This window comes from Chanodichthys erythropterus, chromosome 8 (assembly GCF_024489055.1).
Source record: "Chanodichthys erythropterus isolate Z2021 chromosome 8, ASM2448905v1, whole genome shotgun sequence".
NCBI lineage: Eukaryota > Metazoa > Chordata > Actinopteri > Cypriniformes > Xenocyprididae > Chanodichthys > Chanodichthys erythropterus.
The window spans coordinates 174-120140 of NC_090228.1; the positions used below are offsets into that span (position 1 = coordinate 174).

Sequence of the window (119967 nt, forward strand, 5' to 3'; positions counted from 1 at the left end):
GGTGCTTCACCGCTCAGCCCAGCCAAAGCACATGCCTCGTTGGCGCAGTTAGGCAGCGCGTCAACGAGTCTCATAATCTGAAGGTCGTGAGTTCGAGCCTCACACGGGGCAGGGTGGTGCCTTGGCGCACGAGAGCGTTTAGACGATAGAGCGGTTTCCTTTATTCCCTTTCGTGTGATCGTCCATTTCTCCTGGGGCCAAAAAGGCTCTTCGGCTCCCCTGGAGGCCAGACAGCATGACATTCTGAGAAAACGTGTGTCTTTTTCAAGTAGTTTCCTGAATCTCATTGGGTCAATTGCGTGGCGCTCCTCTGAAATCGTTGGACGCGCAATGCCCTTGAAATCGGCAGTGTTTTTGTAGGACTAGTGTGGTATAAACGCAGTCGTGGTATTGCTCTCCTGTTCGGTAATGCGTGGCCGTGTCGTCTGCAGTGCTCTTGTTAAGGTTTAAAATCAACTCTGCCAGAGGGTTAAAGACTCTAGCTTGAGCCCGCAGCCAAAGGTTGGGTTTGTCAGAAGTGGGATTCGACCCCACGCCTCCAGGGGAGACTGCGACCTGAACGGCAGCGTCTTAGTGACCGCTCGGCCATCCTGACAAGAGGGCTGAGGGCGAGCAGTATTTTTGGAGCTCCACCGAATGGCAGACGATAACTGGAAGCTAGTAAGCTCACCGCTCAGCCCAGCCTAATAGCACATGTAGGCCTTCGTTGGCGCAGTTAGGCAGCGCGTCAGTCTCATAATCTGAAGGTCGTGAGTTCGAGCCTCACACGGGGCAGGCTGGTGCCTTTTGGCGCACAAGAGCATTTAGACGATAGAGCGGTTTCCTTTTATTCCCTTTCGTGTGATCGTCCATTTCTCCCTGGGGCCAAAAAGGCTCTTCGGCTCCCCTGGAGGCCAGACAGCATGACATTCTGAGAAAACGTGTGTCTTTTCTCAAGTAGTTTCCCTGAATCTCATTAAATTGCGTGGCGTCCTCTGAAATCGTTGGAAGCGGCGAATGCCCTTGAAATCCAGTGTTTTTGTAGGACTAGTGTGGTATAAACGCAGTCGGTGGTATTGCTCTCCTGTTCGTGTAATGCGTGGCCGTGTCGTCGGCAGTGCTCTTGTTAAGGTTTAAAATCAACTCGCCAGAGGGTTAAAGACTCCAGCCTGAGCCCACAGCCAAAGGTTAGCCTTGTCAGAAGTGGGATTCGAACCGCAGCCGCCTCCAGGGGAGACTGCGACCTGAACGCAGCGCCCTTAGACCGCTCGGCCATCCTGACAAGAGGGCTGAGGGCGAGCAGTATTTTTGGAGGTCCACCGAATGGCAGACGATAACTGGAAGCTAGTGCTTCACCGCTCAGCTCCAGCTGAAGCATTATGCCTCGTTGGCAGCAGTTAGGCAGCGCGTCAGTCTCATAATCTGGAAGGTCGTGAGTTCGAGCCTCACACGGGGCAGGGTGGTGCCTTTTACGCACGAGAGCATTTAGATCGATAGAGCGGTTTCCTTTATTCCCTTTCGTGTGATCGTCCATTTCTTCCTGGGGCCAAAAGGCTCTTCGGCTCCCCTGGAGGCCAGACAGCATGACATTCTGAGAAAACGTGTGTCTTTTTCAAGTAGTTTCCCTGAATCTCATTAAATTGCGTGGGCGTCCTCTGAAATCGTTGGACGCGCAATGCCCTCGAAATCCAGTGTTTTTGTAGGACTAGTGTGGTATAAACGCAGTCGTGGTATTGCTCTCCTGTTCGTGTAATGCGTGGCCGTGTCGTCGCAGTGCTCTTGTTAAGGTTTAAAATCAACTCGCCAGAGGGTTAAAGACTCCAGCCTGAGCCCACAGCCAAAGGTTAGCCTTGTCAGAAGTGGGATTCGAACCCACGCCTCCAGGGGAGACTGCGACCTGAACGGCAGCGCCTTTCAGGACCCTGCTCGGCCATCCTGACATAGAGGGCTGAGGGCGAGCAGTATTTTTGGAGGTCCACCCGAATGGCAGACGATAACTGGAAGCTAGTGCTTCACCGCTCAGCCCAGCTGAAGCACATGCCTCGTTGGCGCAGTTAGGCAGCGCGTCAGTCTCATAATCTGGAAGGTCGTGAGTTCGAGCCTCACACGGGGCAGGGGTGGTTGCCTTTTGGCGCACGAGAGCGATTAGACGATAGAGCGGTTTCCTTTATTCCCTTTCGTGTGATCGTCCATTTCTCCCCGTGGGGCCAAAAAGGCTCTTCAAGCCTCTCCTGGAGGCCAGACAGCATGACATTCTGAGAAAACGTGTGTTCTTTTTCAAGTAGTTTCCCTGAATCTCATTAAATTGCGTGGCGTCCTCTGAAATCGTTGGACGGCGCAATGCCCTTGAAATCCAGTGTTTTTGTAGGACTAGTGTGGTATAAACGCAGTCGTGGTATTGCTTTCCTGTTCGTGTAATGCGTGGCCGTGTCGTCGCAGTGCTCTTGTTAAGGTTTAAAATCAACTCGCCAGAGGGTTAAAGAACTCCAGCCTGGAGCCTCCACAGCCAAAGGTTAGCCTTGGTTCAGAAGTGGGATTCGAACCCACGCCTCCAGGGGAGACTGCGACCTGAACGCAGCGCCTTAGACCGGCCGGCCATCCTTGGACATGAGGGCTGAGGGCGAGCAGTATTTTTGGAGGTCCAACCGAATGGCAGACGATAACTGGAAGTTAGTGCTTCACCGCTCAGGCCCAGCTGAAGCACATGCCTCGGTTGGCGCAGTTAGGTGCAGCGCGTCAGTGTCTTACATAATCTGAAGGTCGTGAGTTCGAGCCTCACACGGGGCAGGGTGGTGCCTTTTGGCGCACGAGAGCGTTTAGACGATAGAGCGGTTTCCTTTATTCCCTTTCGTGTGATCGCTCCATTTCTCCTGGGGCCAAAGGCTCTTCGGCTCCCCTGGAGGCCAGACAGCATGACATTCTCTGAGAAAACGTGGTGTCTTTTTCAGCAGTTTCCCTGAACTCTCATTAAATTGCGTGGCGTCCTCTGAAATCGTTGGACGCGCAATGCCCTTGAAATCCAGTGTTTTTGTAGGACTAGTGTGGTGCATAAATCGCAGTCATGGTATTGCTCTCCTGTTCCGTGTAATGCGTGGGCCGTGTCGTCGCAGTGCTCTTGTTAAGGTTTAAAATCAACTCCGCCAGAGGGTTAAAGACTCCAGCTCGAGCCCACAGCCAAAGGTTAGCCTTGTCAGAAGTGGGATCTTCGAACCCACGCCTCCAGGGGAGACTGCGACCTGAACGCAGCGCCTTAGACCGCTCGGCCATCCTGACACAAGGGCTGAGGGCGAGCAGTATTTTTGGAGCTCCACCGAATGGCAGACGATAACTGGAAGTCAGTGCTTCACCGCTCAGCCCAGCCGAGCTACATGCCCGTTGGCGCAGTTAGGGCAGCGCGTCAGTCTCATAATCTGGAAGGTCGTGAGTTCGAGCCTCACACGGGGCAGGGTGGTGCCTTTAAGGCGCACGAGAGCGTTTAGACGATAGAGCGGTTTCCTTATTCCTCCTTTTCGTGTGATCGTCCATTTCTCCTGGGGCCAAAAGGCTCTTCGGCTCCCCTGGAGGCCAGACAGCATGACATTCTGAGAAAACGTCTTTGTTCAAGTAGTTTCCCCTGAATCTCATTAAAATTGCGTGGCGTCCTCTGAAATCGTTGGACGCGCAATGCCCTTGAAATCCAGTGTTTTTGTAGGACTAGTGTGGTATAAACGCAGTCGTGGTATTGCTCTCCTGTTCGTGTAATGCGTGGCCGTGTCGTCGCAGTGCTCTTGTTAAGGTTTAAAATCAACTCGCCAGAGGGTTAAAGACTCCAGCCTGAGCCCACAGCCAAAGGTTAGCCTTGTCAGAAGTGGGATTCGAACCCACGCCTCCAGGGGAGACTGCGACCTGAACGCAGTGCCTTAGACCGCTCGGCCATCCTGACACGAGGGCTGGGAGGGCGAGCAGTATTTTTGGAGCTCCACCGAATGGCAGACGATAACTGGAAGCTAGTGCTTCACCGCTCAGCCCAGCCGAAGCACATGCCCTCAGGTTGGCGCATGTTAGGCAGCGCGCTCAGTCTCATAATCTGGAAGGCCGTGAGTTCGAGCCTCACATCGGGGGCAGGGGTGGGTGCCTTTTGGCGCACCTAGAGCCGCTAGACGATAGAGCGGTTTCCTTTATTCCCTTTCGTGTGATCGTCCATTTCTCCTGGGGCCAAAAAGGCTCTTCGGCTCCCCTGGAGGCCAGACAGCATGACATTCTGAGAAAACGTGTGTCTTTTTTCAAGTAGTTTCCCTGAATCTCATTAAATTGCGATGGCGTCCTCTGAAATCGTTGGACGCGCAATGCCCTTGAAATCCAGTGTTTTTGTAGGACTAGTGTGGTATAAACGCAGTCGTGGTATTGCTCTCCTGTTCGTGTAATGCGTGGCCGTGTCGTCGCAGTGCTCTTGTTAAGGTTTAAAATCAACTCGCCAGAGGGTTAAAGACTCCAGCCTGAGCCCACAGCCAAAGGTTAGCCTTGTCAGAAGTGGGATTCGAACCCACGCCTCCAGGGGAGACTGCGACCTGAACGCAGCGCCTTAGGACCGCTCGGCCATCCTGACACAAGGGCTGAGGGCGAGCAGTATTTTTGGAGCTCCACCGAATGGCAGACGATAACTGTGGAAGCTAGTGGGGCTTCACCTGGCCTGTGGCCCAGCCAAAGCACATGCCTCGTTGGCGCAGTTAGGCAGCGCGTCAGTCTCATAATCTGAAGGTCGTGTGAGTTCGAGCCTCACACGGGGCAGGGTGGTGCCTTTTGGCGCACGAGAGCATTTAGATCGATAGAGCGGTTTCCTTTATTCCCTTTCGTGTGATCGTCCATTTCCTCCTGGGGCCAAAAAGGCTCTTCGGCTCCCCTGGAGGCCAGACAGCATGACATTCTGAGAAAAACGTGTGTCTTTTTCAGAGTAGTTTCCCTGGAATCCTCATTAAATTGCGTGGCGTCCTCTGAAATCGTTGGACGCGCAATGCCCTTGAAATCCAGTGTTTTTGTAGGACTAGTGTGGTATAAACGCAGTCGTGGTATTGCTCTCCTGTTCCTGTAATGCGTGGGCCGTGAGCTCGTCGCAGTGCTCTTTGTTAAGGTTTAAAATCAACTTCGCCATGAGGGTTAAAGACCTCCAAGCCTGAGCCCACAGCCAAAAGGTTAGCCTTGTCAGAAGTGGGATTCGAACCCACGCCCTCCAGGGGAGTACTGCGACCTGAACGCAGCGCCTAGACCGCTCGGCCATCCTGACACGAGGGCTGAGGGCGAGCAGTATTTTTGGAGCTTCCACCGAATGGCAGACGATATTTAGCACTGGAAGCTAGTGCTATCACTGCTCAGCCCAGCTGAAGCACATGCCTCGTTGGCGCAGTTAGGCAGCTGCTGTCAGTCTCATAATCTGAAGGTCGTGAGTTCGAGCTTCACACGGGGCAGGGTGGTGCCTTTTGGCGCCACTGAGAGCGTTTAGACGATAGAGCGGTTTCCTTTATTCTCGTGTGATCGTCCATTTCTCCTGGGGCCAAAAAGGCTCTTTCGGCTCCCCTGGAGGCCAGACAGCATGACATTCTGAGAAAACGTGTGTCTTTTTTCAAGTAGTTTCCCTGAATCTCATTAAATTGCGTCAGGCGTCCCTCTGAAATCGTTGGACGCGCAATGCCCCTTGAAATCCAGTGTTTTTGTAGGACTAGTGTGGTATAGCTAACGCAGTCGTGGTATTGCTCTCCTTGTTCGTGTAATGCGTGGCCGTGTCGTCGCAGTGCTCTTTGGGTTAAGGTTTTAAAATCAACTCGCCAGAGGGTTAAAGACTCCAGCCTGAGCCCACAGCCAAAGGTTAGCCTTGTCAGAAGTGGGATTCGTAACTCCACGCCTTCCAGGGGAGACTGCGACCTGGAACGCAGCGCCTTAGACCGCTTCGGGGCCATCCCTGACATAAGGGCTGAGGGCGAGCAGAGTTTTGGAGGTCCACACCGAATGGCAGATCGATAACTGGAAGTTAGTGCTTCACCGCTCAGCTTTCCAGCTGAAGCACATGCCTCGCTTGGCGCAGTTAGGCAGCGCGTCAGTCTCATAATCTGAAGGTCGTGGAGTTCGAGCCTCACACGGGGCAGGGTGGTTCCTTTTGGCGCACGCAGAGCGATTAGACGATAGAGCGGTTTCCTTTATTCCCTTTTCGTGTGATCGTCCATTTCTTCCTGGGGCCAAAAAGGCTCTTCGGCTCCCCTGGGAGGCCAGACAGCATGACATTCTGAGAAAACGTGCAGTTCTTTTTCTGAGTGAAGTTTCTGAATCTCATTAAAATTGCGTGGCGTCCTCTGAAATCGTTGGACGCGGCAATGCCCTTTGAAATCCAGTGTTTTTGTAGGGACTAGGTGTGGTATAAACGCAGTCGTGGTATTGCTCTCCTGTTCGTGTAATGCGTGGCCGTGTCGTCGCAGTGCTCTTGTTAAGTGTATTAAAATCAACTCGCCTAGAGGGTTAAAGACTCCAGCCTGAGCCCACAGCCAAAGGTTAGCCTTGTTCAGAAGTGGGATTCGAACCCACGCCTCCAGGGGAGACTGCGACCTGAACGCAGCGCTTAGACCGATTTTCGGCCATCCTGACACAAGGGCTGAGGGCTCCAAGTAGCAGTATTTTTGGAGCTCCACCGAATGGCAGATTTCGATAACTGGAAGCTAGTGCTTCACTGCTCATTACCTAGCGGAAGCTACATGCCTCGTTGGCGCAGTTAGGCAGCGCGTCAGTCTCATAATCTTTGAAGGTCGTGAGTTCGAGCCTCACACGGGGCAGGGTGGTGGTTGCCTTGGCGCACGCAGAGCGTTTAGGACGATAGAGCGTGTTTCTTTTATTCCCTTTCGTGTGATCGTCCATTTCTCCTGGGGCCAAAAAGGCTCTTTCGGCTCCCCTGGAGGCCAGACAGCATGACATTCTGAGAAAACGTGTGTCTTTTTTCAAGTAGTTTCCCTGAATCTCATTAAATTGCGTGGCGTCCTCTGAAATCGTTGGATGCGCAATGCCCTTGAAATCCAGTGTTTTTGGTAGGACTCAGTGTGGTATAAACGCAGCTGCCGTGGGGTATTGTTCTCTCTACCTGTTCCCTGTGTAGGCTGATGCGTGGCCGTGTCGTCATGCAGTGCTCTTGTTAAGGTTTTAAAACTGGTCAACTCGCCAGAGGGTTAAAGACTTCCAGCCTGAGCCCACAGCCAGGCAGGTTAGCCTTGACACAGAAGTGGGATTCGAACCCACGCCTCCAGGGGAGACTGCGACCTGAACGCAGCGTCTTCAGACCGCTTTCGGCCATCCTGGACATGAGGGCTGAGGAAGTAGGCGAGCAGTATTTTTGGGAGGTCTCACCGAATGTGGCAGACGATAATCTGGAAGCTAGTGCTGTCACCGCTTCAGCTCCAGCTAGCAACACATGCCTCGTTGGCTAAGCAGTTAGGCAGCGCGTCAGTCTCATAACGTCTGAAGGTCGTGAGTCTTGAGCCTCACACGGGGCAGGGTGGTGCCTTTTGGCGCACGAGAGCGTTTAGACGATAGAGCGGTTTCCTTATTCCCTTTCGTGTGATCGTCTGGCATTTCTTCCTGGGGCCAAAAAGGCCCCGGCTGCCCCTGGAGGCCATGACACGCATGACATTTCCTGAGAGTAAACGTGTGTCTTTTTCAAGTGCTTAGTTTCCCTTGAATCTCATTAAATCTGCGTGGGCGTCCTCTGAAATCGTTGGACGCGCAATGCCTCTTGAAATCCAGTGTTTTTGTAGGACTAGTGTGGTATAAACGCAGTCGTTGGTATTGCTCTCCTCTGTTCGTGTAATGCGTGGTCCGTAGTTCAAGTCGTTTAGTGCGTCTTTGTTAAGGTTTAAAATCAACTCGCCAGAGCAGGTTAAAGACTCCAGCCTGAGCCCACAGCCAAAGGTTGAGCCTTGTCAGAAGTGGGATCTCAAACCCACTGCCTCCAGGGGAGACTGCGACCTGAACGCAGCGGCCTTAGGACCGTTTTCGGCCATCCTGACAAGGTGGGGCTGAGGGCGCAGCAGTATTTTGGAGCTCCACCGAATGGCAGACGATAACTGGAAGCTAGTGCTTCCACCGTTTTCAGCCCAGCCAAAGCTATTGGCATGCCCTCGTTGGCGCAGTTAGGCAGCGCGTCAGTCTCATAATCTGAAGGTCGTGAGTTCGAGCCCTCACACGGGGCAGGGTGGTGCCTTTTGGCGCACGAGAGCATTTAGACGATAGAGCGGTTTCCTTTATTCCCTTTCGTGTGATCGTCCATTTCTCCTGGGGCCAAAAAGGCTCTTCGGCTCCCCTGGAGGCCAGACAGCATGAGCATTCTGAGGGAAAATCGTGTGTCTTTTTCACAGCAGTTTCTGAATCTCATTAGTCTGCGGTGGCAGTCCTCTGAAATCGCTGGACGCGCAATGCCCTTGAAATCCAGTGTTTTTGTAGGACTTAGTGTGGTATAAACAGCAGTCGTGGTATTTGCTCTGCCTGTTCGTGTAGTCATGTGTGCCGTTGTCGTCGCAGTGAAAGCTCTTAGTTAAGGTTTAAAACTCAACTCGGCCCAGAGGGTTAAAGACTCCAGCCTGAGCCCACAGCCAAAGGTTAGCCTTGTCAGAAGTGGGATTCGAACCCACGCCTCCAGGGGAGACTGCATGACCTGAACGCAGCGCTTAGACCGCTCGGCCATCCTGACAAGATGGGCTGAGGGCGAGCAGGGGTATTTTTGGAGGTCCACACGAATGGCAGACGATAACTGGAAGTTAGTGCTTCACCAGCTTCAGCTTCCAGCTGAAGCACATGCCTCGTTGGCGCAGTTAGGCAGCGCGTCAGTCTCATAATCTGAAGGTCGTGAGTTCGAGCCTCACACGGGGCAGGGTGGTGCCTTCTTGGCGCACGAGAGCGATTAGACGATAGAGCCGGTTTCCTTTATTCCTTCGTGTGATTCGTCCATTTTCTTCCTTGGGGCCAAAAAGGCTCTTCGGTTCCTTCTGAAGGCCAGACAGCATGACATTCTGGAGGAAAAATCGCGTGTCTTTTTCAGAGTAGTTTCCCTGAATCTCATTAATAAAAGTATTGCGATGGCGTCCTCTGAAATCGTTGGACGCGCAATGCCCTTGAAATCCAGTGTTTTTGTAGGACTAGTGTGGTATAAAACGCAGTCGTGGTATTGCTCTCCTGTTCGTGTAATGCGTGGCCGTGTCGTCGCAGAGTGCTCTTGGTTAAGGTTTAAAATCAACTCGCCAGAGGGTTAAAGACTCCAGCCTGAGCCAACAGCCAAAGGTTAGCCTTGTCAGAAGTGGGATTCGAACCCACGTTTTCCAGGGGGAGACTGCGACCTGAACGCAGCGCCTTAGACCGCTCGGCCATCCTGACATGAGGGCTGAGGGCTTAGCAGTATTTTGGAGGTCCACCGAATGGCAGACGCATAACTGGAAGCTAGTAGCTTCACCGCTCAGCCCAGCTGAAGCACATGCCTCTGTTGGCGCAGTTAGGCAGCGCGTCAGTCTCATAATCTGAAGGGTCGGTGAGTTCGAGCCTCACACGGGGCAGGGTGGTGCCTTTGGCGCACGTTTAGAGCATTTAGACGATAGAGCGGTTTCCTTATTCCCTTTCGTGTGATCGTCACCATTTCTCCTGGGGCCAAAAAGTGCTCTTTCGGCTCCCCTGGAGGCGGCAGACAGCATGAGCCATTCTGAGAAAACGTGTGTCTTTTTTCAAGTAGTTTCCTGAATCTCATTAAATTGCGTGGCGTCCTCTGAAATCGTTGGACGCGCAATGCCCTTGAAATCCAGTGTTTTTTGTAGGGACTCAGTGTGGTATAAACACAGTCAGTGGTATTGCTCTCCTGTTCGTGTAATGCGTGGCCGTGTCGTCGCAGTGCTCTTGTTAAGGTTTAAAATTACCAACTCTCGCCGAGAGGGTTAAAGACTCCAGGCCTGAAGCCCACAGCCAAAGTGTTAGGCCCCTTGTCAGAAGTGGGATTCGAACCCACGCCTCCAGGGGAGATCATGCGACCTGAACGTGCAGCGCTTTAGGGACCCGCTTCGGCCATCCTGACAAGAGGGCTGAGGGCGAGCAGTATTTTTTGGAGGTCCACCGAATCGGCAGACGATAACTGGAAGTACTAGTGCTCACCGTTGTCAGCCCAGCTGAAGCACATGCCTCGTTGGCGCAGTTAGGTGCAGCGCGTCAGTCTCATAATCTGAAGGTCGTGAGTTCGAGCCTCACACGGGGCAGGGTGGTGCCTTTTGGCGCACGAGAGCTGTTTAGACGTATAGAGCGGTTTCCTTTATTCCCTTTCGTGTGATCGTCCATTTCTCCTGGGGCCAGCTCTTCGGCTCCCCTGGAGGCCAGACAGCATGACATTCTGAGAAAAACGTGTGTCTTTTTCACAGTAGTTTCCTGAATCTCATTAAATTGCAAAGTATGCGTCCTCTGGAAATCGTTGGACGCGCAATGCCCTTGAAATCCAGTGTTTTTGTAGGACTAGCAGTGTGGTATAAACGCAGTCGTGGTATTGCTCTCCCAAGTTCGGTGTATGCAGTACAGCCGTGTCGTCGCAGTGCTCTTTGTTAAGGTTTAAAATCAACTCGCCAGTAGGGTTAAAGACTCCAGCCTGAGCCCACAGCCAAAGGTTAGTGCCTCTGTCAGAAGTGGGATTCGAACCCACGCTCTTCCAGGGGAGATACTGCGACCTGAACGCAGCGCCTTAGACCGCTTCGGCCATCCTGACAAGAGTGGCTGAGGGCGAGCAGTATTTTTGGAGCTCCACCGAATGGCAGACGATAACTGGAAGCTAGTGCTTCACCCGCTCAGCCCAGCCGAAGCACATAAGCTCTCGTTGGCGCAGTTAGGCAGCGCGTCAGTCTCATAATCTGAAGGTCGTGAGTTCGAGCCTCACACGGGGCAGTGGGTGGTGCCTTTTGGCGCATGAGAGCGGCGTTTAGACGATAGAGCGGGTTTCCTTTATTCCCTTTCGTGTGATCGTCCATTTCTCCTGGGGCCAAAAAGGCTCTTCGGCTCCCCTGGAGGCCAGATACAGCATTGGACATTCTGAGAAAACGTGTGTCTTTTTCAAGTAGTTTCCCTGAATCTCATTAAATTGCGTGGCGTCCCTCTGAAATCGTTGGACGCGCAATGCCCTTGAAATCCAGTGTTTTTGTAGGACTCAGTGTGGTATAAACGCAGTCGTGGTATTGCCTCCTCCTTGTTCGTGTAATGCGTGGCCGTGTCGTCGCAGTGAGGCTCTTGTTAAGGTTTAAAATCAACTCACAGCCAGAGGGTTAAAGACTCCAGCCTGAAGCCCACAGCCAAAGGTTAGCCTTGTCAGAAGTGGGATTCGAACCCACGCCTCCAGGGGAGACTGCGACCTGGAACGCAGCGCCTTAGCACCGGCTCGTTGTCATCCTGAGTCAATGCAGGGGCTGAGGGCGAGCAGTATTTTTGGAGGTCCACCGAATGGCAGACGATAACTGGAAGCTAGTGCTTCACCGCTTTCAGCCCAGCCAAAGCACATGTCCTCGCTGGCGCAGTTAGGCAGCGCGTCAGTCTCATAATCTGAAGGTCGTGAGTTCGAGCCTCACACGGGGCAGGGTGGTGCCTTTTGGCGCACGAGAGCGTTTAGACGATAGAGCGGTTCTCCTTTATTCCCTTTCGTGCAGGATCGTCCATTTCTCCTGGGGCCAAAAAGGCTCTTCGGCTCCCCCTGAGGCCAGACAGCATGACATTCTGAGAAAATCGTGTGTCTTTTTCAAGTAGTTTCCCTGAATCTCATTAAATTGCGTGGCGTCCTCTCTGAAATCGTTGGACGCGCAATGCCCTTGAAATCCAGTGTTTTTAGAAATTAGGACTAGTGTGGTATAAACGCAGTGCCGTGGTATTGCTCTCCTGTTCGTGTAATGCGTGGCCGTGTCGTCGCAAGTGCTCTTGTTAAGGTTTAAAAATCAACTCGCCAGAGGGTTAAAGACTCCAGCCTGAGCTTCCACAGCCAAAGGTTAAAGCCTTTGCTCAGAAGTGGGATTCGAACCCACGCCTCCAGGGGAGACTGCGACCTGAACGCAGCGCCTTAGGACCGCTGCCATCCTGGACACGCAGGGCTGAGGGCGAGCAGTATTTTTGGAGCTCCACCGAATGGCAGACGATAACTGGAAGCTAGTGCTTCACTGCCAGTCAGCCCAGCCGAAGCATGCATGCCTCGTTGGCGCAGTTAGGCAGCGCGTCAGTCTCATAATCTGAAGGTCGTGAGTTCGAGCCTCACACGGGGCAGGGTGGTGCCTTTTGGCGCATTTCGAGTAGCGTTTAGACGATAGAGCGGTTTCCTTTATTCCCTTTCGTGTGATCGTCCATTTCTCCTGGGGCCAAAAAGGCTCTTCGGCTCCCCTGGAGGCCAGACAGCATGACATTCTGAGAAAACGTGTGTCTTTTTTTCAAGTAGTTTCCCTGAATCTCATTAAATTGCGTGCACAGCGTCCTCTGAAATCGTTGGACGCGCAATGCCCTTGAAATCCAGTGTTTTTGTAGGACTCAGTGTGGTATAAACGCAGTCGTGGTATTGCTCTCCTGTTCGTGTAATGCGTGGCCGTGTCGTCGCAGTGCTTCTTGTTAAGGTTTAAAATCAACTCGGGCCAGAGTGGTTAAAGACTCCAGCCTGAGCCCACAGCCAAAGGTTAGCCTTGTCAGAAGTGGGATTCGAACCCACGCCTCCAGGGGAGACTGCGACCCTGAACGCAGCGCCTTAGACCGCTCGGCCATCCTGACACGGAGGGCTGAGGGCGAGCAGTATTTTTGGAGGGCCTCCACCGAATGGCAGACGATAACTGGAAGCTAGTGCTTCACCGCTCAGCCCAGCTGAAGCACATGCCTCGTTGGCGCAGTTAGGCAGCGCGTCAGTCTCATAATCTGAAGCTGTCGTGAGTTCGAGCCTCACATCGGGGCAGGGTGGGTGCCTTTTGGCGCACGCAGGAGCGTTTAGACGATAGAGCGGTTTCCTTTATTCCCTTTCTCGTGTGATCGGTCCATTTTCCTGGGGCCAAAAAGGCTCTTCGGGCTCCCCTGGAGGCCAGACAGCATGACCATTCTGAGAAAACGTGTGTCTTTTTCAAGTAGTTTCCCTGAATCTCAAATTAAATTGCGTGGCGTCCCCTCTGAAATCGTTGGACGTTGCGCAATGCCCTTGAAATCCAGTGTTTTTGTAGGACTAGTGTGGTATAAACGCAGTCGTGGTATTGCTCTCCTGTTCGTGTAATGCGTGGCCATGTTCGTCGCAGTGCTCTTGTTAAGGTTTAAAATCAACTCGCCAGAGGGTTAAAGACTCCAGCCTGAGCCCACAGCCAAAGGTTAGCCTTGTCAGAAAGTGGATTCGAACCCACGCCTCCAGGGGAGACTGCGACCTGAACGCCTAGCGCCTTAGACCGCTCGGCCATCCTGACACGAGGGCTGAGGGCGTAGCAGTATTTTTGGAGGCTTCCCACCGAATGGCAGACGATAACTGGAAGCTAGTGCTTCACCGCTCAGCCCAGCCGAAGCACATGCCTCGTTGGCGCAGTTAGGCAGCGTTGCGTCAGTCTCATAATCTTTGAAGGTCGTGAGTTCGAGCCCTCACACGGGGCAGGGTGGTGGCCTCTTTGGCGCATCGAGAGCGTTTAGACGAGTAGAGCGGTTTCCTTTATTCCCTTTCGTGTGATCGTCCATTTCTCCTGGGGCCAAAAAGTGCTCTTCGAAGCCTCCCCTGGAGGCCAGACAGCATGACATTCTGAGAAGGGACGTGTGTCTTTCTTCACAGTTTCTGAATCTCATTAAATTGCGTGGCGTCCTCTGAAATCGTTGGACGCTGCAATGCCTCTTGAAATCCAGTGTTTTTTGTAGGGACTAGTGTGGTATAAACACAGCTGCCGTGGTATTGCTCTCCTGTTCGTGTAATGCGTGGCCGTGTCGTCGCAGTGCTCTTGTTAAGGTTTAAAATCAACTCGCCAGAGGGTTAAAGACTCCAGCTTCTCTGAGTTTCCACAGCCAAAGGTTAGCCTTGTCAGAAGTGGGACTTCGAACCCACGCTCCAGGGGGAGTACTGCTTTACCTGAACGCAGCGCCTTAGGACCGCTTCGGCCATCCTGACACGAGGGCTGAGGGCGAGCAGTATTTTTGGAGCTTTCCACCGAATGGCAGACGATAACTGGAAGTTAGTGCTTCACCGCTCAGCCCAGCTGAAGCACATGCCTCGTTGGCGCAGTTAGGCAGTTGCGTCAGTCTCATAATCTGAGGTAGGTCGTGAGTCTCGAGCCTCACACGCCCGGGCAGGGTGGTGCCTTTTTGGCGCACGCAGAGCGTTTAGACGTATAGAGCGGTTTCCTTTATTCCCTTTCGTGTGATCGCTCCATTTTCTCCTGGGGTTGTGGCCAAAAAGGCTCTTCGGCTTCCCCTGGAGGCCAGACAGCATGACATTCTGAGAAAACGTGTGTCTTTTTCGAAGTAGTTTCCCTGAATCTCATTAAATTGCGTGGCGTCCTCTGGAAATCGTTGGACGCGCAATGCCCTTGAAATCCAGTGTTTTTTGTAGGACTAGTGTGGTATAAACGCAGTCGTGGTATTGCTCTCCTGTTCGTGTAATGCGTGGCACGTGTCGTCGCAGTGCTCTTGTTAAGGTTTAAAATCAACTCGCCAGAGGGTTAAAGACTGCCAGCCTGAGCCCACAGCCAAAGGTTAGCCTTGTCAGAAGTGGGATTCGAACCCACGCCTCCAGGGGAGACTGCGACCTGAACGCAGCGCCTTAGACCGCCCTCGGCCATCCTGACAAGAGGGCTGAGGGCGAGCAGTATTTTTGAGAGCTCCACCCGAATGGCAGATGATAACTGGAAGTTAGTGCTTCACCGCTCAGCCCAGCTGAAGCACATGCCTCGTTGGCGCAGTTAGGCAGCGCTGTCAGTCTCATAATCTGAAGGTCGTGAGTTCCGAGCCTCACATCGGGCAGGGTGGTGCCTTTTGGCGCACGAGAGCGTTTAGACGATAGAGCGAAGTTTCCTTTATTCCCTTTCGTGTGATCGTCCATTTCTCCTGGGGCCAAAAAGGCTCTTCGGCTCCCCTGGAGGCCAGACAGCATGAGCATTCTGAGAAAACGTGTGTCTTTTCAAGTAGTTTCCCTGAATCTCATTAGTCTGCGTGGCGCTCCTCTGAAATCGTTGGACGCGCAATGCCCTTTGAAATTCCAGTGTTTTTTCTTGTAGGACTAGTGTGGTATAAACGCATGTCAAGTAAGGTATTGCTTCCTTTGTTCGTGTAATGCGTGGCCGTGTCGTACAAGCAGTGCTCTTGTTAAGTTTTAAAATCAACTCGCCAGAGGGTTAAAGACTCCAGCCTGAGCCCACAGCCAAAGGTTAGCCTTGTCAGAAGTGGGATTCGAACCCACGCCTCCAGGGGAGACTGCGACCTGAACGCAGCGCCTTAGACCGCTCGGCCATCCTGACATGAGGGCTGAGGGCGAGCAGTATTTTTGGAGGTCCACCGAATGGCAGACGATAACTGGAAGCTAGTGCTTCACCGCTCAGCCCAGCTGAAGCACATGCCTCGTTGGTGCAGTTAGGCAGCGCGTCAGTCTCATAATCTGAAGGTCGTGAGTTCGAGCCTCACACGGGGCATGGTGGTTCCTTTTGGCGCACGAGAGCGATTAGACGATAGAGCGGTTTCCTTTATTCCCTTTCGTGTGATCGTCCATTTCTCCTGGGGCCAAAAAGGCTCTTCGGCTCCCCTGGAGGCCAGACAGCATGACATTCTGAGAAAACGTGTGTCTTTTTCAAGTAGTTTCCCTGAATCTCATTAAATTGCGTGGCGTCCTCTGAAATCGTTGGACGCGCAATGCCCTTGAAATCCAGTGTTTTTGTAGGACTAGTGTGGTATAAACGCAGTCGTGGTATTGCTTTCCTGTTCGTGTAATGCGTGGCCATGTCGTCGCAGTGCTCTTGTTAAGGTTTAAAATCAACTCGCCAGAGGGTTAAAGACTCCAGCCTGAGCCCACAGCCAAAGGTTAGCCTTGTCAGAAGTGGGATTCGAACCCACGCCTCCAGGGGAGACTGCGACCTGAACGCAGCGCCTTAGACCGATTTTTGGATTTTTGGAGGTCCACCGAATGGCAGACGATAACTGGAAGCTAGTGCTTCACCGCTCAGCCCAGCTGAAGCACATGCCTCGTTGGCGCAGTTAGGCAGCGCGTCAGTCTCATAATCTGAAGGTCGTGAGTTCGAGCCTCACACGGGGCAGGGTGGTGCCTTTTGGCGCACGAGAGCGTTTAGACGATAGAGCGGTTTCCTTTATTCCCTTTCGTGTGATCGTCCATTTCTCCTGGGGCCAAAAAGGCTCTTCGGCTCCCCTGGAGGCCAGACAGCATGACATTCTGAGAAAACGTGTGTCTTTTTCAAGTAGTTTCCCTGAATCTCATTAAATTGCGTGGCGTCCTCTGAAATCGTTGGACGCGCAATGCCCTTGAAATCCAGTGTTTTTGTAGGATTCAGTGTGGTATAAACGCAGTCGTGGTATTGCTCTCCTGTTCGTGTAAATGCGTGGCCGTGTCAGTCGCAGTGCTCTTGTTAAGGTTCTAAAATCAACCTCGCCAGAGGGTTAGAAGACTCCTAGCCTGAGCCCACAGCCAAAGGTTAGCCTTGTCAGAAGTGGGATTCGAACCTCCACGCCTCCAGGGGAGACTGCGACCTGAACGCAGCGCCTTAGACCACTCGGCCATCCTGACACGAGGGCTGAGGGCGAGCAGTATTTTTGGAGCTCCACCGAATGGCAGACGATAACTGGAAGCTAGTGCTTCACCGCTCAGCCCAGCCAAAGCACATGCCTCGTTGGCGCAGTTAGGCAGCGCGTCAGTCTCATAATCTGAAGGTCGTGAGTTCGAGCCTCACACGGGGCAGGGTGGTGCCTTTTGGCGCACGAGAGCGTTTAGACGATAGAGCGGTTTCCTTTATTCCCTTTCGTGTGATCGTCCATTTCTCCTGGGGCCAAAAGGCTCTTCGGCTCCCCTGGAGGCCAGACAGCATGACATTCTGAGAAAACGTGTGTCTTTTTCAAGTAGTTTCCCTGAATCTCATTAAATTGCGTGGCGTCCTCTGAAATCGTTGGACGCGCAATGCCCTTGAAATCCAGTGTTTTTGTAGGACTAGTGTGGTATAAACGCAGTCGTGGTATTGCTCTCCTGTTCGTGTAATGCGTGGCCGTGTCGTCGCAGTGCTCTTGTTAAGGTTTAAAATCAACTCGCCAGAGGGTTAAAGACTCCAGCCTGAGCCCACAGCCAAAGGTTAGCCTTGTCAGAAGTGGGATTCGAACCCACGCCTCCAGGGGAGACTGCGACCTGAACGCAGCGCCTTAGACCGCTCGGCCATCCTGACATGAGGGCTGAGGGCGAGCAGTATTTTTGGAGCTCCACCGAATGGCAGACGATGACTGGAAGCTAGTGCTTCACCGCTCAGCCCAGCTGAAGCACATGCCTCGTTGGCGCAGTTAGGCAGCACGTCAGTCTCATAATGTGAAGGTCGTGAGTTCGAGCCTCACACGGGCAGGGGTGGTGCCTTTTGGCGCACGAGAGCGTTTAGACGATAGAGCGGTTTCCTTTATTCCCTTTCGTGTGATCGTCCATTTCTCCTGGGGCCAAAAAGGCTCTTCGGCTCCCCTGGAGGCCAGACAGCATGACATTCTGAGAAAACGTGTGTCTTTTTCAAGTAGTTTCCCTGAATCTCATTAAATTGCGTGGCGTCCTCTGAAATCGTTGGACGCGCAATGCCCTTGAAATCCAGTGTTTTTGTAGGACTAGTGTGGTATAAACGCAGTCGTGGTATTGCTCTCCTGTTCGTGTAATGCGTGGCCGTGTCGTCGCAGTGCTCTTGTTAAGGTTTAAAATCAACTCGCCAGAGGGTTAAAGACTCCAGCCTGAGCCCACAGCCAAAGGTTAGCCTTGTCAGAAGTGGGATTCGAACCCACGCCTCCAGGGGAGACTGCGACCTGAACGCAGCGCCTTAGACCGCTCGGCCATCCTGACATAAGGCTGAGGGCGAGCAGTATTTTTGGAGGTCCACCGAATGGCAGACGATAACTGGAAGCTAGTGCTTCACCGCTCAGCCCAGCCGAAGCACATGCCTCGTTGGCGCAGTTAGGCAGCGCGTCAGTCTCATAATCTGAAGGTCGTGAGTTCGAGCCTCACACGGGGCAGGGTGGTTCCTTTTGGCGCACGAGAGCGATTAGACGATAGAGCGGTTTCCTTTATTCCCTTTCGTGTGATCGTCCATTTCTCCTGGGGCCAAAAAGGCTCTTCGGCTCCCCTGGAGGCCAGACAGCATGACATTCTGAGAAAACGTGTGTCTTTTTCAAGTAGTTTCCCTGAATCTCATTAAATTGCGTTGGACGCGCAATGCCCTTGAAATGCAGTGTTTTTGTAGGACTAGTGTGGTATAAACGCAGTCGTGGTATTGCTCTCCTGTTCGTGTAATGCGTGGCCGTGTCGTCGCAGTGCTCTTGTTAAGGTTTAAAATCAACTCGCCAGAGGGTTAAAGACTCCAGCCTGAGCCCACAGCCAAAGGTTAGCCTTGTCAGAAGTGGGATTCGAACCCACGCCTCCAGGGGAGACTGCGACCTGAACGCAGCGCCTTAGACCGCTCGGCCATCCTGACACGAGGGCTGAGGGCGAGCAGTATTTTTGGAGCTCCACCGAATGGCAGATGATAACTGGAAGCTAGTGCTTCACCGCTCAGCCCAGCTGAAGCACATGTTCGTTGGCGCAGTTAGGCAGCGCGTCAGTCTCATAATCTGAAGGTCGTGAGTTCGAGCCTCACACGGGGCAGGGTGGTGCCTTTTGGCGCACGAGAGCGTTTAGACGATAGAGCGGTTTCCTTTATTCCCTTTCGTGTGATCGTCCATTTCTCCTGGGGCCAAAAAAGGCTCTTCGGCTCCCCTGGAGGCCAGACAGCATGACATTCTGAGAAAACGTGTGTCTTTTTCAAGTAGTTTCCCTGAATCTCATTAAATTGCGTGGCGTCCTCTGAAATCGTTGGACGCGCAATGCCCTTGAAATCCAGTGTTTTTGTAGGACTAGTGTGGTATAAACACAGTCGTGGTATTGCTCTCCTGTTCGTGTAATGCGTGGCCGTGTCGTCGCAGTGCTCTTGTTAAGGTTTAAAATCAACTCGCCAGAGGGTTAAAGACTCCAGCCTGAGCCCACAGCCAAAGGTTAGCCTTGTCAGAAGTGGGAGTCGACCCCACGCCTCCAGGGGAGACTGCGACCTGAACGCAGCGCCTTAGACCGCTCGGCCATCCTGACAAGGGGCTGAGGGCGAGCAGTATTTTTGGAGCTCCACCGAATGGCAGACGATAACTGGAAGTTAGTGCTTCACCGCTCAGCCCAGCCAAAGCACATGCCTCGTTGGCGCAGTTAGGCAGCGCGTCCAAGTCACATAATCTGAAGGTCGTGAGTTCGAGCCTCACACGGGGCAGGGTGGTGCCTTTTGGCGCACGAGAGCGTTTAGACGATAGAGCGGTTTCCTTTATTCCCTTTCGTGTGATCGACCATTACACCTGGGGCCAAAAAGGCTCTTCGGCTCCCTGGAGGCCAGACAGCATGACATTCTGAGAAAACGTGTGTCTTTTTCAGTAGTTTCCTGAATCTCATTAAATTGTGTGGCGTCCTCTGAAATCGTTGGACGCGCAATGCCCTTGAAATCCAGTGTTTTTGTAGGACTAGTGTGGTATAAACGCAGTCGTGGTATTGCTCTCCTGTTCGTGTAATGCGTGGCCGTGTCGTCGCAGTGCTCTTGTTAAGGTTTAAAATCAACTCGCCAGAGGGTTAAAGACTCCAGCCTGAGCCCACAGCCAAAGGTTAGCCTTGTCAGAAGTGGGATTCGAACCCACGCCTCCAGGGGAGACTGCGACCTGGAACGCAGCGCCTTAGACCGCTCGGCCATCCTGACATGAGGGCTGAGGGCGAGCAGTATTTTTGGAGCTCCACCGAATGGCAGACGATAACTGGAAGCTAGTGCTTCACCGCTCAGCCCAGCCCAAGCATGCCCTCGGTGGCGCACTCAGGCACCGCGTCAGACTCAAACTCTGAAGGTCGTGAGTTCGAGCCTCACACGGGGCAGGGTGGTGCCTTTTGGCGAACGAGAGCGTTTAGACGATAGAGAGGTATCCTTTATTCCCTTTCGTGTGATCGTCCATTTCTCCTGGGGCCAAAAGGCTCTTCGGCTCCCCTGGAGGCCAGACAGCATGACATTCTGAGAAAACGTGTGTCTTTTTTCAAGTAGTTTCCCTGAATCTCATTAAATTTCGTGGCGTCCTCTTAAATCGTTGTTCGCTCAATGCCCTTGATATCCAGTGTTTTTGTAGGACTTGTGTTGTATAAAAGCAGTCGTGGTATTGCTCTCCTGTTCGTGTAATGCGTGGCCGTGTCGTCGCAGTGCTCTTGTTAAGGTTTTAAAATCAACTCGCCAGAGGGTTAAAGACTCCAGCCTGAGCCCACAGCCAAAGGTTAGCCTTGTCAGAAGTGGGATTCGAACCCACGCCTCCAGGGGAGACTGCGACCCTGAACGCAGCGCCTTAGACCGCTCGGCCATCCTGACATGAGGGCTGAGGGCGAGCAGTATTTTTGGAGGTCCACCGAATGGCAGACGATAACTGGAAGCTAGTGCTTCACCGCTCAGCCCAGCCAAAGCACATGCCTCGTTGGCGCAGTTAGGCAGCGCGTCAGTCTCATAATCTGAAGGTCGTGAGTTCGAGCCTCACACGGGGCAGGGTGGTGCCTTTTGGCGCACGAGAGCATTTAGACGATAGAGCGGTTTCCCTTATTCCCTTTCGTGTGATCGTCCATTTCTCCTGGGGCCAAAAAGGCTCTTCGGCTCCCCTGGAGGCCAGACAGCATGACATTCTGAGAAAACGTGTGTCTTTTTCAAGTAGTTTCCCTGAATCTCATTAAATTGCGTGGCGTCCTCTGAAATCGTTGGACGCGCAATGCCCTTGAAATCCAGTGTTTTTGTAGGACTAGTGTGGTATAAACGCAGTCGTGGTATTGCTCTCCTGTTCGTGTAATGCGTGGCCGTGTCGTCGCAGTGCTCTTGTTAAGGTTTAAAATCAACTCGCCAGAGGGTTAAAGACTCCAGCCTGAGCCCACAGCCAAAGGTTAGCCTTGTCAGAAGTGGGATTCGAACCCACGCCTCCAGGGGAGACTGCGACCTGAACGCAGCGCCTTAGACCGCTCGGCCATCCTGACATGAGGGCTGAGGGCGAGCAGTATTTTTGGAGGTCCACCGAATGGCAGACGATAACTGGAAGCTAGTGCTTCACCGCTCAGCCCAGCTGAAGCACATGCCTCGTTGGCGCAGTTAGGCAGCGCGTCAGTCTCATAATCTGAAGGTCGTGAGCCTCACACGGGGCAGGGTGGTGCCTTTTGGCGCACGAGAGCGTTTAGACGATAGAGCGGTTTCCTTTATTCCCTTTCGTGTGATCGTCCATTTCTCCTGGGGCCAAAAAGGCTCTTGACTCCCCTGAGAAAACGTGTTGAATCTCATTAAATTGCGTGGTCCTCTGAAATCGTTGGACGCGCAATGCCCTTGAAATCCAGTGTTTTTGTAGGACTAGTGTGTAGTCCAGAGGGAGGAGCCCCAGGAGAAATGGACGATCACACGAAAGGAAACCGGCGCTCTATCGTCTAAACGCTCTCGTGCGCCAAAAAAGCACCAGCCTGCCCCGTGTGAGGCTCGAACTCACGACCTTCAGATTATGAGACTGACGCGCTGCCTAACTGCGCCAACGAGGCATGTGCTGTGACGAGTTGTGAGCGGTGAAGCACTAGCTTCTAGATCATCTGCCATTCGGTGGAGCTCCAAAAATACTGCTCGCCCTCAGCCCTCGTGTCAGGATGGCCGAGCGGTCTAAGGCGCTGCGTTCAGGTCGCAGTCTCCCCTGGAGGCGTGGGTTCGAATCCCACTTCTGACAAACCCAACCTTTGGCTGCGGGCTCAAGCTAGAGTCTTTAACCCTCTGGCGAGTTGATTTTAAACCTTAACAAGAGCACTGCGACGACACGGCCACGCATTACACGAACAGGAGAGCAATACCACGACTGCGTTTATACCACACTAGTCCTACAAAAACACTGGATTTCAAGGGCATTGCGCGTCCAACGATTTCAGAGGACGCCACGCAATTTAATGAGATTCAGGGAAACTACTTGAAAAAGACACACGTTTTCTCAGAATGTCATGCTGTCTGGCCTCCAGGGGAGCCGAAGAGCCTTTTTGGCCCCAGGAGAAATGGACGATCACACGAAAGGGAATAAAGGAAACCGCTCTATCGTCTAAACGCTCTCGTGCGCCAAAAGGCACCACCCTGCCCCGTGTGAGGCTCGAACTCACGACCTTCAGATTATGAGACTGACGCGCTGCCTAACTGCGCCAACGAGGCATGTGCTTCAGCTGGGCTGAGCGGTGAAGCACTAGCTTCCAGTTATCGTCTGCCATTCGGTGGAGCTCCAAAAATACTGCTCGCCCTCAGCCCTCGTGTCAGGATGGCCGAGCGGTCTAAGGCGCTGCGTTCAGGTCGCAGTCTCCCCTGGAGGCGTGGGTTCGAATCCCACTTCTGACAAGGCTAACCTTTGGCTGTGGGCTCAGGCTGGAGTCTTTAACCCTCTGGCGAGTTGATTTTAAACCTTAACAAGAGCACTGCGACGACACGGCCACGCATTACACGAACAGGAGAGCAATACCACGACTGCGTTTATACCACACTAGTCCTACAAAAACACTGGATTTCAAGGGCATTGCGCGTCCAACGATTTCAGAGGACGCCACGCAATTTAATGAGATTCAGGGAAACTACTTGAAAAAGACACACGTTTTCTCAGAATGTCATGCTGTCTGGCCTCCAGGGGAGCCGAAGAGCCTTTTTGGCCCCAGGAGAAATGGACGATCACACGAAAGGGAATAAAGGAAACCGCTCTATCGTCTAAATGCTCTCGTGCGCCAAAAGGCACCACCCTGCCCCGTGTGAGGCTCGAACTCACGACCTTCAGATTATGAGACTGACGCGCTGCCTAACTGCGCCAACGAGGCATGTGCTTCGGCTGGGCTGAGCGGTGAAGCACTAGCTTCCAGTTATCGTCTGCCATTCGGTGGAGCTCCAAAATACTGCTCGCCCTCAGCCCTCGTGTCAGGATGGCCGAGCGGTCTAAGGCGCTGCGTTCAGGTCGCAGTCTCCCCTGGAGGCGTGGGTTCGAATCCCACTTCTGACAAGGCTAACCTTTGGCTGTGGGCTCAGGCTGGAGTCTTTAACCCTCTGGCGAGTTGATTTTAAACCTTAACAAGAGCACTGCGACGACACGGCCACGCATTACACGAACAGGAGAGCAATACCACGACTGCGTTTATACCACACTAGTCCTACAAAAACACTGGATTTCAAGGGCATTGCGCGTCCAACGATTTCAGAGGACGCCACGCAATTTAATGAGATTCAGGGAAACTACTTGAAAAAGACACACGTTTTCTCAGAATGTCATGCTGTCTGGCCTCCAGGGGAGCCGAAGAGCCTTTTTGGCCCCAGGAGAAATGGACGATCACACGAAAGGGAATAAAGGAAACCGCTCTATCGTCTAAACGCTCTCGTGCGCCAAAAGGCACCACCCTGCCCCGTGTGAGGCTCGAACTCACGACCTTCAGATTATGAGACTGACGCGCTGCCTAACTGCGCCAACGAGGCATGTGCTTCGGCTGGGCTGAGCGGTGAAGCACTAGCTTCCAGTTATCGTCTGCCATTCGGTGGAGCTCCAAAAATACTGCTCGCCCTCAGCCCTCGTGTCAGGATGGCCGAGCGGTCTAAGGCGCTGCGTTCAGGTCGCAGTCTCCCCTGGAGGCGTGGGTTCGAATCCCACTTCTGACAAGGCTAACCTTTGGCTGTGGGCTCAGGCTGGAGTCTTTAACCCTCTGGCGAGTTGATTTTAAACCTTAACAAGAGCACTGCGACGACACGGCCACGCATTACACGAACAGGAGAGCAATACCACGACTGCGTTTATACCACACTAGTCCTACAAAAACACTGGATTTCAAGGGCATTGCGCGTCCAACGATTTCAGAGGACGCCACGCAATTTAATGAGATTCAGGGAAACTACTTGAAAAAGACACACGTTTTCTCAGAATGTCATGCTGTCTGGCCTCCAGGGGAGCCGAAGAGCCTTTTTGGCCCCAGGAGAAATGGACGATCACACGAAAGGGAATAAAGGAAACCGCTCTATCGTCTAAACGCTCTCGTGCGCCAAAAGGCACCACCCTGCCCCGTGTGAGGCTCGAACTCACGACCTTCAGATTATGAGACTGACGCGCTGCCTAACTGCGCCAACGAGGCATGTGCTTCGGCTGGGCTGAGCGGTGAAGCACTAGCTTCCAGTTATCGTCTGCCATTCGGTGGAGCTCCAAAAATACTGCTCGCCCTCAGCCCTCGTGTCAGGATGGCCGAGCGGTCTAAGGCGCTGCGTTCAGGTCGCAGTCTCCCCTGGAGGCGTGGGTTCGAATCCCACTTCTGACAAGGCTAACCTTTGGCTGTGGGCTCAGGCTGGAGTCTTTAACCCTCTGGCGAGTTGATTTTAAACCTTAACAAGAGCACTGCGACGACACGGCCACGCATTACACGAACAGGAGAGCAATACCACGACTGCGTTTATACCACACTAGTCCTACAAAAACACTGGATTTCAAGGGCATTGCGCGTCCAACGATTTCAGAGGACGCCACGCAATTTAATGAGATTCAGGGAAACTACTTGAAAAAGACACACGTTTTCTCAGAATGTCATGCTGTCTGGCCTCCAGGGGAGCCGAAGAGCCTTTTTGGCCCCAGGAGAAATGGACGATCACACGAAAGGGAATAAAGGAAACCGCTCTATCGTCTAAATGCTCTCGTGCGCCAAAAGGCACCACCCTGCCCCGTGTGAGGCTCGAACTCACGACCTTCAGATTATGAGACTGACGCGCTGCCTAACTGCGCCAACGAGGCATGTGCTTCGGCTGGGCTGAGCGGTGAAGCACTAGCTTCCAGTTATCGTCTGCCATTCGGTGGAGCTCCAAAAATACTGCTCGCCCTCAGCCCTCGTGTCAGGATGGCCGAGCGGTCTAAGGCGCTGCGTTCAGGTCGCAGTCTCCCCTGGAGGCGTGGGTTCGAATCCCACTTCTGACAAGGCTAACCTTTGGCTGTGGGCTCAGGCTGGAGTCTTTAACCCTCTGGCGAGTTGATTTTAAACCTTAACAAGAGCACTGCGACGACACGGCCACGCATTACACGAACAGGAGAGCAATACCACGACTGTGTTTATACCACACTAGTCCTACAAAAACACTGGATTTCAAGGGCATTGCGCGTCCAACGATTTCAGAGGACGCCACGCAATTTAATGAGATTCAGGGAAACTACTTGAAAAAGACACACGTTTTCTCAGAATGTCATGCTGTCTGGCCTCCAGGGGAGCCGAAGAGCCTTTTTGGCCCCAGGAGAAATGGACGATCACACGAAAGGGAATAAAGGAAACCGCTCTATCGTCTAAATGCTCTCGTGCGCCAAAAGGCACCACCCTGCCCCGTGTGAGGCTCGAACTCACGACCTTCAGATTATGAGACTGACGCGCTGCCTAACTGCGCCAACGAGGCATGTGCTTCGGCTGGGCTGAGCGGTGAAGCACTAGCTTCCAGTTATCGTCTGCCATTCGGTGGAGCTCCAAAAATACTGCTCGCCCTCAGCCCTCGTGTCAGGATGGCCGAGCGGTCTAAGGCGCTGCGTTCAGGTCGCAGTCTCCCCTGGAGGCGTGGGTTCGAATCCCACTTCTGACAAGGCTAACCTTTGGCTGTGGGCTCAGGCTGGAGTCTTTAACCCTCTGGCGAGTTGATTTTAAACCTTAACAAGAGCACTGCGACGACACGGCCACGCATTACACGAACAGGAGAGCAATACCACGACTGCGTTTATACCACACTAGTCCTACAAAAACACTGGATTTCAAGGGCATTGCGCGTCCAACGATTTCAGAGGACGCCACGCAATTTAATGAGATTCAGGGAAACTACTTGAAAAAGACACACGTTTTCTCAGAATGTCATGCTGTCTGGCCTCCAGGGGAGCCGAAGAGCCTTTTTGGCCCCAGGAGAAATGGACGATCACACGAAAGGGAATAAAGGAAACCGCTCTATCGTCTAAACGCTCTCGTGCGCCAAAAGGCACCACCCTGCCCCGTGTGAGGCTCGAACTCACGACCTTCAGATTATGAGACTGACGCGCTGCCTAACTGCGCCAACGAGGCATGTGCTTTGGCTGGGCTGAGCGGTGAAGCACTAGCTTCCAGTTATCGTCTGCCATTCGGTGGAGCTCCAAAAATACTGCTCGCCCTCAGCCCTCGTGTCAGGATGGCCGAGCGGTCTAAGGCGCTGCGTTCAGGTCGCAGTCTCCCCTGGAGGCGTGGGTTCGAATCCCACTTCTGACAAGGCTAACCTTTGGCTGTGGGCTCAGGCTGGAGTCTTTAACCCTCTGGCGAGTTGATTTTAAACCTTAACAAGAGCACTGCGACGACACGGCCACGCATTACACGAACAGGAGAGCAATACCACGACTGCGTTTATACCACACTAGTCCTACAAAAACACTGGATTTCAAGGGCATTGCGCGTCCAACGATTTCAGAGGACGCCACGCAATTTAATGAGATTCAGGGAAACTACTTGAAAAAGACACACGTTTTCTCAGAATGTCATGCTGTCTGGCCTCCAGGGGAGCCGAAGAGCCTTTTTGGCCCCAGGAGAAATGGACGATCACACGAAAGGGAATAAAGGAAACCGCTCTATCGTCTAAACGCTCTCGTGCGCCAAAAGGCACCACCCTGCCCCGTGTGAGGCTCGAACTCACGACCTTCAGATTATGAGACTGACGCGCTGCCTAACTGCGCCAACGAGGCATGTGCTTCGGCTGGGCTGAGCGGTGAAGCACTAGCTTCCAGTTATCGTCTGCCATTCGGTGGAGCTCCAAAAATACTGCTCGCCCTCAGCCCTCGTGTCAGGATGGCCGAGCGGTCTAAGGCGCTGCGTTCAGGTCGCAGTCTCCCCTGGAGGCGTGGGTTCGAATCCCACTTCTGACAAGGCTAACCTTTGGCTGTGGGCTCAGGCTGGAGTCTTTAACCCTCTGGCGAGTTGATTTTAAACCTTAACAAGAGCACTGCGACGACACGGCCACGCATTACACGAACAGGAGAGCAATACCACGACTGCGTTTATACCACACTAGTCCTACAAAAACACTGGATTTCAAGGGCATTGCGCGTCCAACGATTTCAGAGGACGCCACGCAATTTAATGAGATTCAGGGAAACTACTTGAAAAAGACACACGTTTTCTCAGAATGTCATGCTGTCTGGCCTCCAGGGGAGCCGAAGAGCCTTTTTGGCCCCAGGAGAAATGGACGATCACACGAAAGGGAATAAAGGAAACCGCTCTATCGTCTAAACGCTCTCGTGCGCCAAAAGGCACCACCCTGCCCCGTGTGAGGCTCGAACTCACGACCTTCAGATTATGAGACTGACGCGCTGCCTAACTGCGCCAACGAGGCATGTGCTTCGGCTGGGCTGAGCGGTGAAGCACTAGCTTCCAGTTATCGTCTGCCATTCGGTGGAGCTCCAAAAATACTGCTCGCCCTCAGCCCTCGTGTCAGGATGGCCGAGCGGTCTAAGGCGCTGCGTTCAGGTCGCAGTCTCCCCTGGAGGCGTGGGTTCGAATCCCACTTCTGACAAGGCTAACCTTTGGCTGTGGGCTCAGGCTGGAGTCTTTAACCCTCTGGCGAGTTGATTTTAAACCTTAACAAGAGCACTGCGACGACACGGCCACGCATTACACGAACAGGAGAGCAATACCACGACTGCGTTTATACCACACTAGTCCTACAAAAACACTGGATTTCAAGGGCATTGCGCGTCCAACGATTTCAGAGGACGCCACGCAATTTAATGAGATTCAGGGAAACTACTTGAAAAAGACACACGTTTTCTCAGAATGTCATGCTGTCTGGCCTCCAGGGGAGCCGAAGAGCCTTTTTGGCCCCAGGAGAAATGGACGATCACACGAAAGGGAATAAAGGAAACCGCTCTATCGTCTAAACGCTCTCGTGCGCCAAAAGGCACCACCCTGCCCCGTGTGAGGCTCGAACTCACGACCTTCAGATTATGAGACTGACGCGCTGCCTAACTGCGCCAACGAGGCATGTGCTTCAGCTGGGCTGAGCGGTGAAGCACTAGCTTCCAGTTATCGTCTGCCATTCGGTGGAGCTCCAAAAATACTGCTCGCCCTCAGCCCTCGTGTCAGGATGGCCGAGCGGTCTAAGGCGCTGCGTTCAGGTCGCAGTCTCCCCTGGAGGCGTGGGTTCGAATCCCACTTCTGACAAGGCTAACCTTTGGCTGTGGGCTCAGGCTGGAGTCTTTAACCCTCTGGCGAGTTGATTTTAAACCTTAACAAGAGCACTGCGACGACACGGCCACGCATTACACGAACAGGAGAGCAATACCACGACTGTGTTTATACCACACTAGTCCTACAAAAACACTGGATTTCAAGGGCATTGCGCGTCCAACGATTTCAGAGGACGCCACGCAATTTAATGAGATTCAGGGAAACTACTTGAAAAAGACACACGTTTTCTCAGAATGTCATGCTGTCTGGCCTCCAGGGGAGCCGAAGAGCCTTTTTGGCCCCAGGAGAAATGGACGATCACACGAAAGGGAATAAAGGAAACCGCTCTATCGTCTAAACGCTCTCGTGCGCCAAAAGGCACCACCCTGCCCCGTGTGAGGCTCGAACTCACGACCTTCAGATTATGAGACTGACGCGCTGCCTAACTGCGCCAACGAGGCATGTGCTTCAGCTGGGCTGAGCGGTGAAGCACTAGCTTCCAGTTATCGTCTGCCATTCGGTGGAGCTCCAAAAATACTGCTCGCCCTCAGCCCTCGTGTCAGGATGGCCGAGCGGTCTAAGGCGCTGCGTTCAGGTCGCAGTCTCCCCTGGAGGCGTGGGTTCGAATCCCACTTCTGACAAGGCTAACCTTTGGCTGTGGGCTCAGGCTGGAGTCTTTAACCCTCTGGCGAGTTGATTTTAAACCTTAACAAGAGCACTGCGACGACACGGCCACGCATTACACGAACAGGAGAGCAATACCACGACTGCGTTTATACCACACTAGTCCTACAAAAACACTGGATTTCAAGGGCATTGCGCGTCCAACGATTTCAGAGGACGCCACGCAATTTAATGAGATTCAGGGAAACTACTTGAAAAAGACACACGTTTTCTCAGAATGTCATGCTGTCTGGCCTCCAGGGGAGCCGAAGAGCCTTTTTGGCCCCAGGAGAAATGGACGATCACACGAAAGGGAATAAAGGAAACCGCTCTATCGTCTAAACGCTCTCGTGCGCCAAAAGGCACCACCCTGCCCCGTGTGAGGCTCGAACTCACGACCTTCAGATTATGAGACTGACGCGCTGCCTAACTGCGCCAACGAGGCATGTGCTTCAGCTGGGCTGAGCGGTGAAGCACTAGCTTCCAGTTATCGTCTGCCATTCGGTGGAGCTCCAAAAATACTGCTCGCCCTCAGCCCTCGTGTCAGGATGGCCGAGCGGTCTAAGGCGCTGCGTTCAGGTCGCAGTCTCCCCTGGAGGCGTGGGTTCGAATCCCACTTCTGACAAGGCTAACCTTTGGCTGTGGGCTCAGGCTGGAGTCTTTAACCCTCTGGCGAGTTGATTTTAAACCTTAACAAGAGCACTGCGACGACACGGCCACGCATTACACGAACAGGAGAGCAATACCACGACTGCGTTTATACCACACTAGTCCTACAAAAACACTGGATTTCAAGGGCATTGCGCGTCCAACGATTTCAGAGGACGCCACGCAATTTAATGAGATTCAGGGAAACTACTTGAAAAAGACACACGTTTTCTCAGAATGTCATGCTGTCTGGCCTCCAGGGGAGCCGAAGAGCCTTTTTGGCCCCAGGAGAAATGGACGATCACACGAAAGGGAATAAAGGAAACCGCTCTATCGTCTAAATGCTCTCGTGCGCCAAAAGGCACCACCCTGCCCCGTGTGAGGCTCGAACTCACGACCTTCAGATTATGAGACTGACGCGCTGCCTAACTGCGCCAACGAGGCATGTGCTTCGGCTGGGCTGAGCGGTGAAGCACTAGCTTCCAGTTATCGTCTGCCATTCGGTGGAGCTCCAAAAATACTGCTCGCCCTCAGCCCTCGTGTCAGGATGGCCGAGCGGTCTAAGGCGCTGCGTTCAGGTCGCAGTCTCCCCTGGAGGCGTGGGTTCGAATCCCACTTCTGACAAGGCTAACCTTTGGCTGTGGGCTCAGGCTGGAGTCTTTAACCCTCTGGCGAGTTGATTTTAAACCTTAACAAGAGCACTGCGACGACACGGCCACGCATTACACGAACAGGAGAGCAATACCACGACTGCGTTTATACCACACTAGTCCTACAAAAACACTGGATTTCAAGGGCATTGCGCGTCCAACGATTTCAGAGGACGCCACGCAATTTAATGAGATTCAGGGAAACTACTTGAAAAAGACACACGTTTTCTCAGAATGTCATGCTGTCTGGCCTCCAGGGGAGCCGAAGAGCCTTTTTGGCCCCAGGAGAAATGGACGATCACACGAAAGGGAATAAAGGAAACCGCTCTATCGTCTAAACGCTCTCGTGCGCCAAAAGGCACCACCCTGCCCCGTGTGAGGCTCGAACTCACGACCTTCAGATTATGAGACTGACGCGCTGCCTAACTGCGCCAACGAGGCATGTGCTTCGGCTGGGCTGAGCGGTGAAGCACTAGCTTCCAGTTATCGTCTGCCATTCGGTGGAGCTCCAAAAATACTGCTCGCCCTCAGCCCTCGTGTCAGGATGGCCGAGCGGTCTAAGGCGCTGCGTTCAGGTCGCAGTCTCCCCTGGAGGCGTGGGTTCGAATCCCACTTCTGACAAGGCTAACCTTTGGCTGTGGGCTCAGGCTGGAGTCTTTAACCCTCTGGCGAGTTGATTTTAAACCTTAACAAGAGCACTGCGACGACACGGCCACGCATTACACGAACAGGAGAGCAATACCACGACTGCGTTTATACCACACTAGTCCTACAAAAACACTGGATTTCAAGGGCATTGCGCGTCCAACGATTTCAGAGGACGCCACGCAATTTAATGAGATTCAGGGAAACTACTTGAAAAAGACACACGTTTTCTCAGAATGTCATGCTGTCTGGCCTCCAGGGGAGCCGAAGAGCCTTTTTGGCCCCAGGAGAAATGGACGATCACACGAAAGGGAATAAAGGAAACCGCTCTATCGTCTAAACGCTCTCGTGCGCCAAAAGGCACCACCCTGCCCCGTGTGAGGCTCGAACTCACGACCTTCAGATTATGAGACTGACGCGCTGCCTAACTGCGCCAACGAGGCATGTGCTTCGGCTGGGCTGAGCGGTGAAGCACTAGCTTCCAGTTATCGTCTGCCATTCGGTGGAGCTCCAAAAATACTGCTCGCCCTCAGCCCTCGTGTCAGGATGGCCGAGCGGTCTAAGGCGCTGCGTTCAGGTCGCAGTCTCCCCTGGAGGCGTGGGTTCGAATCCCACTTCTGACAAGGCTAACCTTTGGCTGTGGGCTCAGGCTGGAGTCTTTAACCCTCTGGCGAGTTGATTTTAAACCTTAACAAGAGCACTGCGACGACACGGCCACGCATTACACGAACAGGAGAGCAATACCACGACTGCGTTTATACCACACTAGTCCTACAAAAACACTGGATTTCAAGGGCATTGCGCGTCCAACGATTTCAGAGGACGCCACGCAATTTAATGAGATTCAGGGAAACTACTTGAAAAAGACACACGTTTTCTCAGAATGTCATGCTGTCTGGCCTCCAGGGGAGCCGAAGAGCCTTTTTGGCCCCAGGAGAAATGGACGATCACACGAAAGGGAATAAAGGAAACCGCTCTATCGTCTAAACGCTCTCGTGCGCCAAAAGGCACCACCCTGCCCCGTGTGAGGCTCGAACTCACGACCTTCAGATTATGAGACTGACGCGCTGCCTAACTGCGCCAACGAGGCATGTGCTTCGGCTGGGCTGAGCGGTGAAGCACTAGCTTCCAGTTATCGTCTGCCATTCGGTGGAGCTCCAAAAATACTGCTCGCCCTCAGCCCTCGTGTCAGGATGGCCGAGCGGTCTAAGGCGCTGCGTTCAGGTCGCAGTCTCCCCTGGAGGCGTGGGTTCGAATCCCACTTCTGACAAGGCTAACCTTTGGCTGTGGGCTCAGGCTGGAGTCTTTAACCCTCTGGCGAGTTGATTTTAAACCTTAACAAGAGCACTGCGACGACACGGCCACGCATTACACGAACAGGAGAGCAATACCACGACTGTGTTTATACCACACTAGTCCTACAAAAACACTGGATTTCAAGGGCATTGCGCATCCAACGATTTCAGAGGACGCCACGCAATTTAATGAGATTCAGGGAAACTACTTGAAAAAGACACACGTTTTCTCAGAATGTCATGCTGTCTGGCCTCCAGGGGAGCCGAAGAGCCTTTTTGGCCCCAGGAGAAATGGACGATCACACGAAAGGGAATAAAGGAAACCGCTCTATCGTCTAAACGCTCTCGTGCGCCAAAAGGCACCACCCTGCCCCGTGTGAGGCTCGAACTCACGACCTTCAGATTATGAGACTGACGCGCTGCCTAACTGCGCCAACGAGGCATGTGCTTCAGCTGGGCTGAGCGGTGAAGCACTAGCTTCCAGTTATCGTCTGCCATTCGGTGGACCTCCAAAAATACTGCTCGCCCTCAGCCCTCGTGTCAGGATGGCCGAGCGGTCTAAGGCGCTGCGTTCAGGTCGCAGTCTCCCCTGGAGGCGTGGGTTCGAATCCCACTTCTGACAAGGCTAACCTTTGGCTGTGGGCTCAGGCTGGAGTCTTTAACCCTCTGGCGAGTTGATTTTAAACCTTAACAAGAGCACTGCGACGACACGGCCACGCATTACACGAACAGGAGAGCAATACCACGACTGCGTTTATACCACACTAGTCCTACAAAAACACTGGATTTCAAGGGCATTGCGCGTCCAACGATTTCAGAGGACGCCACGCAATTTAATGAGATTCAGGGAAACTACTTGAAAAAGACACACGTTTTCTCAGAATGTCATGCTGTCTGGCCTCCAGGGGAGCCGAAGAGCCTTTTTGGCCCCAGGAGAAATGGACGATCACACGAAAGGGAATAAAGGAAACCGCTCTATCGTCTAAACGCTCTCGTGCGCCAAAAGGCACCACCCTGCCCCGTGTGAGGCTCGAACTCACGACCTTCAGATTATGAGACTGACGCGCTGCCTAACTGCGCCAACGAGGCATGTGCTTCGGCTGGGCTGAGCGGTGAAGCACTAGCTTCCAGTTATCGTCTGCCATTCGGTGGAGCTCCAAAAATACTGCTCGCCCTCAGCCCTCGTGTCAGGATGGCCGAGCGGTCTAAGGCGCTGCGTTCAGGTCGCAGTCTCCCCTGGAGGCGTGGGTTCGAATCCCACTTCTGACAAGGCTAACCTTTGGCTGTGGGCTCAGGCTGGAGTCTTTAACCCTCTGGCGAGTTGATTTTAAACCTTAACAAGAGCACTGCGACGACACGGCCACGCATTACACGAACAGGAGAGCAATACCACGACTGCGTTTATACCACACTAGTCCTACAAAAACACTGGATTTCAAGGGCATTGCGCGTCCAACGATTTCAGAGGACGCCACGCAATTTAATGAGATTCAGGGAAACTACTTGAAAAAGACACACGTTTTCTCAGAATGTCATGCTGTCTGGCCTCCAGGGGAGCCGAAGAGCCTTTTTGGCCCCAGGAGAAATGGACGATCACACGAAAGGGAATAAAGGAAACCGCTCTATCGTCTAAATGCTCTCGTGCGCCAAAAGGCACCACCCTGCCCCGTGTGAGGCTCGAACTCACGACCTTCAGATTATGAGACTGACGCGCTGCCTAACTGCGCCAACGAGGCATGTGCTTCAGCTGGGCTGAGCGGTGAAGCACTAGCTTCCAGTTATCGTCTGCCATTCGGTGGAGCTCCAAAAATACTGCTCGCCCTCAGCCCTCGTGTCAGGATGGCCGAGCGGTCTAAGGCGCTGCGTTCAGGTCGCAGTCTCCCCTGGAGGCGTGGGTTCGAATCCCACTTCTGACAAGGCTAACCTTTGGCTGTGGGCTCAGGCTGGAGTCTTTAACCCTCTGGCGAGTTGATTTTAAACCTTAACAAGAGCACTGCGACGACACGGCCACGCATTACACGAACAGGAGAGCAATACCACGACTGCGTTTATACCACACTAGTCCTACAAAAACACTGGATTTCAAGGGCATTGCGCGTCCAACGATTTCAGAGGACGCCACGCAATTTAATGAGATTCAGGGAAACTACTTGAAAAAGACACACGTTTTCTCAGAATGTCATGCTGTCTGGCCTCCAGGGGAGCCGAAGAGCCTTTTTGGCCCCAGGAGAAATGGACGATCACACGAAAGGGAATAAAGGAAACCGCTCTATCGTCTAAACGCTCTCGTGCGCCAAAAGGCACCACCCTGCCCCGTGTGAGGCTCGAACTCACGACCTTCAGATTATGAGACTGACGCGCTGCCTAACTGCGCCAACGAGGCATGTGCTTCGGCTGGGCTGAGCGGTGAAGCACTAGCTTCCAGTTATCGTCTGCCATTCGGTGGAGCTCCAAAAATACTGCTCGCCCTCAGCCCTCGTGTCAGGATGGCCGAGCGGTCTAAGGCGCTGCGTTCAGGTCGCAGTCTCCCCTGGAGGCGTGGGTTCGAATCCCACTTCTGACAAGGCTAACCTTTGGCTGTGGGCTCAGGCTGGAGTCTTTAACCCTCTGGCGAGTTGATTTTAAACCTTAACAAGAGCACTGCGACGACACGGCCACGCATTACACGAACAGGAGAGCAATACCACGACTGCGTTTATACCACACTAGTCCTACAAAAACACTGGATTTCAAGGGCATTGCGCGTCCAACGATTTCAGAGGACGCCACGCAATTTAATGAGATTCAGGGAAACTACTTGAAAAAGACACACGTTTTCTCAGAATGTCATGCTGTCTGGCCTCCAGGGGAGCCGAAGAGCCTTTTTGGCCCCAGGAGAAATGGACGATCACACGAAAGGGAATAAAGGAAACCGCTCTATCGTCTAAACGCTCTCGTGCGCCAAAAGGCACCACCCTGCCCCGTGTGAGGCTCGAACTCACGACCTTCAGATTATGAGACTGACGCGCTGCCTAACTGCGCCAACGAGGCATGTGCTTTGGCTGGGCTGAGCGGTGAAGCACTAGCTTCCAGTTATCGTCTGCCATTCGGTGGAGCTCCAAAAATACTGCTCGCCCTCAGCCCTCGTGTCAGGATGGCCGAGCGGTCTAAGGCGCTGCGTTCAGGTCGCAGTCTCCCCTGGAGGCGTGGGTTCGAATCCCACTTCTGACAAGGCTAACCTTTGGCTGTGGGCTCAGGCTGGAGTCTTTAACCCTCTGGCGAGTTGATTTTAAACCTTAACAAGAGCACTGCGACGACACGGCCACGCATTACACGAACAGGAGAGCAATACCACGACTGTGTTTATACCACACTAGTCCTACAAAAACACTGGATTTCAAGGGCATTGCGCGTCCAACGATTTCAGAGGACGCCACGCAATTTAATGAGATTCAGGGAAACTACTTGAAAAAGACACACGTTTTCTCAGAATGTCATGCTGTCTGGCCTCCAGGGGAGCCGAAGAGCCTTTTTGGCCCCAGGAGAAATGGACGATCACACGAAAGGGAATAAAGGAAACCGCTCTATCGTCTAAACGCTCTCGTGCGCCAAAAGGCACCACCCTGCCCCGTGTGAGGCTCGAACTCACGACCTTCAGATTATGAGACTGACGCGCTGCCTAACTGCGCCAACGAGGCATGTGCTTCGGCTGGGCTGAGCGGTGAAGCACTAGCTTCCAGTTATCGTCTGCCATTCGGTGGAGCTCCAAAAATACTGCTCGCCCTCAGCCCTCGTGTCAGGATGGCCGAGCGGTCTAAGGCGCTGCGTTCAGGTCGCAGTCTCCCCTGGAGGCGTGGGTTCGAATCCCACTTCTGACAAGGCTAACCTTTGGCTGTGGGCTCAGGCTGGAGTCTTTAACCCTCTGGCGAGTTGATTTTAAACCTTAACAAGAGCACTGCGACGACACGGCCACGCATTACACGAACAGGAGAGCAATACCACGACTGCGTTTATACCACACTAGTCCTACAAAAACACTGGATTTCAAGGGCATTGCGCGTCCAACGATTTCAGAGGACGCCACGCAATTTAATGAGATTCAGGGAAACTACTTGAAAAAGACACACGTTTTCTCAGAATGTCATGCTGTCTGGCCTCCAGGGGAGCCGAAGAGCCTTTTTGGCCCCAGGAGAAATGGACGATCACACGAAAGGGAATAAAGGAAACCGCTCTATCGTCTAAACGCTCTCGTGCGCCAAAAGGCACCACCCTGCCCCGTGTGAGGCTCGAACTCACGACCTTCAGATTATGAGACTGACGCGCTGCCTAACTGCGCCAACGAGGCATGTGCTTTGGCTGGGCTGAGCGGTGAAGCACTAGCTTCCAGTTATCGTCTGCCATTCGGTGGAGCTCCAAAAATACTGCTCGCCCTCAGCCCTCGTGTCAGGATGGCCGAGCGGTCTAAGGCGCTGCGTTCAGGTCGCAGTCTCCCCTGGAGGCGTGGGTTCGAATCCCACTTCTGACAAGGCTAACCTTTGGCTGTGGGCTCAGGCTGGAGTCTTTAACCCTCTGGCGAGTTGATTTTAAACCTTAACAAGAGCACTGCGACGACACGGCCACGCATTACACGAACAGGAGAGCAATACCACGACTGTGTTTATACCACACTAGTCCTACAAAAACACTGGATTTCAAGGGCATTGCGCGTCCAACGATTTCAGAGGACGCCACGCAATTTAATGAGATTCAGGGAAACTACTTGAAAAAGACACACGTTTTCTCAGAATGTCATGCTGTCTGGCCTCCAGGGGAGCCGAAGAGCCTTTTGGCCCCAGGAGAAATGGACGATCACACGAAAGGGAATAAAGGAAACCGCTCTATCGTCTAAACGCTCTCGTGCGCCAAAAGGCACCACCCTGCCCCGTGTGAGGCTCGAACTCACGACCTTCAGATTATGAGACTGACGCGCTGCCTAACTGCGCCAACGAGGCATGTGCTTCAGCTGGGCTGAGCGGTGAAGCACTAGCTTCCAGTTATCGTCTGCCATTCGGTGGAGCTCCAAAAATACTGCTCGCCCTCAGCCCTCGTGTCAGGATGGCCGAGCGGTCTAAGGCGCTGCGTTCAGGTCGCAGTCTCCCCTGGAGGCGTGGGTTCGAATCCCACTTCTGACAAGGCTAACCTTTGGCTGTGGGCTCAGGCTGGAGTCTTTAACCCTCTGGCGAGTTGATTTTAAACCTTAACAAGAGCACTGCGACGACACGGCCACGCATTACACGAACAGGAGAGCAATACCACGACTGCGTTTATACCACACTAGTCCTACAAAAACACTGGATTTCAAGGGCATTGCGCGTCCAACGATTTCAGAGGACGCCACGCAATTTAATGAGATTCAGGGAAACTACTTGAAAAAGACACACGTTTTCTCAGAATGTCATGCTGTCTGGCCTCCAGGGGAGCCGAAGAGCCTTTTTGGCCCCAGGAGAAATGGACGATCACACGAAAGGGAATAAAGGAAACCGCTCTATCGTCTAAACGCTCTCGTGCGCCAAAAGGCACCACCCTGCCCCGTGTGAGGCTCGAACTCACGACCTTCAGATTATGAGACTGACGCGCTGCCTAACTGCGCCAACGAGGCATGTGCTTCGGCTGGGCTGAGCGGTGAAGCACTAGCTTCCAGTTATCGTCTGCCATTCGGTGGAGCTCCAAAAATACTGCTCGCCCTCAGCCCTCGTGTCAGGATGGCCGAGCGGTCTAAGGCGCTGCGTTCAGGTCGCAGTCTCCCCTGGAGGCGTGGGTTCGAATCCCACTTCTGACAAGGCTAACCTTTGGCTGTGGGCTCAGGCTGGAGTCTTTAACCCTCTGGCGAGTTGATTTTAAACCTTAACAAGAGCACTGCGACGACACGGCCACGCATTACACGAACAGGAGAGCAATACCACGACTGCGTTTATACCACACTAGTCCTACAAAAACACTGGATTTCAAGGGCATTGCGCGTCCAACGATTTCAGAGGACGCCACGCAATTTAATGAGATTCAGGGAAACTACTTGAAAAAGACACACGTTTTCTCAGAATGTCATGCTGTCTGGCCTCCAGGGGAGCCGAAGAGCCTTTTTGGCCCCAGGAGAAATGGACGATCACACGAAAGGGAATAAAGGAAACCGCTCTATCGTCTAAATGCTCTCGTGCGCCAAAAGGCACCACCCTGCCCCGTGTGAGGCTCGAACTCACGACCTTCAGATTATGAGACTGACGCGCTGCCTAACTGCGCCAACGAGGCATGTGCTTCGGCTGGGCTGAGCGGTGAAGCACTAGCTTCCAGTTATCGTCTGCCATTCGGTGGAGCTCCAAAAATACTGCTCGCCCTCAGCCCTCGTGTCAGGATGGCCGAGCGGTCTAAGGCGCTGCGTTCAGGTCGCAGTCTCCCCTGGAGGCGTGGGTTCGAATCCCACTTCTGACAAGGCTAACCTTTGGCTGTGGGCTCAGGCTGGAGTCTTTAACCCTCTGGCGAGTTGATTTTAAACCTTAACAAGAGCACTGCGACGACACGGCCACGCATTACACGAACAGGAGAGCAATACCACGACTGTGTTTATACCACACTAGTCCTACAAAAACACTGGATTTCAAGGGCATTGCGCGTCCAACGATTTCAGAGGACGCCACGCAATTTAATGAGATTCAGGGAAACTACTTGAAAAAGACACACGTTTTCTCAGAATGTCATGCTGTCTGGCCTCCAGGGGAGCCGAAGAGCCTTTTTGGCCCCAGGAGAAATGGACGATCACACGAAAGGGAATAAAGGAAACCGCTCTATCGTCTAAACGCTCTCGTGCGCCAAAAGGCACCACCCTGCCCCGTGTGAGGCTCGAACTCACGACCTTCAGATTATGAGACTGACGCGCTGCCTAACTGCGCCAACGAGGCATGTGCTTCGGCTGGGCTGAGCGGTGAAGCACTAGCTTCCAGTTATCGTCTGCCATTCGGTGGAGCTCCAAAAATACTGCTCGCCCTCAGCCCTCGTGTCAGGATGGCCGAGCGGTCTAAGGCGCTGCGTTCAGGTCGCAGTCTCCCCTGGAGGCGTGGGTTCGAATCCCACTTCTGACAAGGCTAACCTTTGGCTGTGGGCTCAGGCTGGAGTCTTTAACCCTCTGGCGAGTTGATTTTAAACCTTAACAAGAGCACTGCGACGACACGGCCACGCATTACACGAACAGGAGAGCAATACCACGACTGCGTTTATACCACACTAGTCCTACAAAAACACTGGATTTCAAGGGCATTGCGCGTCCAACGATTTCAGAGGACGCCACGCAATTTAATGAGATTCAGGGAAACTACTTGAAAAAGACACACGTTTTCTCAGAATGTCATGCTGTCTGGCCTCCAGGGGAGCCGAAGAGCCTTTTTGGCCCCAGGAGAAATGGACGATCACACGAAAGGGAATAAAGGAAACCGCTCTATCGTCTAAACGCTCTCGTGCGCCAAAAGGCACCACCCTGCCCCGTGTGAGGCTCGAACTCACGACCTTCAGATTATGAGACTGACGCGCTGCCTAACTGCGCCAACGAGGCATGTGCTTCGGCTGGGCTGAGCGGTGAAGCACTAGCTTCCAGTTATCGTCTGCCATTCGGTGGAGCTCCAAAAATACTGCTCGCCCTCAGCCCTCGTGTCAGGATGGCCGAGCGGTCTAAGGCGCTGCGTTCAGGTCGCAGTCTCCCCTGGAGGCGTGGGTTCGAATCCCACTTCTGACAAGGCTAACCTTTGGCTGTGGGCTCAGGCTGGAGTCTTTAACCCTCTGGCGAGTTGATTTTAAACCTTAACAAGAGCACTGCGACGACACGGCCACGCATTACACGAACAGGAGAGCAATACCACGACTGCGTTTATACCACACTAGTCCTACAAAAACACTGGATTTCAAGGGCATTGCGCGTCCAACGATTTCAGAGGACGCCACGCAATTTAATGAGATTCAGGGAAACTACTTGAAAAAGACACACGTTTTCTCAGAATGTCATGCTGTCTGGCCTCCAGGGGAGCCGAAGAGCCTTTTTGGCCCCAGGAGAAATGGACGATCACACGAAAGGGAATAAAGGAAACCGCTCTATCGTCTAAATGCTCTCGTGCGCCAAAAGGCACCACCCTGCCCCGTGTGAGGCTCGAACTCACGACCTTCAGATTATGAGACTGACGCGCTGCCTAACTGCGCCAACGAGGCATGTGCTTCAGCTGGGCTGAGCGGTGAAGCACTAGCTTCCAGTTATCGTCTGCCATTCGGTGGAGCTCCAAAAATACTGCTCGCCCTCAGCCCTCGTGTCAGGATGGCCGAGCGGTCTAAGGCGCTGCGTTCAGGTCGCAGTCTCCCCTGGAGGCGTGGGTTCGAATCCCACTTCTGACAAGGCTAACCTTTGGCTGTGGGCTCAGGCTGGAGTCTTTAACCCTCTGGCGAGTTGATTTTAAACCTTAACAAGAGCACTGCGACGACACGGCCACGCATTACACGAACAGGAGAGCAATACCACGACTGCGTTTATACCACACTAGTCCTACAAAAACACTGGATTTCAAGGGCATTGCGCGTCCAACGATTTCAGAGGACGCCACGCAATTTAATGAGATTCAGGGAAACTACTTGAAAAAGACACACGTTTTCTCAGAATGTCATGCTGTCTGGCCTCCAGGGGAGCCGAAGAGCCTTTTTGGCCCCAGGAGAAATGGACGATCACACGAAAGGGAATAAAGGAAACCGCTCTATCGTCTAAACGCTCTCGTGCGCCAAAAGGCACCACCCTGCCCCGTGTGAGGCTCGAACTCACGACCTTCAGATTATGAGACTGACGCGCTGCCTAACTGCGCCAACGAGGCATGTGCTTTGGCTGGGCTGAGCGGTGAAGCACTAGCTTCCAGTTATCGTCTGCCATTCGGTGGAGCTCCAAAAATACTGCTCGCCCTCAGCCCTCGTGTCAGGATGGCCGAGCGGTCTAAGGCGCTGCGTTCAGGTCGCAGTCTCCCCTGGAGGCGTGGGTTCGAATCCCACTTCTGACAAGGCTAACCTTTGGCTGTGGGCTCAGGCTGGAGTCTTTAACCCTCTGGCGAGTTGATTTTAAACCTTAACAAGAGCACTGCGACGACACGGCCACGCATTACACGAACAGGAGAGCAATACCACGACTGTGTTTATACCACACTAGTCCTACAAAAACACTGGATTTCAAGGGCATTGCGCGTCCAACGATTTCAGAGGACGCCACGCAATTTAATGAGATTCAGGGAAACTACTTGAAAAAGACACACGTTTTCTCAGAATGTCATGCTGTCTGGCCTCCAGGGGAGCCGAAGAGCCTTTTTGGCCCCAGGAGAAATGGACGATCACACGAAAGGGAATAAAGGAAACCGCTCTATCGTCTAAACGCTCTCGTGCGCCAAAAGGCACCACCCTGCCCCGTGTGAGGCTCGAACTCACGACCTTCAGATTATGAGACTGACGCGCTGCCTAACTGCGCCAACGAGGCATGTGCTTCAGCTGGGCTGAGCGGTGAAGCACTAGCTTCCAGTTATCGTCTGCCATTCGGTGGAGCTCCAAAAATACTGCTCGCCCTCAGCCCTCATGTCAGGATGGCCGAGCGGTCTAAGGCGCTGCGTTCAGGTCGCAGTCTCCCCTGGAGGCGTGGGTTCGAATCCCACTTCTGACAAGGCTAACCTTTGGCTGTGGGCTCAGGCTGGAGTCTTTAACCCTCTGGCGAGTTGATTTTAAACCTTAACAAGAGCACTGCGACGACACGGCCACGCATTACACGAACAGGAGAGCAATACCACGACTGCGTTTATACCACACTAGTCCTACAAAAACACTGGATTTCAAGGGCATTGCGCGTCCAACGATTTCAGAGGACGCCACGCAATTTAATGAGATTCAGGGAAACTACTTGAAAAAGACACACGTTTTCTCAGAATGTCATGCTGTCTGGCCTCCAGGGGAGCCGAAGAGCCTTTTTGGCCCCAGGAGAAATGGACGATCACACGAAAGGGAATAAAGGAAACCGCTCTATCGTCTAAACGCTCTCGTGCGCCAAAAGGCACCACCCTGCCCCGTGTGAGGCTCGAACTCACGACCTTCAGATTATGAGACTGACGCGCTGCCTAACTGCGCCAACGAGGCATGTGCTTCGGCTGGGCTGAGCGGTGAAGCACTAGCTTCCAGTTATCGTCTGCCATTCGGTGGAGCTCCAAAAATACTGCTCGCCCTCAGCCCTCGTGTCAGGATGGCCGAGCGGTCTAAGGCGCTGCGTTCAGGTCGCAGTCTCCCCTGGAGGCGTGGGTTCGAATCCCACTTCTGACAAGGCTAACCTTTGGCTGTGGGCTCAGGCTGGAGTCTTTAACCCTCTGGCGAGTTGATTTTAAACCTTAACAAGAGCACTGCGACGACACGGCCACGCATTACACGAACAGGAGAGCAATACCACGACTGCGTTTATACCACACTAGTCCTACAAAAACACTGGATTTCAAGGGCATTGCGCGTCCAACGATTTCAGAGGACGCCACGCAATTTAATGAGATTCAGGGAAACTACTTGAAAAAGACACACGTTTTCTCAGAATGTCATGCTGTCTGGCCTCCAGGGGAGCCGAAGAGCCTTTTTGGCCCCAGGAGAAATGGACGATCACACGAAAGGGAATAAAGGAAACCGCTCTATCGTCTAAATGCTCTCGTGCGCCAAAAGGCACCACCCTGCCCCGTGTGAGGCTCGAACTCACGACCTTCAGATTATGAGACTGACGCGCTGCCTAACTGCGCCAACGAGGCATGTGCTTCAGCTGGGCTGAGCGGTGAAGCACTAGCTTCCAGTTATCGTCTGCCATTCGGTGGAGCTCCAAAAATACTGCTCGCCCTCAGCCCTCGTGTCAGGATGGCCGAGCGGTCTAAGGCGCTGCGTTCAGGTCGCAGTCTCCCCTGGAGGCGTGGGTTCGAATCCCACTTCTGACAAGGCTAACCTTTGGCTGTGGGCTCAGGCTGGAGTCTTTAACCCTCTGGCGAGTTGATTTTAAACCTTAACAAGAGCACTGCGACGACACGGCCACGCATTACACGAACAGGAGAGCAATACCACGACTGCGTTTATACCACACTAGTCCTACAAAAACACTGGATTTCAAGGGCATTGCGCGTCCAACGATTTCAGAGGACGCCACGCAATTTAATGAGATTCAGGGAAACTACTTGAAAAAGACACACGTTTTCTCAGAATGTCATGCTGTCTGGCCTCCAGGGGAGCCGAAGAGCCTTTTTGGCCCCAGGAGAAATGGACGATCACACGAAAGGGAATAAAGGAAACCGCTCTATCGTCTAAATGCTCTCGTGCGCCAAAAGGCACCACCCTGCCCCGTGTGAGGCTCGAACTCACGACCTTCAGATTATGAGACTGACGCGCTGCCTAACTGCGCCAACGAGGCATGTGCTTCAGCTGGGCTGAGCGGTGAAGCACTAGCTTCCAGTTATCGTCTGCCATTCGGTGGAGCTCCAAAAATACTGCTCGCCCTCAGCCCTCGTGTCAGGATGGCCGAGCGGTCTAAGGCGCTGCGTTCAGGTCGCAGTCTCCCCTGGAGGCGTGGGTTCGAATCCCACTTCTGACAAGGCTAACCTTTGGCTGTGGGCTCAGGCTGGAGTCTTTAACCCTCTGGCGAGTTGATTTTAAACCTTAACAAGAGCACTGCGACGACACGGCCACGCATTACACGAACAGGAGAGCAATACCACGACTGCGTTTATACCACACTAGTCCTACAAAAACACTGGATTTCAAGGGCATTGCGCGTCCAACGATTTCAGAGGACGCCACGCAATTTAATGAGATTCAGGGAAACTACTTGAAAAAGACACACGTTTTCTCAGAATGTCATGCTGTCTGGCCTCCAGGGGAGCCGAAGAGCCTTTTTGGCCCCAGGAGAAATGGACGATCACACGAAAGGGAATAAAGGAAACCGCTCTATCGTCTAAACGCTCTCGTGCGCCAAAAGGCACCACCCTGCCCCGTGTGAGGCTCGAACTCACGACCTTCAGATTATGAGACTGACGCGCTGCCTAACTGCGCCAACGAGGCATGTGCTTCGGCTGGGCTGAGCGGTGAAGCACTAGCTTCCAGTTATCGTCTGCCATTCGGTGGAGCTCCAAAAATACTGCTCGCCCTCAGCCCTCGTGTCAGGATGGCCGAGCGGTCTAAGGCGCTGCGTTCAGGTCGCAGTCTCCCCTGGAGGCGTGGGTTCGAATCCCACTTCTGACAAGGCTAACCTTTGGCTGTGGGCTCAGGCTGGAGTCTTTAACCCTCTGGCGAGTTGATTTTAAACCTTAACAAGAGCACTGCGACGACACGGCCACGCATTACACGAACAGGAGAGCAATACCACGACTGCGTTTATACCACACTAGTCCTACAAAAACACTGGATTTCAAGGGCATTGCGCGTCCAACGATTTCAGAGGACGCCACGCAATTTAATGAGATTCAGGGAAACTACTTGAAAAAGACACACGTTTTCTCAGAATGTCATGCTGTCTGGCCTCCAGGGGAGCCGAAGAGCCTTTTTGGCCCCAGGAGAAATGGACGATCACACGAAAGGGAATAAAGGAAACCGCTCTATCGTCTAAACGCTCTCGTGCGCCAAAAGGCACCACCCTGCCCCGTGTGAGGCTCGAACTCACGACCTTCAGATTATGAGACTGACGCGCTGCCTAACTGCGCCAACGAGGCATGTGCTTCAGCTGGGCTGAGCGGTGAAGCACTAGCTTCCAGTTATCGTCTGCCATTCGGTGGAGCTCCAAAAATCCTGCTCGCCCTCAGCCCTCGTGTCAGGATGGCCGAGCGGTCTAAGGCGCTGCGTTCAGGTCGCAGTCTCCCCTGGAGGCGTGGGTTCGAATCCCACTTCTGACAAGGCTAACCTTTGGCTGTGGGCTCAGGCTGGAGTCTTTAACCCTCTGGCGAGTTGATTTTAAACCTTAACAAGAGCACTGCGACGACACGGCCACGCATTACACGAACAGGAGAGCAATACCACGACTGTGTTTATACCACACTAGTCCTACAAAAACACTGGATTTCAAGGGCATTGCGCGTCCAACGATTTCAGAGGACGCCACGCAATTTAATGAGATTCAGGGAAACTACTTGAAAAAGACACACGTTTTCTCAGAATGTCATGCTGTCTGGCCTCCAGGGGAGCCGAAGAGCCTTTTTGGCCCCAGGAGAAATGGACGATCACACGAAAGGGAATAAAGGAAACCGCTCTATCGTCTAAACGCTCTCGTGCGCCAAAAGGCACCACCCTGCCCCGTGTGAGGCTCGAACTCACGACCTTCAGATTATGAGACTGACGCGCTGCCTAACTGCGCCAACGAGGCATGTGCTTCAGCTGGGCTGAGCGGTGAAGCACTAGCTTCCAGTTATCGTCTGCCATTCGGTGGAGCTCCAAAAATACTGCTCGCCCTCAGCCCTCGTGTCAGGATGGCCGAGCGGTCTAAGGCGCTGCGTTCAGGTCGCAGTCTCCCCTGGAGGCGTGGGTTCGAATCCCACTTCTGACAAGGCTAACCTTTGGCTGTGGGCTCAGGCTGGAGTCTTTAACCCTCTGGCGAGTTGATTTTAAACCTTAACAAGAGCACTGCGACGACACGGCCACGCATTACACGAACAGGAGAGCAATACCACGACTGTGTTTATACCACACTAGTCCTACAAAAACACTGGATTTCAAGGGCATTGCGCGTCCAACGATTTCAGAGGACGCCACGCAATTTAATGAGATTCAGGGAAACTACTTGAAAAAGACACACGTTTTCTCAGAATGTCATGCTGTCTGGCCTCCAGGGGAGCCGAAGAGCCTTTTTGGCCCCAGGAGAAATGGACGATCACACGAAAGGGAATAAAGGAAACCGCTCTATCGTCTAAATGCTCTCGTGCGCCAAAAGGCACCACCCTGCCCCGTGTGAGGCTCGAACTCACGACCTTCAGATTATGAGACTGACGCGCTGCCTAACTGCGCCAACGAGGCATGTGCTTCAGCTGGGCTGAGCGGTGAAGCACTAGCTTCCAGTTATCGTCTGCCATTCGGTGGAGCTCCAAAAATACTGCTCGCCCTCAGCCCTCGTGTCAGGATGGCCGAGCGGTCTAAGGCGCTGCGTTCAGGTCGCAGTCTCCCCTGGAGGCGTGGGTTCGAATCCCACTTCTGACAAGGCTAACCTTTGGCTGTGGGCTCAGGCTGGAGTCTTTAACCCTCTGGCGAGTTGATTTTAAACCTTAACAAGAGCACTGCGACGACACGGCCACGCATTACACGAACAGGAGAGCAATACCACGACTGTGTTTATACCACACTAGTCCTACAAAAACACTGGATTTCAAGGGCATTGCGCGTCCAACGATTTCAGAGGACGCCACGCAATTTAATGAGATTCAGGGAAACTACTTGAAAAAGACACACGTTTTCTCAGAATGTCATGCTGTCTGGCCTCCAGGGGAGCCGAAGAGCCTTTTTGGCCCCAGGAGAAATGGACGATCACACGAAAGGGAATAAAGGAAACCGCTCTATCGTCTAAATGCTCTCGTGCGCCAAAAGGCACCACCCTGCCCCGTGTGAGGCTCGAACTCACGACCTTCAGATTATGAGACTGACGCGCTGCCTAACTGCGCCAACGAGGCATGTGCTTCGGCTGGGCTGAGCGGTGAAGCACTAGCTTCCAGTTATCGTCTGCCATTCGGTGGAGCTCCAAAAATACTGCTCGCCCTCAGCCCTCGTGTCAGGATGGCCGAGCGGTCTAAGGCGCTGCGTTCAGGTCGCAGTCTCCCCTGGAGGCGTGGGTTCGAATCCCACTTCTGACAAGGCTAACCTTTGGCTGTGGGCTCAGGCTGGAGTCTTTAACCCTCTGGCGAGTTGATTTTAAACCTTAACAAGAGCACTGCGACGACACGGCCACGCATTACACGAACAGGAGAGCAATACCACGACTGCGTTTATACCACACTAGTCCTACAAAAACACTGGATTTCAAGGGCATTGCGCGTCCAACGATTTCAGAGGACGCCACGCAATTTAATGAGATTCAGGGAAACTACTTGAAAAAGACACACGTTTTCTCAGAATGTCATGCTGTCTGGCCTCCAGGGGAGCCGAAGAGCCTTTTTGGCCCCAGGAGAAATGGACGATCACACGAAAGGGAATAAAGGAAACCGCTCTATCGTCTAAACGCTCTCGTGCGCCAAAAGGCACCACCCTGCCCCGTGTGAGGCTCGAACTCACGACCTTCAGATTATGAGACTGACGCGCTGCCTAACTGCGCCAACGAGGCATGTGCTTCAGCTGGGCTGAGCGGTGAAGCACTAGCTTCCAGTTATCGTCTGCCATTCGGTGGAGCTCCAAAAATACTGCTCGCCCTCAGCCCTCGTGTCAGGATGGCCGAGCGGTCTAAGGCGCTGCGTTCAGGTCGCAGTCTCCCCTGGAGGCGTGGGTTCGAATCCCACTTCTGACAAGGCTAACCTTTGGCTGTGGGCTCAGGCTGGAGTCTTTAACCCTCTGGCGAGTTGATTTTAAACCTTAACAAGAGCACTGCGACGACACGGCCACGCATTACACGAACAGGAGAGCAATACCACGACTGCGTTTATACCACACTAGTCCTACAAAAACACTGGATTTCAAGGGCATTGCGCGTCCAACGATTTCAGAGGACGCCACGCAATTTAATGAGATTCAGGGAAACTACTTGAAAAAGACACACGTTTTCTCAGAATGTCATGCTGTCTGGCCTCCAGGGGAGCCGAAGAGCCTTTTTGGCCCCAGGAGAAATGGACGATCACACGAAAGGGAATAAAGGAAACCGCTCTATCGTCTAAACGCTCTCGTGCGCCAAAAGGCACCACCCTGCCCCGTGTGAGGCTCGAACTCACGACCTTCAGATTATGAGACTGACGCGCTGCCTAACTGCGCCAACGAGGCATGTGCTTTGGCTGGGCTGAGCGGTGAAGCACTAGCTTCCAGTTATCGTCTGCCATTCGGTGGAGCTCCAAAAATACTGCTCGCCCTCAGCCCTCGTGTCAGGATGGCCGAGCGGTCTAAGGCGCTGCGTTCAGGTCGCAGTCTCCCCTGGAGGCGTGGGTTCGAATCCCACTTCTGACAAGGCTAACCTTTGGCTGTGGGCTCAGGCTGGAGTCTTTAACCCTCTGGCGAGTTGATTTTAAAACTTAACAAGAGCACTGCGACGACACGGCCACGCATTACACGAACAGGAGAGCAATACCACGACTGCGTTTATACCACACTAGTCCTACAAAAACACTGGATTTCAAGGGCATTGCGCGTCCAACGATTTCAGAGGACGCCACGCAATTTAATGAGATTCAGGGAAACTACTTGAAAAAGACACACGTTTTCTCAGAATGTCATGCTGTCTGGCCTCCAGGGGAGCCGAAGAGCCTTTTTGGCCCCAGGAGAAATGGACGATCACACGAAAGGGAATAAAGGAAACCGCTCTATCGTCTAAACGCTCTCGTGCGCCAAAAGGCACCACCCTGCCCCGTGTGAGGCTCGAACTCACGACCTTCAGATTATGAGACTGACGCGCTGCCTAACTGCGCCAACGAGGCATGTGCTTCAGCTGGGCTGAGCGGTGAAGCACTAGCTTCCAGTTATCGTCTGCCATTCGGTGGAGCTCCAAAAATACTGCTCGCCCTCAGCCCTCGTGTCAGGATGGCCGAGCGGTCTAAGGCGCTGCGTTCAGGTCGCAGTCTCCCCTGGAGGCGTGGGTTCGAATCCCACTTCTGACAAGGCTAACCTTTGGCTGTGGGCTCAGGCTGGAGTCTTTAACCCTCTGGCGAGTTGATTTTAAACCTTAACAAGAGCACTGCGACGACACGGCCACGCATTACACGAACAGGAGAGCAATACCACGACTGTGTTTATACCACACTAGTCCTACAAAAACACTGGATTTCAAGGGCATTGCGCATCCAACGATTTCAGAGGACGCCACGCAATTTAATGAGATTCAGGGAAACTACTTGAAAAAGACACACGTTTTCTCAGAATGTCATGCTGTCTGGCCTCCAGGGGAGCCGAAGAGCCTTTTTGGCCCCAGGAGAAATGGACGATCACACGAAAGGGAATAAAGGAAACCGCTCTATCGTCTAAATGCTCTCGTGCGCCAAAAGGCACCACCCTGCCCCGTGTGAGGCTCGAACTCACGACCTTCAGATTATGAGACTGACGCGCTGCCTAACTGCGCCAACGAGGCATGTGCTTCGGCTGGGCTGAGCGGTGAAGCACTAGCTTCCAGTTATCGTCTGCCATTCGGTGGAGCTCCAAAAATACTGCTCGCCCTCAGCCCTCGTGTCAGGATGGCCGAGCGGTCTAAGGCGCTGCGTTCAGGTCGCAGTCTCCCCTGGAGGCGTGGGTTCGAATCCCACTTCTGACAAGGCTAACCTTTGGCTGTGGGCTCAGGCTGGAGTCTTTAACCCTCTGGCGAGTTGATTTTAAACCTTAACAAGAGCACTGCGACGACACGGCCACGCATTACACGAACAGGAGAGCAATACCACGACTGCGTTTATACCACACTAGTCCTACAAAAACACTGGATTTCAAGGGCATTGCGCGTCCAACGATTTCAGAGGACGCCACGCAATTTAATGAGATTCAGGGAAACTACTTGAAAAAGACACACGTTTTCTCAGAATGTCATGCTGTCTGGCCTCCAGGGGAGCCGAAGAGCCTTTTTGGCCCCAGGAGAAATGGACGATCACACGAAAGGGAATAAAGGAAACCGCTCTATCGTCTAAACGCTCTCGTGCGCCAAAAGGCACCACCCTGCCCCGTGTGAGGCTCGAACTCACGACCTTCAGATTATGAGACTGACGCGCTGCCTAACTGCGCCAACGAGGCATGTGCTTCAGCTGGGCTGAGCGGTGAAGCACTAGCTTCCAGTTATCGTCTGCCATTCGGTGGAGCTCCAAAAATACTGCTCGCCCTCAGCCCTCGTGTCAGGATGGCCGAGCGGTCTAAGGCGCTGCGTTCAGGTCGCAGTCTCCCCTGGAGGCGTGGGTTCGAATCCCACTTCTGACAAGGCTAACCTTTGGCTGTGGGCTCAGGCTGGAGTCTTTAACCCTCTGGCGAGTTGATTTTAAACCTTAACAAGAGCACTGCGACGACACGGCCACGCATTACACGAACAGGAGAGCAATACCACGACTGTGTTTATACCACACTAGTCCTACAAAAACACTGGATTTCAAGGGCATTGCGCGTCCAACGATTTCAGAGGACGCCACGCAATTTAATGAGATTCAGGGAAACTACTTGAAAAAGACACACGTTTTCTCAGAATGTCATGCTGTCTGGCCTCCAGGGGAGCCGAAGAGCCTTTTTGGCCCCAGGAGAAATGGACGATCACACGAAAGGGAATAAAGGAAACCGCTCTATCGTCTAAATGCTCTCGTGCGCCAAAAGGCACCACCCTGCCCCGTGTGAGGCTCGAACTCACGACCTTCAGATTATGAGACTGACGCGCTGCCTAACTGCGCCAACGAGGCATGTGCTTCGGCTGGGCTGAGCGGTGAAGCACTAGCTTCCAGTTATCGTCTGCCATTCGGTGGAGCTCCAAAAATACTGCTCGCCCTCAGCCCTCGTGTCAGGATGGCCGAGCGGTCTAAGGCGCTGCGTTCAGGTCGCAGTCTCCCCTGGAGGCGTGGGTTCGAATCCCACTTCTGACAAGGCTAACCTTTGGCTGTGGGCTCAGGCTGGAGTCTTTAACCCTCTGGCGAGTTGATTTTAAACCTTAACAAGAGCACTGCGACGACACGGCCACGCATTACACGAACAGGAGAGCAATACCACGACTGCGTTTATACCACACTAGTCCTACAAAAACACTGGATTTCAAGGGCATTGCGCGTCCAACGATTTCAGAGGACGCCACGCAATTTAATGAGATTCAGGGAAACTACTTGAAAAAGACACACGTTTTCTCAGAATGTCATGCTGTCTGGCCTCCAGGGGAGCCGAAGAGCCTTTTTGGCCCCAGGAGAAATGGACGATCACACGAAAGGGAATAAAGGAAACCGCTCTATCGTCTAAATGCTCTCGTGCGCCAAAAGGCACCACCCTGCCCCGTGTGAGGCTCGAACTCACGACCTTCAGATTATGAGACTGACGCGCTGCCTAACTGCGCCAACGAGGCATGTGCTTCGGCTGGGCTGAGCGGTGAAGCACTAGCTTCCAGTTATCGTCTGCCATTCGGTGGAGCTCCAAAAATACTGCTCGCCCTCAGCCCTCGTGTCAGGATGGCCGAGCGGTCTAAGGCGCTGCGTTCAGGTCGCAGTCTCCCCTGGAGGCGTGGGTTCGAATCCCACTTCTGACAAGGCTAACCTTTGGCTGTGGGCTCAGGCTGGAGTCTTTAACCCTCTGGCGAGTTGATTTTAAACCTTAACAAGAGCACTGCGACGACACGGCCACGCATTACACGAACAGGAGAGCAATACCACGACTGCGTTTATACCACACTAGTCCTACAAAAACACTGGATTTCAAGGGCATTGCGCGTCCAACGATTTCAGAGGACGCCACGCAATTTAATGAGATTCAGGGAAACTACTTGAAAAAGACACACGTTTTCTCAGAATGTCATGCTGTCTGGCCTCCAGGGGAGCCGAAGAGCCTTTTTGGCCCCAGGAGAAATGGACGATCACACGAAAGGGAATAAAGGAAACCGCTCTATCGTCTAAATGCTCTCGTGCGCCAAAAGGCACCACCCTGCCCCGTGTGAGGCTCGAACTCACGACCTTCAGATTATGAGACTGACGCGCTGCCTAACTGCGCCAACGAGGCATGTGCTTCGGCTGGGCTGAGCGGTGAAGCACTAGCTTCCAGTTATCGTCTGCCATTCGGTGGAGCTCCAAAAATACTGCTCGCCCTCAGCCCTCGTGTCAGGATGGCCGAGCGGTCTAAGGCGCTGCGTTCAGGTCGCAGTCTCCCCTGGAGGCGTGGGTTCGAATCCCACTTCTGACAAGGCTAACCTTTGGCTGTGGGCTCAGGCTGGAGTCTTTAACCCTCTGGCGAGTTGATTTTAAACCTTAACAAGAGCACTGCGACGACACGGCCACGCATTACACGAACAGGAGAGCAATACCACGACTGCGTTTATACCACACTAGTCCTACAAAAACACTGGATTTCAAGGGCATTGCGCGTCCAACGATTTCAGAGGACGCCACGCAATTTAATGAGATTCAGGGAAACTACTTGAAAAAGACACACGTTTTCTCAGAATGTCATGCTGTCTGGCCTCCAGGGGAGCCGAAGAGCCTTTTTGGCCCCAGGAGAAATGGACGATCACACGAAAGGGAATAAAGGAAACCGCTCTATCGTCTAAATGCTCTCGTGCGCCAAAAGGCACCACCCTGCCCCGTGTGAGGCTCGAACTCACGACCTTCAGATTATGAGACTGACGCGCTGCCTAACTGCGCCAACGAGGCATGTGCTTCAGCTGGGCTGAGCGGTGAAGCACTAGCTTCCAGTTATCGTCTGCCATTCGGTGGAGCTCCAAAAATACTGCTCGCCCTCAGCCCTCGTGTCAGGATGGCCGAGCGGTCTAAGGCGCTGCGTTCAGGTCGCAGTCTCCCCTGGAGGCGTGGGTTCGAATCCCACTTCTGACAAGGCTAACCTTTGGCTGTGGGCTCAGGCTGGAGTCTTTAACCCTCTGGCGAGTTGATTTTAAACCTTAACAAGAGCACTGCGACGACACGGCCACGCATTACACGAACAGGAGAGCAATACCACGACTGCGTTTATACCACACTAGTCCTACAAAAACACTGGATTTCAAGGGCATTGCGCGTCCAACGATTTCAGAGGACGCCACGCAATTTAATGAGATTCAGGGAAACTACTTGAAAAAGACACACGTTTTCTCAGAATGTCATGCTGTCTGGCCTCCAGGGGAGCCGAAGAGCCTTTTTGGCCCCAGGAGAAATGGACGATCACACGAAAGGGAATAAAGGAAACCGCTCTATCGTCTAAACGCTCTCGTGCGCCAAAAGGCACCACCCTGCCCCGTGTGAGGCTCGAACTCACGACCTTCAGATTATGAGACTGACGCGCTGCCTAACTGCGCCAACGAGGCATGTGCTTCAGCTGGGCTGAGCGGTGAAGCACTAGCTTCCAGTTATCGTCTGCCATTCGGTGGAGCTCCAAAAATACTGCTCGCCCTCAGCCCTCGTGTCAGGATGGCCGAGCGGTCTAAGGCGCTGCGTTCAGGTCGCAGTCTCCCCTGGAGGCGTGGGTTCGAATCCCACTTCTGACAAGGCTAACCTTTGGCTGTGGGCTCAGGCTGGAGTCTTTAACCCTCTGGCGAGTTGATTTTAAACCTTAACAAGAGCACTGCGACGACACGGCCACGCATTACACGAACAGGAGAGCAATACCACGACTGTGTTTATACCACACTAGTCCTACAAAAACACTGGATTTCAAGGGCATTGCGCGTCCAACGATTTCAGAGGACGCCACGCAATTTAATGAGATTCAGGGAAACTACTTGAAAAAGACACACGTTTTCTCAGAATGTCATGCTGTCTGGCCTCCAGGGGAGCCGAAGAGCCTTTTTGGCCCCAGGAGAAATGGACGATCACACGAAAGGGAATAAAGGAAACCGCTCTATCGTCTAAATGCTCTCGTGCGCCAAAAGGCACCACCCTGCCCCGTGTGAGGCTCGAACTCACGACCTTCAGATTATGAGACTGACGCGCTGCCTAACTGCGCCAACGAGGCATGTGCTTTGGCTGGGCTGAGCGGTGAAGCACTAGCTTCCAGTTATCGTCTGCCATTCGGTGGAGCTCCAAAAATACTGCTCGCCCTCAGCCCTCGTGTCAGGATGGCCGAGCGGTCTAAGGCGCTGCGTTCAGGTCGCAGTCTCCCCTGGAGGCGTGGGTTCGAATCCCACTTCTGACAAGGCTAACCTTTGGCTGTGGGCTCAGGCTGGAGTCTTTAACCCTCTGGCGAGTTGATTTTAAACCTTAACAAGAGCACTGCGACGACACGGCCACGCATTACACGAACAGGAGAGCAATACCACGACTGCGTTTATACCACACTAGTCCTACAAAAACACTGGATTTCAAGGGCATTGCGCGTCCAACGATTTCAGAGGACGCCACGCAATTTAATGAGATTCAGGGAAACTACTTGAAAAAGACACACGTTTTCTCAGAATGTCATGCTGTCTGGCCTCCAGGGGAGCCGAAGAGCCTTTTGGCCCCAGGAGAAATGGACGATCACACGAAAGGGAATAAAGGAAACCGCTCTATCGTCTAAACGCTCTCGTGCGCCAAAAGGCACCACCCTGCCCCGTGTGAGGCTCGAACTCACGACCTTCAGATTATGAGACTGACGCGCTGCCTAACTGCGCCAACGAGGCATGTGCTTCAGCTGGGCTGAGCGGTGAAGCACTAGCTTCCAGTTATCGTCTGCCATTCGGTGGACCTCCAAAAATACTGCTCGCCCTCAGCCCTCATGTCAGGATGGCCGAGCGGTCTAAGGCGCTGCGTTCAGGTCGCAGTCTCCCCTGGAGGCGTGGGTTCGAATCCCACTTCTGACAAGGCTAACCTTTGGCTGTGGGCTCAGGCTGGAGTCTTTAACCCTCTGGCGAGTTGATTTTAAACCTTAACAAGAGCACTGCGACGACACGGCCACGCATTACACGAACAGGAGAGCAATACCACGACTGCGTTTATACCACACTAGTCCTACAAAAACACTGGATTTCAAGGGCATTGCGCGTCCAACGATTTCAGAGGACGCCACGCAATTTAATGAGATTCAGGGAAACTACTTGAAAAAGACACACGTTTTCTCAGAATGTCATGCTGTCTGGCCTCCAGGGGAGCCGAAGAGCCTTTTTGGCCCCAGGAGAAATGGACGATCACACGAAAGGGAATAAAGGAAACCGCTCTATCGTCTAAATGCTCTCGTGCGCCAAAAGGCACCACCCTGCCCCGTGTGAGGCTCGAACTCACGACCTTCAGATTATGAGACTGACGCGCTGCCTAACTGCGCCAACGAGGCATGTGCTTCGGCTGGGCTGAGCGGTGAAGCACTAGCTTCCAGTTATCGTCTGCCATTCGGTGGAGCTCCAAAAATACTGCTCGCCCTCAGCCCTCGTGTCAGGATGGCCGAGCGGTCTAAGGCGCTGCGTTCAGGTCGCAGTCTCCCCTGGAGGCGTGGGTTCGAATCCCACTTCTGACAAGGCTAACCTTTGGCTGTGGGCTCAGGCTGGAGTCTTTAACCCTCTGGCGAGTTGATTTTAAACCTTAACAAGAGCACTGCGACGACACGGCCACGCATTACACGAACAGGAGAGCAATACCACGACTGTGTTTATACCACACTAGTCCTACAAAAACACTGGATTTCAAGGGCATTGCGCGTCCAACGATTTCAGAGGACGCCACGCAATTTAATGAGATTCAGGGAAACTACTTGAAAAAGACACACGTTTTCTCAGAATGTCATGCTGTCTGGCCTCCAGGGGAGCCGAAGAGCCTTTTTGGCCCCAGGAGAAATGGACGATCACACGAAAGGGAATAAAGGAAACCGCTCTATCGTCTAAATGCTCTCGTGCGCCAAAAGGCACCACCCTGCCCCGTGTGAGGCTCGAACTCACGACCTTCAGATTATGAGACTGACGCGCTGCCTAACTGCGCCAACGAGGCATGTGCTTCAGCTGGGCTGAGCGGTGAAGCACTAGCTTCCAGTTATCGTCTGCCATTCGGTGGAGCTCCAAAAATACTGCTCGCCCTCAGCCCTCGTGTCAGGATGGCCGAGCGGTCTAAGGCGCTGCGTTCAGGTCGCAGTCTCCCCTGGAGGCGTGGGTTCGAATCCCACTTCTGACAAGGCTAACCTTTGGCTGTGGGCTCAGGCTGGAGTCTTTAACCCTCTGGCGAGTTGATTTTAAACCTTAACAAGAGCACTGCGACGACACGGCCACGCATTACACGAACAGGAGAGCAATACCACGACTGTGTTTATACCACACTAGTCCTACAAAAACACTGGATTTCAAGGGCATTGCGCATCCAACGATTTCAGAGGACGCCACGCAATTTAATGAGATTCAGGGAAACTACTTGAAAAAGACACACGTTTTCTCAGAATGTCATGCTGTCTGGCCTCCAGGGGAGCCGAAGAGCCTTTTTGGCCCCAGGAGAAATGGACGATCACACGAAAGGGAATAAAGGAAACCGCTCTATCGTCTAAATGCTCTCGTGCGCCAAAAGGCACCACCCTGCCCCGTGTGAGGCTCGAACTCACGACCTTCAGATTATGAGACTGACGCGCTGCCTAACTGCGCCAACGAGGCATGTGCTTCGGCTGGGCTGAGCGGTGAAGCACTAGCTTCCAGTTATCGTCTGCCATTCGGTGGAGCTCCAAAAATACTGCTCGCCCTCAGCCCTCGTGTCAGGATGGCCGAGCGGTCTAAGGCGCTGCGTTCAGGTCGCAGTCTCCCCTGGAGGCGTGGGTTCGAATCCCACTTCTGACAAGGCTAACCTTTGGCTGTGGGCTCAGGCTGGAGTCTTTAACCCTCTGGCGAGTTGATTTTAAACCTTAACAAGAGCACTGCGACGACACGGCCACGCATTACACGAACAGGAGAGCAATACCACGACTGCGTTTATACCACACTAGTCCTACAAAAACACTGAATTTCAAGGGCATTGCGCGTCCAACGATTTCAGAGGACGCCACGCAATTTAATGAGATTCAGGGAAACTACTTGAAAAAGACACACGTTTTCTCAGAATGTCATGCTGTCTGGCCTCCAGGGGAGCCGAAGAGCCTTTTGGCCCCAGGAGAAATGGACGATCACACGAAAGGGAATAAAGGAAACCGCTCTATCGTCTAAACGCTCTCGTGCGCCAAAAGGCACCACCCTGCCCCGTGTGAGGCTCGAACTCACGACCTTCAGATTATGAGACTGACGCGCTGCCTAACTGCGCCAACGAGGCATGTGCTTCAGCTGGGCTGAGCGGTGAAGCACTAGCTTCCAGTTATCGTCTGCCATTCGGTGGAGCTCCAAAAATACTGCTCGCCCTCAGCCCTCGTGTCAGGATGGCCGAGCGGTCTAAGGCGCTGCGTTCAGGTCGCAGTCTCCCCTGGAGGCGTGGGTTCGAATCCCACTTCTGACAAGGCTAACCTTTGGCTGTGGGCTCAGGCTGGAGTCTTTAACCCTCTGGCGAGTTGATTTTAAAACTTAACAAGAGCACTGCGACGACACGGCCACGCATTACACGAACAGGAGAGCAATACCACGACTGCGTTTATACCACACTAGTCCTACAAAAACACTGGATTTCAAGGGCATTGTGCGTCCAACGATTTCAGAGGAAGCCACGCAATTTAATGAGATTCAGGGAAACTACTTGAAAAAGACACACGTTTTCTCAGAATGTCATGCTGTCTGGCCTCCAGGGGAGCCGAAGAGCCTTTTTGGCCCCAGGAGAAATGGACGATCACACGAAAGGGAATAAAGGAAACCGCTCTATCGTCTAAACGCTCTCGTGCGCCAAAAGGCACCACCCTGCCCCGTGTGAGGCTCGAACTCACGACCTTCAGATTATGAGACTGACGCGCTGCCTAACTGCGCCAACGAGGCATGTGCTTCAGCTGGGCTGAGCGGTGAAGCACTAGCTTCCAGTTATCGTCTGCCATTCGGTGGAGCTCCAAAAATCCTGCTCGCCCTCAGCCCTCGTGTCAGGATGGCCGAGCGGTCTAAGGCGCTGCGTTCAGGTCGCAGTCTCCCCTGGAGGCGTGGGTTCGAATCCCACTTCTGACAAGGCTAACCTTTGGCTGTGGGCTCAGGCTGGAGTCTTTAACCCTCTGGCGAGTTGATTTTAAACCTTAACAAGAGCACTGCGACGACACGGCCACGCATTACACGAACAGGAGAGCAATACCACGACTGCGTTTATACCACACTAGTCCTACAAAAACACTGGATTTCAAGGGCATTGCGCGTCCAACGATTTCAGAGGACGCCACGCAATTTAATGAGATTCAGGGAAACTACTTGAAAAAGACACACGTTTTCTCAGAATGTCATGCTGTCTGGCCTCCAGGGGAGCCGAAGAGCCTTTTTGGCCCCAGGAGAAATGGACGATCACACGAAAGGGAATAAAGGAAACCGCTCTATCGTCTAAATGCTCTCGTGCGCCAAAAGGCACCACCCTGCCCCGTGTGAGGCTCGAACTCACGACCTTCAGATTATGAGACTGACGCGCTGCCTAACTGCGCCAACGAGGCATGTGCTTCAGCTGGGCTGAGCGGTGAAGCACTAGCTTCCAGTTATCGTCTGCCATTCGGTGGAGCTCCAAAAATACTGCTCGCCCTCAGCCCTCGTGTCAGGATGGCCGAGCGGTCTAAGGCGCTGCGTTCAGGTCGCAGTCTCCCCTGGAGGCGTGGGTTCGAATCCCACTTCTGACAAGGCTAACCTTTGGCTGTGGGCTCAGGCTGGAGTCTTTAACCCTCTGGCGAGTTGATTTTAAACCTTAACAAGAGCACTGCGACGACACGGCCACGCATTACACGAACAGGAGAGCAATACCACGACTGCGTTTATACCACACTAGTCCTACAAAAACACTGGATTTCAAGGGCATTGCGCGTCCAACGATTTCAGAGGACGCCACGCAATTTAATGAGATTCAGGGAAACTACTTGAAAAAGACACACGTTTTCTCAGAATGTCATGCTGTCTGGCCTCCAGGGGAGCCGAAGAGCCTTTTTGGCCCCAGGAGAAATGGACGATCACACGAAAGGGAATAAAGGAAACCGCTCTATCGTCTAAATGCTCTCGTGCGCCAAAAGGCACCACCCTGCCCCGTGTGAGGCTCGAACTCACGACCTTCAGATTATGAGACTGACGCGCTGCCTAACTGCGCCAACGAGGCATGTGCTTCAGCTGGGCTGAGCGGTGAAGCACTAGCTTCCAGTTATCGTCTGCCATTCGGTGGAGCTCCAAAAATACTGCTCGCCCTCAGCCCTCGTGTCAGGATGGCCGAGCGGTCTAAGGCGCTGCGTTCAGGTCGCAGTCTCCCCTGGAGGCGTGGGTTCGAATCCCACTTCTGACAAGGCTAACCTTTGGCTGTGGGCTCAGGCTGGAGTCTTTAACCCTCTGGCGAGTTGATTTTAAACCTTAACAAGAGCACTGCGACGACACGGCCACGCATTACACGAACAGGAGAGCAATACCACGACTGCGTTTATACCACACTAGTCCTACAAAAACACTGGATTTCAAGGGCATTGCGCGTCCAACGATTTCAGAGGACGCCACGCAATTTAATGAGATTCAGGGAAACTACTTGAAAAAGACACACGTTTTCTCAGAATGTCATGCTGTCTGGCCTCCAGGGGAGCCGAAGAGCCTTTTTGGCCCCAGGAGAAATGGACGATCACACGAAAGGGAATAAAGGAAACCGCTCTATCGTCTAAATGCTCTCGTGCGCCAAAAGGCACCACCCTGCCCCGTGTGAGGCTCGAACTCACGACCTTCAGATTATGAGACTGACGCGCTGCCTAACTGCGCCAACGAGGCATGTGCTTCGGCTGGGCTGAGCGGTGAAGCACTAGCTTCCAGTTATCGTCTGCCATTCGGTGGAGCTCCAAAAATACTGCTCGCCCTCAGCCCTCGTGTCAGGATGGCCGAGCGGTCTAAGGCGCTGCGTTCAGGTCGCAGTCTCCCCTGGAGGCGTGGGTTCGAATCCCACTTCTGACAAGGCTAACCTTTGGCTGTGGGCTCAGGCTGGAGTCTTTAACCCTCTGGCGAGTTGATTTTAAACCTTAACAAGAGCACTGCGACGACACGGCCACGCATTACACGAACAGGAGAGCAATACCACGACTGTGTTTATACCACACTAGTCCTACAAAAACACTGGATTTCAAGGGCATTGCGCATCCAACGATTTCAGAGGACGCCACGCAATTTAATGAGATTCAGGGAAACTACTTGAAAAAGACACACGTTTTCTCAGAATGTCATGCTGTCTGGCCTCCAGGGGAGCCGAAGAGCCTTTTTGGCCCCAGGAGAAATGGACGATCACACGAAAGGGAATAAAGGAAACCGCTCTATCGTCTAAATGCTCTCGTGCGCCAAAAGGCACCACCCTGCCCCGTGTGAGGCTCGAACTCACGACCTTCAGATTATGAGACTGACGCGCTGCCTAACTGCGCCAACGAGGCATGTGCTTCGGCTGGGCTGAGCGGTGAAGCACTAGCTTCCAGTTATCGTCTGCCATTCGGTGGAGCTCCAAAAATACTGCTCGCCCTCAGCCCTCGTGTCAGGATGGCCGAGCGGTCTAAGGCGCTGCGTTCAGGTCGCAGTCTCCCCTGGAGGCGTGGGTTCGAATCCCACTTCTGACAAGGCTAACCTTTGGCTGTGGGCTCAGGCTGGAGTCTTTAACCCTCTGGCGAGTTGATTTTAAACCTTAACAAGAGCACTGCGACGACACGGCCACGCATTACACGAACAGGAGAGCAATACCACGACTGCGTTTATACCACACTAGTCCTACAAAAACACTGGATTTCAAGGGCATTGCGCGTCCAACGATTTCAGAGGACGCCACGCAATTTAATGAGATTCAGGGAAACTACTTGAAAAAGACACACGTTTTCTCAGAATGTCATGCTGTCTGGCCTCCAGGGGAGCCGAAGAGCCTTTTTGGCCCCAGGAGAAATGGACGATCACACGAAAGGGAATAAAGGAAACCGCTCTATCGTCTAAACGCTCTCGTGCGCCAAAAGGCACCACCCTGCCCCGTGTGAGGCTCGAACTCACGACCTTCAGATTATGAGACTGACGCGCTGCCTAACTGCGCCAACGAGGCATGTGCTTTGGCTGGGCTGAGCGGTGAAGCACTAGCTTCCAGTTATCGTCTGCCATTCGGTGGAGCTCCAAAAATACTGCTCGCCCTCAGCCCTCGTGTCAGGATGGCCGAGCGGTCTAAGGCGCTGCGTTCAGGTCGCAGTCTCCCCTGGAGGCGTGGGTTCGAATCCCACTTCTGACAAGGCTAACCTTTGGCTGTGGGCTCAGGCTGGAGTCTTTAACCCTCTGGCGAGTTGATTTTAAACCTTAACAAGAGCACTGTGACGACACGGCCACGCATTACACGAACAGGAGAGCAATACCACGACTGTGTTTATACCACACTAGTCCTACAAAAACACTGGATTTCAAGGGCATTGCGCATCCAACGATTTCAGAGGACGCCACGCAATTTAATGAGATTCAGGGAAACTACTTGAAAAAGACACACATTTTCTCAGAATGTCATGCTGTCTGGCCTCAGGGGAGCCGAAGAGCCTTTTTGGCCCCAGGAGAAATGGACGATCACACGAAAGGGAATAAAGGAAACCGCTCTATCGTCTAAACGCTCTCGTGCGCCAAAAGGCACCACCCTGCCCCGTGTGAGGCTCGAACTCACGACCTTCAGATTATGAGACTGACGCGCTGCCTAACTGCGCCAACGAGGCATGTGCTTCGGCTGGGCTGAGCGGTGAAGCACTAGCTTCCAGTTATCGTCTGCCATTCGGTGGAGCTCCAAAAATACTGCTCGCCCTCAGCCCTCGTGTCAGGATGGCCGAGCGGTCTAAGGCGCTGCGTTCAGGTCGCAGTCTCCCCTGGAGGCGTGGGTTCGAATCCCACTTCTGACAAGGCTAACCTTTGGCTGTGGGCTCAGGCTGGAGTCTTTAACCCTCTGGCGAGTTGATTTTAAACCTTAACAAGAGCACTGCGACGACACGGCCACGCATTACACGAACAGGAGAGCAATACCACGACTGCGTTTATACCACACTAGTCCTACAAAAACACTGGATTTCAAGGGCATTGTGCGTCCAACGATTTCAGAGGAAGCCACGCAATTTAATGAGATTCAGGGAAACTACTTGAAAAAGACACACGTTTTCTCAGAATGTCATGCTGTCTGGCCTCCAGGGGAGCCGAAGAGCCTTTTTGGCCCCAGGAGAAATGGACGATCACACGAAAGGGAATAAAGGAAACCGCTCTATCGTCTAATCGCTCTCGTGCGCCAAAAGGAACCACCCTGCCCGTGTGAGGCTCGAACTCACGACCTTCACATTATGAGACTGACGCGCTGCCTAACTGCGCCAACGAGGCATGTGCTTCAGCTGGGCTGAGCGGTGAAGCACTAGCTTCCAGTTATCGTCTGCCATTCGGTGGACCTCCAAAAATACTGCTCGCCCTCAGCCCTCATGTCAGGATGGCCGAGCGGTCTAAGGCGCTGCGTTCAGGTCGCAGTCTCCCCTGGAGGCGTGGGTTCGAATCCCACTTCTGACAAGGCTAACCTTTGGCTGTGGGCTCAGGCTGGAGTCTTTAACCCTCTGGCGAGTTGATTTTAAACCTTAACAAGAGCACTGCGACGACACGGCCACGCATTACACGAACAGGAGAGCAATACCACGACTGTGTTTATACCACACTAGTCCTACAAAAACACTGGATTTCAAGGGCATTGCGCATCCAACGATTTCAGAGGACGCCACGCAATTTAATGAGATTCAGGGAAACTACTTGAAAAAGACACACGTTTTCTCAGAATGTCATGCTGTCTGGCCTCCAGGGGAGCCGAAGAGCCTTTTTGGCCCCAGGAGAAATGGACGATCACACGAAAGGGAATAAAGGAAACCGCTCTATCGTCTAAATGCTCTCGTGCGCCAAAAGGCACCACCCTGCCCCGTGTGAGGCTCGAACTCACGACCTTCAGATTATGAGACTGACGCGCTGCCTAACTGCGCCAACGAGGCATGTGCTTCAGCTGGGCTGAGCGGTGAAGCACTAGCTTCCAGTTATCGTCTGCCATTCGGTGGAGCTCCAAAAATACTGCTCGCCCTCAGCCCTCATGTCAGGATGGCCGAGCGGTCTAAGGCGCTGCGTTCAGGTCGCAGTCTCCCCTGGAGGCGTGGGTTCGAATCCCACTTCTGACAAGGCTAACCTTTGGCTGTGGGCTCAGGCTGGAGTCTTTAACCCTCTGGCGAGTTGATTTTAAACCTTAACAAGAGCACTGCGACGACACGGCCACGCATTACACGAACAGGAGAGCAATACCACGACTGCGTTTATACCACACTAGTCCTACAAAAACACTGGATTTCAAGGGCATTGCGCGTCCAACGATTTCAGAGGACGCCACGCAATTTAATGAGATTCAGGGAAACTACTTGAAAAAGACACACGTTTTCTCAGAATGTCATGCTGTCTGGCCTCCAGGGGAGCCGAAGAGCCTTTTTGGCCCCAGGAGAAATGGACGATCACACGAAAGGGAATAAAGGAAACCGCTCTATCGTCTAAATGCTCTCGTGCGCCAAAAGGCACCACCCTGCCCCGTGTGAGGCTCGAACTCACGACCTTCAGATTATGAGACTGACGCGCTGCCTAACTGCGCCAACGAGGCATGTGCTTTGGCTGGGCTGAGCGGTGAAGCACTAGCTTCCAGTTATCGTCTGCCATTCGGTGGAGCTCCAAAAATACTGCTCGCCCTCAGCCCTCGTGTCAGGATGGCCGAGCGGTCTAAGGCGCTGCGTTCAGGTCGCAGTCTCCCCTGGAGGCGTGGGTTCGAATCCCACTTCTGACAAGGCTAACCTTTGGCTGTGGGCTCAGGCTGGAGTCTTTAACCCTCTGGCGAGTTGATTTTAAACCTTAACAAGAGCACTGCGACGACACGGCCACGCATTACACGAACAGGAGAGCAATACCACGACTGCGTTTATACCACACTAGTCCTACAAAAACACTGGATTTCAAGGGCATTGCGCGTCCAACGATTTCAGAGGACGCCACGCAATTTAATGAGATTCAGGGAAACTACTTGAAAAAGACACACGTTTTCTCAGAATGTCATGCTGTCTGGCCTCCAGGGGAGCCGAAGAGCCTTTTTGGCCCCAGGAGAAATGGACGATCACACGAAAGGGAATAAAGGAAACCGCTCTATCGTCTAAACGCTCTCGTGCGCCAAAAGGCACCACCCTGCCCCGTGTGAGGCTCGAACTCACGACCTTCAGATTATGAGACTGACGCGCTGCCTAACTGCGCCAACGAGGCATGTGCTTCGGCTGGGCTGAGCGGTGAAGCACTAGCTTCCAGTTATCGTCTGCCATTCGGTGGAGCTCCAAAAATACTGCTCGCCCTCAGCCCTCGTGTCAGGATGGCCGAGCGGTCTAAGGCGCTGCGTTCAGGTCGCAGTCTCCCCTGGAGGCGTGGGTTCGAATCCCACTTCTGACAAGGCTAACCTTTGGCTGTGGGCTCAGGCTGGAGTCTTTAACCCTCTGGCGAGTTGATTTTAAACCTTAACAAGAGCACTGCGACGACACGGCCACGCATTACACGAACAGGAGAGCAATACCACGACTGCGTTTATACCACACTAGTCCTACAAAAACACTGGATTTCAAGGGCATTGCGCGTCCAACGATTTCAGAGGACGCCACGCAATTTAATGAGATTCAGGGAAACTACTTGAAAAAGACACACGTTTTCTCAGAATGTCATGCTGTCTGGCCTCCAGGGGAGCCGAAGAGCCTTTTTGGCCCCAGGAGAAATGGACGATCACACGAAAGGGAATAAAGGAAACCGCTCTATCGTCTAAATGCTCTCGTGCGCCAAAAGGCACCACCCTGCCCCGTGTGAGGCTCGAACTCACGACCTTCAGATTATGAGACTGACGCGCTGCCTAACTGCGCCAACGAGGCATGTGCTTCGGCTGGGCTGAGCGGTGAAGCACTAGCTTCCAGTTATCGTCTGCCATTCGGTGGAGCTCCAAAAATACTGCTCGCCCTCAGCCCTCGTGTCAGGATGGCCGAGCGGTCTAAGGCGCTGCGTTCAGGTCGCAGTCTCCCCTGGAGGCGTGGGTTCGAATCCCACTTCTGACAAGGCTAACCTTTGGCTGTGGGCTCAGGCTGGAGTCTTTAACCCTCTGGCGAGTTGATTTTAAACCTTAACAAGAGCACTGCGACGACACGGCCACGCATTACACGAACAGGAGAGCAATACCACGACTGCGTTTATACCACACTAGTCCTACAAAAACACTGGATTTCAAGGGCATTGCGCGTCCAACGATTTCAGAGGACGCCACGCAATTTAATGAGATTCAGGGAAACTACTTGAAAAAGACACACGTTTTCTCAGAATGTCATGCTGTCTGGCCTCCAGGGGAGCCGAAGAGCCTTTTTGGCCCCAGGAGAAATGGACGATCACACGAAAGGGAATAAAGGAAACCGCTCTATCGTCTAAACGCTCTCGTGCGCCAAAAGGCACCACCCTGCCCCGTGTGAGGCTCGAACTCACGACCTTCAGATTATGAGACTGACGCGCTGCCTAACTGCGCCAACGAGGCATGTGCTTTGGCTGGGCTGAGCGGTGAAGCACTAGCTTCCAGTTATCGTCTGCCATTCGGTGGAGCTCCAAAAATACTGCTCGCCCTCAGCCCTCGTGTCAGGATGGCCGAGCGGTCTAAGGCGCTGCGTTCAGGTCGCAGTCTCCCCTGGAGGCGTGGGTTCGAATCCCACTTCTGACAAGGCTAACCTTTGGCTGTGGGCTCAGGCTGGAGTCTTTAACCCTCTGGCGAGTTGATTTTAAAACTTAACAAGAGCACTGCGACGACACGGCCACGCATTACACGAACAGGAGAGCAATACCACGACTGCGTTTATACCACACTAGTCCTACAAAAACACTGGATTTCAAGGGCATTGCGCGTCCAACGATTTCAGAGGACGCCACGCAATTTAATGAGATTCAGGGAAACTACTTGAAAAAGACACACGTTTTCTCAGAATGTCATGCTGTCTGGCCTCCAGGGGAGCCGAAGAGCCTTTTTGGCCCCAGGAGAAATGGACGATCACACGAAAGGGAATAAAGGAAACCGCTCTATCGTCTAAATGCTCTCGTGCGCCAAAAGGCACCACCCTGCCCCGTGTGAGGCTCGAACTCACGACCTTCAGATTATGAGACTGACGCGCTGCCTAACTGCGCCAACGAGGCATGTGCTTCGGCTGGGCTGAGCGGTGAAGCACTAGCTTCCAGTTATCGTCTGCCATTCGGTGGAGCTCCAAAAATACTGCTCGCCCTCAGCCCTCGTGTCAGGATGGCCGAGCGGTCTAAGGCGCTGCGTTCAGGTCGCAGTCTCCCCTGGAGGCGTGGGTTCGAATCCCACTTCTGACAAGGCTAACCTTTGGCTGTGGGCTCAGGCTGGAGTCTTTAACCCTCTGGCGAGTTGATTTTAAACCTTAACAAGAGCACTGCGACGACACGGCCACGCATTACACGAACAGGAGAGCAATACCACGACTGCGTTTATACCACACTAGTCCTACAAAAACACTGGATTTCAAGGGCATTGCGCGTCCAACGATTTCAGAGGACGCCACGCAATTTAATGAGATTCAGGGAAACTACTTGAAAAAGACACACGTTTTCTCAGAATGTCATGCTGTCTGGCCTCCAGGGGAGCCGAAGAGCCTTTTTGGCCCCAGGAGAAATGGACGATCACACGAAAGGGAATAAAGGAAACCGCTCTATCGTCTAAATGCTCTCGTGCGCCAAAAGGCACCACCCTGCCCCGTGTGAGGCTCGAACTCACGACCTTCAGATTATGAGACTGACGCGCTGCCTAACTGCGCCAACGAGGCATGTGCTTCGGCTGGGCTGAGCGGTGAAGCACTAGCTTCCAGTTATCGTCTGCCATTCGGTGGAGCTCCAAAAATACTGCTCGCCCTCAGCCCTCGTGTCAGGATGGCCGAGCGGTCTAAGGCGCTGCGTTCAGGTCGCAGTCTCCCCTGGAGGCGTGGGTTCGAATCCCACTTCTGACAAGGCTAACCTTTGGCTGTGGGCTCAGGCTGGAGTCTTTAACCCTCTGGCGAGTTGATTTTAAACCTTAACAAGAGCACTGCGACGACACGGCCACGCATTACACGAACAGGAGAGCAATACCACGACTGCGTTTATACCACACTAGTCCTACAAAAACACTGGATTTCAAGGGCATTGCGCGTCCAACGATTTCAGAGGACGCCACGCAATTTAATGAGATTCAGGGAAACTACTTGAAAAAGACACACGTTTTCTCAGAATGTCATGCTGTCTGGCCTCCAGGGGAGCCGAAGAGCCTTTTTGGCCCCAGGAGAAATGGACGATCACACGAAAGGGAATAAAGGAAACCGCTCTATCGTCTAAACGCTCTCGTGCGCCAAAAGGCACCACCCTGCCCCGTGTGAGGCTCGAACTCACGACCTTCAGATTATGAGACTGACGCGCTGCCTAACTGCGCCAACGAGGCATGTGCTTTGGCTGGGCTGAGCGGTGAAGCACTAGCTTCCAGTTATCGTCTGCCATTCGGTGGAGCTCCAAAAATACTGCTCGCCCTCAGCCCTCGTGTCAGGATGGCCGAGCGGTCTAAGGCGCTGCGTTCAGGTCGCAGTCTCCCCTGGAGGCGTGGGTTCGAATCCCACTTCTGACAAGGCTAACCTTTGGCTGTGGGCTCAGGCTGGAGTCTTTAACCCTCTGGCGAGTTGATTTTAAAACTTAACAAGAGCACTGCGACGACACGGCCACGCATTACACGAACAGGAGAGCAATACCACGACTGTGTTTATACCACACTAGTCCTACAAAAACACTGGATTTCAAGGGCATTGCGCATCCAACGATTTCAGAGGACGCCACGCAATTTAATGAGATTCAGGGAAACTACTTGAAAAAGACACACGTTTTCTCAGAATGTCATGCTGTCTGGCCTCCAGGGGAGCCGAAGAGCCTTTTTGGCCCCAGGAGAAATGGACGATCACACGAAAGGGAATAAAGGAAACCGCTCTATCGTCTAAATGCTCTCGTGCGCCAAAAGGCACCACCCTGCCCCGTGTGAGGCTCGAACTCACGACCTTCAGATTATGAGACTGACGCGCTGCCTAACTGCGCCAACGAGGCATGTGCTTCGGCTGGGCTGAGCGGTGAAGCACTAGCTTCCAGTTATCGTCTGCCATTCGGTGGAGCTCCAAAAATACTGCTCGCCCTCAGCCCTCGTGTCAGGATGGCCGAGCGGTCTAAGGCGCTGCGTTCAGGTCGCAGTCTCCCCTGGAGGCGTGGGTTCGAATCCCACTTCTGACAAGGCTAACCTTTGGCTGTGGGCTCAGGCTGGAGTCTTTAACCCTCTGGCGAGTTGATTTTAAACCTTAACAAGAGCACTGCGACGACACGGCCACGCATTACACGAACAGGAGAGCAATACCACGACTGCGTTTATACCACACTAGTCCTACAAAAACACTGGATTTCAAGGGCATTGCGCGTCCAACGATTTCAGAGGACGCCACGCAATTTAATGAGATTCAGGGAAACTACTTGAAAAAGACACACGTTTTCTCAGAATGTCATGCTGTCTGGCCTCCAGGGGAGCCGAAGAGCCTTTTTGGCCCCAGGAGAAATGGACGATCACACGAAAGGGAATAAAGGAAACCGCTCTATCGTCTAAACGCTCTCGTGCGCCAAAAGGCACCACCCTGCCCCGTGTGAGGCTCGAACTCACGACCTTCAGATTATGAGACTGACGCGCTGCCTAACTGCGCCAACGAGGCATGTGCTTTGGCTGGGCTGAGCGGTGAAGCACTAGCTTCCAGTTATCGTCTGCCATCCAGTGGAGCTCCAAAAATACTGCTCGCCCTAAGCCCTCGTGTCAGGATGGCCGAGCGGTCTAAGGCGCTGCGTTCAGGTCGCAGTCTCCCCTGGAGGCGTGGGTTCGAATCCCACTTCTGACAAGGCTAACCTTTGGCTGTGGGCTCAGGCTGGAGTCTTTAACCCTCTGGCGAGTTGATTTTAAACCTTAACAAGAGCACTGCGACGACACGGCCACGCATTACACGAACAGGAGAGCAATACCACGACTGCGTTTATACCACACTAGTCCTACAAAAACACTGGATTTCAAGGGCATTGCGCGTCCAACGATTTCAGAGGACGCCACGCAATTTAATGAGATTCAGGGAAACTACTTGAAAAAGACACACGTTTTCTCAGAATGTCATGCTGTCTGGCCTCCAGGGGAGCCGAAGAGCCTTTTTGGCCCCAGGAGAAATGGACGATCACACGAAAGGGAATAAAGGAAACCGCTCTATCGTCTAATCGCTCTCGTGCGCCAAAAGGAACCACCCTGCCCGTGTGAGGCTCGAACTCACGACCTTCACATTATGAGACTGACGTGCTGCCTAACTGCGCCAACGAGGCATGTGCTTCAGCTGGGCTGAGCGGTGAAGCACTAGCTTTCAGTTATCGTCTGCCATTCGGTGGACCTCCAAAAATACTGCTCGCCCTCCGCCCTTATGTCAGGATGGCCGAGCGGTCTAAGGCGCTGCGTTCAGGTCGCAGTCTCCCCTGGAGGCGTGGGTTCGAATCCCACTTCTGACAAGGCTAACCTTTGGCTGTGGGCTCAGGCTGGAGTCTTTAACCCTCTGGCGAGTTGATTTTAAACCTTAACAAGAGCACTGTGACGACACGGCCACGCATTACACGAACAGGAGAGCAATACCACGACTGTGTTTATACCACACTAGTCCTACAAAAACACTGGATTTCAAGGGCATTGCGCATCCAACGATTTCAGAGGACGCCACGCAATTTAATGAGATTCAGGGAAACTACTTGAAAAAGACACACGTTTTCTCAGAATGTCATGCTGTCTGGCCTCCAGGGGAGCCGAAGAGCCTTTTTGGCCCCAGGAGAAATGGACGATCACACGAAAGGGAATAAAGGAAACCGCTCTATCGTCTAAATGCTCTCGTGCGCCAAAAGGCACCACCCTGCCCCGTGTGAGGCTCGAACTCACGACCTTCAGATTATGAGACTGACGCGCTGCCTAACTGCGCCAACGAGGCATGTGCTTCAGCTGGGCTGAGCGGTGAAGCACTAGCTTCCAGTTATCGTCTGCCATTCGGTGGAGCTCCAAAAATACTGCTCGCCCTCAGCCCTCATGTCAGGATGGCCGAGCGGTCTAAGGCGCTGCGTTCAGGTTGCAGTCTCTCCCTGGAGGCGTGTGTTCGAATCCCACTTCTGACAAGGCTAACCTTTGGCTGTGGGCTCAGGCTGGAGTCTTTAACCCTCTGGCGAGTTGATTTTAAACCTTAACAAGAGCACTGCGACGACACGGCCACGCATTACACGAACAGGAGAGCAATACCACGACTGCGTTTATACCACACTAGTCCTACAAAAACACTGGATTTCAAGGGCATTGCGCGTCCAACGATTTCAGAGGACGCCACGCAATTTAATGAGATTCAGGGAAACTACTTGAAAAAGACACACGTTTTCTCAGAATGTCATGCTGTCTGGCCTCCAGGGGAGCCGAAGAGCCTTTTTGGCCCCAGGAGAAATGGACGATCACACGAAAGGGAATAAAGGAAACCGCTCTATCGTCTAAACGCTCTCGTGCGCCAAAAGGCACCACCCTGCCCCGTGTGAGGCTCGAACTCACGACCTTCAGATTATGAGACTGACGCGCTGCCTAACTGCGCCAACGAGGCATGTGCTTTGGCTGGGCTGAGCGGTGAAGCACTAGCTTCCAGTTATCGTCTGCCATTCGGTGGAGCTCCAAAAATACTGCTCGCCCTCAGCCCTCGTGTCAGGATGGCCGAGCGGTCTAAGGCGCTGCGTTCAGGTCGCAGTCTCCCCTGGAGGCGTGGGTTCGAATCCCACTTCTGACAAGGCTAACCTTTGGCTGTGGGCTCAGGCTGGAGTCTTTAACCCTCTGGCGAGTTGATTTTAAACCTTAACAAGAGCACTGCGACGACACGGCCACGCATTACACGAACAGGAGAGCAATACCACGACTGCGTTTATACCACACTAGTCCTACAAAAACACTGGATTTCAAGGGCATTGCGCGTCCAACGATTTCAGAGGACGCCACGCAATTTAATGAGATTCAGGGAAACTACTTGAAAAAGACACACGTTTTCTCAGAATGTCATGCTGTCTGGCCTCCAGGGGAGCCGAAGAGCCTTTTTGGCCCCAGGAGAAATGGACGATCACACGAAAGGGAATAAAGGAAACCGCTCTATCGTCTAAACGCTCTCGTGCGCCAAAAGGCACCACCCTGCCCCGTGTGAGGCTCGAACTCACGACCTTCAGATTATGAGACTGACGCGCTGCCTAACTGCGCCAACGAGGCATGTGCTTTGGCTGGGCTGAGCGGTGAAGCACTAGCTTCCAGTTATCGTCTGCCATTCGGTGGAGCTCCAAAAATACTGCTCGCCCTCAGCCCTCGTGTCAGGATGGCCGAGCGGTCTAAGGCGCTGCGTTCAGGTCGCAGTCTCCCCTGGAGGCGTGGGTTCGAATCCCACTTCTGACAAGGCTAACCTTTGGCTGTGGGCTCAGGCTGGAGTCTTTAACCCTCTGGCGAGTTGATTTTAAACCTTAACAAGAGCACTGCGACGACACGGCCACGCATTACACGAACAGGAGAGCAATACCACGACTGCGTTTATACCACACTAGTCCTACAAAAACACTGGATTTCAAGGGCATTGCGCGTCCAACGATTTCAGAGGACGCCACGCAATTTAATGAGATTCAGGGAAACTACTTGAAAAAGACACACGTTTTCTCAGAATGTCATGCTGTCTGGCCTCCAGGGGAGCCGAAGAGCCTTTTTGGCCCCAGGAGAAATGGACGATCACACGAAAGGGAATAAAGGAAACCGCTCTATCGTCTAATCGCTCTCGTGCGCCAAAAGGAACCACCCTGCCCGTGTGAGGCTCGAACTCACGACCTTCACATTATGAGACTGACGTGCTGCCTAACTGCGCCAACGAGGCATGTGCTTCAGCTGGGCTGAGCGGTGAAGCACTAGCTTCCAGTTATCGTCTGCCATTCGGTGGACCTCCAAAAATACTGCTCGCCCTCCGCCCTTATGTCAGGATGGCCGAGCGGTCTAAGGCGCTGCGTTCAGGTCGCAGTCTCCCCTGGAGGCGTGGGTTCGAATCCCACTTCTGACAAGGCTAACCTTTGGCTGTGGGCTCAGGCTGGAGTCTTTAACCCTCTGGCGAGTTGATTTTAAACCTTAACAAGAGCACTGCGACGACACGGCCACGCATTACACGAACAGGAGAGCAATACCACGACTGTGTTTATACCACACTAGTCCTACAAAAACACTGGATTTCAAGGGCATTGCGCATCCAACGATTTCAGAGGACGCCACGCAATTTAATGAGATTCAGGGAAACTACTTGAAAAAGACACACGTTTTCTCAGAATGTCATGCTGTCTGGCCTCCAGGGGAGCCGAAGAGCCTTTTTGGCCCCAGGAGAAATGGCCGATCACACGAAAGGGAATAAAGGAAACCGCTCTATCGTCTAAATGCTCTCGTGCGCCAAAAGGAACCACCCTGCCCCGTGTGAGGCTCGAACTCACGACCTTCAGATTATGAGACTGACGCGCTGCCTAACTGCGCCAACGAGGCGTGTGCTTCGGCTGGGCTGAGTGGTGACGCACTAGCTTCCAGTTATCGTCTGCCATTCGGTGGAGCTCCAAAAATACTGCTCGCCCTCAGCCCTCATGTCAGGATGGCCGAGCGGTCTAAGGCGCTGCGTTCAGGTCGCAGTCTCCCCTGGAGGCGTGGGTTCGAATCCCACTTCTGACAAGGCTAACCTTTGGCTGTGGGCTCAGGCTGGAGTCTTTAACCCTCTGGCGAGTTGATTTTAAACCTTAACAAGAGCACTGCGACGACACGGCCACGCATTACACGAACAGGAGAGCAATACCACGACTGCGTTTATACCACACTAGTCCTACAAAAACACTGGATTTCAAGGGCATTGCGCGTCCAACGATTTCAGAGGACGCCACGCAATTTAATGAGATTCAGGGAAACTACTTGAAAAAGACACACGTTTTCTCAGAATGTCATGCTGTCTGGCCTCCAGGGGAGCCGAAGAGCCTTTTTGGCCCCAGGAGAAATGGACGATCACACGAAAGGGAATAAAGGAAACCGCTCTATCGTCTAAACGCTCTCGTGCGCCAAAAGGCACCACCCTGCCCCGTGTGAGGCTCGAACTCACGACCTTCAGATTATGAGACTGACGCGCTGCCTAACTGCGCCAACGAGGCATGTGCTTTGGCTGGGCTGAGCGGTGAAGCACTAGCTTCCAGTTATCGTCTGCCATTCGGTGGAGCTCCAAAAATACTGCTCGCCCTCAGCCCTCGTGTCAGGATGGCCGAGCGGTCTAAGGCGCTGCGTTCAGGTCGCAGTCTCCCCTGGAGGCGTGGGTTCGAATCCCACTTCTGACAAGGCTAACCTTTGGCTGTGGGCTCAGGCTGGAGTCTTTAACCCTCTGGCGAGTTGATTTTAAACCTTAACAAGAGCACTGCGACGACACGGCCACGCATTACACGAACAGGAGAGCAATACCACGACTGCGTTTATACCACACTAGTCCTACAAAAACACTGGATTTCAAGGGCATTGCGCGTCCAACGATTTCAGAGGACGCCACGCAATTTAATGAGATTCAGGGAAACTACTTGAAAAAGACACACGTTTTCTCAGAATGTCATGCTGTCTGGCCTCCAGGGGAGCCGAAGAGCCTTTTTGGCCCCAGGAGAAATGGACGATCACACGAAAGGGAATAAAGGAAACCGCTCTATCGTCTAAACGCTCTCGTGCGCCAAAAGGCACCACCCTGCCCCGTGTGAGGCTCGAACTCACGACCTTCAGATTATGAGACTGACGCGCTGCCTAACTGCGCCAACGAGGCATGTGCTTCGGCTGGGCTGAGCGGTGAAGCACTAGCTTCCAGTTATCGTCTGCCATTCGGTGGAGCTCCAAAAATACTGCTCGCCCTCAGCCCTCGTGTCAGGATGGCCGAGCGGTCTAAGGCGCTGCGTTCAGGTCGCAGTCTCCCCTGGAGGCGTGGGTTCGAATCCCACTTCTGACAAGGCTAACCTTTGGCTGTGGGCTCAGGCTGGAGTCTTTAACCCTCTGGCGAGTTGATTTTAAACCTTAACAAGAGCACTGCGACGACACGGCCACGCATTACACGAACAGGAGAGCAATACCACGACTGCGTTTATACCACACTAGTCCTACAAAAACACTGGATTTCAAGGGCATTGCGCGTCCAACGATTTCAGAGGACGCCACGCAATTTAATGAGATTCAGGGAAACTACTTGAAAAAGACACACGTTTTCTCAGAATGTCATGCTGTCTGGCCTCCAGGGGAGCCGAAGAGCCTTTTTGGCCCCAGGAGAAATGGACGATCACACGAAAGGGAATAAAGGAAACCGCTCTATCGTCTAAATGCTCTCGTGCGCCAAAAGGCACCACCCTGCCCCGTGTGAGGCTCGAACTCACGACCTTCAGATTATGAGACTGACGCGCTGCCTAACTGCGCCAACGAGGCATGTGCTTCGGCTGGGCTGAGCGGTGAAGCACTAGCTTCCAGTTATCGTCTGCCATTCGGTGGAGCTCCAAAAATACTGCTCGCCCTCAGCCCTCGTGTCAGGATGGCCGAGCGGTCTAAGGCGCTGCGTTCAGGTCGCAGTCTCCCCTGGAGGCGTGGGTTCGAATCCCACTTCTGACAAGGCTAACCTTTGGCTGTGGGCTCAGGCTGGAGTCTTTAACCCTCTGGCGAGTTGATTTTAAACCTTAACAAGAGCACTGCGACGACACGGCCACGCATTACACGAACAGGAGAGCAATACCACGACTGCGTTTATACCACACTAGTCCTACAAAAACACTGGATTTCAAGGGCATTGCGCGTCCAACGATTTCAGAGGACGCCACGCAATTTAATGAGATTCAGGGAAACTACTTGAAAAAGACACACGTTTTCTCAGAATGTCATGCTGTCTGGCCTCCAGGGGAGCCGAAGAGCCTTTTTGGCCCCAGGAGAAATGGACGATCACACGAAAGGGAATAAAGGAAACCGCTCTATCGTCTAAATGCTCTCGTGCGCCAAAAGGCACCACCCTGCCCCGTGTGAGGCTCGAACTCACGACCTTCAGATTATGAGACTGACGCGCTGCCTAACTGCGCCAACGAGGCATGTGCTTCGGCTGGGCTGAGCGGTGAAGCACTAGCTTCCAGTTATCGTCTGCCATTCGGTGGAGCTCCAAAAATACTGCTCGCCCTCAGCCCTCGTGTCAGGATGGCCGAGCGGTCTAAGGCGCTGCGTTCAGGTCGCAGTCTCCCCTGGAGGCGTGGGTTCGAATCCCACTTCTGACAAGGCTAACCTTTGGCTGTGGGCTCAGGCTGGAGTCTTTAACCCTCTGGCGAGTTGATTTTAAACCTTAACAAGAGCACTGCGACGACACGGCCACGCATTACACGAACAGGAGAGCAATACCACGACTGTGTTTATACCACACTAGTCCTACAAAAACACTGGATTTCAAGGGCATTGCGCGTCCAACGATTTCAGAGGACGCCACGCAATTTAATGAGATTCAGGGAAACTACTTGAAAAAGACACACGTTTTCTCAGAATGTCATGCTGTCTGGCCTCCAGGGGAGCCGAAGAGCCTTTTTGGCCCCAGGAGAAATGGACGATCACACGAAAGGGAATAAAGGAAACCGCTCTATCGTCTAAATGCTCTCGTGCGCCAAAAGGCACCACCCTGCCCCGTGTGAGGCTCGAACTCACGACCTTCAGATTATGAGACTGACGCGCTGCCTAACTGCGCCAACGAGGCATGTGCTTTGGCTGGGCTGAGCGGTGAAGCACTAGCTTCCAGTTATCGTCTGCCATTCGGTGGAGCTCCAAAAATACTGCTCGCCCTCAGCCCTCGTGTCAGGATGGCCGAGCGGTCTAAGGCGCTGCGTTCAGGTCGCAGTCTCCCCTGGAGGCGTGGGTTCGAATCCCACTTCTGACAAGGCTAACCTTTGGCTGTGGGCTCAGGCTGGAGTCTTTAACCCTCTGGCGAGTTGATTTTAAACCTTAACAAGAGCACTGCGACGACACGGCCACGCATTACACGAACAGGAGAGCAATACCACGACTGCGTTTATACCACACTAGTCCTACAAAAACACTGGATTTCAAGGGCATTGCGCGTCCAACGATTTCAGAGGACGCCACGCAATTTAATGAGATTCAGGGAAACTACTTGAAAAAGACACACGTTTTCTCAGAATGTCATGCTGTCTGGCCTCCAGGGGAGCCGAAGAGCCTTTTTGGCCCCAGGAGAAATGGACGATCACACGAAAGGGAATAAAGGAAACCGCTCTATCGTCTAAACGCTCTCGTGCGCCAAAAGGCACCACCCTGCCCCGTGTGAGGCTCGAACTCACGACCTTCAGATTATGAGACTGACGCGCTGCCTAACTGCGCCAACGAGGCATGTGCTTCGGCTGGGCTGAGCGGTGAAGCACTAGCTTCCAGTTATCGTCTGCCATTCGGTGGAGCTCCAAAAATACTGCTCGCCCTCAGCCCTCGTGTCAGGATGGCCGAGCGGTCTAAGGCGCTGCGTTCAGGTCGCAGTCTCCCCTGGAGGCGTGGGTTCGAATCCCACTTCTGACAAGGCTAACCTTTGGCTGTGGGCTCAGGCTGGAGTCTTTAACCCTCTGGCGAGTTGATTTTAAACCTTAACAAGAGCACTGCGACGACACGGCCACGCATTACACGAACAGGAGAGCAATACCACGACTGTGTTTATACCACACTAGTCCTACAAAAACACTGGATTTCAAGGGCATTGCGCGTCCAACGATTTCAGAGGACGCCACGCAATTTAATGAGATTCAGGGAAACTACTTGAAAAAGACACACGTTTTCTCAGAATGTCATGCTGTCTGGCCTCCAGGGGAGCCGAAGAGCCTTTTTGGCCCCAGGAGAAATGGACGATCACACGAAAGGGAATAAAGGAAACCGCTCTATCGTCTAAACGCTCTCGTGCGCCAAAAGGCACCACCCTGCCCCGTGTGAGGCTCGAACTCACGACCTTCAGATTATGAGACTGACGCGCTGCCTAACTGCGCCAACGAGGCATGTGCTTCAGCTGGGCTGAGCGGTGAAGCACTAGCTTCCAGTTATCGTCTGCCATTCGGTGGAGCTCCAAAAATACTGCTCGCCCTCAGCCCTCGTGTCAGGATGGCCGAGCGGTCTAAGGCGCTGCGTTCAGGTCGCAGTCTCCCCTGGAGGCGTGGGTTCGAATCCCACTTCTGACAAGGCTAACCTTTGGCTGTGGGCTCAGGCTGGAGTCTTTAACCCTCTGGCGAGTTGATTTTAAACCTTAACAAGAGCACTGCGACGACACGGCCACGCATTACACGAACAGGAGAGCAATACCACGACTGTGTTTATACCACACTAGTCCTACAAAAACACTGGATTTCAAGGGCATTGCGCATCCAACGATTTCAGAGGACGCCACGCAATTTAATGAGATTCAGGGAAACTACTTGAAAAAGACACACGTTTTCTCAGAATGTCATGCTGTCTGGCCTCCAGGGGAGCCGAAGAGCCTTTTTGGCCCCAGGAGAAATGGACGATCACACGAAAGGGAATAAAGGAAACCGCTCTATCGTCTAAATGCTCTCGTGCGCCAAAAGGCACCACCCTGCCCCGTGTGAGGCTCGAACTCACGACCTTCAGATTATGAGACTGACGCGCTGCCTAACTGCGCCAACGAGGCATGTGCTTCGGCTGGGCTGAGCGGTGAAGCACTAGCTTCCAGTCATCGTCTGCCATTCGGTGGAGCTCCAAAAATACTGCTCGCCCTCAGCCCTCATGTCAGGATGGCCGAGCGGTCTAAGGCGCTGCGTTCAGGTCGCAGTCTCCCCTGGAGGCGTGGGTTCGAATCCCACTTCTGACAAGGCTAACCTTTGGCTGTGGGCTCAGGCTGGAGTCTTTAACCCTCTGGCGAGTTGATTTTAAACCTTAACAAGAGCACTGCGACGACACGGCCACGCATTACACGAACAGGAGAGCAATACCACGACTGCGTTTATACCACACTAGTCCTACAAAAACACTGGATTTCAAGGGCATTGCGCGTCCAACGATTTCAGAGGACGCCACGCAATTTAATGAGATTCAGGGAAACTACTTGAAAAAGACACACGTTTTCTCAGAATGTCATGCTGTCTGGCCTCCAGGGGAGCCGAAGAGCCTTTTTGGCCCCAGGAGAAATGGACGATCACACGAAAGGGAATAAAGGAAACCGCTCTATCGTCTAAACGCTCTCGTGCGCCAAAAGGCACCACCCTGCCCCGTGTGAGGCTCGAACTCACGACCTTCAGATTATGAGACTGACGCGCTGCCTAACTGCGCCAACGAGGCATGTGCTTTGGCTGGGCTGAGCGGTGAAGCACTAGCTTCCAGTTATCGTCTGCCATTCGGTGGAGCTCCAAAAATACTGCTCGCCCTCAGCCCTCGTGTCAGGATGGCCGAGCGGTCTAAGGCGCTGCGTTCAGGTCGCAGTCTCCCCTGGAGGCGTGGGTTCGAATCCCACTTCTGACAAGGCTAACCTTTGGCTGTGGGCTCAGGCTGGAGTCTTTAACCCTCTGGCGAGTTGATTTTAAACCTTAACAAGAGCACTGCGACGACACGGCCACGCATTACACGAACAGGAGAGCAATACCACGACTGCGTTTATACCACACTAGTCCTACAAAAACACTGGATTTCAAGGGCATTGCGCGTCCAACGATTTCAGAGGACGCCACGCAATTTAATGAGATTCAGGGAAACTACTTGAAAAAGACACACGTTTTCTCAGAATGTCATGCTGTCTGGCCTCCAGGGGAGCCGAAGAGCCTTTTTGGCCCCAGGAGAAATGGACGATCACACGAAAGGGAATAAAGGAAACCGCTCTATCGTCTAAACGCTCTCGTGCGCCAAAAGGCACCACCCTGCCCCGTGTGAGGCTCGAACTCACGACCTTCAGATTATGAGACTGACGCGCTGCCTAACTGCGCCAACGAGGCATGTGCTTCAGCTGGGCTGAGCGGTGAAGCACTAGCTTCCAGTTATCGTCTGCCATTCGGTGGACCTCCAAAAATACTGCTCGCCCTCAGCCCTCGTGTCAGGATGGCCGAGCGGTCTAAGGCGCTGCGTTCAGGTCGCAGTCTCCCCTGGAGGCGTGGGTTCGAATCCCACTTCTGACAAGGCTAACCTTTGGCTGTGGGCTCAGGCTGGAGTCTTTAACCCTCTGGCGAGTTGATTTTAAACCTTAACAAGAGCACTGCGACGACACGGCCACGCATTACACGAACAGGAGAGCAATACCACGACTGCGTTTATACCACACTAGTCCTACAAAAACACTGGATTTCAAGGGCATTGCGCGTCCAACGATTTCAGAGGACGCCACGCAATTTAATGAGATTCAGGGAAACTACTTGAAAAAGACACACGTTTTCTCAGAATGTCATGCTGTCTGGCCTCCAGGGGAGCCGAAGAGCCTTTTTGGCCCCAGGAGAAATGGACGATCACACGAAAGGGAATAAAGGAAACCGCTCTATCGTCTAAACGCTCTCGTGCGCCAAAAGGCACCACCCTGCCCCGTGTGAGGCTCGAACTCACGACCTTCAGATTATGAGACTGACGCGCTGCCTAACTGCGCCAACGAGGCATGTGCTTCAGCTGGGCTGAGCGGTGAAGCACTAGCTTCCAGTTATCGTCTGCCATTCGGTGGAGCTCCAAAAATACTGCTCGCCCTCAGCCCTCGTGTCAGGATGGCCGAGCGGTCTAAGGCGCTGCGTTCAGGTCGCAGTCTCCCCTGGAGGCGTGGGTTCGAATCCCACTTCTGACAAGGCTAACCTTTGGCTGTGGGCTCAGGCTGGAGTCTTTAACCCTCTGGCGAGTTGATTTTAAACCTTAACAAGAGCACTGCGACGACACGGCCACGCATTACACGAACAGGAGAGCAATACCACGACTGCGTTTATACCACACTAGTCCTACAAAAACACTGGATTTCAAGGGCATTGCGCGTCCAACGATTTCAGAGGACGCCACGCAATTTAATGAGATTCAGGGAAACTACTTGAAAAAGACACACGTTTTCTCAGAATGTCATGCTGTCTGGCCTCCAGGGGAGCCGAAGAGCCTTTTTGGCCCCAGGAGAAATGGACGATCACACGAAAGGGAATAAAGGAAACCGCTCTATCGTCTAAACGCTCTCGTGCGCCAAAAGGCACCACCCTGCCCCGTGTGAGGCTCGAACTCACGACCTTCAGATTATGAGACTGACGCGCTGCCTAACTGCGCCAACGAGGCATGTGCTTCAGCTGGGCTGAGCGGTGAAGCACTAGCTTCCAGTTATCGTCTGCCATTCGGTGGAGCTCCAAAAATACTGCTCGCCCTCAGCCCTCGTGTCAGGATGGCCGAGCGGTCTAAGGCGCTGCGTTCAGGTCGCAGTCTCCCCTGGAGGCGTGGGTTCGAATCCCACTTCTGACAAGGCTAACCTTTGGCTGTGGGCTCAGGCTGGAGTCTTTAACCCTCTGGCGAGTTGATTTTAAACCTTAACAAGAGCACTGCGACGACACGGCCACGCATTACAGGAACAGGAGAGCAATACCACGACAGCGTTTATACCACACTAGTCCTACAAAAACACTGGATTTCAAGGGCATTGCGCGTCCAACGATTTCAGAGGACGCCACGCAATTTAATGAGATTCAGGGAAACTACTTGAAAAAGACACACGTTTTCTCAGAATGTCATGCTGTCTGGCCTCCAGGGGAGCCGAAGAGCCTTTTGGCCCCAGGAGAAATGGACGATCACACGAAAGGGAATAAAGGAAACCGCTCTATCGTCTAAATGCTCTCGTGCGCCAAAAGGCACCACCCTGCCCCGTGTGAGGCTCGAACTCACGACCTTCAGATTATGAGACTGACGCGCTGCCTAACTGCGCCAACGAGGCATGTGCTTCAGCTGGGCTGAGCGGTGAAGCACTAGCTTCCAGTTATCGTCTGCCATTCGGTGGAGCTCCAAAAATACTGCTCGCCCTCAGCCCTCGTGTCAGGATGGCCGAGCGGTCTAAGGCGCTGCGTTCAGGTCGCAGTCTCCCCTGGAGGCGTGGGTTCGAATCCCACTTCTGACAAGGCTAACCTTTGGCTGTGGGCTCAGGCTGGAGTCTTTAACCCTCTGGCGAGTTGATTTTAAACCTTAACAAGAGCACTGCGACGACACGGCCACGCATTACACGAACAGGAGAGCAATACCACGACTGCGTTTATACCACACTAGTCCTACAAAAACACTGGATTTCAAGGGCATTGCGCGTCCAACGATTTCAGAGGACGCCACGCAATTTAATGAGATTCAGGGAAACTACTTGAAAAAGACACACGTTTTCTCAGAATGTCATGCTGTCTGGCCTCCAGGGGAGCCGAAGAGCCTTTTTGGCCCCAGGAGAAATGGACGATCACACGAAAGGGAATAAAGGAAACCGCTCTATCGTCTAAACGCTCTCGTGCGCCAAAAGGCACCACCCTGCCCCGTGTGAGGCTCGAACTCACGACCTTCAGATTATGAGACTGACGCGCTGCCTAACTGCGCCAACGAGGCATGTGCTTCGGCTGGGCTGAGCGGTGAAGCACTAGCTTCCAGTTATCGTCTGCCATTCGGTGGAGCTCCAAAAATACTGCTCGCCCTCAGCCCTCGTGTCAGGATGGCCGAGCGGTCTAAGGCGCTGCGTTCAGGTCGCAGTCTCCCCTGGAGGCGTGGGTTCGAATCCCACTTCTGACAAGGCTAACCTTTGGCTGTGGGCTCAGGCTGGAGTCTTTAACCCTCTGGCGAGTTGATTTTAAACCTTAACAAGAGCACTGCGACGACACGGCCACGCATTACACGAACAGGAGAGCAATACCACGACTGCGTTTATACCACACTAGTCCTACAAAAACACTGGATTTCAAGGGCATTGCGCGTCCAACGATTTCAGAGGACGCCACGCAATTTAATGAGATTCAGGGAAACTACTTGAAAAAGACACACGTTTTCTCAGAATGTCATGCTGTCTGGCCTCCAGGGGAGCCGAAGAGCCTTTTTGGCCCCAGGAGAAATGGACGATCACACGAAAGGGAATAAAGGAAACCGCTCTATCGTCTAAATGCTCTCGTGCGCCAAAAGGCACCACCCTGCCCCGTGTGAGGCTCGAACTCACGACCTTCAGATTATGAGACTGACGCGCTGCCTAACTGCGCCAACGAGGCATGTGCTTCGGCTGGGCTGAGCGGTGAAGCACTAGCTTCCAGTTATCGTCTGCCATTCGGTGGAGCTCCAAAAATACTGCTCGCCCTCAGCCCTCGTGTCAGGATGGCCGAGCGGTCTAAGGCGCTGCGTTCAGGTCGCAGTCTCCCCTGGAGGCGTGGGTTCGAATCCCACTTCTGACAAGGCTAACCTTTGGCTGTGGGCTCAGGCTGGAGTCTTTAACCCTCTGGCGAGTTGATTTTAAACCTTAACAAGAGCACTGCGACGACACGGCCACGCATTACACGAACAGGAGAGCAATACCACGACTGCGTTTATACCACACTAGTCCTACAAAAACACTGGATTTCAAGGGCATTGCGCGTCCAACGATTTCAGAGGACGCCACGCAATTTAATGAGATTCAGGGAAACTACTTGAAAAAGACACACGTTTTCTCAGAATGTCATGCTGTCTGGCCTCCAGGGGAGCCGAAGAGCCTTTTTGGCCCCAGGAGAAATGGACGATCACACGAAAGGGAATAAAGGAAACCGCTCTATCGTCTAAATGCTCTCGTGCGCCAAAAGGCACCACCCTGCCCCGTGTGAGGCTCGAACTCACGACCTTCAGATTATGAGACTGACGCGCTGCCTAACTGCGCCAACGAGGCATGTGCTTCGGCTGGGCTGAGCGGTGAAGCACTAGCTTCCAGTTATCGTCTGCCATTCGTTGGAGCTCCAAAAATACTGCTCGCCCTCAGCCCTCGTGTCAGGATGGCCGAGCGGTCTAAGGCGCTGCGTTCAGGTCGCAGTCTCCCCTGGAGGCGTGGGTTCGAATCCCACTTCTGACAAGGCTAACCTTTGGCTGTGGGCTCAGGCTGGAGTCTTTAACCCTCTGGCGAGTTGATTTTAAACCTTAACAAGAGCACTGCGACGACACGGCCACGCATTACACGAACAGGAGAGCAATACCACGACTGCGTTTATACCACACTAGTCCTACAAAAACACTGGATTTCAAGGGCATTGCGCGTCCAACGATTTCAGAGGACGCCACGCAATTTAATGAGATTCAGGGAAACTACTTGAAAAAGACACACGTTTTCTCAGAATGTCATGCTGTCTGGCCTCCAGGGGAGCCGAAGAGCCTTTTTGGCCCCAGGAGAAATGGACGATCACACGAAAGGGAATAAAGGAAACCGCTCTATCGTCTAAACGCTCTCGTGCGCCAAAAGGCACCACCCTGCCCCGTGTGAGGCTCGAACTCACGACCTTCAGATTATGAGACTGACGCGCTGCCTAACTGCGCCAACGAGGCATGTGCTTCAGCTGGGCTGAGCGGTGAAGCACTAGCTTCCAGTTATCGTCTGCCATTCGGTGGAGCTCCAAAAATACTGCTCGCCCTCAGCCCTCGTGTCAGGATGGCCGAGCGGTCTAAGGCGCTGCGTTCAGGTCGCAGTCTCCCCTGGAGGCGTGGGTTCGAATCCCACTTCTGACAAGGCTAACCTTTGGCTGTGGGCTCAGGCTGGAGTCTTTAACCCTCTGGCGAGTTGATTTTAAACCTTAACAAGAGCACTGCGACGACACGGCCACGCATTACACGAACAGGAGAGCAATACCACGACTGCGTTTATACCACACTAGTCCTACAAAAACACTGGATTTCAAGGGCATTGCGCGTCCAACGATTTCAGAGGACGCCACGCAATTTAATGAGATTCAGGGAAACTACTTGAAAAAGACACACGTTTTCTCAGAATGTCATGCTGTCTGGCCTCCAGGGGAGCCGAAGAGCCTTTTTGGCCCCAGGAGAAATGGACGATCACACGAAAGGGAATAAAGGAAACCGCTCTATCGTCTAAACGCTCTCGTGCGCCAAAAGGCACCACCCTGCCCCGTGTGAGGCTCGAACTCACGACCTTCAGATTATGAGACTGACGCGCTGCCTAACTGCGCCAACGAGGCATGTGCTTCAGCTGGGCTGAGCGGTGAAGCACTAGCTTCCAGTTATCGTCTGCCATTCGGTGGAGCTCCAAAAATACTGCTCGCCCTCAGCCCTCGTGTCAGGATGGCCGAGCGGTCTAAGGCGCTGCGTTCAGGTCGCAGTCTCCCCTGGAGGCGTGGGTTCGAATCCCACTTCTGACAAGGCTAACCTTTGGCTGTGGGCTCAGGCTGGAGTCTTTAACCCTCTGGCGAGTTGATTTTAAACCTTAACAAGAGCACTGCGACGACACGGCCACGCATTACACGAACAGGAGAGCAATACCACGACTGTGTTTATACCACACTAGTCCTACAAAAACACTGGATTTCAAGGGCATTGCGCATCCAACGATTTCAGAGGACGCCACGCAATTTAATGAGATTCAGGGAAACTACTTGAAAAAGACACACGTTTTCTCAGAATGTCATGCTGTCTGGCCTCCAGGGGAGCCGAAGAGCCTTTTTGGCCCCAGGAGAAATGGACGATCACACGAAAGGGAATAAAGGAAACCGCTCTATCGTCTAAATGCTCTCGTGCGCCAAAAGGCACCACCCTGCCCCGTGTGAGGCTCGAACTCACGACCTTCAGATTATGAGACTGACGCGCTGCCTAACTGCGCCAACGAGGCATGTGCTTCGGCTGGGCTGAGCGGTGAAGCACTAGCTTCCAGTCATCGTCTGCCATTCGGTGGAGCTCCAAAAATACTGCTCGCCCTCAGCCCTCATGTCAGGATGGCCGAGCGGTCTAAGGCGCTGCGTTCAGGTCGCAGTCTCCCCTGGAGGCGTGGGTTCGAATCCCACTTCTGACAAGGCTAACCTTTGGCTGTGGGCTCAGGCTGGAGTCTTTAACCCTCTGGCGAGTTGATTTTAAACCTTAACAAGAGCACTGCGACGACACGGCCACGCATTACACGAACAGGAGAGCAATACCACGACTGCGTTTATACCACACTAGTCCTACAAAAACACTGGATTTCAAGGGCATTGCGCGTCCAACGATTTCAGAGGACGCCACGCAATTTAATGAGATTCAGGGAAACTACTTGAAAAAGACACACGTTTTCTCAGAATGTCATGCTGTCTGGCCTCCAGGGGAGCCGAAGAGCCTTTTTGGCCCCAGGAGAAATGGACGATCACACGAAAGGGAATAAAGGAAACCGCTCTATCGTCTAAACGCTCTCGTGCGCCAAAAGGCACCACCCTGCCCCGTGTGAGGCTCGAACTCACGACCTTCAGATTATGAGACTGACGCGCTGCCTAACTGCGCCAACGAGGCATGTGCTTCGGCTGGGCTGAGCGGTGAAGCACTAGCTTCCAGTTATCGTCTGCCATTCGGTGGAGCTCCAAAAATACTGCTCGCCCTCAGCCCTCGTGTCAGGATGGCCGAGCGGTCTAAGGCGCTGCGTTCAGGTCGCAGTCTCCCCTGGAGGCGTGGGTTCGAATCCCACTTCTGACAAGGCTAACCTTTGGCTGTGGGCTCAGGCTGGAGTCTTTAACCCTCTGGCGAGTTGATTTTAAACCTTAACAAGAGCACTGCGACGACACGGCCACGCATTACACGAACAGGAGAGCAATACCACGACTGCGTTTATACCACACTAGTCCTACAAAAACACTGGATTTCAAGGGCATTGCGCGTCCAACGATTTCAGAGGACGCCACGCAATTTAATGAGATTCAGGGAAACTACTTGAAAAAGACACACGTTTTCTCAGAATGTCATGCTGTCTGGCCTCCAGGGGAGCCGAAGAGCCTTTTTGGCCCCAGGAGAAATGGACGATCACACGAAAGGGAATAAAGGAAACCGCTCTATCGTCTAAATGCTCTCGTGCGCCAAAAGGCACCACCCTGCCCCGTGTGAGGCTCGAACTCACGACCTTCAGATTATGAGACTGACGCGCTGCCTAACTGCGCCAACGAGGCATGTGCTTCGGCTGGGCTGAGCGGTGAAGCACTAGCTTCCAGTTATCGTCTGCCATTCGGTGGAGCTCCAAAAATACTGCTCGCCCTCAGCCCTCGTGTCAGGATGGCCGAGCGGTCTAAGGCGCTGCGTTCAGGTCGCAGTCTCCCCTGGAGGCGTGGGTTCGAATCCCACTTCTGACAAGGCTAACCTTTGGCTGTGGGCTCAGGCTGGAGTCTTTAACCCTCTGGCGAGTTGATTTTAAACCTTAACAAGAGCACTGCGACGACACGGCCACGCATTACACGAACAGGAGAGCAATACCACGACTGCGTTTATACCACACTAGTCCTACAAAAACACTGGATTTCAAGGGCATTGCGCGTCCAACGATTTCAGAGGACGCCACGCAATTTAATGAGATTCAGGGAAACTACTTGAAAAAGACACACGTTTTCTCAGAATGTCATGCTGTCTGGCCTCCAGGGGAGCCGAAGAGCCTTTTTGGCCCCAGGAGAAATGGACGATCACACGAAAGGGAATAAAGGAAACCGCTCTATCGTCTAAACGCTCTCGTGCGCCAAAAGGCACCACCCTGCCCCGTGTGAGGCTCGAACTCACGACCTTCAGATTATGAGACTGACGCGCTGCCTAACTGCGCCAACGAGGCATGTGCTTTGGCTGGGCTGAGCGGTGAAGCACTAGCTTCCAGTTATCGTCTGCCATTCGGTGGAGCTCCAAAAATACTGCTCGCCCTCAGCCCTCGTGTCAGGATGGCCGAGCGGTCTAAGGCGCTGCGTTCAGGTCGCAGTCTCCCCTGGAGGCGTGGGTTCGAATCCCACTTCTGACAAGGCTAACCTTTGGCTGTGGGCTCAGGCTGGAGTCTTTAACCCTCTGGCGAGTTGATTTTAAACCTTAACAAGAGCACTGCGACGACACGGCCACGCATTACACGAACAGGAGAGCAATACCACGACTGTGTTTATACCACACTAGTCCTACAAAAACACTGGATTTCAAGGGCATTGCGCGTCCAACGATTTCAGAGGACGCCACGCAATTTAATGAGATTCAGGGAAACTACTTGAAAAAGACACACGTTTTCTCAGAATGTCATGCTGTCTGGCCTCCAGGGGAGCCGAAGAGCCTTTTTGGCCCCAGGAGAAATGGACGATCACACGAAAGGGAATAAAGGAAACCGCTCTATCGTCTAAACGCTCTCGTGCGCCAAAAGGCACCACCCTGCCCCGTGTGAGGCTCGAACTCACGACCTTCAGATTATGAGACTGACGCGCTGCCTAACTGCGCCAACGAGGCATGTGCTTCGGCTGGGCTGAGCGGTGAAGCACTAGCTTCCAGTTATCGTCTGCCATTCGGTGGAGCTCCAAAAATACTGCTCGCCCTCAGCCCTCGTGTCAGGATGGCCGAGCGGTCTAAGGCGCTGCGTTCAGGTCGCAGTCTCCCCTGGAGGCGTGGGTTCGAATCCCACTTCTGACAAGGCTAACCTTTGGCTGTGGGCTCAGGCTGGAGTCTTTAACCCTCTGGCGAGTTGATTTTAAACCTTAACAAGAGCACTGCGACGACACGGCCACGCATTACACGAACAGGAGAGCAATACCACGACTGCGTTTATACCACACTAGTCCTACAAAAACACTGGATTTCAAGGGCATTGCGCGTCCAACGATTTCAGAGGACGCCACGCAATTTAATGAGATTCAGGGAAACTACTTGAAAAAGACACACGTTTTCTCAGAATGTCATGCTGTCTGGCCTCCAGGGGAGCCGAAGAGCCTTTTTGGCCCCAGGAGAAATGGACGATCACACGAAAGGGAATAAAGGAAACCGCTCTATCGTCTAAACGCTCTCGTGCGCCAAAAGGCACCACCCTGCCCCGTGTGAGGCTCGAACTCACGACCTTCAGATTATGAGACTGACGCGCTGCCTAACTGCGCCAACGAGGCATGTGCTTCGGCTGGGCTGAGCGGTGAAGCACTAGCTTCCAGTTATCGTCTGCCATTCGGTGGAGCTCCAAAAATACTGCTCGCCCTCAGCCCTCGTGTCAGGATGGCCGAGCGGTCTAAGGCGCTGCGTTCAGGTCGCAGTCTCCCCTGGAGGCGTGGGTTCGAATCCCACTTCTGACAAGGCTAACCTTTGGCTGTGGGCTCAGGCTGGAGTCTTTAACCCTCTGGCGAGTTGATTTTAAACCTTAACAAGAGCACTGCGACGACACGGCCACGCATTACACGAACAGGAGAGCAATACCACGACTGCGTTTATACCACACTAGTCCTACAAAAACACTGGATTTCAAGGGCATTGCGCGTCCAACGATTTCAGAGGACGCCACGCAATTTAATGAGATTCAGGGAAACTACTTGAAAAAGACACACGTTTTCTCAGAATGTCATGCTGTCTGGCCTCCAGGGGAGCCGAAGAGCCTTTTTGGCCCCAGGAGAAATGGACGATCACACGAAAGGGAATAAAGGAAACCGCTCTATCGTCTAAACGCTCTCGTGCGCCAAAAGGCACCACCCTGCCCCGTGTGAGGCTCGAACTCACGACCTTCAGATTATGAGACTGACGCGCTGCCTAACTGCGCCAACGAGGCATGTGCTTCGGCTGGGCTGAGCGGTGAAGCACTAGCTTCCAGTTATCGTCTGCCATTCGGTGGAGCTCCAAAAATACTGCTCGCCCTCAGCCCTCGTGTCAGGATGGCCGAGCGGTCTAAGGCGCTGCGTTCAGGTCGCAGTCTCCCCTGGAGGCGTGGGTTCGAATCCCACTTCTGACAAGGCTAACCTTTGGCTGTGGGCTCAGGCTGGAGTCTTTAACCCTCTGGCGAGTTGATTTTAAACCTTAACAAGAGCACTGCGACGACACGGCCACGCATTACACGAACAGGAGAGCAATACCACGACTGCGTTTATACCACACTAGTCCTACAAAAACACTGGATTTCAAGGGCATTGCGCGTCCAACGATTTCAGAGGACGCCACGCAATTTAATGAGATTCAGGGAAACTACTTGAAAAAGACACACGTTTTCTCAGAATGTCATGCTGTCTGGCCTCCAGGGGAGCCGAAGAGCCTTTTTGGCCCCAGGAGAAATGGACGATCACACGAAAGGGAATAAAGGAAACCGCTCTATCGTCTAAATGCTCTCGTGCGCCAAAAGGCACCACCCTGCCCCGTGTGAGGCTCGAACTCACGACCTTCAGATTATGAGACTGACGCGCTGCCTAACTGCGCCAACGAGGCATGTGCTTCAGCTGGGCTGAGCGGTGAAGCACTAGCTTCCAGTTATCGTCTGCCATTCGGTGGAGCTCCAAAAATACTGCTCGCCCTCAGCCCTCGTGTCAGGATGGCCGAGCGGTCTAAGGCGCTGCGTTCAGGTCGCAGTCTCCCCTGGAGGCGTGGGTTCGAATCCCACTTCTGACAAGGCTAACCTTTGGCTGTGGGCTCAGGCTGGAGTCTTTAACCCTCTGGCGAGTTGATTTTAAACCTTAACAAGAGCACTGCGACGACACGGCCACGCATTACACGAACAGGAGAGCAATACCACGACTGCGTTTATACCACACTAGTCCTACAAAAACACTGGATTTCAAGGGCATTGCGCGTCCAACGATTTCAGAGGACGCCACGCAATTTAATGAGATTCAGGGAAACTACTTGAAAAAGACACACGTTTTCTCAGAATGTCATGCTGTCTGGCCTCCAGGGGAGCCGAAGAGCCTTTTTGGCCCCAGGAGAAATGGACGATCACACGAAAGGGAATAAAGGAAACCGCTCTATCGTCTAAACGCTCTCGTGCGCCAAAAGGCACCACCCTGCCCCGTGTGAGGCTCGAACTCACGACCTTCAGATTATGAGACTGACGCGCTGCCTAACTGCGCCAACGAGGCATGTGCTTTGGCTGGGCTGAGCGGTGAAGCACTAGCTTCCAGTTATCGTCTGCCATTCGGTGGAGCTCCAAAAATACTGCTCGCCCTCAGCCCTCGTGTCAGGATGGCCGAGCGGTCTAAGGCGCTGCGTTCAGGTCGCAGTCTCCCCTGGAGGCGTGGGTTCGAATCCCACTTCTGACAAGGCTAACCTTTGGCTGTGGGCTCAGGCTGGAGTCTTTAACCCTCTGGCGAGTTGATTTTAAAACTTAACAAGAGCACTGCGACGACACGGCCACGCATTACACGAACAGGAGAGCAATACCACGACTGTGTTTATACCACACTAGTCCTACAAAAACACTGGATTTCAAGGGCATTGCGCGTCCAACGATTTCAGAGGACGCCACGCAATTTAATGAGATTCAGGGAAACTACTTGAAAAAGACACACGTTTTCTCAGAATGTCATGCTGTCTGGCCTCCAGGGGAGCCGAAGAGCCTTTTTGGCCCCAGGAGAAATGGACGATCACACGAAAGGGAATAAAGGAAACCGCTCTATCGTCTAAACGCTCTCGTGCGCCAAAAGGCACCACCCTGCCCCGTGTGAGGCTCGAACTCACGACCTTCAGATTATGAGACTGACGCGCTGCCTAACTGCGCCAACGAGGCATGTGCTTTGGCTGGGCTGAGCGGTGAAGCACTAGCTTCCAGTTATCGTCTGCCATTCGGTGGAGCTCCAAAAATACTGCTCGCCCTCAGCCCTCGTGTCAGGATGGCCGAGCGGTCTAAGGCGCTGCGTTCAGGTCGCAGTCTCCCCTGGAGGCGTGGGTTCGAATCCCACTTCTGACAAGGCTAACCTTTGGCTGTGGGCTCAGGCTGGAGTCTTTAACCCTCTGGCGAGTTGATTTTAAACCTTAACAAGAGCACTGCGACGACACGGCCACGCATTACACGAACAGGAGAGCAATACCACGACTGCGTTTATACCACACTAGTCCTACAAAAACACTGGATTTCAAGGGCATTGCGCGTCCAACGATTTCAGAGGACGCCACGCAATTTAATGAGATTCAGGGAAACTACTTGAAAAAGACACACGTTTTCTCAGAATGTCATGCTGTCTGGCCTCCAGGGGAGCCGAAGAGCCTTTTTGGCCCCAGGAGAAATGGACGATCACACGAAAGGGAATAAAGGAAACCGCTCTATCGTCTAAACGCTCTCGTGCGCCAAAAGGCACCACTCTGCCCCGTGTGAGGCTCGAACTCACGACCTTCAGATTATGAGACTGACGCGCTGCCTAACTGCGCCAACGAGGCATGTGCTTCGGCTGGGCTGAGCGGTGAAGCACTAGCTTCCAGTTATCGTCTGCCATTCGTTGGAGCTCCAAAAATACTGCTCGCCCTCAGCCCTCGTGTCAGGATGGCCGAGCGGTCGACGACGAAGGCGCTGCGTTCAGGTCGCAGTCTCCCCTGGAGGCGTGGGTTCGAATCCCACTTCTGACAAGGCTAACCTTTGGCTGTGGGCTCAGGCTGGAGTCTTTAACCCTCTGGCGAGTTGATTTTAAACCTTAACAAGAGCACTGCGACGACACGGCCACGCATTACACGAACAGGAGAGCAATACCACGACTGCGTTTATACCACACTAGTCCTACAAAAACACTGGATTTCAAGGGCATTGCGCGTCCAACGATTTCAGAGGACGCCACGCAATTTAATGAGATTCAGGGAAACTACTTGAAAAAGACACACGTTTTCTCAGAATGTCATGCTGTCTGGCCTCCAGGGGAGCCGAAGAGCCTTTTTGGCCCCAGGAGAAATGGACGATCACACGAAAGGGAATAAAGGAAACCGCTCTATCGTCTAAATGCTCTCGTGCGCCAAAAGGCACCACCCTGCCCCGTGTGAGGCTCGAACTCACGACCTTCAGATTATGAGACTGACGCGCTGCCTAACTGCGCCAACGAGGCATGTGCTTCGGCTGGGCTGAGCGGTGAAGCACTAGCTTCCAGTTATCGTCTGCCATTCGTTGGAGCTCCAAAAATACTGCTCGCCCTCAGCCCTCGTGTCAGGATGGCCGAGCGGTCTAAGGCGCTGCGTTCAGGTCGCAGTCTCCCCTGGAGGCGTGGGTTCGAATCCCACTTCTGACAAGGCTAACCTTTGGCTGTGGGCTCAGGCTGGAGTCTTTAACCCTCTGGCGAGTTGATTTTAAACCTTAACAAGAGCACTGCGACGACACGGCCACGCATTACACGAACAGGAGAGCAATACCACGACTGTGTTTATACCACACTAGTCCTACAAAAACACTGGATTTCAAGGGCATTGCGCGTCCAACGATTTCAGAGGACGCCACGCAATTTAATGAGATTCAGGGAAACTACTTGAAAAAGACACACGTTTTCTCAGAATGTCATGCTGTCTGGCCTCCAGGGGAGCCGAAGAGCCTTTTTGGCCCCAGGAGAAATGGACGATCACACGAAAGGGAATAAAGGAAACCGCTCTATCGTCTAAATGCTCTCGTGCGCCAAAAGGCACCACCCTGCCCCGTGTGAGGCTCGAACTCACGACCTTCAGATTATGAGACTGACGCGCTGCCTAACTGCGCCAACGAGGCATGTGCTTCGGCTGGGCTGAGCGGTGAAGCACTAGCTTCCAGTTATCGTCTGCCATTCGGTGGAGCTCCAAAAATACTGCTCGCCCTCAGCCCTCGTGTCAGGATGGCCGAGCGGTCTAAGGCGCTGCGTTCAGGTCGCAGTCTCCCCTGGAGGCGTGGGTTCGAATCCCACTTCTGACAAGGCTAACCTTTGGCTGTGGGCTCAGGCTGGAGTCTTTAACCCTCTGGCGAGTTGATTTTAAACCTTAACAAGAGCACTGCGACGACACGGCCACGCATTACACGAACAGGAGAGCAATACCACGACTGTGTTTATACCACACTAGTCCTACAAAAACACTGGATTTCAAGGGCATTGCGCGTCCAACGATTTCAGAGGACGCCACGCAATTTAATGAGATTCAGGGAAACTACTTGAAAAAGACACACGTTTTCTCAGAATGTCATGCTGTCTGGCCTCCAGGGGAGCCGAAGAGCCTTTTTGGCCCCAGGAGAAATGGACGATCACACGAAAGGGAATAAAGGAAACCGCTCTATCGTCTAAACGCTCTCGTGCGCCAAAAGGCACCACCCTGCCCCGTGTGAGGCTCGAACTCACGACCTTCAGATTATGAGACTGACGCGCTGCCTAACTGCGCCAACGAGGCATGTGCTTTGGCTGGGCTGAGCGGTGAAGCACTAGCTTCCAGTTATCGTCTGCCATTCGGTGGAGCTCCAAAAATACTGCTCGCCCTCAGCCCTCGTGTCAGGATGGCCGAGCGGTCTAAGGCGCTGCGTTCAGGTCGCAGTCTCCCCTGGAGGCGTGGGTTCGAATCCCACTTCTGACAAGGCTAACCTTTGGCTGTGGGCTCAGGCTGGAGTCTTTAACCCTCTGGCGAGTTGATTTTAAAACTTAACAAGAGCACTGCGACGACACGGCCACGCATTACACGAACAGGAGAGCAATACCACGACTGCGTTTATACCACACTAGTCCTACAAAAACACTGGATTTCAAGGGCATTGCGCGTCCAACGATTTCAGAGGACGCCACGCAATTTAATGAGATTCAGGGAAACTACTTGAAAAAGACACACGTTTTCTCAGAATGTCATGCTGTCTGGCCTCCAGGGGAGCCGAAGAGCCTTTTTGGCCCCAGGAGAAATGGACGATCACACGAAAGGGAATAAAGGAAACCGCTCTATCGTCTAAACGCTCTCGTGCGCCAAAAGGCACCACCCTGCCCCGTGTGAGGCTCGAACTCACGACCTTCAGATTATGAGACTGACGCGCTGCCTAACTGCGCCAACGAGGCATGTGCTTCGGCTGGGCTGAGCAGTGAAGCACTAGCTTCCAGTTATCGTCTGCCATTCGGTGGAGCTCCAAAAATACTGCTCGCCCTCAGCCCTCGTGTCAGGATGGCCGAGCGGTCTAAGGCGCTGCGTTCAGGTCGCAGTCTCCCCTGGAGGCGTGGGTTCGAATCCCACTTCTGACAAGGCTAACCTTTGGCTGTGGGCTCAGGCTGGAGTCTTTAACCCTCTGGCGAGTTGATTTTAAACCTTAACAAGAGCACTGCGACGACACGGCCACGCATTACACGAACAGGAGAGCAATACCACGACTGCGTTTATACCACACTAGTCCTACAAAAACACTGGATTTCAAGGGCATTGCGCGTCCAACGATTTCAGAGGACGCCACGCAATTTAATGAGATTCAGGGAAACTACTTGAAAAAGACACACGTTTTCTCAGAATGTCATGCTGTCTGGCCTCCAGGGGAGCCGAAGAGCCTTTTTGGCCCCAGGAGAAATGGACGATCACACGAAAGGGAATAAAGGAAACCGCTCTATCGTCTAAATGCTCTCGTGCGCCAAAAGGCACCACCCTGCCCCGTGTGAGGCTCGAACTCACGACCTTCAGATTATGAGACTGACGCGCTGCCTAACTGCGCCAACGAGGCATGTGCTTCGGCTGGGCTGAGCGGTGAAGCACTAGCTTCCAGTTATCGTCTGCCATTCGGTGGAGCTCCAAAAATACTGCTCGCCCTCAGCCCTCGTGTCAGGATGGCCGAGCGGTCTAAGGCGCTGCGTTCAGGTCGCAGTCTCCCCTGGAGGCGTGGGTTCGAATCCCACTTCTGACAAGGCTAACCTTTGGCTGTGGGCTCAGGCTGGAGTCTTTAACCCTCTGGCGAGTTGATTTTAAACCTTAACAAGAGCACTGCGACGACACGGCCACGCATTACACGAACAGGAGAGCAATACCACGACTGCGTTTATACCACACTAGTCCTACAAAAACACTGGATTTCAAGGGCATTGCGCGTCCAACGATTTCAGAGGACGCCACGCAATTTAATGAGATTCAGGGAAACTACTTGAAAAAGACACACGTTTTCTCAGAATGTCATGCTGTCTGGCCTCCAGGGGAGCCGAAGAGCCTTTTTGGCCCCAGGAGAAATGGACGATCACACGAAAGGGAATAAAGGAAACCGCTCTATCGTCTAAATGCTCTCGTGCGCCAAAAGGCACCACCCTGCCCCGTGTGAGGCTCGAACTCACGACCTTCAGATTATGAGACTGACGCGCTGCCTAACTGCGCCAACGAGGCATGTGCTTCGGCTGGGCTGAGCGGTGAAGCACTAGCTTCCAGTTATCGTCTGCCATTCGGTGGAGCTCCAAAAATACTGCTCGCCCTCAGCCCTCGTGTCAGGATGGCCGAGCGGTCTAAGGCGCTGCGTTCAGGTCGCAGTCTCCCCTGGAGGCGTGGGTTCGAATCCCACTTCTGACAAGGCTAACCTTTGGCTGTGGGCTCAGGCTGGAGTCTTTAACCCTCTGGCGAGTTGATTTTAAACCTTAACAAGAGCACTGCGACGACACGGCCACGCATTACACGAACAGGAGAGCAATACCACGACTGCGTTTATACCACACTAGTCCTACAAAAACACTGGATTTCAAGGGCATTGCGCGTCCAACGATTTCAGAGGACGCCACGCAATTTAATGAGATTCAGGGAAACTACTTGAAAAAGACACACGTTTTCTCAGAATGTCATGCTGTCTGGCCTCCAGGGGAGCCGAAGAGCCTTTTTGGCCCCAGGAGAAATGGACGATCACACGAAAGGGAATAAAGGAAACCGCTCTATCGTCTAAATGCTCTCGTGCGCCAAAAGGCACCACCCTGCCCCGTGTGAGGCTCGAACTCACGACCTTCAGATTATGAGACTGACGCGCTGCCTAACTGCGCCAACGAGGCATGTGCTTCGGCTGGGCTGAGCGGTGAAGCACTAGCTTCCAGTTATCGTCTGCCATTCGGTGGAGCTCCAAAAATACTGCTCGCCCTCAGCCCTCGTGTCAGGATGGCCGAGCGGTCTAAGGCGCTGCGTTCAGGTCGCAGTCTCCCCTGGAGGCGTGGGTTCGAATCCCACTTCTGACAAGGCTAACCTTTGGCTGTGGGCTCAGGCTGGAGTCTTTAACCCTCTGGCGAGTTGATTTTAAACCTTAACAAGAGCACTGCGACGACACGGCCACGCATTACACGAACAGGAGAGCAATACCACGACTGCGTTTATACCACACTAGTCCTACAAAAACACTGGATTTCAAGGGCATTGCGCGTCCAACGATTTCAGAGGACGCCACGCAATTTAATGAGATTCAGGGAAACTACTTGAAAAAGACACACGTTTTCTCAGAATGTCATGCTGTCTGGCCTCCAGGGGAGCCGAAGAGCCTTTTTGGCCCCAGGAGAAATGGACGATCACACGAAAGGGAATAAAGGAAACCGCTCTATCGTCTAAACGCTCTCGTGCGCCAAAAGGCACCACCCTGCCCCGTGTGAGGCTCGAACTCACGACCTTCAGATTATGAGACTGACGCGCTGCCTAACTGCGCCAACGAGGCATGTGCTTTGGCTGGGCTGAGCGGTGAAGCACTAGCTTCCAGTTATCGTCTGCCATTCGGTGGAGCTCCAAAAATACTGCTCGCCCTCAGCCCTCGTGTCAGGATGGCCGAGCGGTCTAAGGCGCTGCGTTCAGGTCGCAGTCTCCCCTGGAGGCGTGGGTTCGAATCCCACTTCTGACAAGGCTAACCTTTGGCTGTGGGCTCAGGCTGGAGTCTTTAACCCTCTGGCGAGTTGATTTTAAAACTTAACAAGAGCACTGCGACGACACGGCCACGCATTACACGAACAGGAGAGCAATACCACGACTGCGTTTATACCACACTAGTCCTACAAAAACACTGGATTTCAAGGGCATTGCGCGTCCAACGATTTCAGAGGACGCCACGCAATTTAATGAGATTCAGGGAAACTACTTGAAAAAGACACACGTTTTCTCAGAATGTCATGCTGTCTGGCCTCCAGGGGAGCCGAAGAGCCTTTTTGGCCCCAGGAGAAATGGACGATCACACGAAAGGGAATAAAGGAAACCGCTCTATCGTCTAAACGCTCTCGTGCGCCAAAAGGCACCACCCTGCCCCGTGTGAGGCTCGAACTCACGACCTTCAGATTATGAGACTGACGCGCTGCCTAACTGCGCCAACGAGGCATGTGCTTCGGCTGGGCTGAGCGGTGAAGCACTAGCTTCCAGTTATCGTCTGCCATTCGGTGGAGCTCCAAAAATACTGCTCGCCCTCAGCCCTCGTGTCAGGATGGCCGAGCGGTCTAAGGCGCTGCGTTCAGGTCGCAGTCTCCCCTGGAGGCGTGGGTTCGAATCCCACTTCTGACAAGGCTAACCTTTGGCTGTGGGCTCAGGCTGGAGTCTTTAACCCTCTGGCGAGTTGATTTTAAACCTTAACAAGAGCACTGCGACGACACGGCCACGCATTACACGAACAGGAGAGCAATACCACGACTGCGTTTATACCACACTAGTCCTACAAAAACACTGGATTTCAAGGGCATTGCGCGTCCAACGATTTCAGAGGACGCCACGCAATTTAATGAGATTCAGGGAAACTACTTGAAAAAGACACACGTTTTCTCAGAATGTCATGCTGTCTGGCCTCCAGGGGAGCCGAAGAGCCTTTTTGGCCCCAGGAGAAATGGACGATCACACGAAAGGGAATAAAGGAAACCGCTCTATCGTCTAAATGCTCTCGTGCGCCAAAAGGCACCACCCTGCCCCGTGTGAGGCTCGAACTCACGACCTTCAGATTATGAGACTGACGCGCTGCCTAACTGCGCCAACGAGGCATGTGCTTCGGCTGGGCTGAGCGGTGAAGCACTAGCTTCCAGTTATCGTCTGCCATTCGGTGGAGCTCCAAAAATACTGCTCGCCCTCAGCCCTCGTGTCAGGATGGCCGAGCGGTCTAAGGCGCTGCGTTCAGGTCGCAGTCTCCCCTGGAGGCGTGGGTTCGAATCCCACTTCTGACAAGGCTAACCTTTGGCTGTGGGCTCAGGCTGGAGTCTTTAACCCTCTGGCGAGTTGATTTTAAACCTTAACAAGAGCACTGCGACGACACGGCCACGCATTACACGAACAGGAGAGCAATACCACGACTGCGTTTATACCACACTAGTCCTACAAAAACACTGGATTTCAAGGGCATTGCGCGTCCAACGATTTCAGAGGACGCCACGCAATTTAATGAGATTCAGGGAAACTACTTGAAAAAGACACACGTTTTCTCAGAATGTCATGCTGTCTGGCCTCCAGGGGAGCCGAAGAGCCTTTTTGGCCCCAGGAGAAATGGACGATCACACGAAAGGGAATAAAGGAAACCGCTCTATCGTCTAAATGCTCTCGTGCGCCAAAAGGCACCACCCTGCCCCGTGTGAGGCTCGAACTCACGACCTTCAGATTATGAGACTGACGCGCTGCCTAACTGCGCCAACGAGGCATGTGCTTCGGCTGGGCTGAGCGGTGAAGCACTAGCTTCCAGTTATCGTCTGCCATTCGGTGGAGCTCCAAAAATACTGCTCGCCCTCAGCCCTCGTGTCAGGATGGCCGAGCGGTCTAAGGCGCTGCGTTCAGGTCGCAGTCTCCCCTGGAGGCGTGGGTTCGAATCCCACTTCTGACAAGGCTAACCTTTGGCTGTGGGCTCAGGCTGGAGTCTTTAACCCTCTGGCGAGTTGATTTTAAACCTTAACAAGAGCACTGCGACGACACGGCCACGCATTACACGAACAGGAGAGCAATACCACGACTGCGTTTATACCACACTAGTCCTACAAAAACACTGGATTTCAAGGGCATTGCGCGTCCAACGATTTCAGAGGACGCCACGCAATTTAATGAGATTCAGGGAAACTACTTGAAAAAGACACACGTTTTCTCAGAATGTCATGCTGTCTGGCCTCCAGGGGAGCCGAAGAGCCTTTTTGGCCCCAGGAGAAATGGACGATCACACGAAAGGGAATAAAGGAAACCGCTCTATCGTCTAAATGCTCTCGTGCGCCAAAAGGCACCACCCTGCCCCGTGTGAGGCTCGAACTCACGACCTTCAGATTATGAGACTGACGCGCTGCCTAACTGCGCCAACGAGGCATGTGCTTCGGCTGGGCTGAGCGGTGAAGCACTAGCTTCCAGTTATCGTCTGCCATTCGGTGGAGCTCCAAAAATACTGCTCGCCCTCAGCCCTCGTGTCAGGATGGCCGAGCGGTCTAAGGCGCTGCGTTCAGGTCGCAGTCTCCCCTGGAGGCGTGGGTTCGAATCCCACTTCTGACAAGGCTAACCTTTGGCTGTGGGCTCAGGCTGGAGTCTTTAACCCTCTGGCGAGTTGATTTTAAACCTTAACAAGAGCACTGCGACGACACGGCCACGCATTACACGAACAGGAGAGCAATACCACGACTGCGTTTATACCACACTAGTCCTACAAAAACACTGGATTTCAAGGGCATTGCGCGTCCAACGATTTCAGAGGACGCCACGCAATTTAATGAGATTCAGGGAAACTACTTGAAAAAGACACACGTTTTCTCAGAATGTCATGCTGTCTGGCCTCCAGGGGAGCCGAAGAGCCTTTTTGGCCCCAGGAGAAATGGACGATCACACGAAAGGGAATAAAGGAAACCGCTCTATCGTCTAAATGCTCTCGTGCGCCAAAAGGCACCACCCTGCCCCGTGTGAGGCTCGAACTCACGACCTTCAGATTATGAGACTGACGCGCTGCCTAACTGCGCCAACGAGGCATGTGCTTCAGCTGGGCTGAGCGGTGAAGCACTAGCTTCCAGTTATCGTCTGCCATTCGGTGGAGCTCCAAAAATCCTGCTCGCCCTCAGCCCTCGTGTCAGGATGGCCGAGCGGTCTAAGGCGCTGCGTTCAGGTCGCAGTCTCCCCTGGAGGCGTGGGTTCGAATCCCACTTCTGACAAGGCTAACCTTTGGCTGTGGGCTCAGGCTGGAGTCTTTAACCCTCTGGCGAGTTGATTTTAAACCTTAACAAGAGCACTGCGACGACACGGCCACGCATTACACGAACAGGAGAGCAATACCACGACTGCGTTTATACCACACTAGTCCTACAAAAACACTGGATTTCAAGGGCATTGCGCGTCCAACGATTTCAGAGGACGCCACGCAATTTAATGAGATTCAGGGAAACTACTTGAAAAAGACACACGTTTTCTCAGAATGTCATGCTGTCTGGCCTCCAGGGGAGCCGAAGAGCCTTTTTGGCCCCAGGAGAAATGGACGATCACACGAAAGGGAATAAAGGAAACCGCTCTATCGTCTAAATGCTCTCGTGCGCCAAAAGGCACCACCCTGCCCCGTGTGAGGCTCGAACTCACGACCTTCAGATTATGAGACTGACGCGCTGCCTAACTGCGCCAACGAGGCATGTGCTTCGGCTGGGCTGAGCGGTGAAGCACTAGCTTCCAGTTATCGTCTGCCATTCGGTGGAGCTCCAAAAATACTGCTCGCCCTCAGCCCTCGTGTCAGGATGGCCGAGCGGTCTAAGGCGCTGCGTTCAGGTCGCAGTCTCCCCTGGAGGCGTGGGTTCGAATCCCACTTCTGACAAGGCTAACCTTTGGCTGTGGGCTCAGGCTGGAGTCTTTAACCCTCTGGCGAGTTGATTTTAAACCTTAACAAGAGCACTGCGACGACACGGCCACGCATTACACGAACAGGAGAGCAATACCACGACTGCGTTTATACCACACTAGTCCTACAAAAACACTGGATTTCAAGGGCATTGCGCGTCCAACGATTTCAGAGGACGCCACGCAATTTAATGAGATTCAGGGAAACTACTTGAAAAAGACACACGTTTTCTCAGAATGTCATGCTGTCTGGCCTCCAGGGGAGCCGAAGAGCCTTTTTGGCCCCAGGAGAAATGGACGATCACACGAAAGGGAATAAAGGAAACCGCTCTATCGTCTAAACGCTCTCGTGCGCCAAAAGGCACCACCCTGCCCCGTGTGAGGCTCGAACTCACGACCTTCAGATTATGAGACTGACGCGCTGCCTAACTGCGCCAACGAGGCATGTGCTTTGGCTGGGCTGAGCGGTGAAGCACTAGCTTCCAGTTATCGTCTGCCATTCGGTGGAGCTCCAAAAATACTGCTCGCCCTCAGCCCTCGTGTCAGGATGGCCGAGCGGTCTAAGGCGCTGCGTTCAGGTCGCAGTCTCCCCTGGAGGCGTGGGTTCGAATCCCACTTCTGACAAGGCTAACCTTTGGCTGTGGGCTCAGGCTGGAGTCTTTAACCCTCTGGCGAGTTGATTTTAAACCTTAACAAGAGCACTGCGACGACACGGCCACGCATTACACGAACAGGAGAGCAATACCACGACTGTGTTTATACCACACTAGTCCTACAAAAACACTGGATTTCAAGGGCATTGCGCATCCAACGATTTCAGAGGACGCCACGCAATTTAATGAGATTCAGGGAAACTACTTGAAAAAGACACACGTTTTCTCAGAATGTCATGCTGTCTGGCCTCCAGGGGAGCCGAAGAGCCTTTTTGGCCCCAGGAGAAATGGACGATCACACGAAAGGGAATAAAGGAAACCGCTCTATCGTCTAAATGCTCTCGTGCGCCAAAAGGCACCACCCTGCCCCGTGTGAGGCTCGAACTCACGACCTTCAGATTATGAGACTGACGCGCTGCCTAACTGCGCCAACGAGGCATGTGCTTCGGCTGGGCTGAGCGGTGAAGCACTAGCTTCCAGTTATCGTCTGCCATTCGGTGGAGCTCCAAAAATACTGCTCGCCCTCAGCCCTCGTGTCAGGATGGCCGAGCGGTCTAAGGCGCTGCGTTCAGGTCGCAGTCTCCCCTGGAGGCGTGGGTTCGAATCCCACTTCTGACAAGGCTAACCTTTGGCTGTGGGCTCAGGCTGGAGTCTTTAACCCTCTGGCGAGTTGATTTTAAACCTTAACAAGAGCACTGCGACGACACGGCCACGCATTACACGAACAGGAGAGCAATACCACGACTGCGTTTATACCACACTAGTCCTACAAAAACACTGGATTTCAAGGGCATTGCGCGTCCAACGATTTCAGAGGACGCCACGCAATTTAATGAGATTCAGGGAAACTACTTGAAAAAGACACACGTTTTCTCAGAATGTCATGCTGTCTGGCCTCCAGGGGAGCCGAAGAGCCTTTTTGGCCCCAGGAGAAATGGACGATCACACGAAAGGGAATAAAGGAAACCGCTCTATCGTCTAAACGCTCTCGTGCGCCAAAAGGCACCACCCTGCCCCGTGTGAGGCTCGAACTCACGACCTTCAGATTATGAGACTGACGCGCTGCCTAACTGCGCCAACGAGGCATGTGCTTCAGCTGGGCTGAGCGGTGAAGCACTAGCTTCCAGTTATCGTCTGCCATTCGGTGGAGCTCCAAAAATACTGCTCGCCCTCAGCCCTCGTGTCAGGATGGCCGAGCGGTCTAAGGCGCTGCGTTCAGGTCGCAGTCTCCCCTGGAGGCGTGGGTTCGAATCCCACTTCTGACAAGGCTAACCTTTGGCTGTGGGCTCAGGCTGGAGTCTTTAACCCTCTGGCGAGTTGATTTTAAACCTTAACAAGAGCACTGCGACGACACGGCCACGCATTACACGAACAGGAGAGCAATACCACGACTGTGTTTATACCACACTAGTCCTACAAAAACACTGGATTTCAAGGGCATTGCGCGTCCAACGATTTCAGAGGACGCCACGCAATTTAATGAGATTCAGGGAAACTACTTGAAAAAGACACACGTTTTCTCAGAATGTCATGCTGTCTGGCCTCCAGGGGAGCCGAAGAGCCTTTTTGGCCCCAGGAGAAATGGACGATCACACGAAAGGGAATAAAGGAAACCGCTCTATCGTCTAAACGCTCTCGTGCGCCAAAAGGCACCACCCTGCCCCGTGTGAGGCTCGAACTCACGACCTTCAGATTATGAGACTGACGCGCTGCCTAACTGCGCCAACGAGGCATGTGCTTCGGCTGGGCTGAGCGGTGAAGCACTAGCTTCCAGTTATCGTCTGCCATTCGGTGGAGCTCCAAAAATACTGCTCGCCCTCAGCCCTCGTGTCAGGATGGCCGAGCGGTCTAAGGCGCTGCGTTCAGGTCGCAGTCTCCCCTGGAGGCGTGGGTTCGAATCCCACTTCTGACAAGGCTAACCTTTGGCTGTGGGCTCAGGCTGGAGTCTTTAACCCTCTGGCGAGTTGATTTTAAACCTTAACAAGAGCACTGCGACGACACGGCCACGCATTACACGAACAGGAGAGCAATACCACGACTGCGTTTATACCACACTAGTCCTACAAAAACACTGGATTTCAAGGGCATTGCGCGTCCAACGATTTCAGAGGACGCCACGCAATTTAATGAGATTCAGGGAAACTACTTGAAAAAGACACACGTTTTCTCAGAATGTCATGCTGTCTGGCCTCCAGGGGAGCCGAAGAGCCTTTTTGGCCCCAGGAGAAATGGACGATCACACGAAAGGGAATAAAGGAAACCGCTCTATCGTCTAAATGCTCTCGTGCGCCAAAAGGCACCACCCTGCCCCGTGTGAGGCTCGAACTCACGACCTTCAGATTATGAGACTGACGCGCTGCCTAACTGCGCCAACGAGGCATGTGCTTCGGCTGGGCTGAGCGGTGAAGCACTAGCTTCCAGTTATCGTCTGCCATTCGGTGGAGCTCCAAAAATACTGCTCGCCCTCAGCCCTCGTGTCAGGATGGCCGAGCGGTCTAAGGCGCTGCGTTCAGGTCGCAGTCTCCCCTGGAGGCGTGGGTTCGAATCCCACTTCTGACAAGGCTAACCTTTGGCTGTGGGCTCAGGCTGGAGTCTTTAACCCTCTGGCGAGTTGATTTTAAACCTTAACAAGAGCACTGCGACGACACGGCCACGCATTACACGAACAGGAGAGCAATACCACGACTGCGTTTATACCACACTAGTCCTACAAAAACACTGGATTTCAAGGGCATTGCGCGTCCAACGATTTCAGAGGACGCCACGCAATTTAATGAGATTCAGGGAAACTACTTGAAAAAGACACACGTTTTCTCAGAATGTCATGCTGTCTGGCCTCCAGGGGAGCCGAAGAGCCTTTTTGGCCCCAGGAGCAATGGACGATCACACGAAAGGGAATAAAGGAAACCGCTCTATCGTCTAATCGCTCTCGTGCGCCAAAAGGAACCACCCTGCCCCGTGTGAGGCTCGAACTCACGACCTTCAGATTATGAGACTGACGCGCTGCCTAACTGCGCCAACGAGGCATGTGCTTCAGCTGGGCTGAGCGGTGAAGCACTAGCTTCCAGTTATCGTCTGCCATTCGGTGGACCTCCAAAAATACTGCTCGCCCTCAGCCCTCATGTCAGGATGGCCGAGCGGTCTAAGGCGCTGCGTTCAGGTCGCAGTCTCCCCTGGAGGCGTGGGTTCGAATCCCACTTCTGACAAGGCTAACCTTTGGCTGTGGGCTCAGGCTGGAGTCTTTAACCCTCTGGCGAGTTGATTTTAAACCTTAACAAGAGCACTGCGACGACACGGCCACGCATTACACGAACAGGAGAGCAATACCACGACTGCGTTTATACCACACTAGTCCTACAAAAACACTGGATTTCAAGGGCATTGCGCGTCCAACGATTTCAGAGGACGCCACGCAATTTAATGAGATTCAGGGAAACTACTTGAAAAAGACACACGTTTTCTCAGAATGTCATGCTGTCTGGCCTCCAGGGGAGCCGAAGAGCCTTTTTGGCCCCAGGAGAAATGGACGATCACACGAAAGGGAATAAAGGAAACCGCTCTATCGTCTAAATGCTCTCGTGCGCCAAAAGGCACCACCCTGCCCCGTGTGAGGCTCGAACTCACGACCTTCAGATTATGAGACTGACGCGCTGCCTAACTGCGCCAACGAGGCATGTGCTTCAGCTGGGCTGAGCGGTGAAGCACTAGCTTCCAGTTATCGTCTGCCATTCGGTGGAGCTCCAAAAATACTGCTCGCCCTCAGCCCTCGTGTCAGGATGGCCGAGCGGTCTAAGGCGCTGCGTTCAGGTCGCAGTCTCCCCTGGAGGCGTGGGTTCGAATCCCACTTCTGACAAGGCTAACCTTTGGCTGTGGGCTCAGGCTGGAGTCTTTAACCCTCTGGCGAGTTGATTTTAAACCTTAACAAGAGCACTGCGACGACACGGCCACGCATTACACGAACAGGAGAGCAATACCACGACTGCGTTTATACCACACTAGTCCTACAAAAACACTGGATTTCAAGGGCATTGCGCGTCCAACGATTTCAGAGGACGCCACGCAATTTAATGAGATTCAGGGAAACTACTTGAAAAAGACACACGTTTTCTCAGAATGTCATGCTGTCTGGCCTCCAGGGGAGCCGAAGAGCCTTTTTGGCCCCAGGAGAAATGGACGATCACACGAAAGGGAATAAAGGAAACCGCTCTATCGTCTAAACGCTCTCGTGCGCCAAAAGGCACCACCCTGCCCCGTGTGAGGCTCGAACTCACGACCTTCAGATTATGAGACTGACGCGCTGCCTAACTGCGCCAACGAGGCATGTGCTTTGGCTGGGCTGAGCGGTGAAGCACTAGCTTCCAGTTATCGTCTGCCATTCGGTGGAGCTCCAAAAATACTGCTCGCCCTCAGCCCTCGTGTCAGGATGGCCGAGCGGTCTAAGGCGCTGCGTTCAGGTCGCAGTCTCCCCTGGAGGCGTGGGTTCGAATCCCACTTCTGACAAGGCTAACCTTTGGCTGTGGGCTCAGGCTGGAGTCTTTAACCCTCTGGCGAGTTGATTTTAAACCTTAACAAGAGCACTGCGACGACACGGCCACGCATTACACGAACAGGAGAGCAATACCACGACTGCGTTTATACCACACTAGTCCTACAAAAACACTGGATTTCAAGGGCATTGCGCGTCCAACGATTTCAGAGGACGCCACGCAATTTAATGAGATTCAGGGAAACTACTTGAAAAAGACACACGTTTTCTCAGAATGTCATGCTGTCTGGCCTCCAGGGGAGCCGAAGAGCCTTTTTGGCCCCAGGAGAAATGGACGATCACACGAAAGGGAATAAAGGAAACCGCTCTATCGTCTAAACGCTCTCGTGCGCCAAAAGGCACCACCCTGCCCCGTGTGAGGCTCGAACTCACGACCTTCAGATTATGAGACTGACGCGCTGCCTAACTGCGCCAACGAGGCATGTGCTTCGGCTGGGCTGAGCGGTGAAGCACTAGCTTCCAGTTATCGTCTGCCATTCGGTGGAGCTCCAAAAATACTGCTCGCCCTCAGCCCTCGTGTCAGGATGGCCGAGCGGTCTAAGGCGCTGCGTTCAGGTCGCAGTCTCCCCTGGAGGCGTGGGTTCGAATCCCACTTCTGACAAGGCTAACCTTTGGCTGTGGGCTCAGGCTGGAGTCTTTAACCCTCTGGCGAGTTGATTTTAAACCTTAACAAGAGCACTGCGACGACACGGCCACGCATTACACGAACAGGAGAGCAATACCACGACTGCGTTTATACCACACTAGTCCTACAAAAACACTGGATTTCAAGGGCATTGCGCGTCCAACGATTTCAGAGGACGCCACGCAATTTAATGAGATTCAGGGAAACTACTTGAAAAAGACACACGTTTTCTCAGAATGTCATGCTGTCTGGCCTCCAGGGGAGCCGAAGAGCCTTTTTGGCCCCAGGAGAAATGGACGATCACACGAAAGGGAATAAAGGAAACCGCTCTATCGTCTAAATGCTCTCGTGCGCCAAAAGGCACCACCCTGCCCCGTGTGAGGCTCGAACTCACGACCTTCAGATTATGAGACTGACGCGCTGCCTAACTGCGCCAACGAGGCATGTGCTTCGGCTGGGCTGAGCGGTGAAGCACTAGCTTCCAGTTATCGTCTGCCATTCGGTGGAGCTCCAAAAATACCGCTCGCCCTCAGCCCTCGTGTCAGGATGGCCGAGCGGTCTAAGGCGCTGCGTTCAGGTCGCAGTCTCCCCTGGAGGCGTGGGTTCGAATCCCACTTCTGACAAGGCTAACCTTTGGCTGTGGGCTCAGGCTGGAGTCTTTAACCCTCTGGCGAGTTGATTTTAAACCTTAACAAGAGCACTGCGACGACACGGCCACGCATTACACGAACAGGAGAGCAATACCACGACTGCGTTTATACCACACTAGTCCTACAAAAACACTGAATTTCAAGGGCATTGCGCGTCCAACGATTTCAGAGGACGCCACGCAATTTAATGAGATTCAGGGAAACTACTTGAAAAAGACACACGTTTTCTCAGAATGTCATGCTGTCTGGCCTCCAGGGGAGCCGAAGAGCCTTTTTGGCCCCAGGAGAAATGGACGATCACACGAAAGGGAATAAAGGAAACCGCTCTATCGTCTAAACGCTCTCGTGCGCCAAAAGGCACCACCCTGCCCCGTGTGAGGCTCGAACTCACGACCTTCAGATTATGAGACTGACGCGCTGCCTAACTGCGCCAACGAGGCATGTGCTTTGGCTGGGCTGAGCGGTGAAGCACTAGCTTCCAGTTATCGTCTGCCATTCGGTGGAGCTCCAAAAATACTGCTCGCCCTCAGCCCTCGTGTCAGGATGGCCGAGCGGTCTAAGGCGCTGCGTTCAGGTCGCAGTCTCCCCTGGAGGCGTGGGTTCGAATCCCACTTCTGACAAGGCTAACCTTTGGCTGTGGGCTCAGGCTGGAGTCTTTAACCCTCTGGCGAGTTGATTTTAAAACTTAACAAGAGCACTGCGACGACACGGCCACGCATTACACGAACAGGAGAGCAATACCACGACTGCGTTTATACCACACTAGTCCTACAAAAACACTGGATTTCAAGGGCATTGCGCGTCCAACGATTTCAGAGGACGCCACGCAATTTAATGAGATTCAGGGAAACTACTTGAAAAAGACACACGTTTTCTCAGAATGTCATGCTGTCTGGCCTCCAGGGGAGCCGAAGAGCCTTTTTGGCCCCAGGAGAAATGGACGATCACACGAAAGGGAATAAAGGAAACCGCTCTATCGTCTAAATGCTCTCGTGCGCCAAAAGGCACCACCCTGCCCCGTGTGAGGCTCGAACTCACGACCTTCAGATTATGAGACTGACGCGCTGCCTAACTGCGCCAACGAGGCATGTGCTTCGGCTGGGCTGAGCGGTGAAGCACTAGCTTCCAGTTATCGTCTGCCATTCGGTGGAGCTCCAAAAATACTGCTCGCCCTCAGCCCTCGTGTCAGGATGGCCGAGCGGTCTAAGGCGCTGCGTTCAGGTCGCAGTCTCCCCTGGAGGCGTGGGTTCGAATCCCACTTCTGACAAGGCTAACCTTTGGCTGTGGGCTCAGGCTGGAGTCTTTAACCCTCTGGCGAGTTGATTTTAAACCTTAACAAGAGCACTGCGACGACACGGCCACGCATTACACGAACAGGAGAGCAATACCACGACTGCGTTTATACCACACTAGTCCTACAAAAACACTGGATTTCAAGGGCATTGCGCGTCCAACGATTTCAGAGGACGCCACGCAATTTAATGAGATTCAGGGAAACTACTTGAAAAAGACACACGTTTTCTCAGAATGTCATGCTGTCTGGCCTCCAGGGGAGCCGAAGAGCCTTTTTGGCCCCAGGAGAAATGGACGATCACACGAAAGGGAATAAAGGAAACCGCTCTATCGTCTAAACGCTCTCGTGCGCCAAAAGGCACCACCCTGCCCCGTGTGAGGCTCGAACTCACGACCTTCAGATTATGAGACTGACGCGCTGCCTAACTGCGCCAACGAGGCATGTGCTTTGGCTGGGCTGAGCGGTGAAGCACTAACTTCCAGTTATCGTCTGCCATTCGGTGGAGCTCCAAAAATACTGCTCGCCCTCAGCCCTCTTGTCAGGATGGCCGAGCGGTCTAAGGCGCTGCGCTCAAGCTGGGGAACAATAGTCCAACAAAGATGGGGAAGAAGGGAAGAAAAGGGGAAAGGAAGAAGAGGAGAAGGGGAAGAAGAGAAAGAAAAAATGAAGAAAAGAAAGGGTGAAATGTGACATTTAACGCTATTCCTTCCTTAGCATTTGAGTTGATCGACAACTTCTGGTTTCTTAGTGTGGAAAAATCGCCCATTTATATTTACACTGTTTTCTATTGCAGGTGCTCACCAAGACCGGGGTTCGAATCCAGCTAAAGACAACTTTTTGTAATTTCATTCATTTTGTTGTAATTTCATTAAATAAACTATTTTTTGAATGCAAACTGTTCCAACGTTAATAAAATATACAAATGTACTTTATTTGTTGTGGTTTTTGATATTCTTTCATGAAAAATAAAATATACCAATGGAACTGTGTTATTATTTAGTAGTTGTCATATTATTATTATTATTATTGCAAATCTGTTATTTGTAATGAATAAAGATGCAACCCATAAAATAGTAACTAAAATGTTTGTCACAAGAATAACAAAATGTACAAATTATCTTTTTATACACAAATGTTATATTGTTGCAGTGTACTGTGTGTTGTGTTATAAAAGTAAAACTCAAAAAGCAATCACTTGCCAATTTGTTTTTATTTTACAATCATGCCAACAGAACAGCAATGAATACTAAATTAAATAAAATAATAAATTGTTGAAATCAAATTAAAAGGTGCATAAAATGTTAAATACTTTTTTAAAAACAAATAAGTTAAATGAAAAGTTAAATAAGTTTTCAAAAACAATAAATAAAAAGTTAAATGACATTCAAAATTTAAATAAGGTAAATAATATTCAAAACAAGTATTACCAATGGTGAACTCAACTATTTACAACTGTTCACAATATATATTAGCAGTATATATACAATATTATATATATCTATATATGCATATGTAGATTATTTGGAAATGGTCCTCCGCATTTCCTCTAACCACGCCTCTTTGGTAACAGTCTCAGTCTGTGGGCAGTACACCCTGCCTCTGTACTGGCTATGTCCTGTTGCGCTAGTTTTAAATTGCCCACACTTTTTACAGGTGTTTGCTTCTACAGTTCTGTTGTAGGGTCTCTTGGGCACAGCTCCTGGATTGGCAGCTGGTGCAACAGGGTGCGAGCTGATGCCCTGTACAGCTGTTGGCTGTAACATTGGTTGAATAATTGGCATAACCATCGGCATTCCCTGGACCATTTGCACTCCCTGGAACATTGGCACACCCTGAAACATCGGCACACCCTGGATACCTGCAGGTATAAGCAGATTTGGTACCATCTGCAGTGATGCTCCAGGTGCTGATGGTGTAACCAACATCTGGCTCTGCACTGGTGCCTTGGGTCTGAGAGGGGGCCGCCCAACAGAAGTCTGCCTCTGCTTTGCCTGACCTGCTGTGCTCTCTGGTAGCTTGTACTGGTGCTGGTCCCCTGGTTGTTCTGGCTCAGTGCGTAGGCGTTTGGCAGCCTGGAGAGGCTCCTGAGCTTCGGGGAGGTGTTGAGGCAACTGAATGCCCTGAAGCAGCACAGACAGCTCCTGCTTTTTCTGTCTGTTATTATGCCAGTTAATCAGGGTGTTCTGGTTCACCTCCACCAGCTGCAGTGATGTTCCTCCCATCACCAAGCCATTACCAAGAACAAGCTGCCTAATCCTTCGATAGTCTTGCAGGATCAAAGACCATCTTGAGAGGGTTCCCTTGCCCTTTCTTTGAGGACTTGGATGGATAGAGCAAAGCCTGATGAAGATCGTCTCCACCAGACGGCAACAGTCAGGCCACTGTGCAGGTGCACTGCTTGCACCCAGCACACATCTGGTGGTGCTCTCTACACCAGGGTGAGTGGGCCTCTTTGGTACCCTGAAGCGTCCACTCAGCAGTCTCCTCTGGTATCGAGATGCGTAGACCACACGTTGTTTGTCCCGTTCATCCAGGTTCTGCCAAAGTCCAATAATGGTGTTGGCTTCCTGATTGGTCAGGCTGAGAGCTGTGTGATTCCGAAGCTCCACCAGATATTCCGCCAGCCTGTCCACATGTTGGAATCCTGGCACATTTTGGTGGTCAACAGCCTGTTTAAAAACACAAACACATAATAAAATAATTACATCATATCTGTTTGATGCATAATTCCATAATTAATTGTTATTTTCCTGTTTATCACTGTAAAGCTGCTTTGACACATCTGTATAATACAAAGAACTACAGAAATGAAGCTGACTTGACTTGATGAGTATTTGCTGCTTACTAATGACTTTAGGCTGTACTTTTAAATTTTAAATATGTGGAAAGTATAGATTTAAAGCACTAAATGTTAATTCAACACTGTTTGATTTATTCTAGTACATTTGAAAGAGATACAAAGGAGTGGTATTTACCATCTCTCTATCATCATCGTCATCATCATCATCATCCTCTGGCTCCGATGGAAGAGGTGAAACAGTTGGGACAGCAGTCCCTGAGGGTCCAGGTGATGGAGACTTTCTGAGGCCATGTGTGGGGTCAGGGACCAGTGAAGGGGATGAGGAGCCCAGGATGCAGGTGGCACTGCTGGTGACCAGGGTGGAAGAACCCAGTGTCAGGGTGGAGGAGGGTGGTGACAGAACAGTCTCTGGATCTGTTATGGTGTGATCCTCGCTGATGTCACAGAAGCCCTCATCTTCATCCCGCTCCTCCACACTGAGGTCCTCAATGAGCTCTGCAGTCTGCTCAGAGTCTGGATTCATGTCCTGCAGTGCCTGACCAGTCTGCTGGAACAGATACTGCACTCCAATGAGCTCACCTGAAATAAAAACAATAAACACAATTAAATACAATGATGATTGAGAGACATACAAATAAATGTTCCTCAAAAGCCTGATGATCATATTTGCTATTTACTTGTAACATGATTTTTCTAATAAAGTAAACCTAAGTTGCTTCAGTCCAGTAAATGTTTCTCAAATATTACTAACAATATAAAATCTATTCTAACAATTACTCTCTGAAAATCAATAAAGATTTCACAGCAAAAAGACACATGAAGCACCAGCTGAAGGTAGAAGATTGTACAATTATAATAAAAATATGGACTAGCAATCAGACGACAGAGGGCATGTTTCCAGAAGTTTTGGTCATGTTGATAATTAATGGGCCTTTAGAAATTTGCATATCAAATATGATATAGTAGAATTTATACGGTCAATTGTAATATATACCCAGGTGAAAAAAAAGTACATTTCTATAATTTACATACAGTGCTCTATTTTTGCGCACTAATTTTGTACTTAATATACTAAAAATGATTCTTTAGTACTAATTAAGATCATCTTAAGAACATCTAAGTGTACTCAACTGTGCTATTTTGAGACAGCATTAAATATGTGCTTTTAATATACTATCTCTGTATTTAAAAAATTAGTTACCACTTGTAGTACACTATGGGTTCAAATCTACTATAAGTGGTATCTAAATATATTTTTTAAATACAGAGATAGTATATTAAAAGCACATATTTAATGCTGTCTCAAAATAGCACAGTTGAGTACACTTAGATGTTCTTAAGATGATCTTAATTAGTACTAAAGAATCATTTTTTAGTATATTAAGTACAAAGTTAGTGCGCAGAAATAGAGCACTTTATGTACATTATAGAAGTGTACTTTTTTTACACCTGGGTAGACTGAGATTACACAGATGTTCATTAACAATAACAAATTCTCTTACCAGTGTAACGTGCAGGGGGACAAAACGTGGGGACCACTTTCCTGCCAAACAGCTTTTCATAATTGCTGTTCACACAGTGAACAAGTTCTCCTGTGTAACTGCGCAAAGCTGATGGCTCCGATGACAGGGAAGCAGCCTCCCGGTCCTGGTTCCACCTGTGTAGTCCCTCCAACAGATAAATCTGAAAGTTCAGACTGTTGGCACTGGTCCCTATAAATAGACACAGTGTTTAGGGAGTGTTAATGAAAAACACAAAGACACTTAATACTCTTTCTTTACACATGCACAGTGTGTGTAACCAAGACATACCTGGGATGAAACGGTTCAGGTGTAAATGAAAGGACTCAAGAGAAGTGGAGCCTCTGGCACATCTGTATGTCTTCAGAAGCACACCTCCCTTGGTTAAGCTCCCTGTCTCTGTATAGAGCACAACACCAGGGGGGTCTTGGATACATTTGATGTGCTTCTTCTGGACACTCCAGATGTGCTCCATCCTTTCTCTGTCCAGGAGAGGAACACCCAGGGAGTCATTGCCCTTGCTGCTCAGGAGCTCTGTAAGCAGCCGCTCAAAGAGAAGGATGGTAGTCTCCTCTCCATGGGTCCTCCTCCGGCAATGGAGAGCCAGCTCCTCCCTGGTAAGATGCTTGTTGACATCTTCATCTGTCAGCGCAGGCCAACCCTGGGACATCAGCAGCTCTCTCTTTGCTTTGCGAAGCATAGCAACATCAGCCGCATCCCACTCAAAAATGCACGCTGACATCCGTGACATGAAGATGGGATACAGCTGATGGGCATCAGTTGTACACCCCAAGGCAATCCTGCGCATAAAATGCCAGATGTCCAAGCGTATCATGAGATCTGGCCAACCTCTGAACCTGGTTTTCAGCTTGGTCTCGCCCACCTCAGTGCAGCAGCCACAGTCCACGTACAAAACAGCAGGTGGATCCACACCAGCCTGCTGGTACCTTTTCACCAAGCCATCTACCATCATGTCCAGTCCCGCTCCTTCCTGGGCTGTCAGCACACTTATGAGCACCTGACCAAACTCATTGCCAACAGAGGTAAGCCAGAGTCCCGTTCCCCTTGCCGTCCCAGCCAGCTTCTTAGTGATCTGCGGTGGATGACAGGAAGCATGCAGTATAATGAAACATCACATCATGTAGAGTATGATACTCATGCTCTGAAAGTAATATAATAGCAAATAGCATAAATTAACAAAAATCCACTGCTAACCTTTTTAGTGGAATCCATCTTTAAGACTGATCCATATGTACATGTTATCTTTGCATGGATTTCATCCAGCCTTGTCAGGATGTCTTGGCTGTATACTGTGAGCAGCCACTTGCAGCTTGGCACCACTGTAGGCTCTGGGGGTTCCTGGAATTTTATTGGCAACACCCCGGGTCGATTGAGAAAGTCCACACACTGGGTGGTGTACCGGGCCAGACGCTGCAGCCACTCCTCGCTGTGGTTCTCACGCAGTTGTTTGATGACCCGTGTGGGACTGTTGCCTAGTCCACGCTCACGCAGGAGCCGAATGACCCGCATATCACAGGCATACCTTAGGATAAGAAAAATCCACACATTCATACATTTTACATATTTGATTTGTAAATCATTTGCAAAAATATGTGATGATGGGCTATCAACTGGATGTGGAATGAAAGTGTACTTACTTCCGCGTGAGGATGACCCGAAACTCAGAGCGATGGCCCAGATCCAGCTGTTGCAGGACAGTCTGACTCCAGGACACATGAGAGGCTTTACACTTGGTACAGATGAGGGTTTCTGTGACCATGTTGTACATCCTATCGATGTCTAAAACCTGCCGTGCCCTTTTGTGCAGACCGCCTCCTGTAAGTTGATGCTGTCCGCAGGTAGGATTGGGACAGAGAACCTTGACCCTCCACAGCTTGTATGGCATCCACAGCAAAAGCGCATGACAAAAAAATCTGTCTGGAGCTGGAGCCTGATTGTATGTAAGTGCTGGCTGTGGTGGGTAATACCAGAGCTGTAGGTTGTCACGAAGCTCTGGTTTTCCCTTGGGCCCCATTTTAAAAAGTCTGCTGGCAATCCACTTGTGATCCTCTGGTGGCAATGTCTCCGACCACAAACGATGAAGTCGAACTGCAGATGAAGCTTGCAATAATGCCCCCGAAGGAGCAGTCTGTGAAGGAAAAAGACAAAACATTTAGTCTAGCAAGGTCATTTGTTTAATAAGAGCTTTATTTACATAAAATTGTTGTGGTTATTATGAGTTTCACCAAAATACCATTGGTATAACAGTGATTGTTGCTACAATAAAACTGGTAACTTTGTATTAACCACTACTGTCATCCAAAAAGGAATGAAATGACATAAATATTCTTAAAGCCAGTGTTATATATAAAACATCAACAGCAAGAAAGCTTCTCTTCTGTCATTTTACTAACAATATCTCTTTATTTTTAAATATATGAATGTTAACAACCATTAATTGTTTACAATTCTTTAAATATAATATCAAGTTGATGCTTAGAGGAGCCAAGCACTGACATGACTTTACTTTGTTGTTGTTTTTCAGCTTGAAAGTGTTTTAGGAAGCTACTGGTTATCACATTCAAAATGTCAGGGAAATAGGATAAAATTGATAAATTTGTTCTATTTTTTTAAATGTGTCAGCTGCTAGCGCTATTTTGTGTGACTAGTGAGTTGTGGCAGTTAATATGCAAATTTTGAAACAGAATTTGAAATTACTTACAGAGACAGTACTGCAAGACTCTGCAGGACTTGTCACATCTGCAGTGGTTCTGGGGAGAGAGGCTGGAACTCCAGGGTCTTGTGTCTGTACAATCATGCAGTGAAATATAATAGATGTTTATATATATATATATATATATATACAGGGATGGGCAGTATTTCAGATACGTGTATTTAAAATACGTATTTGAAATACAAAATACTATTTTGTATTTTAAAGCCTTTGGAAAAAAATCAAATGTAATTTGTATTTAAATACATTTACAGTTTTTTACGATTGCTTACACACTAAAATTAAACTTTTCCCACAATTAGCAAAACCTTACACTCAAGGAGCAAAACACAATGCTAGATTTGCACAACTATAAGCACATTTTCAGCCTCACACTTTTTGCAAAACACTACACACATTGTTTTGCAAAACACTAAACACACTTCTCTACATTAGACACAGAAATCTAACATAATGTCACTTCAAGACACTGCTGTCCAAAATACCACACATATAAACCAACTGATCAAACACAGCCGTCAGGTGTGCAGACACTTAGGTGCTTAACTATAAACTCAACAATCAGGTATAAGTACTATAAAAAGGCAAAAGGTGAGTTTATGTGTCTTCAACAAAATGGAAGGCAATGTTGCAGTAAGAGGGAGAGGGAGAAACATCATTTTGAATGTCCCGGGCCAACGCAGTGGTAACATCACAATATATGTTGCAATCACGCAGAATGTGGTCCTCCACCAGCATGCCAACTTAGGCTCTTACAACACGGCCCACATATTCACATTTTAGACAGACTGCACAAAATCGTCACAGCAGAAGACCAAATGGATGCAGAGCAGATGAGATACATTGTCATATGGGACAATGTAAATTTCCACCTATCTGCTCTGGTCCAAAACTGGTTTCATTAGCGTCCACAATTTTCACTCCAATACATTCCACCATACTGTCCCTTCCTTAAACCCATTGAGGAGTTTTTTGTTTTGTTTTTTGGCATGGTGGTGGAAGGTTTAAGATCTCCAGCCCTATATCAGGATATCCCTCATTCAAGCCATGGAGAAGGCCTGACCGAACTGATGCAGGATCTGTGCAAGGATAGATTCACCTTTCAAAAAGATCCTACCCTTGCTGTCTTACGAGGGAGGACATCGCCTGTGATGTGGATGAAGTGCTATGGCCAGATGATGCTCAAGAGATGATGCTTAGGTGTTTTTTTTTTCATTTAAAATCATGCTTTGTTTTGTCTCCACAAATTATTTTGCTCGTGTAATATATTGTATTTAGAATATGTTCTGATTTTCAGTGCAAAATATAACCTTTGGAAAGGCATGGATGTATTGAATGGTTTTACAATGTGGTGAGAAATAAATATGTGCAGTACTGATCTGTTTGTTTTTGTATATATATATATATATATATATATATATATATATATATATATATATATATATATATATATATATATATATATATATATATATATTCATGTACTTTACTCTAACAATATCTCTGAAAAAAATCAAACCCAGACTATATAATTAGAAAAGTATAAAAGTTACAAGTGTTTAAGATTGAGCACAGCAGTGTGTAAATAAATTAATCAAACAGAATCTGAATGAACCATGTGTGTTCCATACGGTGTCAAAGTTGGGTTTTGTTAAATTAATGTGAAGTTTTGAATGAAGTGTTTCATTTTGCAAATGATCTGAAGTGTTGTGCTACTTTGGTGTAGGGTTGTGTTAATTGTGTGTAGTGTTTTGACAAACCGGGCCCTGATTTCAAAATTGTGCTTAAGCAATCGTAAAAAACTGTAATATGAGTATTTTTGTATTTTCAAAATACTCAAAATACTTTGAGACAGTCAACCTCTTTATCAGGGTGTTGTTTTCATGCATCAACTAGTTCAGACCAGACACGCCCCGAATAATTTGAAACGATATGCCAAATAATTTGTCAAACACCTCTTATACTATGTCAAACACTCGTCTCGTGAGAAGTTTGTGAATAAATGGATTTCTTCACATGTAAACTGATTAGGTTGTGGGTCATTTTGACAACACATGTGAAAAAGTTTTTTAGTACACTTCTTAAACCCTAACCAAATAATCAAGTTAAACCCAGTAAACTTGAAATTGTGACTTGAGACATTAGAACAAAACATATTAATATGATAACATATGTATAACACTAAATTGAACAATACTGTGTTATATATGTTTTTTAATTCATTAATTATTTATTTAAATTAACGATTGTATTAAACACCGACCATTACTTTATTCATTATTTTGGCTATGCAGGCTCATTTTGTAAATGTAATCATTTTAAATTTTGAACATGGTGCTTTATGAAAATGTAACTGGACACATTTCCAAATTGTGATTGTGTTTACCCATCTAGGCAAATGTTTGTTTATGTAGAGACGAAATAATTAGGTTAATCATTGTCTGTCTCCATCAGTTTAGTGTAGTGATTGTGTGCATTTGTGATGACAATGATGAAAGATACACTACACTTTTAGTTTTATCGTTCACCAAAAAAAAGTGATTTCTAATTAAAACATTTTTTATTTTAGATAAACTTTATATTTTCTAATTATGTATACAGAAACAAATAAACTTTACATTAAATAAATATAAAAGTTACTATACTACTTGCGTAAAAAAAAGCATCAAAAGAGTTTGAAATTCAGTTTTTGCTGTGGTATCAAAACTGATATTGATAATTGTGAAACCATGCCATATATTGTTACTGTGAAATAAAATTAAGATTTTGGTCATATCACCCATCCCTATTCTTTGCTACAGTGGCATGAAAAAGTATGTGAACCACTTGTGAATAATATAATAATAAAATGTGAATAATTTTAATAAAATAAGTGAGATCATACAAAATGCATGTTATTTTTTGTTTAGTACTGTCCTGAGTAAGATGTTTTACATAAAAGATGTTTACATTTAGTTCACAAGACAAAACAATAGCTGAATTTATTAAAATAACCCCATTCATAAGTTTGTGAACCATTGATTCTCAATACTGTATGTGGTTACCTGATGATCCACGACTGTTTGTGTGTTTTGTGATGGTTGTTCATGAGTCTCTTGTTTGTTCTGAGCAGTTAAACTGAGCTCTGTTCTTCAGAAAAATCCTCCAGCTCCTACAGATTCATCAGTTTTCAAGCATTTTTGCATATTTGAACCCTTTCCAGCAGTGACTGAATGATTTTGAGATTCATCTTCTCACACTGAGGACAACTGAGGGACTCAAACTCAACTATTAAAAAAGGTTCAAACATTCACTGATGCTCCAGAAGGAAACACGATGCATTAAGAGCCGAGGGGTGAAAACTTTTGAACAGGATGAAGATGTCACAGTTTTTCTTATTTTTTTTAAATATCATTGTTTTTCATTTAGTACTGCCCTTCAGAACCAACAGAAGATACTTGCATGTTTCCTGGCAGAAAAATTAAGTACAATTTACCTTGATATTTGAATTCAAAAGTTTTCACCCCTCGGCTCTTAATGCATCGTGTTTCCTTCTGGAGCATCAGTGAATGTTTGAACCTTTTTTAATAGTTGAGTTTGAGTCCCTCAGTTGTCCTCAGTGTGAAAAGACGAATCTCAAAATCATTCAGTCACTGCTGGAAAGGGTTCAAATATGCAAAAATGCTTGAAAACTGATGAATCTGCAGGAGCTGGAGGATTTTTCTGAAGAACAGAGCTCAGTTTAACTGCTCAGGACAAACAAGAGACTCATGAACAACCATCACAAAACACACAAACAGTCGTGGATCATCAGGTAACCACACACAGTATTGAGAATCAATGGTTCACATACTTTTGAATGGGGTTATTTTAATAAATTCAGCTATTGTTTTGTCTCGTGAACTAAACGCAAACATCTTCTATGTAAAATATCTTACTCAGGACAGTACTAAACAAAAAATAACATGCATTTTGTATGATCTCACTTATTTTATTAAAATTATTCACATTATTATTCACCATAAGTAATAGACTACATTGTAACCTTGTCAGAAGTAAGAATATATAAATGGCTGCTATTTTGCACTACATAAGTTTATTTGTAATTACCAGCAAGGAAGCAAGCACTTAAGAAAGAGAGAGAGAGAGAATGACAGAGAGAGAATGACAGAGAGTGCAGAAATGAGGTAAGGAATTAAAAGTCAGTAGGCCTATGTAGTTTAGTTTCTTAATTCACTGTGACTATTTATAATTAGCTTAACA

General features: G+C 51.9%; 188 non-coding genes across 188 annotated transcripts; 49 read left to right on the plus strand and 139 right to left on the minus strand.

The window, feature by feature from the left end:
• The first annotated feature begins 2685 nt into the window (after positions 1-2685).
• trnak-cuu (transfer RNA lysine (anticodon CUU)) lies at positions 2686-2766 on the plus strand. Its single transcript is given in 2 exon segments — positions 2686-2726; positions 2731-2766. It is a non-coding gene; the product is annotated as a tRNA-Lys (tRNA).
• Positions 2767-10144: 7378 nt separating this feature from the next.
• On the plus strand, positions 10145-10220 carry trnam-cau (transfer RNA methionine (anticodon CAU)). The gene has a single exon. It is a non-coding gene; the product is annotated as a tRNA-Met (tRNA).
• A 5137-nt stretch (positions 10221-15357) lies between these two features.
• Positions 15358-15440, minus strand: trnal-cag (transfer RNA leucine (anticodon CAG)). Its single transcript has one exon. It is a non-coding gene; the product is annotated as a tRNA-Leu (tRNA).
• Positions 15441-17277: 1837 nt separating this feature from the next.
• trnal-cag (transfer RNA leucine (anticodon CAG)) lies at positions 17278-17360 on the minus strand. Its single transcript has one exon. It is a non-coding gene; the product is annotated as a tRNA-Leu (tRNA).
• Positions 17361-17924: 564 nt separating this feature from the next.
• trnal-cag (transfer RNA leucine (anticodon CAG)) lies at positions 17925-18007 on the minus strand. Its single transcript has one exon. It is a non-coding gene; the product is annotated as a tRNA-Leu (tRNA).
• Positions 18008-18552: 545 nt separating this feature from the next.
• On the minus strand, positions 18553-18635 carry trnal-cag (transfer RNA leucine (anticodon CAG)). The gene has a single exon. It is a non-coding gene; the product is annotated as a tRNA-Leu (tRNA).
• A 1209-nt stretch (positions 18636-19844) lies between these two features.
• trnaw-cca (transfer RNA tryptophan (anticodon CCA)) lies at positions 19845-19928 on the minus strand. The gene has a single exon. It is a non-coding gene; the product is annotated as a tRNA-Trp (tRNA).
• A 1212-nt stretch (positions 19929-21140) lies between these two features.
• On the minus strand, positions 21141-21223 carry trnal-cag (transfer RNA leucine (anticodon CAG)). Its single transcript has one exon. It is a non-coding gene; the product is annotated as a tRNA-Leu (tRNA).
• A 472-nt stretch (positions 21224-21695) lies between these two features.
• On the minus strand, positions 21696-21769 carry trnam-cau (transfer RNA methionine (anticodon CAU)). Its single transcript has one exon. It is a non-coding gene; the product is annotated as a tRNA-Met (tRNA).
• A 572-nt stretch (positions 21770-22341) lies between these two features.
• trnam-cau (transfer RNA methionine (anticodon CAU)) lies at positions 22342-22415 on the minus strand. The gene has a single exon. It is a non-coding gene; the product is annotated as a tRNA-Met (tRNA).
• A 573-nt stretch (positions 22416-22988) lies between these two features.
• trnam-cau (transfer RNA methionine (anticodon CAU)) lies at positions 22989-23062 on the minus strand. The gene has a single exon. It is a non-coding gene; the product is annotated as a tRNA-Met (tRNA).
• A 572-nt stretch (positions 23063-23634) lies between these two features.
• Positions 23635-23708, minus strand: trnam-cau (transfer RNA methionine (anticodon CAU)). Its single transcript has one exon. It is a non-coding gene; the product is annotated as a tRNA-Met (tRNA).
• Positions 23709-24281: 573 nt separating this feature from the next.
• Positions 24282-24355, minus strand: trnam-cau (transfer RNA methionine (anticodon CAU)). The gene has a single exon. It is a non-coding gene; the product is annotated as a tRNA-Met (tRNA).
• Positions 24356-24928: 573 nt separating this feature from the next.
• On the minus strand, positions 24929-25002 carry trnam-cau (transfer RNA methionine (anticodon CAU)). The gene has a single exon. It is a non-coding gene; the product is annotated as a tRNA-Met (tRNA).
• Positions 25003-25575: 573 nt separating this feature from the next.
• On the minus strand, positions 25576-25649 carry trnam-cau (transfer RNA methionine (anticodon CAU)). Its single transcript has one exon. It is a non-coding gene; the product is annotated as a tRNA-Met (tRNA).
• Positions 25650-26222: 573 nt separating this feature from the next.
• Positions 26223-26296, minus strand: trnam-cau (transfer RNA methionine (anticodon CAU)). The gene has a single exon. It is a non-coding gene; the product is annotated as a tRNA-Met (tRNA).
• Positions 26297-26869: 573 nt separating this feature from the next.
• On the minus strand, positions 26870-26943 carry trnam-cau (transfer RNA methionine (anticodon CAU)). The gene has a single exon. It is a non-coding gene; the product is annotated as a tRNA-Met (tRNA).
• A 573-nt stretch (positions 26944-27516) lies between these two features.
• Positions 27517-27590, minus strand: trnam-cau (transfer RNA methionine (anticodon CAU)). Its single transcript has one exon. It is a non-coding gene; the product is annotated as a tRNA-Met (tRNA).
• Positions 27591-28163: 573 nt separating this feature from the next.
• Positions 28164-28237, minus strand: trnam-cau (transfer RNA methionine (anticodon CAU)). The gene has a single exon. It is a non-coding gene; the product is annotated as a tRNA-Met (tRNA).
• A 573-nt stretch (positions 28238-28810) lies between these two features.
• Positions 28811-28884, minus strand: trnam-cau (transfer RNA methionine (anticodon CAU)). Its single transcript has one exon. It is a non-coding gene; the product is annotated as a tRNA-Met (tRNA).
• Positions 28885-29457: 573 nt separating this feature from the next.
• On the minus strand, positions 29458-29531 carry trnam-cau (transfer RNA methionine (anticodon CAU)). The gene has a single exon. It is a non-coding gene; the product is annotated as a tRNA-Met (tRNA).
• Positions 29532-30104: 573 nt separating this feature from the next.
• trnam-cau (transfer RNA methionine (anticodon CAU)) lies at positions 30105-30178 on the minus strand. The gene has a single exon. It is a non-coding gene; the product is annotated as a tRNA-Met (tRNA).
• Positions 30179-30751: 573 nt separating this feature from the next.
• Positions 30752-30825, minus strand: trnam-cau (transfer RNA methionine (anticodon CAU)). The gene has a single exon. It is a non-coding gene; the product is annotated as a tRNA-Met (tRNA).
• A 573-nt stretch (positions 30826-31398) lies between these two features.
• trnam-cau (transfer RNA methionine (anticodon CAU)) lies at positions 31399-31472 on the minus strand. The gene has a single exon. It is a non-coding gene; the product is annotated as a tRNA-Met (tRNA).
• Positions 31473-32045: 573 nt separating this feature from the next.
• On the minus strand, positions 32046-32119 carry trnam-cau (transfer RNA methionine (anticodon CAU)). The gene has a single exon. It is a non-coding gene; the product is annotated as a tRNA-Met (tRNA).
• A 573-nt stretch (positions 32120-32692) lies between these two features.
• Positions 32693-32766, minus strand: trnam-cau (transfer RNA methionine (anticodon CAU)). The gene has a single exon. It is a non-coding gene; the product is annotated as a tRNA-Met (tRNA).
• Positions 32767-32863: 97 nt separating this feature from the next.
• trnal-cag (transfer RNA leucine (anticodon CAG)) lies at positions 32864-32946 on the plus strand. The gene has a single exon. It is a non-coding gene; the product is annotated as a tRNA-Leu (tRNA).
• Positions 32947-33339: 393 nt separating this feature from the next.
• trnam-cau (transfer RNA methionine (anticodon CAU)) lies at positions 33340-33413 on the minus strand. Its single transcript has one exon. It is a non-coding gene; the product is annotated as a tRNA-Met (tRNA).
• Positions 33414-33510: 97 nt separating this feature from the next.
• Positions 33511-33593, plus strand: trnal-cag (transfer RNA leucine (anticodon CAG)). Its single transcript has one exon. It is a non-coding gene; the product is annotated as a tRNA-Leu (tRNA).
• Positions 33594-33986: 393 nt separating this feature from the next.
• On the minus strand, positions 33987-34060 carry trnam-cau (transfer RNA methionine (anticodon CAU)). Its single transcript has one exon. It is a non-coding gene; the product is annotated as a tRNA-Met (tRNA).
• Positions 34061-34157: 97 nt separating this feature from the next.
• Positions 34158-34240, plus strand: trnal-cag (transfer RNA leucine (anticodon CAG)). The gene has a single exon. It is a non-coding gene; the product is annotated as a tRNA-Leu (tRNA).
• A 393-nt stretch (positions 34241-34633) lies between these two features.
• Positions 34634-34707, minus strand: trnam-cau (transfer RNA methionine (anticodon CAU)). Its single transcript has one exon. It is a non-coding gene; the product is annotated as a tRNA-Met (tRNA).
• A 97-nt stretch (positions 34708-34804) lies between these two features.
• On the plus strand, positions 34805-34887 carry trnal-cag (transfer RNA leucine (anticodon CAG)). Its single transcript has one exon. It is a non-coding gene; the product is annotated as a tRNA-Leu (tRNA).
• A 393-nt stretch (positions 34888-35280) lies between these two features.
• Positions 35281-35354, minus strand: trnam-cau (transfer RNA methionine (anticodon CAU)). Its single transcript has one exon. It is a non-coding gene; the product is annotated as a tRNA-Met (tRNA).
• A 97-nt stretch (positions 35355-35451) lies between these two features.
• On the plus strand, positions 35452-35534 carry trnal-cag (transfer RNA leucine (anticodon CAG)). The gene has a single exon. It is a non-coding gene; the product is annotated as a tRNA-Leu (tRNA).
• Positions 35535-35927: 393 nt separating this feature from the next.
• Positions 35928-36001, minus strand: trnam-cau (transfer RNA methionine (anticodon CAU)). The gene has a single exon. It is a non-coding gene; the product is annotated as a tRNA-Met (tRNA).
• A 97-nt stretch (positions 36002-36098) lies between these two features.
• On the plus strand, positions 36099-36181 carry trnal-cag (transfer RNA leucine (anticodon CAG)). Its single transcript has one exon. It is a non-coding gene; the product is annotated as a tRNA-Leu (tRNA).
• Positions 36182-36574: 393 nt separating this feature from the next.
• trnam-cau (transfer RNA methionine (anticodon CAU)) lies at positions 36575-36648 on the minus strand. The gene has a single exon. It is a non-coding gene; the product is annotated as a tRNA-Met (tRNA).
• A 97-nt stretch (positions 36649-36745) lies between these two features.
• Positions 36746-36828, plus strand: trnal-cag (transfer RNA leucine (anticodon CAG)). The gene has a single exon. It is a non-coding gene; the product is annotated as a tRNA-Leu (tRNA).
• A 392-nt stretch (positions 36829-37220) lies between these two features.
• Positions 37221-37294, minus strand: trnam-cau (transfer RNA methionine (anticodon CAU)). Its single transcript has one exon. It is a non-coding gene; the product is annotated as a tRNA-Met (tRNA).
• A 97-nt stretch (positions 37295-37391) lies between these two features.
• Positions 37392-37474, plus strand: trnal-cag (transfer RNA leucine (anticodon CAG)). The gene has a single exon. It is a non-coding gene; the product is annotated as a tRNA-Leu (tRNA).
• A 393-nt stretch (positions 37475-37867) lies between these two features.
• On the minus strand, positions 37868-37941 carry trnam-cau (transfer RNA methionine (anticodon CAU)). Its single transcript has one exon. It is a non-coding gene; the product is annotated as a tRNA-Met (tRNA).
• A 97-nt stretch (positions 37942-38038) lies between these two features.
• On the plus strand, positions 38039-38121 carry trnal-cag (transfer RNA leucine (anticodon CAG)). The gene has a single exon. It is a non-coding gene; the product is annotated as a tRNA-Leu (tRNA).
• Positions 38122-38514: 393 nt separating this feature from the next.
• trnam-cau (transfer RNA methionine (anticodon CAU)) lies at positions 38515-38588 on the minus strand. The gene has a single exon. It is a non-coding gene; the product is annotated as a tRNA-Met (tRNA).
• Positions 38589-38685: 97 nt separating this feature from the next.
• trnal-cag (transfer RNA leucine (anticodon CAG)) lies at positions 38686-38768 on the plus strand. The gene has a single exon. It is a non-coding gene; the product is annotated as a tRNA-Leu (tRNA).
• Positions 38769-39161: 393 nt separating this feature from the next.
• On the minus strand, positions 39162-39235 carry trnam-cau (transfer RNA methionine (anticodon CAU)). Its single transcript has one exon. It is a non-coding gene; the product is annotated as a tRNA-Met (tRNA).
• Positions 39236-39332: 97 nt separating this feature from the next.
• On the plus strand, positions 39333-39415 carry trnal-cag (transfer RNA leucine (anticodon CAG)). The gene has a single exon. It is a non-coding gene; the product is annotated as a tRNA-Leu (tRNA).
• A 393-nt stretch (positions 39416-39808) lies between these two features.
• Positions 39809-39882, minus strand: trnam-cau (transfer RNA methionine (anticodon CAU)). Its single transcript has one exon. It is a non-coding gene; the product is annotated as a tRNA-Met (tRNA).
• A 97-nt stretch (positions 39883-39979) lies between these two features.
• Positions 39980-40062, plus strand: trnal-cag (transfer RNA leucine (anticodon CAG)). Its single transcript has one exon. It is a non-coding gene; the product is annotated as a tRNA-Leu (tRNA).
• Positions 40063-40455: 393 nt separating this feature from the next.
• Positions 40456-40529, minus strand: trnam-cau (transfer RNA methionine (anticodon CAU)). Its single transcript has one exon. It is a non-coding gene; the product is annotated as a tRNA-Met (tRNA).
• Positions 40530-40626: 97 nt separating this feature from the next.
• On the plus strand, positions 40627-40709 carry trnal-cag (transfer RNA leucine (anticodon CAG)). The gene has a single exon. It is a non-coding gene; the product is annotated as a tRNA-Leu (tRNA).
• Positions 40710-41102: 393 nt separating this feature from the next.
• Positions 41103-41176, minus strand: trnam-cau (transfer RNA methionine (anticodon CAU)). The gene has a single exon. It is a non-coding gene; the product is annotated as a tRNA-Met (tRNA).
• A 97-nt stretch (positions 41177-41273) lies between these two features.
• On the plus strand, positions 41274-41356 carry trnal-cag (transfer RNA leucine (anticodon CAG)). The gene has a single exon. It is a non-coding gene; the product is annotated as a tRNA-Leu (tRNA).
• Positions 41357-41749: 393 nt separating this feature from the next.
• On the minus strand, positions 41750-41823 carry trnam-cau (transfer RNA methionine (anticodon CAU)). Its single transcript has one exon. It is a non-coding gene; the product is annotated as a tRNA-Met (tRNA).
• Positions 41824-41920: 97 nt separating this feature from the next.
• trnal-cag (transfer RNA leucine (anticodon CAG)) lies at positions 41921-42003 on the plus strand. Its single transcript has one exon. It is a non-coding gene; the product is annotated as a tRNA-Leu (tRNA).
• A 393-nt stretch (positions 42004-42396) lies between these two features.
• On the minus strand, positions 42397-42470 carry trnam-cau (transfer RNA methionine (anticodon CAU)). Its single transcript has one exon. It is a non-coding gene; the product is annotated as a tRNA-Met (tRNA).
• Positions 42471-42567: 97 nt separating this feature from the next.
• On the plus strand, positions 42568-42650 carry trnal-cag (transfer RNA leucine (anticodon CAG)). Its single transcript has one exon. It is a non-coding gene; the product is annotated as a tRNA-Leu (tRNA).
• Positions 42651-43043: 393 nt separating this feature from the next.
• Positions 43044-43117, minus strand: trnam-cau (transfer RNA methionine (anticodon CAU)). The gene has a single exon. It is a non-coding gene; the product is annotated as a tRNA-Met (tRNA).
• Positions 43118-43214: 97 nt separating this feature from the next.
• On the plus strand, positions 43215-43297 carry trnal-cag (transfer RNA leucine (anticodon CAG)). Its single transcript has one exon. It is a non-coding gene; the product is annotated as a tRNA-Leu (tRNA).
• A 393-nt stretch (positions 43298-43690) lies between these two features.
• Positions 43691-43764, minus strand: trnam-cau (transfer RNA methionine (anticodon CAU)). Its single transcript has one exon. It is a non-coding gene; the product is annotated as a tRNA-Met (tRNA).
• A 97-nt stretch (positions 43765-43861) lies between these two features.
• On the plus strand, positions 43862-43944 carry trnal-cag (transfer RNA leucine (anticodon CAG)). Its single transcript has one exon. It is a non-coding gene; the product is annotated as a tRNA-Leu (tRNA).
• A 393-nt stretch (positions 43945-44337) lies between these two features.
• trnam-cau (transfer RNA methionine (anticodon CAU)) lies at positions 44338-44411 on the minus strand. The gene has a single exon. It is a non-coding gene; the product is annotated as a tRNA-Met (tRNA).
• A 97-nt stretch (positions 44412-44508) lies between these two features.
• Positions 44509-44591, plus strand: trnal-cag (transfer RNA leucine (anticodon CAG)). The gene has a single exon. It is a non-coding gene; the product is annotated as a tRNA-Leu (tRNA).
• Positions 44592-44984: 393 nt separating this feature from the next.
• On the minus strand, positions 44985-45058 carry trnam-cau (transfer RNA methionine (anticodon CAU)). Its single transcript has one exon. It is a non-coding gene; the product is annotated as a tRNA-Met (tRNA).
• Positions 45059-45155: 97 nt separating this feature from the next.
• On the plus strand, positions 45156-45238 carry trnal-cag (transfer RNA leucine (anticodon CAG)). The gene has a single exon. It is a non-coding gene; the product is annotated as a tRNA-Leu (tRNA).
• A 393-nt stretch (positions 45239-45631) lies between these two features.
• On the minus strand, positions 45632-45705 carry trnam-cau (transfer RNA methionine (anticodon CAU)). The gene has a single exon. It is a non-coding gene; the product is annotated as a tRNA-Met (tRNA).
• A 97-nt stretch (positions 45706-45802) lies between these two features.
• On the plus strand, positions 45803-45885 carry trnal-cag (transfer RNA leucine (anticodon CAG)). The gene has a single exon. It is a non-coding gene; the product is annotated as a tRNA-Leu (tRNA).
• A 393-nt stretch (positions 45886-46278) lies between these two features.
• trnam-cau (transfer RNA methionine (anticodon CAU)) lies at positions 46279-46352 on the minus strand. The gene has a single exon. It is a non-coding gene; the product is annotated as a tRNA-Met (tRNA).
• Positions 46353-46449: 97 nt separating this feature from the next.
• trnal-cag (transfer RNA leucine (anticodon CAG)) lies at positions 46450-46532 on the plus strand. Its single transcript has one exon. It is a non-coding gene; the product is annotated as a tRNA-Leu (tRNA).
• Positions 46533-46925: 393 nt separating this feature from the next.
• Positions 46926-46999, minus strand: trnam-cau (transfer RNA methionine (anticodon CAU)). The gene has a single exon. It is a non-coding gene; the product is annotated as a tRNA-Met (tRNA).
• Positions 47000-47096: 97 nt separating this feature from the next.
• Positions 47097-47179, plus strand: trnal-cag (transfer RNA leucine (anticodon CAG)). Its single transcript has one exon. It is a non-coding gene; the product is annotated as a tRNA-Leu (tRNA).
• Positions 47180-47572: 393 nt separating this feature from the next.
• Positions 47573-47646, minus strand: trnam-cau (transfer RNA methionine (anticodon CAU)). The gene has a single exon. It is a non-coding gene; the product is annotated as a tRNA-Met (tRNA).
• A 97-nt stretch (positions 47647-47743) lies between these two features.
• On the plus strand, positions 47744-47826 carry trnal-cag (transfer RNA leucine (anticodon CAG)). Its single transcript has one exon. It is a non-coding gene; the product is annotated as a tRNA-Leu (tRNA).
• A 393-nt stretch (positions 47827-48219) lies between these two features.
• Positions 48220-48293, minus strand: trnam-cau (transfer RNA methionine (anticodon CAU)). The gene has a single exon. It is a non-coding gene; the product is annotated as a tRNA-Met (tRNA).
• A 97-nt stretch (positions 48294-48390) lies between these two features.
• trnal-cag (transfer RNA leucine (anticodon CAG)) lies at positions 48391-48473 on the plus strand. Its single transcript has one exon. It is a non-coding gene; the product is annotated as a tRNA-Leu (tRNA).
• Positions 48474-48866: 393 nt separating this feature from the next.
• On the minus strand, positions 48867-48940 carry trnam-cau (transfer RNA methionine (anticodon CAU)). Its single transcript has one exon. It is a non-coding gene; the product is annotated as a tRNA-Met (tRNA).
• A 97-nt stretch (positions 48941-49037) lies between these two features.
• On the plus strand, positions 49038-49120 carry trnal-cag (transfer RNA leucine (anticodon CAG)). Its single transcript has one exon. It is a non-coding gene; the product is annotated as a tRNA-Leu (tRNA).
• Positions 49121-49513: 393 nt separating this feature from the next.
• On the minus strand, positions 49514-49587 carry trnam-cau (transfer RNA methionine (anticodon CAU)). The gene has a single exon. It is a non-coding gene; the product is annotated as a tRNA-Met (tRNA).
• A 97-nt stretch (positions 49588-49684) lies between these two features.
• Positions 49685-49767, plus strand: trnal-cag (transfer RNA leucine (anticodon CAG)). Its single transcript has one exon. It is a non-coding gene; the product is annotated as a tRNA-Leu (tRNA).
• A 393-nt stretch (positions 49768-50160) lies between these two features.
• Positions 50161-50234, minus strand: trnam-cau (transfer RNA methionine (anticodon CAU)). Its single transcript has one exon. It is a non-coding gene; the product is annotated as a tRNA-Met (tRNA).
• A 97-nt stretch (positions 50235-50331) lies between these two features.
• trnal-cag (transfer RNA leucine (anticodon CAG)) lies at positions 50332-50414 on the plus strand. The gene has a single exon. It is a non-coding gene; the product is annotated as a tRNA-Leu (tRNA).
• Positions 50415-50807: 393 nt separating this feature from the next.
• Positions 50808-50881, minus strand: trnam-cau (transfer RNA methionine (anticodon CAU)). The gene has a single exon. It is a non-coding gene; the product is annotated as a tRNA-Met (tRNA).
• Positions 50882-50978: 97 nt separating this feature from the next.
• On the plus strand, positions 50979-51061 carry trnal-cag (transfer RNA leucine (anticodon CAG)). Its single transcript has one exon. It is a non-coding gene; the product is annotated as a tRNA-Leu (tRNA).
• A 393-nt stretch (positions 51062-51454) lies between these two features.
• On the minus strand, positions 51455-51528 carry trnam-cau (transfer RNA methionine (anticodon CAU)). The gene has a single exon. It is a non-coding gene; the product is annotated as a tRNA-Met (tRNA).
• A 97-nt stretch (positions 51529-51625) lies between these two features.
• Positions 51626-51708, plus strand: trnal-cag (transfer RNA leucine (anticodon CAG)). Its single transcript has one exon. It is a non-coding gene; the product is annotated as a tRNA-Leu (tRNA).
• A 393-nt stretch (positions 51709-52101) lies between these two features.
• On the minus strand, positions 52102-52175 carry trnam-cau (transfer RNA methionine (anticodon CAU)). The gene has a single exon. It is a non-coding gene; the product is annotated as a tRNA-Met (tRNA).
• Positions 52176-52272: 97 nt separating this feature from the next.
• On the plus strand, positions 52273-52355 carry trnal-cag (transfer RNA leucine (anticodon CAG)). Its single transcript has one exon. It is a non-coding gene; the product is annotated as a tRNA-Leu (tRNA).
• A 393-nt stretch (positions 52356-52748) lies between these two features.
• trnam-cau (transfer RNA methionine (anticodon CAU)) lies at positions 52749-52822 on the minus strand. The gene has a single exon. It is a non-coding gene; the product is annotated as a tRNA-Met (tRNA).
• A 97-nt stretch (positions 52823-52919) lies between these two features.
• Positions 52920-53002, plus strand: trnal-cag (transfer RNA leucine (anticodon CAG)). The gene has a single exon. It is a non-coding gene; the product is annotated as a tRNA-Leu (tRNA).
• Positions 53003-53395: 393 nt separating this feature from the next.
• trnam-cau (transfer RNA methionine (anticodon CAU)) lies at positions 53396-53469 on the minus strand. Its single transcript has one exon. It is a non-coding gene; the product is annotated as a tRNA-Met (tRNA).
• Positions 53470-53566: 97 nt separating this feature from the next.
• On the plus strand, positions 53567-53649 carry trnal-cag (transfer RNA leucine (anticodon CAG)). Its single transcript has one exon. It is a non-coding gene; the product is annotated as a tRNA-Leu (tRNA).
• A 393-nt stretch (positions 53650-54042) lies between these two features.
• trnam-cau (transfer RNA methionine (anticodon CAU)) lies at positions 54043-54116 on the minus strand. Its single transcript has one exon. It is a non-coding gene; the product is annotated as a tRNA-Met (tRNA).
• A 97-nt stretch (positions 54117-54213) lies between these two features.
• Positions 54214-54296, plus strand: trnal-cag (transfer RNA leucine (anticodon CAG)). Its single transcript has one exon. It is a non-coding gene; the product is annotated as a tRNA-Leu (tRNA).
• A 392-nt stretch (positions 54297-54688) lies between these two features.
• trnam-cau (transfer RNA methionine (anticodon CAU)) lies at positions 54689-54762 on the minus strand. The gene has a single exon. It is a non-coding gene; the product is annotated as a tRNA-Met (tRNA).
• Positions 54763-54859: 97 nt separating this feature from the next.
• On the plus strand, positions 54860-54942 carry trnal-cag (transfer RNA leucine (anticodon CAG)). The gene has a single exon. It is a non-coding gene; the product is annotated as a tRNA-Leu (tRNA).
• A 393-nt stretch (positions 54943-55335) lies between these two features.
• On the minus strand, positions 55336-55409 carry trnam-cau (transfer RNA methionine (anticodon CAU)). The gene has a single exon. It is a non-coding gene; the product is annotated as a tRNA-Met (tRNA).
• Positions 55410-55506: 97 nt separating this feature from the next.
• On the plus strand, positions 55507-55589 carry trnal-cag (transfer RNA leucine (anticodon CAG)). The gene has a single exon. It is a non-coding gene; the product is annotated as a tRNA-Leu (tRNA).
• A 393-nt stretch (positions 55590-55982) lies between these two features.
• trnam-cau (transfer RNA methionine (anticodon CAU)) lies at positions 55983-56056 on the minus strand. The gene has a single exon. It is a non-coding gene; the product is annotated as a tRNA-Met (tRNA).
• Positions 56057-56153: 97 nt separating this feature from the next.
• trnal-cag (transfer RNA leucine (anticodon CAG)) lies at positions 56154-56236 on the plus strand. Its single transcript has one exon. It is a non-coding gene; the product is annotated as a tRNA-Leu (tRNA).
• Positions 56237-56629: 393 nt separating this feature from the next.
• On the minus strand, positions 56630-56703 carry trnam-cau (transfer RNA methionine (anticodon CAU)). Its single transcript has one exon. It is a non-coding gene; the product is annotated as a tRNA-Met (tRNA).
• A 97-nt stretch (positions 56704-56800) lies between these two features.
• trnal-cag (transfer RNA leucine (anticodon CAG)) lies at positions 56801-56883 on the plus strand. Its single transcript has one exon. It is a non-coding gene; the product is annotated as a tRNA-Leu (tRNA).
• Positions 56884-57275: 392 nt separating this feature from the next.
• trnam-cau (transfer RNA methionine (anticodon CAU)) lies at positions 57276-57349 on the minus strand. The gene has a single exon. It is a non-coding gene; the product is annotated as a tRNA-Met (tRNA).
• Positions 57350-57446: 97 nt separating this feature from the next.
• On the plus strand, positions 57447-57529 carry trnal-cag (transfer RNA leucine (anticodon CAG)). The gene has a single exon. It is a non-coding gene; the product is annotated as a tRNA-Leu (tRNA).
• A 393-nt stretch (positions 57530-57922) lies between these two features.
• On the minus strand, positions 57923-57996 carry trnam-cau (transfer RNA methionine (anticodon CAU)). Its single transcript has one exon. It is a non-coding gene; the product is annotated as a tRNA-Met (tRNA).
• Positions 57997-58093: 97 nt separating this feature from the next.
• Positions 58094-58176, plus strand: trnal-cag (transfer RNA leucine (anticodon CAG)). The gene has a single exon. It is a non-coding gene; the product is annotated as a tRNA-Leu (tRNA).
• A 393-nt stretch (positions 58177-58569) lies between these two features.
• Positions 58570-58643, minus strand: trnam-cau (transfer RNA methionine (anticodon CAU)). Its single transcript has one exon. It is a non-coding gene; the product is annotated as a tRNA-Met (tRNA).
• A 97-nt stretch (positions 58644-58740) lies between these two features.
• trnal-cag (transfer RNA leucine (anticodon CAG)) lies at positions 58741-58823 on the plus strand. The gene has a single exon. It is a non-coding gene; the product is annotated as a tRNA-Leu (tRNA).
• Positions 58824-59216: 393 nt separating this feature from the next.
• trnam-cau (transfer RNA methionine (anticodon CAU)) lies at positions 59217-59290 on the minus strand. Its single transcript has one exon. It is a non-coding gene; the product is annotated as a tRNA-Met (tRNA).
• A 97-nt stretch (positions 59291-59387) lies between these two features.
• trnal-cag (transfer RNA leucine (anticodon CAG)) lies at positions 59388-59470 on the plus strand. The gene has a single exon. It is a non-coding gene; the product is annotated as a tRNA-Leu (tRNA).
• A 393-nt stretch (positions 59471-59863) lies between these two features.
• On the minus strand, positions 59864-59937 carry trnam-cau (transfer RNA methionine (anticodon CAU)). The gene has a single exon. It is a non-coding gene; the product is annotated as a tRNA-Met (tRNA).
• Positions 59938-60034: 97 nt separating this feature from the next.
• On the plus strand, positions 60035-60117 carry trnal-cag (transfer RNA leucine (anticodon CAG)). Its single transcript has one exon. It is a non-coding gene; the product is annotated as a tRNA-Leu (tRNA).
• A 393-nt stretch (positions 60118-60510) lies between these two features.
• On the minus strand, positions 60511-60584 carry trnam-cau (transfer RNA methionine (anticodon CAU)). The gene has a single exon. It is a non-coding gene; the product is annotated as a tRNA-Met (tRNA).
• A 97-nt stretch (positions 60585-60681) lies between these two features.
• On the plus strand, positions 60682-60764 carry trnal-cag (transfer RNA leucine (anticodon CAG)). The gene has a single exon. It is a non-coding gene; the product is annotated as a tRNA-Leu (tRNA).
• A 393-nt stretch (positions 60765-61157) lies between these two features.
• trnam-cau (transfer RNA methionine (anticodon CAU)) lies at positions 61158-61231 on the minus strand. Its single transcript has one exon. It is a non-coding gene; the product is annotated as a tRNA-Met (tRNA).
• A 97-nt stretch (positions 61232-61328) lies between these two features.
• On the plus strand, positions 61329-61411 carry trnal-cag (transfer RNA leucine (anticodon CAG)). Its single transcript has one exon. It is a non-coding gene; the product is annotated as a tRNA-Leu (tRNA).
• Positions 61412-61803: 392 nt separating this feature from the next.
• Positions 61804-61877, minus strand: trnam-cau (transfer RNA methionine (anticodon CAU)). Its single transcript has one exon. It is a non-coding gene; the product is annotated as a tRNA-Met (tRNA).
• Positions 61878-61974: 97 nt separating this feature from the next.
• Positions 61975-62057, plus strand: trnal-cag (transfer RNA leucine (anticodon CAG)). The gene has a single exon. It is a non-coding gene; the product is annotated as a tRNA-Leu (tRNA).
• Positions 62058-62620: 563 nt separating this feature from the next.
• trnal-cag (transfer RNA leucine (anticodon CAG)) lies at positions 62621-62703 on the plus strand. The gene has a single exon. It is a non-coding gene; the product is annotated as a tRNA-Leu (tRNA).
• A 393-nt stretch (positions 62704-63096) lies between these two features.
• trnam-cau (transfer RNA methionine (anticodon CAU)) lies at positions 63097-63170 on the minus strand. The gene has a single exon. It is a non-coding gene; the product is annotated as a tRNA-Met (tRNA).
• A 573-nt stretch (positions 63171-63743) lies between these two features.
• trnam-cau (transfer RNA methionine (anticodon CAU)) lies at positions 63744-63817 on the minus strand. The gene has a single exon. It is a non-coding gene; the product is annotated as a tRNA-Met (tRNA).
• A 573-nt stretch (positions 63818-64390) lies between these two features.
• On the minus strand, positions 64391-64464 carry trnam-cau (transfer RNA methionine (anticodon CAU)). The gene has a single exon. It is a non-coding gene; the product is annotated as a tRNA-Met (tRNA).
• Positions 64465-65037: 573 nt separating this feature from the next.
• trnam-cau (transfer RNA methionine (anticodon CAU)) lies at positions 65038-65111 on the minus strand. Its single transcript has one exon. It is a non-coding gene; the product is annotated as a tRNA-Met (tRNA).
• A 573-nt stretch (positions 65112-65684) lies between these two features.
• On the minus strand, positions 65685-65758 carry trnam-cau (transfer RNA methionine (anticodon CAU)). The gene has a single exon. It is a non-coding gene; the product is annotated as a tRNA-Met (tRNA).
• Positions 65759-66331: 573 nt separating this feature from the next.
• On the minus strand, positions 66332-66405 carry trnam-cau (transfer RNA methionine (anticodon CAU)). The gene has a single exon. It is a non-coding gene; the product is annotated as a tRNA-Met (tRNA).
• Positions 66406-66978: 573 nt separating this feature from the next.
• On the minus strand, positions 66979-67052 carry trnam-cau (transfer RNA methionine (anticodon CAU)). Its single transcript has one exon. It is a non-coding gene; the product is annotated as a tRNA-Met (tRNA).
• A 573-nt stretch (positions 67053-67625) lies between these two features.
• On the minus strand, positions 67626-67699 carry trnam-cau (transfer RNA methionine (anticodon CAU)). The gene has a single exon. It is a non-coding gene; the product is annotated as a tRNA-Met (tRNA).
• Positions 67700-68272: 573 nt separating this feature from the next.
• trnam-cau (transfer RNA methionine (anticodon CAU)) lies at positions 68273-68346 on the minus strand. Its single transcript has one exon. It is a non-coding gene; the product is annotated as a tRNA-Met (tRNA).
• Positions 68347-68919: 573 nt separating this feature from the next.
• On the minus strand, positions 68920-68993 carry trnam-cau (transfer RNA methionine (anticodon CAU)). Its single transcript has one exon. It is a non-coding gene; the product is annotated as a tRNA-Met (tRNA).
• A 1219-nt stretch (positions 68994-70212) lies between these two features.
• On the minus strand, positions 70213-70286 carry trnam-cau (transfer RNA methionine (anticodon CAU)). The gene has a single exon. It is a non-coding gene; the product is annotated as a tRNA-Met (tRNA).
• A 574-nt stretch (positions 70287-70860) lies between these two features.
• Positions 70861-70934, minus strand: trnam-cau (transfer RNA methionine (anticodon CAU)). Its single transcript has one exon. It is a non-coding gene; the product is annotated as a tRNA-Met (tRNA).
• A 573-nt stretch (positions 70935-71507) lies between these two features.
• On the minus strand, positions 71508-71581 carry trnam-cau (transfer RNA methionine (anticodon CAU)). The gene has a single exon. It is a non-coding gene; the product is annotated as a tRNA-Met (tRNA).
• Positions 71582-72800: 1219 nt separating this feature from the next.
• On the minus strand, positions 72801-72874 carry trnam-cau (transfer RNA methionine (anticodon CAU)). The gene has a single exon. It is a non-coding gene; the product is annotated as a tRNA-Met (tRNA).
• A 573-nt stretch (positions 72875-73447) lies between these two features.
• trnam-cau (transfer RNA methionine (anticodon CAU)) lies at positions 73448-73521 on the minus strand. The gene has a single exon. It is a non-coding gene; the product is annotated as a tRNA-Met (tRNA).
• Positions 73522-74094: 573 nt separating this feature from the next.
• trnam-cau (transfer RNA methionine (anticodon CAU)) lies at positions 74095-74168 on the minus strand. The gene has a single exon. It is a non-coding gene; the product is annotated as a tRNA-Met (tRNA).
• A 573-nt stretch (positions 74169-74741) lies between these two features.
• On the minus strand, positions 74742-74815 carry trnam-cau (transfer RNA methionine (anticodon CAU)). The gene has a single exon. It is a non-coding gene; the product is annotated as a tRNA-Met (tRNA).
• A 573-nt stretch (positions 74816-75388) lies between these two features.
• trnam-cau (transfer RNA methionine (anticodon CAU)) lies at positions 75389-75462 on the minus strand. The gene has a single exon. It is a non-coding gene; the product is annotated as a tRNA-Met (tRNA).
• A 573-nt stretch (positions 75463-76035) lies between these two features.
• On the minus strand, positions 76036-76109 carry trnam-cau (transfer RNA methionine (anticodon CAU)). Its single transcript has one exon. It is a non-coding gene; the product is annotated as a tRNA-Met (tRNA).
• A 573-nt stretch (positions 76110-76682) lies between these two features.
• On the minus strand, positions 76683-76756 carry trnam-cau (transfer RNA methionine (anticodon CAU)). Its single transcript has one exon. It is a non-coding gene; the product is annotated as a tRNA-Met (tRNA).
• A 573-nt stretch (positions 76757-77329) lies between these two features.
• On the minus strand, positions 77330-77403 carry trnam-cau (transfer RNA methionine (anticodon CAU)). Its single transcript has one exon. It is a non-coding gene; the product is annotated as a tRNA-Met (tRNA).
• Positions 77404-77976: 573 nt separating this feature from the next.
• On the minus strand, positions 77977-78050 carry trnam-cau (transfer RNA methionine (anticodon CAU)). Its single transcript has one exon. It is a non-coding gene; the product is annotated as a tRNA-Met (tRNA).
• A 573-nt stretch (positions 78051-78623) lies between these two features.
• Positions 78624-78697, minus strand: trnam-cau (transfer RNA methionine (anticodon CAU)). Its single transcript has one exon. It is a non-coding gene; the product is annotated as a tRNA-Met (tRNA).
• A 573-nt stretch (positions 78698-79270) lies between these two features.
• trnam-cau (transfer RNA methionine (anticodon CAU)) lies at positions 79271-79344 on the minus strand. The gene has a single exon. It is a non-coding gene; the product is annotated as a tRNA-Met (tRNA).
• A 573-nt stretch (positions 79345-79917) lies between these two features.
• Positions 79918-79991, minus strand: trnam-cau (transfer RNA methionine (anticodon CAU)). Its single transcript has one exon. It is a non-coding gene; the product is annotated as a tRNA-Met (tRNA).
• Positions 79992-80564: 573 nt separating this feature from the next.
• On the minus strand, positions 80565-80638 carry trnam-cau (transfer RNA methionine (anticodon CAU)). Its single transcript has one exon. It is a non-coding gene; the product is annotated as a tRNA-Met (tRNA).
• Positions 80639-81210: 572 nt separating this feature from the next.
• trnam-cau (transfer RNA methionine (anticodon CAU)) lies at positions 81211-81284 on the minus strand. The gene has a single exon. It is a non-coding gene; the product is annotated as a tRNA-Met (tRNA).
• A 573-nt stretch (positions 81285-81857) lies between these two features.
• Positions 81858-81931, minus strand: trnam-cau (transfer RNA methionine (anticodon CAU)). The gene has a single exon. It is a non-coding gene; the product is annotated as a tRNA-Met (tRNA).
• A 573-nt stretch (positions 81932-82504) lies between these two features.
• On the minus strand, positions 82505-82578 carry trnam-cau (transfer RNA methionine (anticodon CAU)). Its single transcript has one exon. It is a non-coding gene; the product is annotated as a tRNA-Met (tRNA).
• Positions 82579-83151: 573 nt separating this feature from the next.
• On the minus strand, positions 83152-83225 carry trnam-cau (transfer RNA methionine (anticodon CAU)). The gene has a single exon. It is a non-coding gene; the product is annotated as a tRNA-Met (tRNA).
• Positions 83226-83798: 573 nt separating this feature from the next.
• On the minus strand, positions 83799-83872 carry trnam-cau (transfer RNA methionine (anticodon CAU)). The gene has a single exon. It is a non-coding gene; the product is annotated as a tRNA-Met (tRNA).
• Positions 83873-84445: 573 nt separating this feature from the next.
• Positions 84446-84519, minus strand: trnam-cau (transfer RNA methionine (anticodon CAU)). The gene has a single exon. It is a non-coding gene; the product is annotated as a tRNA-Met (tRNA).
• A 573-nt stretch (positions 84520-85092) lies between these two features.
• trnam-cau (transfer RNA methionine (anticodon CAU)) lies at positions 85093-85166 on the minus strand. Its single transcript has one exon. It is a non-coding gene; the product is annotated as a tRNA-Met (tRNA).
• A 573-nt stretch (positions 85167-85739) lies between these two features.
• Positions 85740-85813, minus strand: trnam-cau (transfer RNA methionine (anticodon CAU)). Its single transcript has one exon. It is a non-coding gene; the product is annotated as a tRNA-Met (tRNA).
• A 573-nt stretch (positions 85814-86386) lies between these two features.
• On the minus strand, positions 86387-86460 carry trnam-cau (transfer RNA methionine (anticodon CAU)). The gene has a single exon. It is a non-coding gene; the product is annotated as a tRNA-Met (tRNA).
• A 573-nt stretch (positions 86461-87033) lies between these two features.
• trnam-cau (transfer RNA methionine (anticodon CAU)) lies at positions 87034-87107 on the minus strand. The gene has a single exon. It is a non-coding gene; the product is annotated as a tRNA-Met (tRNA).
• Positions 87108-87680: 573 nt separating this feature from the next.
• On the minus strand, positions 87681-87754 carry trnam-cau (transfer RNA methionine (anticodon CAU)). The gene has a single exon. It is a non-coding gene; the product is annotated as a tRNA-Met (tRNA).
• A 573-nt stretch (positions 87755-88327) lies between these two features.
• Positions 88328-88401, minus strand: trnam-cau (transfer RNA methionine (anticodon CAU)). The gene has a single exon. It is a non-coding gene; the product is annotated as a tRNA-Met (tRNA).
• A 573-nt stretch (positions 88402-88974) lies between these two features.
• On the minus strand, positions 88975-89048 carry trnam-cau (transfer RNA methionine (anticodon CAU)). The gene has a single exon. It is a non-coding gene; the product is annotated as a tRNA-Met (tRNA).
• Positions 89049-89621: 573 nt separating this feature from the next.
• trnam-cau (transfer RNA methionine (anticodon CAU)) lies at positions 89622-89695 on the minus strand. The gene has a single exon. It is a non-coding gene; the product is annotated as a tRNA-Met (tRNA).
• A 573-nt stretch (positions 89696-90268) lies between these two features.
• Positions 90269-90342, minus strand: trnam-cau (transfer RNA methionine (anticodon CAU)). Its single transcript has one exon. It is a non-coding gene; the product is annotated as a tRNA-Met (tRNA).
• Positions 90343-90915: 573 nt separating this feature from the next.
• trnam-cau (transfer RNA methionine (anticodon CAU)) lies at positions 90916-90989 on the minus strand. The gene has a single exon. It is a non-coding gene; the product is annotated as a tRNA-Met (tRNA).
• Positions 90990-91562: 573 nt separating this feature from the next.
• Positions 91563-91636, minus strand: trnam-cau (transfer RNA methionine (anticodon CAU)). The gene has a single exon. It is a non-coding gene; the product is annotated as a tRNA-Met (tRNA).
• A 579-nt stretch (positions 91637-92215) lies between these two features.
• Positions 92216-92289, minus strand: trnam-cau (transfer RNA methionine (anticodon CAU)). The gene has a single exon. It is a non-coding gene; the product is annotated as a tRNA-Met (tRNA).
• A 573-nt stretch (positions 92290-92862) lies between these two features.
• On the minus strand, positions 92863-92936 carry trnam-cau (transfer RNA methionine (anticodon CAU)). Its single transcript has one exon. It is a non-coding gene; the product is annotated as a tRNA-Met (tRNA).
• Positions 92937-93509: 573 nt separating this feature from the next.
• On the minus strand, positions 93510-93583 carry trnam-cau (transfer RNA methionine (anticodon CAU)). Its single transcript has one exon. It is a non-coding gene; the product is annotated as a tRNA-Met (tRNA).
• A 573-nt stretch (positions 93584-94156) lies between these two features.
• Positions 94157-94230, minus strand: trnam-cau (transfer RNA methionine (anticodon CAU)). Its single transcript has one exon. It is a non-coding gene; the product is annotated as a tRNA-Met (tRNA).
• A 573-nt stretch (positions 94231-94803) lies between these two features.
• Positions 94804-94877, minus strand: trnam-cau (transfer RNA methionine (anticodon CAU)). The gene has a single exon. It is a non-coding gene; the product is annotated as a tRNA-Met (tRNA).
• Positions 94878-95450: 573 nt separating this feature from the next.
• On the minus strand, positions 95451-95524 carry trnam-cau (transfer RNA methionine (anticodon CAU)). The gene has a single exon. It is a non-coding gene; the product is annotated as a tRNA-Met (tRNA).
• Positions 95525-96097: 573 nt separating this feature from the next.
• trnam-cau (transfer RNA methionine (anticodon CAU)) lies at positions 96098-96171 on the minus strand. Its single transcript has one exon. It is a non-coding gene; the product is annotated as a tRNA-Met (tRNA).
• A 573-nt stretch (positions 96172-96744) lies between these two features.
• trnam-cau (transfer RNA methionine (anticodon CAU)) lies at positions 96745-96818 on the minus strand. Its single transcript has one exon. It is a non-coding gene; the product is annotated as a tRNA-Met (tRNA).
• Positions 96819-97391: 573 nt separating this feature from the next.
• Positions 97392-97465, minus strand: trnam-cau (transfer RNA methionine (anticodon CAU)). Its single transcript has one exon. It is a non-coding gene; the product is annotated as a tRNA-Met (tRNA).
• A 573-nt stretch (positions 97466-98038) lies between these two features.
• trnam-cau (transfer RNA methionine (anticodon CAU)) lies at positions 98039-98112 on the minus strand. The gene has a single exon. It is a non-coding gene; the product is annotated as a tRNA-Met (tRNA).
• A 573-nt stretch (positions 98113-98685) lies between these two features.
• trnam-cau (transfer RNA methionine (anticodon CAU)) lies at positions 98686-98759 on the minus strand. The gene has a single exon. It is a non-coding gene; the product is annotated as a tRNA-Met (tRNA).
• A 573-nt stretch (positions 98760-99332) lies between these two features.
• Positions 99333-99406, minus strand: trnam-cau (transfer RNA methionine (anticodon CAU)). The gene has a single exon. It is a non-coding gene; the product is annotated as a tRNA-Met (tRNA).
• Positions 99407-99979: 573 nt separating this feature from the next.
• Positions 99980-100053, minus strand: trnam-cau (transfer RNA methionine (anticodon CAU)). The gene has a single exon. It is a non-coding gene; the product is annotated as a tRNA-Met (tRNA).
• A 573-nt stretch (positions 100054-100626) lies between these two features.
• trnam-cau (transfer RNA methionine (anticodon CAU)) lies at positions 100627-100700 on the minus strand. Its single transcript has one exon. It is a non-coding gene; the product is annotated as a tRNA-Met (tRNA).
• A 573-nt stretch (positions 100701-101273) lies between these two features.
• Positions 101274-101347, minus strand: trnam-cau (transfer RNA methionine (anticodon CAU)). The gene has a single exon. It is a non-coding gene; the product is annotated as a tRNA-Met (tRNA).
• Positions 101348-101920: 573 nt separating this feature from the next.
• trnam-cau (transfer RNA methionine (anticodon CAU)) lies at positions 101921-101994 on the minus strand. The gene has a single exon. It is a non-coding gene; the product is annotated as a tRNA-Met (tRNA).
• Positions 101995-102567: 573 nt separating this feature from the next.
• Positions 102568-102641, minus strand: trnam-cau (transfer RNA methionine (anticodon CAU)). The gene has a single exon. It is a non-coding gene; the product is annotated as a tRNA-Met (tRNA).
• Positions 102642-103214: 573 nt separating this feature from the next.
• Positions 103215-103288, minus strand: trnam-cau (transfer RNA methionine (anticodon CAU)). The gene has a single exon. It is a non-coding gene; the product is annotated as a tRNA-Met (tRNA).
• Positions 103289-103861: 573 nt separating this feature from the next.
• On the minus strand, positions 103862-103935 carry trnam-cau (transfer RNA methionine (anticodon CAU)). Its single transcript has one exon. It is a non-coding gene; the product is annotated as a tRNA-Met (tRNA).
• A 573-nt stretch (positions 103936-104508) lies between these two features.
• Positions 104509-104582, minus strand: trnam-cau (transfer RNA methionine (anticodon CAU)). Its single transcript has one exon. It is a non-coding gene; the product is annotated as a tRNA-Met (tRNA).
• A 573-nt stretch (positions 104583-105155) lies between these two features.
• trnam-cau (transfer RNA methionine (anticodon CAU)) lies at positions 105156-105229 on the minus strand. Its single transcript has one exon. It is a non-coding gene; the product is annotated as a tRNA-Met (tRNA).
• Positions 105230-105802: 573 nt separating this feature from the next.
• Positions 105803-105876, minus strand: trnam-cau (transfer RNA methionine (anticodon CAU)). The gene has a single exon. It is a non-coding gene; the product is annotated as a tRNA-Met (tRNA).
• Positions 105877-106449: 573 nt separating this feature from the next.
• trnam-cau (transfer RNA methionine (anticodon CAU)) lies at positions 106450-106523 on the minus strand. Its single transcript has one exon. It is a non-coding gene; the product is annotated as a tRNA-Met (tRNA).
• Positions 106524-107096: 573 nt separating this feature from the next.
• Positions 107097-107170, minus strand: trnam-cau (transfer RNA methionine (anticodon CAU)). The gene has a single exon. It is a non-coding gene; the product is annotated as a tRNA-Met (tRNA).
• A 573-nt stretch (positions 107171-107743) lies between these two features.
• On the minus strand, positions 107744-107817 carry trnam-cau (transfer RNA methionine (anticodon CAU)). The gene has a single exon. It is a non-coding gene; the product is annotated as a tRNA-Met (tRNA).
• A 573-nt stretch (positions 107818-108390) lies between these two features.
• Positions 108391-108464, minus strand: trnam-cau (transfer RNA methionine (anticodon CAU)). Its single transcript has one exon. It is a non-coding gene; the product is annotated as a tRNA-Met (tRNA).
• A 573-nt stretch (positions 108465-109037) lies between these two features.
• trnam-cau (transfer RNA methionine (anticodon CAU)) lies at positions 109038-109111 on the minus strand. Its single transcript has one exon. It is a non-coding gene; the product is annotated as a tRNA-Met (tRNA).
• Between the last annotated feature and the right edge of the window lie 10856 nt (positions 109112-119967).